The sequence below is a fragment of the Pagrus pagrus genome (genome assembly GCF_965226575.1).
Source record: "Pagrus pagrus genome assembly, chromosome: 11".
Classification (NCBI taxonomy): Eukaryota; Metazoa; Chordata; class Actinopteri; order Spariformes; family Sparidae; genus Pagrus; species Pagrus pagrus.
In genome coordinates, this window is record NC_140195.1 from 3,135,721 (window position 1) to 3,266,329 (window position 130,609).

Here is a 130,609-nt window from a genome sequence, read left to right on the forward strand (position 1 = left end):
ACAAATGAACCGTGTCCATTTGTTGGTTTGTCAGCAGGATTAAACAAAAACTACACAAAAGATTTTCGTGAAAAACCCAGAACAGACTGGATAGTGCAAGTGATGGATCTAGGACTAGTTTAACATTTTTGTTTTAGTCCTGGGTAATAATGCATTGATCATGATTAAAACAATCAGTTGTATTTAGGTGAGGGAGTACAGTTGGTAAGCTTGAATGATGGTTAAGCAGTTATGGGTGGTTTGAAATATAATGTTACAGGGCTATCGAGTTTGATATTGGATTAGGCTCGATTGAATTAAAGGGGACTATTGGGCCTTGGCGGGAGCTTCTATGTAAAATTATTCTGTCAGTGTTTACAGGATGAGAATGACTTGGCTTTCTGACTAATATCCGTCCGGTCACATAACATCATGTATTCCCACGTACAACCTCCGTCCATGCAGAGATAATACACTGTCATGTAATGGCAAAACACTGCCCTACACAATATGAAGAAATGACCTGATACAACATAACACACAGTAAGCATACGACATAATGAAGCAATATTGTGTGAGGTTATAAGGGCACAGTATCCTACAACATAAAAAAACATATTACAATAAAACACAAAATAACATGGCAGGGTATTATTGGGCTGCCACTGATTTAAATCCAGAGTGCGTCTGTGAAAGCCTCGAGGGGAATTTACACAAAATAGATTGAATATGAGATATGGAGTGAGTTTGGATTACTTTGGAGTGCATATTGTGACGGTGAATTACATATTTTAGTTCTCTTGACTGAAAAATGAGAAGTGATAGACTTTTCTGGTCAGGCAGGGAGTGGGCCAGAGATTTTATAAACTTTTTCATGTTACAACTTTCTTTAGGTTCAACTTTAAAGTTGTAATAACACTGTGCTTGTGTTCTGGTTAGGTTGAGGCACAAAAACCACTTGGTTAGGGTTAGGCAGAGATCATGTTTTGGCCTAAAATACCTCTTTAGGTCGCCACAAACATGGCCGGGGATGCCCTGCTTTCTCATTAAAAACACTTTGTTTTTCACCATAAGCATGCCTAATCTTTTGATAACAGTGTGCTTATGTTTTGGGTAAGTTAAGGCACAAAAAACTACTTGGTTGGGGTACGGAGAACATCATCTTTTGGCTTAAAATACCTTAAACACAGCCAGATATGTTTCCAGGTCTCATTAAAAGGCCCGGTTTTGTTGCCACAAACGGAGCTGGAGATGTCCCAACTTCCCATAAAAATACCCTTTCATTTGTTGCCACAGATGCACCGTCAGGCTTACAACTGTTGTAACGCTGTGGTCCCTCCTAGAAGATATACTGTAGTTCACACTTACAAATGTTGAAACGCAGTCTTAAACTGCGGTCACTTACTTGCCAGCCTTGTGGATTTCTGCATTCATATAAATTTGGACACAAAGACAAAGGATGTGTACTCTGTGTCGCAGGCCCAATCAAAGAAAAACATATTTCTTTCAACCATCCAAGGATTTTATCATTTGACAGTGTGCCTTCGTGTTATTTGTTGTACAGAGAGCAGCAAGGACACACAGTAATGGACAATTATAAAAAGGATCGAGGCCAGAGATGTTCATGGGGTCACAAAATGCCAGAGTCATGGCCAGAGTCTCTATTATATCTAATGCTTCACAAATTATAACTAATCAGGCTTTGGTAAATGGGTCTGGGAGCATTTAGTCAAACAGAAAATTAAAACAAAATGCTTGTGCTGCTGGTTACAGCAGGTGTGAATAGAAATGTACCCCTGTAACTACAATCTGCATTCCAGTTGGCACTTTAGTCAGTACAAATTACAGGAGTTGGTTCAGATAACATATTCCCAGAAAATACTGGATGTTCACTTTGAGCTCTGCGTTGCTTCATGGTCAACTCACCAGTAAAAAACCTCTTCACATTGTTCCATTTCACCGCACAGGAGCTGCAAAACGTTAAATTAAAAAAGCAGGAAACGGCCCGTCACACTAAAATATACTCAGATGCACTTGAAAATTGAAGCGGTCTATCTGGATGAGACCTCAATTATTGGAGCAGCAACAAGCACACAGTTCATGCAATTAATGAAATCACTTCACGTCCCTCGGAGGGGAGGATGAAGATCGGTGCTTTGGAAAGTCAATCTATTTTGGAGCTGTGCTGAAGTGATCACAGTGGGTCATTTGTTTAACTATGTGTTTTCATGCCATCAGTATTTTTTGCATTGTGTATCGACAAACTGAGGTGCTTAATAACAAGAAAAAATAATATATTCCAACGTCTATAACTTTTGTAACTCCTGACTATTATCCTTATCTACCCCTTCCTAATCCTCTTGCTTATTTTACCCTCATCTCCTTCTGTTTACATCCCTCTCATTATCTCTTGCGGTCTCACTCCCTCTCTTCCCCTCCGCATCGCGCTTCACTTTGAAAGCGGATCAACCTTTGAAGGCGCAGGAGAGGCTCAGCGATCTTATTTGTCTTCCTGCGTCTGCATATCCAGCTCATTAGTCCCGATGTGAAACAACTCATGTCGCCGCTAAGTAAGTTTGGCACGGTGGTGGGCTTCCTCTCACTGAGCAAGAGGAATGTAAGAAGAGCACTCTGTCTTGGAAACGCAGCAAGTTTAAAAGTTACACTGCGGTGTGCTGAGTGGTGTTAAGAAGTCTGTTAACACAAAGACTTTTGACTGAGTTTAGACAATAAAAGTTGCCTACTGTCCTGACTTTTCTGACACCTTCGTCACAAGATGCAGTAATCTCAGAACAGCATTTAAAAACTGCAAGATACAAATCTATTAGTTTAAGTGGTACCGCCTCAGTGAATGGATGTGTTCGTGGACCTTTTGTGTCAAGGTCTGTAATGACCAATGGCAAACCATCTGACAGTGTTAACGACTGAGGAGGCCGATGTAAATGCAACTATCTTTGTCACACAGTCAACAAAAATGTGTTTTTGCTACCATTTTTCAGGAGTTAAAGTAAAAGATTAGGCTGCATCACACATATGACAAGAAAAACACACGTAATTTATGTTATAATGACATTTTTTTTCTCATTATGTAGTCATGATGGCAGTCTCAACTGTCAAAATAAGTCAGTTTAAAAGAAAACTGGTGACTAATGACTGCTACTCCAATACCGATTTGAGATGAGGCGGATATTAAAAAGACTAAAATACATTAACAGCTTCGGCTGTACAGGACTATAACTTTATGTTTGTACTGAATGTGCTAAGATGCTTGTGTGAGGCAACATGATTGAGCAGCCAAATGCAGACACTGAGGCAGAACAGGTCGACGAAAAAGCACTAAATCGATGTGCAAATTAACAAGCTTTTCCGTCAGGCATGAGAAGGCAGTTCAAATGAGCAAACATACAGAGAGGCAAGGCAGACGGGCCAAACACAGGTAGCAAACATCGGGCAGGAAACCAGGGAGGGAAGAACAGGTGGCTGAAACACAAGCCCCCTTTTTTATTTCTCAGTTTGTACATCCTTGACTCGTCTTAGTCCCTCCCCAATGAGATGAGAGCGTAGGAGGCGAGGAAGAGTCACGGAGAGGTCTTCACATTTACACACCACAAGTTTTGTTTTAAAAGACTGTTGACCCATCGTTCCCCGGTGGCACTTAAAGTTGCTGTAAGCATTGTTTTCTCATTAAAATAGGTGTTAAATAGCTCTATATTCCAACAGTAATCTCTGTTATAGAGTGTTCGGTCAGTAACCCATGTCTCTCCTCCCCCTGCCCATGCAGTAAAAGAGAGAGTACATTTTCTGGTATCCCTGCCCACTTCATCCAATCACAAAAGAGAACTCCATAAGAGATGATCCTATCAGCTCTGGGTACGCACAGAGAGCAGGATCCTCTTCTTCTATACCTACACCAGCGATGGTGCAAGAGGTAAAGCTCCAGGTGACGGCTTATACTACTGAACTGGCCAAGCGATGAAAAACTCTTGAGGCTCAAATAAAAGAAAGGAGTCATTCAAGTGTGAGCTAATGCTAATTAATGTCCTGTGGTACAAATGCTCACGCACACAGTTCAGGTTCAGTAAAATTCTTTGGAGTAAAGCAGTCATCCTCTTGATGAATCCCGAGCTCCATCAGAGCCATCTAAAAAAATATTTATTCCACAAGCTAAATGTTGAATTCTGCTTCCTCCGGAGAATCAGTCAAGATCTGTCAAGTTTAGAACCAAATGTGCCACGATATTGGATACGTTAAAATTACTGAAAGCAGCCTCGGTAATCATAAAATCAGGTTGTGAACACACCTACGGTATATCGGCGCATCGTACTGTCTGAATAAATGGCAGGAAAAATACTGCGTCATTGACTTTAAACCAGCTTTATGGTCTATGTTTTGTCTGGCCCTGTTCTGCAGGGAAGGTGACCTTGCAGTGATTTTTGCCTGTAGTATCTGGATATTTCATAGGATTTGATCTGCTTGAGTGCATGAGTCACCCACAGGAAGTTAATGTCACTAAAGTGAGAGGCTTCCAGGTTGTAATCATGCGGTAAAAAGCTTGTTTCCCCTTGGTGGGATACAAAGCTAACAGCCTGTTAGTGCACTCCTAATTCCTCAGGAAGCACACTCAACCTTTGATAATTACAGTAAGACACACAGCTACTTTTAATTAGGATGCAAACACACACCCACACGAAATGCACTGAAACTGCACAAAGGGTCACCTTTTAATCACAGCTCACATGCTCAGAAAAGCTTGCATGCACACAAAAACAATCCTGCACTGGATTTCCTGAACAAATTAACCCGAGTGACCTCCCGCTGCATGGGAGGGATTCCTGGAAAACCTGTACTTTTCTTGAATTCGTCCACTCCTTCAGTCTTTTTCTCTTTTCTTCTCTTCTTCCTTAGCTTCTTTGTTCTCCTTCAGGCTTCACAACCTTCACCTGTCTATTGCTTCCTATTATGAAAATCTTTCATCTCATCTCATCGACGTTTTTACCTCGATCCTTTTTCTTCTTCTCATATTCCCTCTCACCTCTATTGTATTCCTGAACTCATCGTCTCATTTCTCCTCAGTCTTCCCTTTTCTTCTATCCTTCTTCTCTTTCGACCACCTCTTCCCCCCCTGCTGGCTGTCCTTCCTCTCCGCCCACTCACTCTAAAAAAAACAGTGATTAGCATCGACCTTATAGACAAAAGACGGAGACATGTTTGTGTATGTGGCTGTTTGTATGCAGAGGAAATGTGTGTCGGTGTGTGTTTCTGTGCTTGTTGCATTGACAGTGTTCTTAATTGCAGCCTTCTTTTCTAGGTGTTTTGTTCGAAGGGAGTCACGCTGCTTCTCCTGGAAGACAACAACAACAACAACAGAGGCAGCAGCTCCAGCCTGCGCTCTACAGTTTTAAAACTCATTTAAGCAATATTACGTGACAGGGTGTGCTTTAGAGGAGAGCACCACAGTCCTGACCGCATCAGCTGTGTCACTAATGAAAGTCAAGCTCACAATCAGGTTTAATGTTGCCATTAAACAATTGTTACCAACAAAATTAAAGATACAATCAAAGCGACTTTAAGCTGTGGGGCAAGAAGCTCTCAAAAAAATGCTAGTGTTATCTCCGTTTCCATGGAAATACACGGGATCTGACTAATAACTGGAAAACATTACTATGTAATGAAACTTACTCTACTACTCCAGCAAGTTTGCAGACCCTAATAGAGACCTTAATCAATTCTAGAGAGGGGAAAGAGGGTTTGGGATTTCCCAAATAAGTCACATATAAACATAAAACATGCTTTGCTAGCTCAGTCTAGTTACAGCTACATGTAAGATATCTGCTGAATAAAATACTTTTCCACAGATAGATTTGGCGACTACATCTGCACTCTCTGGATGTATTATTAAGCTAGTAGCGCCATGCACCATTGTCACTGTGACAGCTGATGGAGGACGCAGGAGTTTCTAGTAACATCAAGTCAAACTAAATTAAATTTTCAGCTTCAATCCATGTTTGTTGGCGTTTTTAAGGAGCCGCCTGCAATCGATCTGTTCAGCTGTTTCGGTGTGAGGATGTGTTGAACCAACAGTCCAAAACATAAAGCAAAGGTCTGGTACTTTTACTTTAAAAGTAACCTATTACATTATAAAAATACCTGTGTTGCAGCTCGGCTAGCGGCTCTGCTACAAGAGGCTCACCAGTCAGTGTGGGGGAGTGTCGGTGCAAAGCTGGAGCCATGCTGCTATCAGAGTGAAGGTGACTGTAAGTAAGCCCTGAATATCTTGTTAAGCTCTGAATATAGCACACTTATCAGCGCCTCCATGTGTTCACTGCCACAGAAGAATAAATCTCCTGTTCATGTACATTGACTCGCTTATTATCAGGCTCGCTAATGCTACCAGCGGCTACGTGTGAGAGGCACAGGGCAGGCCTGAGGTGGAGCAGTGTCAGGAGCTGACGTACGACACCGACCTGTGAATCTTGCTTTTTTTCTTCACAGTGAGCGAGGGGCCACAGGATTTGGTTGGAAATTACCGTTTGATTATGATGTAAGACACTTTGACAAAAATGGAACTGACGGAAAGCTTTTTTTTATCACAGGCGAGTCTCTTGAACGTGACGTTCGTGCTGGTGTGGAGAGCTTTGTAGTTGCGCATCAGACACCACAGTGTGGTTGACAGATGGCAAAATGCAGTGGGCATGTTCACACTGCCTCCAATTTTTTATCATCACAGCTTTGGAAATGGTGTTTGAACTGATATCACAAGCATTTTTATATTCTGATCCAGTGACATCTGCTGAAGAGACTCGATGTCATGTCACCTTTCATTACTGGTCTATGTTTGAACGTGGTCTTCACAGCTTTCAGCACTGGTGCGAGCCATCACATCCACATCAAAATATCTGCTCTGACTTAATCTCCAAGTTGTAGATGTGTAAATGGAAGCTACGGTTCCACTTTTATCCTCACACCAATATGCATTAAGCGACACATCCAGACACTCATATAAATTTGATGGTTCACACATTTCTGTCACTTCTTTCAAAACGTGATACGGAGGCCGTCAGACTCCTGCTGTGATTGAATACGATTACAGCTGCGAAAACACATACTTGCACTAAAAAGAGGTGTTAAGGGAAAACGGGAGAAACATTACGAAGAGATAGACTCAAATGAAAAGCAGCGAAATTAGTATTTTATTTCCGTAAAATGTCCCCTGGAGAACCTTGTGGAATGTAATTGTATTTAATTACTCACTGTATTGTTTTTTGGTTTGCTCTGGTGCTGAAAATGTGTTTGATTTGAAATGGGAAAATGTTACTAGTGTTAAACATCTAAAAAGGGAATTTGATGACATGCTGTCTGTGTCACAAGACTAATTTGAATACAGCTGAGCTACATCCGCTCTCACAGTGTCTCATCTTATAAGTTCTCCTTTAGGACACTGAAAGTTCAAGGCTAACAAAGGCTAGCTGTCTTCTTGAGGTCCAAGGTCAGGGATTTAGGGGGAACTAGTGGTGGAAATTGAATATAATGTTCTTTATATTGGAAACATTGTGTTTGTAGAATGAACCTTTTTCAGGGAGGGTGAGACGAGGTGTTGCAATCTTAGGTTGCAGATTACACCCGCCCCTCGCCTCACGCGAGATATCACTAAAATCGAACCACTGGACCTTTTTAAGATCTCTTCAGAAATCATCTGGAAGCAACTTTACTAAGTTTCAAATTAAGAGAAGGGACGGCGATGACCCCATTGCTATGGATGGCATGTTTCATTTATGTTTAGTTACTGTGGATGGATGGATTATCCAGGAAACTTTTTGGAGTTTAAGTCAAAGAAATCCAACAACTAAAGAGACAGAGACGATGAAGAGAAACTTTCCTGATGATGCTGTAAGTGGCTGTGTCTGTAATTACCCGTCTGTAGTCCCCCAAGCTTTGCAATATATTAAACTTGATCTGGGACTTCTCCGCTGAGACCAGGTGTTCATTTGCTGGAGAGATTTCTATATCCGGAAATAGATATAGAAAACAGCCTGGAGCAGCATGGTCGTAAGTGCCTTTTTGACTAACTTTCAAAGCGAGCGAAACAATATCACCACATTTCATTGGTTCATTGTCAGACTTAATAAATCAGATCCTGCTCTGCCTGGAAATTTTTTGTCAATCCGCTGATTCAACTGATCGGATTAGATAGTGATTTCAATTAAGTTCCTCTCTATTGTAAAACCTCTCGTCTGGACTTTTTGTTTCATTTGTCAAACTGTACAGTGCACTGCCCCAAAGGTTGACAATGCAATATCGGAGGGGAGAGGGCAGCTCTGGTGAGACTTCAATGCAATCTTCACACCGTCCTCAGTGTTTCAAAATGGAAGGAGGAATCTAATAGAGAAAGAGAGGAGGATGAAGTCACACGGGTGCACTAGAGGGATTATTGCAATATTTTTCAAAAGGTGGGTTTCCGGGACTCAACGCCGCTTATTGGAAGATTAAAATTGTTTATTTAATTAATAAAAGTATAGCCCCCGCCACCACCCACTGGGCCCAACACGTGCCCAGGCTGGCAACGGGTCAAATCCCGCTTGAATCTCCTTCCTGTATGGCAAATCATATTCAGCTGCTGTCAGTCTCAATAAAAATTGTGGTGATATAAAGGATAAAAGGAGATGCAGTAATACTTTTGACCTTTCTAAAAGACTGTCTGTTTAGTTGAGTGTTTATAGCCCTTTCTGGGTCTTTGTTAGATCAGACAAACCAGATTAAAATGGGATGGTTGCAGTCTGGAGGTTAAAGAAACAAGCTTTCTTGCCTGGGAGGCTGTCGCTTCAAATCAGTGGCTGCAGCTGACAGACACTCTCATGAATGCTGATTCAGTGCTATGGAAAAGTTTTCTTACACACCACAAGGCTCTGCACAACATTATTTCAAAGTGTACGTGCTGCCATGCTTCTTCTTTGAACTCCATACTTGATCTCTTTGACAAAGTTGAACTTGCTTTAATTGCTTGTATTAAAACAGCTTGGATGGGACCGTCAGAGCTCAGGGAAGGCAGCCGTAATTTGACTATTCTTAATGTTAGAGGCGAGGAGGCTCCCAAGCCAGTGACTGCAGCTCGAGACTTAGTTTTAACATTTCAATGAGTAAATTATTGAATATTTGTGACGAAGGACCGTGACGTTTAAACCTTCGTATGCATGACACCACGGGATATTATAAAAGAAGACCTCAGGACAATCTCTAGCTGTGAAGTGACAAAAATCAAGTGTTTTTAAAGGAGACCTGTTGACATCTCCAGCTGTGTCTGTGGCGACCAAAACAATCCGTATTTTTAAGCCAAAAACTTGATTTTTTTCCAAACCCTAACAGTGTTTTCTGTGCTTAAACCTAAGACCACAGACCATAAGCGCACGACAGGGAGTGATGGTGCCGAGTAGTTTTCTAAATGTGAAAGAACCTTTTAAAAGTTTTAGTTGTTCAGTCGTTAACAAGATATATCCATTAATTGAATGGATAAGTGGATGATTATGAATACCAAAGTCTGCTTTTGCAAACATTTGAAGCTCTTTCATGGCCATGTTGCTCTAGGAACTGAAGCACAACCAAGATATCAGGCTGGGTAATACATCCATGAATAATTGCTCGGCCCATAAATAACCTTGAGCTCAGGGATTTACTCTTTCAAAACCTTGTGGCTGTGTTAAGCTACATAACTCTGCTGTGAGCTATAGTGACCCTGACTTGAGTCAAAGTGGTATTTGTTGCACCAAATTACCCTGTAAATGTTTGAGTTTATCTCTACTTTCAATGTGTGAAGCTCATTGAAATGTCAACCACTTCAGAGTGGATGTTAATGAGGGGCTGCTGTACACAGAGAGAGAGCGAGTGAGAGCTCAGCGACAGTTTCCAGTGAAGTGCCAGAGTGAAAAATTAAAAGAGCAAAAGGAACATTGATTAAAATGTGTATCAAATGAGGGAACAGCTGTATTTGAAAGTAAAATGTAATTAATAAGCGTGCCGTTGTTCACGGTGCTAGCTTCTGTGAGGCTGACTATTCATGAGTGTGTACGGAGCAAAAAAATGAAAGATGAGGCTGCTCGGCACAATGAAATCAACACCAGTTTGATTCTTTAAAAAGAGCTTTTTATGTGTCAGACAGTTATTTTAACTTTGGTTCTAATTTCCTGAAGTAAATGCACAAAACATCTGCTGTATGAAGAGGCCTCTGACAGTACGGAGAGCCATTATATCCAGAGACGTCACAGAAAAGACTTCTATTGTAAAAAAAGGCTCATTTTATTTCCTCATCACCAGAGTGGATGGATTCATTAATGGTTCACGTGCCAGCATTACACTAGCATTTGTGTGTATGTTGCATCTGGATACATTTAATTCCTCGCAAGAATTGGCTCAAAATATATGAAGGCTTCCTTGCATCAACAATACGCTTAGGATTACTTAACATGCGGGGGCTGATTACGCAATTACTTGTCACAGCTGAAAGACAAAAGGAAATCAATAGAAAGACTCAGATGTAAAAAAGTAAACTGTTATGAGGATGTTCAAGGATACAGGCAGTCAGACAAAGCAGAAAAAGAGGTCAGGCAGAGGCAGAATCTGACAAAGAGTGAGGGAATGAGGAACAGGTGAGGAGGGAGGATGAGCAGGTGAGGTGACTCTGAAAAAGCGATATACCTGACTTATATCAAGGTCAAACATTATTATTATTATGACGTTATTTTCCAAACTCTTTGACAATTGCTTCATCAAGACATAAGTTAAGGCATCAATCCAACAACATGTACAATAGCAGGACCCGTGAGGTGAACATAGATGGAATGATATCATTAATTATTAACCGATTTTTGCCATTAGTTTGAGAAACTCATCAGAACTTTTTTGTTAACCAGGTGAGATATATGTGATTTCTGAGCCACATCAGCTGTCACACAGAACAGTTAGATCTAAAGTCCAAGTGGGAACATCAGCTGTATCACAACCTTGATAAGGATCACGATAATTAACAAAAAATTTGACTCCTACATCTCACTTTATATTTTCTGTTGAGCAAAAAAAAAGGAGACAAACTACTTACTGTGTTTCTTGACATTTGTATGACACACATCTCACCCCTTTCCTCATATCAGCCAATCAAGTTGTTGCACTAATGTGAGCACACAGTTGAGAGAGTTTAGGGTTTATTCACCTGGCTGGCTGGATGGATAACTTTATTAATCCCCAAAGGGAAATTGGGTAAACAAGCTAAAAACACAATAAAAATATGAAAGTATCCGGAGCTGCTAAGATAGGCTGCCACTAGCACGGCGCCATCTTGATGCCTAGACTTGCCTCAAAGGGACTTTGTGTTTTCACTGATCAGCTTTCATTGGATCAATAGGCAGCAGTGTTTGGATACCTCATCATCTGTTTTAAAGGTGTTATGTCATCAATAATGACTCTGTTACATTTGGATGCTCCACAAAACACGGCTTGGGTTCACATATATCAGATTATCCAAATTCCAATGAAGAAAATGTAAAAAAGCACTGCTATGGCTGAGTTTCTGTCTGACCCTCCAGATTCTCTACCAGTAAGCCACAGAAAAGACTTTTTGCAGTGTATGATGTTTTTTCATCCCTTTCACCAACTCTTCTCTTTCTTCCCCAGCTAGCAACAGTGTTCACTTATTGTTTGAGTGCCCTTGTGTATGTAATTTCTTTACAAGTCCACCTTTTGTGTTCATTCCCATTCAGCATGCTTACTCTCAACCCAATTTGTTACTTTAGGAATAAAAACACATCAACTCTGGCATTGCAGTCGAGGATCTAATTCCCTTCTTGCTATTACTTTCCTCTTTCTGCATCTTTATCTTCTCCATTGTCTCACTTCCCCTCCTATAATGTCGCCTAAATCCTGGCAATTTAGCAGTCGCAGTCGCTATTCTTTAGAGGGTTGTTGTGAAATTGCTATACAACAGGGAGATTGGACAAGAACATTACAGTTTAATTGGAAAATGTACTTTTTTTTGTCGTCTTTTATCCTCTACTCGCTTCTCTCTCCTCTCTGTTCTCTCCTCCTCCGCATCCTCTGCAACGTAACACCACCTCCAGCCCTCACAGATGAACAGTCCATTGTGTCTATTTTCAGGAGTGTTATGGACATTTGGGAATATGACGGTGTTGTGTTTTAATAACCCTGCTTGTCAGAATCCATCCAAATCTCATCAGACCGAATGAAAAGTGACAGGGAGACAGAAGGAACCAGGAGCTTGTTTACAGCTGTCTGCGAGCTGTCCAAAGCGATTCGCTAAACCGTCCCGGGTCAGCTTTCACCTCGTTACGTCTCCTCACTCAGATGTTTCTCTCTCCCTGTGTCCCTGTATGAATGCTTATTGTCATATTTTTGCCAAATTGTGTCTGGCCTCATTTCACCTTTTCTTCTTTGATGTGTCGGAGCCAACGTCTAGCTGAGCTGGACAGGATGTTTTTTATTGTTGTGCTAAAAAGAAAGGAAAGAAAAGAGAACAGCCTAAAATCAGAACATATTTCATTGTGGACTACCGTGTACTGTAAGGAGACTCAATTTAATACCTGACTTGAATGCAACATATCCATCATTCTAATAATTCGTAGCGGCTAGTTAGCTAGCAGCTAAGGCTACTCCATAGCTCTAGAAGCTAGCCCACTAGCACTTCAGCTAAATTCAGAAGATGAAACAGACCGTGAAAGAGGTCATTTTGGTGTTTTTGCCTTTCCTTTATTGTGTTATGAAGCATTTTTGTGCATGTAAAAGGTCTGCAAAGTGAAAAAGCCAAAAGTCCACACCAAAGAGAGTTACTCTCTCCCACATAAGACACTGATCCTGCACTGACTGTAATGCCTGGTTTGGAGTTGAGCCTTTACTTCCGTATCTTATGTGCGTCATTGTGAAACAGTTGCATTTTCTATATTTATTATACAATATATCATTCCAGTCAGTCAGCAGACATACAATTGTACTGCTGTAGCCGCGTTATTTTAGATCACACTACCTTGCTAGGTGTGACCCGCCCTCCTCTGCCTCTGATTGGCGACATCCTGCCCGTTAAGTAATGTGCATGTGCAGCTCATCAAAGATTGAACAGAGGCAAGATGTCTCACTACGTAGCGAAAACGGAGCATTCAAGGCACAGCGTGGGAACGGATGCTGCAGCGATGCACCATATGAGAAAATAAACGTGTTTTTTGAAAATTAAAGTATGTAAAGCTATTCTACTAGGACCCCCAAATAAAAGTATGAACCTGAAAATTAGCATGATATGACCTCTTTAAAGCCACAACCTAACTGGCTTGGCTGCCACATTTCAACACATTCCAAGGAGGTGCAGATACAGATCAATGCCGTCTCAATCACACAGATCATTCAGCTCGGTGTGTCTTCTCATATGTGTTGAAATTGCTGCTTTAAGAAGGAGCGATGGCTAATTTCAGCTAAACATCATTATAAATTCAGCTGCCATAGTTTAATAGCTGCCAGTATCAATCTCTCTCTTTGCTATTTTCCCAGTAAGTGCAGAGCAGCATGAAATCATTCTCTGATACCATTTTTTTTGTCCTTCCATACATTGCATTTGATTTCATTAAAACTTTGGCTCTGGGGACACTTGGAAACAACACTCTCCCTCTCTTTCTCCTTTCAAAATCGATCCCATCTGAGCTGCAATAACAATAAAAACGTTCTCCTATTGTCCTCTTTGTCCCGTCCTCCGTCAGTAAAACACTCCTGCTCTCTTGATTCCCTCATCATTCCCGTCTCCTGAATTGTAGCAGCAATAAAACGGTCTCCTAGTTTACCCTCTCCCTCCGTCTCTGACAAACGGTCTCTCAACCCGTCCTTCACTGTAGAGTTGCTTTCTTCCTGAAGTGCAGGAGCCACAAAAACAGCTTCTCTAGTTTCCTGTTTTGTTAACTCCAACAGAGGAAAGTCCTTTATTTCCCTTTAAAAGTCTATTTTCCTCTCAACAGCACTATTGAAAAGCTACAATCGCTATTTTTTTTCGTCAACACGTTACAGAAAGCACAAAATAAGCACACAGCCCTCCTCCTTTCTTGTTCTCTGCTGACCTTTATTGTTCTCATCAACTGTCTTGTTAGTGGAGTCATATCAGCTATTATGTTGGTCTTTTTCTTCTCCACGTCCTCTGAAATCTGAGTGTAATTGCCAGAAAATACTCTTTTTCTCCTTTCCCACTGAGCTGTGAGAACAATAACATATCCTTCCAATATTTCTCTCCCTCTCTGTCATCCCCCCCTTCATTGCTGCATCACCCTCCCAGCCGGGTAGAGCACAACGAGTTCTCACCCCGCGGATGAAATGTACCCAGGGACTGCATTGTGTATCCGGAACAAAACAAGGCTCTCACTCATAGGGCTAGGCATAAGAAAGTGCCATTGCTAGTTTCGGACTGACGCAGTTGTCATTTTCATACCCAGCGCCCACGTTGTGTAAATAGCAAATGTACTTGTGCCGACCTGTGCGCCCCTGGGCATGTTGGTCTTAAAATGGTGTGTGGTCAGGCGCACTTGATGAAGGATTGCTATCTTGAGGCGGCAGGAAGCGACAGCGTCAAACCGCAGCCTGCTATTTAAAGGACGCATTAGATGAGTCTACACAGGCTAGTTCACACGTTTATACACTCTGATTTTATGATTTGAGAGGCAGTCATGTCACTGTAACAAATATCGTGGCACATTTAATCAGCAAAACTAAAAGCTGTAGTTATAAACTCTCCAGAGGACACGAGTCAGGATTTAAATAATCAATGAAGGTTATCAGCTGTTAATGTAGATACACATGGTTTCTGCTGCAGGTAATGTCGTCAATATTTTCCTCATTAAGGACATATTTCTCACACACACACACAGACAGGGACACACAGCAGCGCTCCTCTTCCTCCTCAGTTAAAAATCTGTTTATTTTTTCATATGCAGTCAAACAGAGCTGTTGATGACAGCTGTGGAGTGGCGGGGCAGAGGGTCCAGCAGCCGAGGATCACATCCCCGTCCCTCAGCGAAGACGCGTGCCACTGGATAATATGTGCCAGGTCCTGGTGCCCCTGGCTCCTAAAGGGAATGGGAGACCACATACATGCCTACATACACATTTCACCAACACATGCACCCACTGGTGTTCCAGTGATACCGAGTAATAACCCAGGATATTGCACATGGATTGGCTGTTGAACGGAGCACAGAGCTGTTATTAGGTAGGTATTGCAGTCTGAATGCTGTCTGCGGGGGGTGATATTTCTCAGTGACAGTTCAGTGTGATGATGGCCTCAGGGTAGAAACTGTTCATTAATCTCGTTGTGCGCGCTTTAATGGACATGTAACACTTTCCTGAGGGCAGAAGGACAAAGAAGTGATGGTTGGGGTGAGAGAGGTCTTCTAAGATGCAGGATGTCTTCCGCAGGTGACGTGAGCTGTAGATGTCTTGCAGGTCAGGCAGCTGTGTGTTGGTGTTCTCACTCCCAGCTCGTCAAATACAGCAGGACGGTCGCTGGCCTTTAAGTGTTATTTTCTTATTTGTTTGTTTGTTTGTTTATGCTGGTTCACCGTGTGTGAAACGTGGGTGCACAGTAACCTGAAACCGGAGACTCGTTTTGCCTCCACAACGGCTTGAACAGTGGAGATTCATTAGGATGTGCTGACATCAGCTTAGTCCCAGTTCAGGATAACGTCTGGATAGAGGATTGGAACTTGAAGGCAACACATTTCAGCAGTGTTGCATTGATAGCATTGTGTAGCGTAGCATTGAGCCATTAAACACACGTGACAGAAGATGTAGTCAGCATGCAGTGGCCAGGATGTACCAATGTCGGGTTGCAAATGTGGTAAGATTGCTTTTGCAGAGTGTTATTGGGAAATAGGACACCGCTCCATCCTGGCATGTTGAGGCATGTGAACCAGGGATGGCTTGACTACATGGATGTTTGCATATAAAGCAACAGGCAGAGTTGTTTGGACACACAGCCAAAGCTGCCAATGTGTCAACCTCGAGTGTCACTGACAAATACGACAGTCCAGTGCATTCAGGTACTCTTTGTGTTAAATAAAGTTTAATTTCAAGATGTTGCACAAAAGCACAGGAAAAGTATGTATGCATATGTAAATATGCCATCGAATGAACCACATGTATCAATGTATATATTAAAAAAAGCAGGTTTCAGCTTTTTGACCGTGTGACTTTCATTTAATGGTCAAACTGATGTGCAATGGATTATCGGATGCAGAGGATTTACTGGTTGTGTCCTCAAAAGTTGTAGAAATTGGAACTGCATTTGGACAAGCTTTAGAAATGGTACAAGTCTCGCTGTGCCATCGGGACCCAGTCAGTCCAGATATGTGGATTTAGAGGATCAACCCCTAAATGGGGACACAGCTACTGATTCCTCCAGGCCCGTCCGCGCTGCACTGCAGCCACAACATCTCCTCATTACGAAAAGCCTAAAACAGAGCGCACCTTTAAGGTTTAATCACTTCACAAAAAGGTATCTACACAGCCAGCTGATGCCATTTCGCAGTTTGCATATGTGTTTGTGTGCCCTAATGTGGTAATCAGTTTGAATGTCGAGGCATCCCAGACAAATTTAGCACCGACGCAGAAGAAACAAGCTGCGTCTCCAGGCTGCAGGCCTTCTGACAATTACTGTCTCCACTCTGCGCTCTCTGTTCTTCTCTCTCGGTGCTTCCTGTCTCCACCTCCCTGCTCTTTCACTCCAATTTAATCTATTTCAGTGCCTTTTCCCGGGGTGTATTTACAACCCACAGACATTATAATCTTTAGTCTCTTTCTCCATCTCTCCGTCTTAATGTCTGGTTTTATGACAGTCACAGTAAGCAAACAAGAACATTGTTCAAAATGACTGCAGGACACTTCGGTCCGTCTGCATTTCACACTATTAAATGTGCTGAATTGCTTTATATCACACACCAATTTTCACAACCAGCAGTTGCTTGACATGACAGATGGTGGAAGAAGTATCAGACAGGGGCTTAAACTCCAACATGTTTAACGTCCTCAAAACAAAGTGATGACGGCTGTGCATAATGTCAGTTTAATTAAAGCAAACATATCTTTATGTGATTCTATTCACATCATTCTCTGTCAACAACAGCAATCCCTCTGCAAACATACTAAATATGTATTTGATCCAATGTACTGTTGTGTCAGTACCTAAAAACCAGCCCCAAACCCCATGAAAATATAAGCTAATGTATATATTTTATTATTATTATTATTATATATGTATAAAGGCCAGCAAAGAAATCACAATAGGACCTAAACGGAGCAGAGTTTCTGACTGACAGAGTTGGATGAGGTCTGCAGTGAGTCAAAGACACTATCAGAATAAGAATCAGTCCGACCTGGGTCTTTTGTGAAGGCTTGAAAGCGAGGCGGGGAATAGCACCCAGGTGTCACTCCCTGATTGGCTCGGAGGGGAATGCCCCGAGCTGCTCTCACTCATTAATTCGGAGCCAGTCTGCACACCTGCAACAGGTGATCTGAATCCACTGCAGTCAATCCAGAGGGATTCTGAAATTAAGCCAAATTGTAAAAGACTGCCGCGTTGTATTAAGAGTTTACTCACGTTTCATCGTTACAGCTGCTAAACATTTTTGTACACTTTTACCAAAAGTGTTAACTATTGCTATATGGAGTCAGAGGAGTGCCATACATAAAGAGTATATCTGTAAAACAATGACAAAATAAATGAGGACATGTAAAGAGAAATAAATAAAAGAATAATGTCATAACTATTTTGTGGCAAACAACCTTTACGCCACCTAAAACAGCCTTAGCCTCCACAGCCTGACTCACCAGTTATAGACTGACAGTTCATTGGGCACCTATTGCAGAGTGGCATTTGCCTTTTCTTCAGTTGTCTGCATGTTACGGTTTCTCGAAATCCCCTTCAGAACTTAAAAACAACAACAACTTCCTAGCTAGCAGCTACATGCCAAAAATGGTAACCCTAACACTATCTTGGTCGCTGGCAACTGACTGGGATTTATCCATTTACATGCGAGTACTCATCCACCATGTGCAAAACAACATGCACATGCAGGCGTGGGCCTTCGCTCCATCCTCGGTTGAGCACCACCCCAGACAATTACGATTTCAAGAAATGCAAACAAGCCAATAAGATGAGCAGGTTTATAACCACCATAAGATTTTTCTGCTTACCAGTCATCAAACCATTCACAGAAGTGTCTCTCCCCCTCTCTCTCCTTGGTCAATTTAGTTTCTCTCTCTCGTGAATAATTTACTCCTTGAATCAAACGTAATTCAAAGCATTGCAATCTATTTAAAATCAAGGCTGTAGAGTCAAGGCTGGATTCTTAGCGGCAGTGGAACAGGCAGCTGAGGGGGTCAATTAATTGTTCCCCTGGTATCGAACCAAACTGTCGTTCTGCTGATCGGTGGATGCGAGTAAAATCAATCCAGTGCATCAAACTGCCTGCAGAACGGCTTCGTTTTTAATGTTTCTATCACTTTTTATATATTACGTCTTTAGTTTTAATATTGTTATTATATAAGCTGACATACAGTCTATCGTGCCGGTTTCAGCATTTTACATTTTCCCAGTGGAACAACCACGAGTACAACACTCTCACTGCGTGACGGTTATGAAATGTGACATTCATGAAGTAAATTCTCTTGACATTTTGCATCTTGTCAACCTGTGGCAGAAAATGTATTCTCTCCTGCCTTCATCCCTTCGGTCTGGTTCCCCTCTCGACACTTGTCACTCATGCTGATGAGCTGTCAGCCAGCCCCACACTGAGGTAGCCACCGCTCGTAATGCCTCTGTGGACTTCAGGAAGCATCCTATCTGCCGTAAAGAACGATGTCGTTGATGTTTGCCATGAATATTTTACCTCGCTCTTCTTCCTTTCCTTCTGTTCTTGTTGACTTTAGCCACTATTCGACTTGTCCCAACATCCCTATGTGCAATGAAAATATGATTTCTGGAAATGGGAGTTTTAGACTGACACAAATTTATTGTATAACAATTCTTAAGTGCTTCTCTTTAAAGACTAATGGTGTAGGTTGTTCATGGTTGCTGTAAGACACTGCACTATAAAACATGTGTCTCAAATGCATGTAAGAAATACATATTTATAAATGCCTTAACCACTGAAGTGATGTAAAATTTACAATAAAAAGCATTAACATGGCCTTGAGGGGTTGGTATGATGTCGCTCCAAAATAGCAACATAATGATTTTTCACTGTTTTTTTTATAGGCTTGCAGCCGTATGACTTGAAATGTTGTGCTTTTCCCTGAAAGGAGTGAGCTAGAGGAAAGCTAACATGAACAGGGTTCATCCTCTGGGGACCAGAAATGTGAAATAATTACAACATCTTTATAATTATAACTCAACAACATCAACTCAACAAATACAGTAGCTTGACCAGTGGTCAACGATGTAGTAAAAAATAGAAATCTGGTGTTCATACTACAAAATAATCCACCAGGAATGAGTGCTTGCATGTGCGTGATCTTTTGTGTCGTAGCAAAAGTCAAGCCTAGTTCAACTTTTTTGCAGATGACCCTGTGTTGTTTTGTTGGAGCCTCTGCGGCATTATCAGACTGGCTGAATTCAGATGAAGGAGGGGTTTGCAGTTTTCCACCCAGGGCTGAGCCTTCAGTCTATTCAATAGTTTGAGCTACATTCACCACACAAAACGCTGAGAAATCTTCAATTAGTGACCAGTAGGAGTAAAAAAAAACTCTCCTTGTTCCTGATGCACAGTCAGTAGAGCCTGTTGAGTCCAGAGCCTGGCAGACTGACTGATGAGTTCTCCCTCCTCTGGGCAGCCTGTGACTGATGCAGCCAAACACTTCCTCATCCAGAGTAATGGAGTGGAAAAAGATCTGACAGACTGTGGTGCTCTGCCATTCATGTGCCATTTTAACAAACAACAGCCTGAAGATGTTATTTTTTTGTTCATAAAATATCTTCTTAGTGGTTGAGACAAAGCTTATTTCATGGCTATTCTTGAAAATATGTCTAAAATGTAAATGGCACATCGGTGTGCAGATTCTCTTCCTCGTGTTTTCCATCGTGACACTATATCACTCTATATTTAATACTTTTATGATCCGTTTGATGGTTTCTTCATCCACTGTGAGGCCGCAATTAGTCTGCTAAATGTTCCCTACATGTTTGTACCCAATTAAGTCTGTAGTCCACTGAGAAAGATGTTACAGTCCAGCCGTTTGTATCAGCCTAAATTATCAAGAGATGCAGCAGCAGAAGTCCGTACACTACCATCCCCCAAAGTACAGGCCAACATTAGAGAGGCACCAATCGACCGGCAGCAGTCTGGCAATAAAGGAAATGTTTACCCAAATTAGGATCTGAAAACTAATTCCTATGTATAACTTTGTAAAGTAAAAGTATACAGCAGCATGAAATCGAATGACAGCTCACGTCTGCTAGTTGTCCCCCTGTACCTGTTACTAGCATGGAGCCTGTCCAGCCCAGTGGAGTGACAACTGAAGTGATGAGGTGTTTCTCCCCTGAGAGGTCCTGTGGCTGACTCAGACAAACAGCTCTTGAACAAGTGTAATGAGGCGGCAGCAGGTGCGACAAATACTCTTTCCTGTTGTTTAACGCTCCAGAGCCGGCTATGTTACACCGATATGTTTTTAATCTCGGAGAGGAATTGATTCGTATCAAGCCGAAAGGGGCTGGCTGTTGGTGTGACATGGGAAGAAATTGCAGGCCAGAAATAGACGCTGCACCTACTGTAATGTAGAGAAGCAGTTAAGATGTAACAGAGGTCTCACTCTCTACCACAATTTGTGCAATTGCTGGAAAAGACAAGAGATAGAGTAGAATAAAGAGATTTTCAGACTATTCACACTGTTTTTTTCCATTTTCTCCTGGTGTTAACTTGACCGGTCCGCCCTGCTCTGCAGTCTTTGCTCACTGTTAACTCTCCTGTTGCTTCACACAGAAACACGTTACCTTAGTAACCTTACATATGCAGTCTCCAGCTGCTTCTTCTCACCTAAAGAGGGAGCTTCATTCTACCGCAGGTCATTAGTGGCTCCCATCAAATGAAGCCAAGTACTGATGTGATCGCTCCCTGTTAGAAATGAATCCTCTCCGTCCACGGTTGCTGTAATGTTCAATTTCTGTTGGAACTGATGTAGAGAGGTGTTGATTCAACTTCATGAATGGAGGATGTCATGTGTGGTCTACCCTCACTGATATAAACAGGGTGCACAAAATAATAGCAACATGTGTCAGCAGAGCCAATGACTTGTATTAGACGCTGTTAGTTTAGCTAGATGCTGTGAATAAACTGGCGACCGAGCGTGGTTTTTGCAAAGGTTTAGAAGTTTCTACAGCTTTTAAATGTAGAGATTTTAACATATGATCATGTCATTGTCAATAGAAATCCTGCACTCTGTACATGTAAACAAGGTTATAATGTACATAATCCTCCTGACACATGTATGTATATTTATTCCACATGTATTCTTTATTTCTTTGCACTACTTGTACTGTTTACAACGTACAGAACGGACTGATTTGTACATAGACTCTTCGGTGTGTCCTGATAATAGTGTTGGCCTCTCTGTGCACATGCTTCTTTACAGTACTGCACTGTACCGCTCACCGTTCTTTATTCTTTACCTCAGCTCATTTGTCCAGTTCTTCTTGTCCTTGTTCCGAGCTGTATGACTACGTCTGTGTCGTACACTGAGAAAAAATATAAACCGCAGTCAAATTCCTTCGCGCGGTGGATTTTTGCAAACCTTATACTGTTTGTTATTATATAAGGATTGTATGTCAACAGTTCAACAGTTGGCGTCAGCCTTTATATTCATATAAATGACATAACAAATATTTTACCATAGAATATGAACTCTTCTCCTGAAAACAAAAACATATGCAGCAGGTCAAGATACAAAGCAATGTGAATCCAAAGCGTGTAAACCTCCCCTGTTGGTTGTTGAAGTCTTATGTTGTTTATGATAAACTGCTTCAGGAGGTTTCATCTGGATAGCGTACTGTATTCCCAATTCCATCAATTATTTGTGAATGCATGTGTGTTTGTGAGTGTAGCGGTGCTTATAGGATTTTGCTCTCAGTGTAGCCTCTGCAGTAAATTAGACTACACCGCTGCACTGCACCAGGGTTACCGAATCCATTCAAAAGTGCTGCACAATCCAAGTGAACAGATGCTAGTTTCTATAAAATGCAATCTTGTATGATTTCTTCCAGAAATGCTTGTTGGGAGTTGGAGTTAAAGCTCTTTGTTTTATGTCTTTGTCATTTTGAAGTCACTATTTATGAAGAAAATGAAACAGACTTTTACCCCAAATAAGTCTCTTTTTTATATTATAACATTCAATTGAAATCTCCCAGACCAATCAATAGTAACTATTCACTGGACAGATGATTGTCTGTCCTACAGCGACTTCAGCCTCGAGAACAGACGCACAGAACGACAACAAAGCTCCACAAAAAGGGACACTAGTGTCTGATGTTTGACGGAGAATCCAAGGCTGCAGTAATCTTTAAGTTTTCACACTTAATAACATCAGCCTGTTTTACAGACGCTGCATAAAAGAGAGCACAATACTGCAGATCCGATATCATGAATGCAGAAATATTCAAAGCAGCAGGTCTGGGTCTGTGAGGCTCTGTCTCTCTTCCTCTCACTTTGTTATTCACTTCAATTTAAATTCCACATCTCCAGTCGGTCCCTGCGGGCGTCACTTCACACTGTCTCAACTCCAGAGAATTAAGAAGCAGGAATTCATTCATCCCCGCTGCAATTAGTTTACTTAATTTGGCCATGAAATGAAGCAGCGTCCGTCGTCTACAAAAGCACTTTGTGTTTAGCACTGAAGGGTGACCTTTAATTGCACCATGAATGTGAATCAGAGCCTAATTATGCTTTTGTATATGGCTAAACATAAACATCGTGCAGACAAAGAGACATGTATTGTGCCTTGCCGTGTTAGGAGAAAAAGGATAATAATTGACAAGCTCAGGATTTAATTATCATCTCCAGGCGACAAACTGTGTTTTGGGGTCAAACACAGCTTGGTTTGGACTTAATTGACAGTGTTGGCATCACCAGCAAACAACTCCTCAACTGTCAAAATATTATGATGATGATTGACAAGTACAGCACTCTTCAATCCAAACACACACATTTTTAAAATAAACAAAACTCTTCTCACTTTGGCAGGAAATAATGTGTTATTAGAAGATGCCATCAGGCAACAGATTGGCTGTGGGGAGCACCGGGAGAACTCCTGGTGGCCCAGCAAGCTGATTGGCCTGGAGTGCCAAGACGGTGTTTTAAAATGCTAAATTACAAAATGGGTTCATCAAAGAAAACAACACAGGGAAGCTCACTGGCCCTCAGAACTGTAAACTGCCAGCCCTCGTCTGCTTTGACCTGACAGTATGATCTCTTGCTGTCATCACACGCGATGAGGCGGATGCACGTTCACATCATCTCAAACTTCCGAAAGAGAAAATCGACTGCATGGCGACAAAAAAGTGCTGAGAAGGAGCGCATCAGAAGAAGAAAGGCCTGGAAGGAAAGTGCTGCTAAAACAAATCTTCACGAGCATCTTGTTGTTTAAAAAGAAAAAAAAAACATATCAAAATTCAAATTTCATATTTGCTGAGTTGATCGTTATACAAACTTAATCATGTGGTGGAAGTGCGAAAAGGTCTTACTCTTGAAACTGAAGACACAAGGCTGTTTTTAGGTATTTTGGACATTGTTCTTAAACTAAAAGTAAAATATGTTACTGGCATAAACAGTAATCTTAAAAATAATGTAACAAAAACAATTCCCGGCCTGAATTATTATCCGAGTCGGCTCCTGGATGCCGTCACTTCTAGTAAGTAGTTCATTAAGAAAGTTATTCTCTATGTGGACGATGACGACTGAAGACGAACTCTTCTTTTTATCTGAACTCCAGTTTTATGTCTTTTGTAATGAGGCTCTGTGGGTAAAATGCTTTTTGCCACAGCTGATTGATTTATTGGCAAACAGCTGATTGGGTTGCCACATCTAGCCCTTCTGATACAGCATGACGGAGAGGCCGTCCCCCTTGTTAACCTGTCACCCCCCTCTGTCCATCCTGTAGTGTCAGTGAGAGTGCAGGGGAAAGGCTCTGTTTCCTGACTCGTTCATCCTTTATTTGACCAACGTTTTTACAAGGTAGAATCAACCTCCTGACCACGGATCTAAAAATTAAAGGGTCACTGCAGTCAGTTTGCTCGTCACATGTAAATGCAGTGAACCTGGTCCACTCCCTCTGTTGAAAATGAACAAATCCCCTCCTGAGGATATCAAACACAGAGAATACATCGCCCGAGGTGAGGTTGGACAGAGGCTAGTTCAAATTTGTCTGTCTGAAATGAAAAATGTTGTGCTTTTATGTTATTTCAGCATTACAATGTGACATTTGTGCTTTAAAGAAAAACAGTGAATAGGCTGCACAGCGACTTATAGCACATGAACTTGCATTTGCCGTCCTTACTTACAGTGTGTGTATTTATCTCCAGAGAGATTCTGTAATTATTCCACATGACTGACAAACACATAAAAACACAAGCAGCAGGTCGCAGCTCCGTCTCGCTGCCTCTCTGACTTTTACAGTCTGTATTTCATGTCATGCTGTTAAACCATCTGTCTGCGCGCTGCCTGCAACAGTCGACTCGGGTTAAACACAAACTACCTCACCCCCGCCCCCTCTCTGTCTCCCCCCTCTCTTCGACCCTTTTTCCTCTACATCTTCCTCCTCTATCCGTCTCTGCACTCCAGGTTACACTTGACAATTCATCAAAGACACTAACAACACATACAAACACATAAACAACCCTACCTCTACCTCTCACTCAGGCTGAACATTAGTGCCCCCTATGGCCGGTACAGGAAAAACACCAGCAGGCTCTGTGCACATCCTTCCTCTTCCTCTTCCTCTTCCTCCCTCCCTGCCCACCTCCTACTCAGAAGACTGCTACAGCCAGTAGAGTGTTGTTGCATGAATCCCACATCATCAAGTGTGCACTTAATCCCTTCCTCCTGTTGCAAAGGTCCTGTCAAGCACTCAGTGTGCCGCTGCTTTGAAAAGTGCTCTACAAATAAAGACTATCATTATATTCTTTTACGGCTCAAAAGTTGAGGATTTTTTCAGTGTTAACACGAGCGTACAAGATACACTCAGCCATTTCCGTGAATAAGTAAATGTCAAATAAAGTGTGTCTCTCTCTCAGATAAACTTGCAGGGAAACAAACTCCTGAAATGGAAATGAAGTAACTAAAGCCTCACAGACATGGCTGGAAATTGTCTCAAGGTCTCATTTAAAACACGTTTTTTTACCACAAATACAGCTGGAGATTTCCCAACTTTCCATCAAAATATCCTTTTTTTGTCGCTTCAAATGCTGTCTTGAGCTGCCGTCACTGACTTGGCTGATGACCGGTCCTTCAAGTCCACATCAGAACTCAATCAGCTTTTTCATCATCTCAGACAAACTCAGCAGGGCTGTGTTTGCCACCAAACAGATTAACATGACCATCATCTACAGCCACTGTTTAATACTTAGAGTCCAGGTCCTGTGAAGCGCTCAGTGTGCACTATCATTATATTCTTGCGGCTCAAACATTTGAAGATTTCGCAGTGTTAACACGAGCGTACAAAATCCACTCAGCCATTTACGCGAATAAGTAAATGTCATCGCTACAAAGCCTGTCTCTCTCTCAGAAAACTTGCCGAAAAACAAACTCCTGAAATGGAAATGTGGACGACTGTAACTGATGCCTCGCAGACTGGAGCTGAAGTTCATCTGGATCCGTCAGAAACCAACAGACTGTCGAGATAGACGCAGAGCAAAGGCTGGAGCTGAACATAACGCCTGCTCGTGGTGTGAGGGACTCCGGTGCTTAAATGTCTAATGTAAGAAATGTTTTATTCTGGCTTTATCAAATGAGAGCTGATACATGAGACTCCTCGAGGGCACAAAAACAAATATCATCGGCAAACACAGGGTTATTGAACCATTTCTTTTATTTGAACTTTTGAGTAATGCATAAATCTTTAAAACGCAATCTAAATACATCAAAATGAACAAAGCAGCATAATATCAGCAGCGTGGTATTATTGTAAATTGCAATTTCAGCTAAACATGTGATTTGTTTTATTCAGAGGATGAAGCAGAAGTCCTGAGGGGGAACACAGGGCGAACAACAGCACAAAGAAGAGTTTGTATAGATATCACTTATTCTGGTATGCCAAATAAAAAAAAGTGTGTTTTCAGGATAAAAAGCAGTGATTCTTACCTTTTACTTGGATCCCCATTAGGCCCTTGTTGGTCTCTCACTTTGCTGTCAAACTGGTGGGGTGTTTTGTCCATTTGCACGTTTCCTGAAGTTACAGCGCACTGTGTTACCGAGAATTACATCCATTCAACGTAAACACTGAGAATCACTTGCTTTTTTTGTGTATTTATAAAATGTACGGAGCAGGCCTGAATGATTCATCGTGTCAAGTCGAACTCACAATCTGAAAGTGTTATTAAAGTTACATAACCTAACTTACATAAAGTGACCGTTTAAGCCGGTCATCGTTGACTTCACCAGCTATAATCACAGCTGTGGACGGCAGGTTTACTCAGCTGTTGTTGAGTCAAAAAAATAAATCTCGGCCGTTGCCCGGTCCGTACGTGTTTTCCCTCCAGGCCTGCACCTGTGCAAAGATGGTTTTTGTGAAGCTTTTATGTTCGGACCACAAACACTGGACTGCACTTTAGTTCACAGAAAAATGTAATTCAAATCACAAAACTATCAGATTCACTGATGATCAATGTTCTGCCTTTGCCACTTAATGGTGGGGCGGTTGACCAGGACCACTTCCACAAATCCTGACGTAACGTATACCCGCTCCAGCCAATCGACTGTAATGAATACATTATTCATATTGACGACGACACGGAGGAGACTCTCCGGGGAGAAGCCGGGATAAGGTTTGAGCTCAGGTCAGCAGAGGTCCATCTGCTGCAGAGCGAGTGTGTTTAATGAGTCCTCTGTGGTCTCCAGGTTCCTTCAGCCGCTGGAGCCTTTAGACAGCATCAATAAATAAACGACACCGTGGAGCGCGAAAACAATTCCCACCGGCGTTACTGCTACTTCTGTATCTTCTTTATCCGGGGATGGTTCACTGAGTCTATACGCTCTTTTTCCTTTTCCAGACTCTTATTTCCTAATCACAGAGAAACGGCTGCTCTTTCCTCCTCTGCAGCAGTTGGGAGTTGAGAGATTTGCTCGATTTGCCGGCTGTTTTTTGCCACATAAGCAGAGTGTTGCTCGTTCAATTCACTGCCTCTCATGTCGGCCACAGATCAGAACAGTTCAGTGATGTATGTAAGTGCAGTACACTGTGATTATGTACAGTAATTTCCGGCAGTTTTCCGACTAAACTGTAACATCCAGGTTTTATTATACTCGACAAAAACATAGTCGAAACGGCTTCTTTGGAGTGTTTTGGTTTGTACCTTCAACGTCGGCTTTAATTTGCTGCTTTGGATTTTGCAACCCCATGCCGACTTTCCCTCAGCATGGGGTTGAGTGGATAATGACTGAATTATCATTTGTGGGTGAACTTATTCTTTAATTCTTACCTGTTAAAGAATCTATTCAACCTCCGTCTTGCTGCCACCATCTCATCCAAATGTGACTGTGTTCTGGTGACAGATTATTTATTTTTTTGGATGTCATTGGGCGGGTACCTGCAGAGGAAAACTTTGTGTCCACTGTTGAGTGGTTAATAATCTGCATCTACGTTTTCATGACTACCTGTGATTAAACATCGCATCCCACCTGTTCTCACGTGACCCGCAGAGCTGCTCCTGCAGAGCTTCGATGTTCATTAGACATTAGAAATGTTTGACTGGCAGATTCTTGGCAGCTTGCAACTAAAAACACCAGAATGAATGTTGGCGATGTGCATTTCTGCAACCACTGATATGTTGGGAAATTGGGTTTCTTTAGGTTCAACTTTCAGTTTTATCTCGTGTTATGCTGAGACCAAAAACCACTTGTTTAGTTTTGGGAGGAGATCATTATCTTGCTTAAAATAAGTGCTTTGGTCACCACAAACATGGCTGGAAACTGTCTGAAGCTATCATTTAAGACACAAACAAAGACAGCTGGAGATTTCCCAACTTCCCATCAAAAATATCCTTTTTGTGTCGCTTCAAATGTTGCTTTGACCTGCAGTCACCGTCCGCATCAGAACTCAATCAGCTTTTTCATCATCTCAGACAAACTCAGCAGGACTGCGTTTTGCCACCAAACAGATTAACATGACCATCGTCTACAGCCACCGCTCAATACTCAGAGTTCAGGAACCTACAGCCGTAATTTGTCTCAACACGGTTGTTTTCGTGAGTGGAAGTACTCAAAGAAATGAATCTGATGCCAGCAAGTGAGTGAACCCAGCGGAGACACCTGAGGAGGCCAGACGTTACTGCTTGACCAGGCATCAGACTGACAGTTACAGCCAGAACATCACTAATCACTTAGACTCAGCCGGCACACACGATAGGTCGTTACCAGCAATTTGGCTGATGTCACAAAAACAATGTGTCATGGGTTCACTCTCTTGTTTGGTCATTTTTCTTTTTCCTTTGAATAATTGGTGATTTACAAAAGACAAAGTAACGTGATGTTGACTGACTTCCAGCACCTACAGTGGAGATTTATACCTTTGTCCTTTCCCTTTGGTACAGTCAGTGATAGATTTGTGTTCGTGCCGTGACAACTGAAAAAGATCTCAGGCTTTCTCATGCTGTCAAATTCATGCTGTCAAATTCTGATTCACTTCATGCAGGTCCTGTCCTTGTCCTGTTTGTTATATCAGTATAAACCCTTGAGGTGAATCATCTTGTTTTCAAGAGTGCAGAAGGTCGAGCTCAGTCGTCCTGCTATGCTATTTCCATCATGTCGAGACAGATTCTCTGTATTTTGGGAAATGTAGGACGCAACAATCTGGAATATGAAGAGGTTAGAGAGGCCAACATGCGTAACTGTAAAGTGAACCTGACTCCATTTTGCAGCCGGTAACAGTGCAGTGCAGGAGCCGTGTTTTCTGTGGGAGAGAGGAGCTTTCGTTGGTGTCGACTTTGGGCTTCTTAACTTTCAAGATCTTTTACATGCGTGAGAACCTTTATAAAGAGAAAGAAGCATAGCAGGTCTCCTTTGACTCACACAAAAAAACATTTATTACAGCATCTTGCCTTCATTTGCCACTTAGCGCTTTATTTATGGGCCGTTTAGACGAGGCAAAGCAATTTTGTTTGAAAGATTTTAAAAACTGATTTTAATTAAATGCTGCAAATTTTTTTTTCTGCCCTCCGAGGCATGTCTGTAAAAACACCGGCAGGCACTGAGAATATTTCAACCTGTGTCCAATCGTGCAAATACAGCACCGAGTATTCACACACTTGTAGGCAGACGGCTGTGCATGAGATTAAAGGTGCACTATGTTGTTTTGGGGAAGAAGATGTGATTTCTGCATAAACAAACCAAATAAACAAACTCTTTGTTTCCATGACTGAATAAACAAACTGACCTTAAAGGACGACACAATTTACACTGTTTTACTTTGTTTATATGTGGCGGACCCTGCCACCTCTCTAGCTTCAAACAGTGTTCTGGGACCTTATTCTCCTCTGAGAACAGCTGGTTTATTCACTTTAGAAAATATAAATATTTCTGAGTTTGTATTATTACCTCATTAATACTCTCTCCAAAACTCATAACAAACAACGCAGCGCCCTTTTCAGTGATGAGCCGATGTAACAAAAGTTTAGCTCCTGCACACTTTTGACACGGTTTGTTCAATAGCTTCAGTTTTGTTCCAGTGACGGGGATCACGTAGCAGGACGCAGGTTTGCAGGCGTGTTAATATAAAGTCACTTTTTGTTATTTCCTTCTGCCTGACAAGTTCAAGTATTAGTGTCCTGTTTCTATGTGAACTAGGGGCAGACAAATTATCAGCCCTGGCCGATTATCAGGGCTGATATTTAGCATTTTCTGTCAAAATGTGCTACTTTGGCTCTGATGCAGCATCCTCTCACCCCTAAAATCCACCAGATCCATGTTCGGACCATCTCCGATCCGCCACAGCATTGCATCAGAGTAATAACAAGAAATAAAGAAGTCGTTACTCCACTCACACAAGGTGACATGATCCGACTGCAGCGCCGCTGTTTACAAGCTGCCTTTTTATTTATCACCCGCATCTGAACAGTGACATCACCTTTTCTGTGGCCTAAGTGTTCCACCGGACAGAAATCTAATCTGGACCGAGCCTCACTGAGGGGGGAAAGGTAAGGTGATTACAGTAACGTGAGGCAGGTGCTCCACTTTAGATATTTAGCTGCAGGTTTTGTTGCTCTATCATCCCTCAGGAGCGACCAGGCAACACGCAGATGACACACAGTTCAAACACACACACACACACACACACACACACACACACACACACACACACACACACACACACATATACAGTATATAGATGTGCTGCATACACACACACACACACACACACACACACACACACACACACACACAGAGAGAGAGAGAGAGAGAGAGAGAGCAGGTCGCCTTCCCGATCCAAATGCGCATACAAGATGGGTTACTAGCCCAGAGATGGAGAGGGGGGGAGGGAGGGGAGGAGGGGGGAGTGTTGAGCAAGCCCTCACTGATCTGTCCGAGAGAGAGAGAGAGAGAGAGAGAGAGAGAGAGAGGGAGAGAGAGAGAATCGTAGAAAGCTGAGCGCCTCGCTGCATCTTTATCCCAGCAGACCCCTCCTCTCTCTCTCTCTCTCTCTCCCTCTCTCTCTCTGTCTCCCCCCCCCTCCCTCCCTCGCTCTGTCTGCCTGCCAGCTGATGCTGACTGGAGGTGAAGCGGTTTTTTCCTCTCCCCCTCGCCATCCCGGTGAAACCTGGACGGACGGACGGACGGACGGGACGAGCTTTTGTTTTTGGGGATTTTGACACAGCTCCTTGGCGATGACAGCGGGAGGAAACTGCTGATCAGGAAGAACAAAACACAACAACACCGAGACAGAAAGCGGACAGAGAGGGAGCGAAGGCGCACAGCAGCGCGGCAGAAGAGGCGGGATAGACAACAACTTCCAGCGGCTGTGTGCTCGGGGCGGTCTGCGGGGAGCGGTGGAGCTGTCGCCGCCACAGAGGTAGGATGTTGCCCCCAGCCCGCAGCAACAGTGCGGGACTGTCACCGCGTGTGTTTACATGAACGTACATGTTGGATGTAATGTGGAGACGCGCGCATCTGCGTCCCGGACCACCACCGTGCGCACTGGCCGTGTCCGTGTGCAGTGTGTCGCTGTGTTTGTGTTGAGCTGCTCCAGCTGATCTGTTGCCATAACACACTGTATAGACACTGATGGCGCGTGGCGCTGCGCGTGCGTGACGTAGCTACTTCTTAAAAAAAAAACAAGTGTTGTACCTGCTGATTGATGGTGCATTTGCGTGCGCGTGGTGCGTTTAGGTGCGTTTTCTTTACTCGTTGCTTCATGTTGTGGTGCGTTTGAGTGACAGGCTTCGCGGTGAAGAGATGTGGAAGTTTTGGTGCATTGAGGTGTGTTGACTTCAAAACACACGTGTGTGTGTATGTGTGTGTGTGTGTGTGTGTGTCAGCAGATGCAGGTTTTGTTTATGTGCTTCCATGCAACACTTTCTCATGCTGTCTTTGTTGTAACAGTGTGTGTGTGTGTGTGTGTGTGTGTGTGTGTGACTGGTTGTTACTACTGTGATACTTTCTTGTGTCAGTAACTCACTCACACACAGATCTGCTGCAGACCAGATTCAGCTCACATGAATCAGGAAAGTCTCACTTTTTTTGACAGACTTTCAGAGTCTTAGTCGGCGTTTGGTCACAGATTTAGATTTTCAGATGTTGACGTGCTTTTATCTCAGTCATCAGTTTGTTCAACAGTAGATATGAATGATGTGAACAAATTCCCCCGACTGAGAACACAGAGTCCAACATGATGATGATTCACGTTCAGGATAAACACAGTGGACTTGCTGTCAGGTGAACTGTGAGCATGTGATAAATGAAGAGCAGCAGATTTGGAGGTTGGGAGGAAGAAGCTGCTCACAAATATTTATGAAACAATCCCTCTTCTGTCCTCAAAACATCGGCTGTATTCAGGATCGTGTCCAAATCAGAAATGTTCTTGAGTTGGTTTTGAGCTTTTTCCAGTTTTTTAGTCAACTTTCACTTTCATCACCTTCAAAGATCCTCTAAAATCTTTTATTTTACTCAGAAGTAAATTCTAATGAGTATTACAGTATGATACCAAACTCTTCATGAAAGAAATTGAACATGTCTGCCTCATTATAGCCAACTTAAAGTCAGTTTTTCGTCACTTAGTTTCTTCAACTTATGTCAGTAATGTAGACGAATTTCTGAACTCTACGTCCACTTGCTTGTTTTGAATTTTACCATCATCAGGAGATGAAGTCTGCACGACCCTAGATATTTAAACTTTCCATTATTATGAGCACCTCGACGACTTATTGTCCGTTTTGGTCTAAAAGTCGAGCCTTAGCAGTAACGATGGAACAAAATATCTATAATGCACTATACATGAACTATGATTGATTCGTTTGTGCAAAATATTAAAGATATTTTTATTAAGTTATTAATTTATTAAACTTCTGTAAACGTAATCCACGCAGATTGAAAATAATTTACGGAGCCATAGTTGTTGCCATCTTATGGCTATTTTACTTTGGAATAATGGCACACGATGACAAGTTGCATTGTGGTGTGGGATAAAGAAGCACGAAGCTAAGAGTCTATTCACTTTCTAAACATTGTTTCATCCCAGTTCACTTCAGACTTTGGGAAACTGACACCACAATGCAGTCAATAAATACTCCTGCACTTTGCCTTTCTGCGGGTATTTTGCATCATGAGATGATTGTATCGCAACGTATCGATGATCACATCACCGCTGTATCGTGATACTGTCGTTATCGCGGGCAACGTATCAGGAATCATATTGTATCGTGAGCTACTCTGTGATTCACAGAGAATAAATATTCAACTATTCAAAGTCTCCTGTAATGTCCCACTGCATAAGATTGAAGTAATGCAGAAATAACTCTTAGTGCTCATCACAGACATTTTTCAGTATCACTAATGACTCGTAACTAAAAACCTGGACACTTACAAAAGGTATTTGTTGGCGAGGATCTGAACCTTTTTAGCTCAGAGAAAGCAGCAAAGACATAAAGCAGGACATCCAGTTATACGTGTTTCATAAACTGTTTTTTCCATCGAGGTTCATTTTTAAATCAATGAACATGCAGTGACCTCATCGTAGTCCCGAGGAGGAAAACTTGGCTCAGATTTGGAGGTTTGTTGTCGTGACTCATGGATCAGACCTGCTGACCTGCTGACACGTGCAGCTACAAAAAACTTACTGTAAAAGAGATCTGTGAAATCCGAGAAGCCAGTGAATCCATTATGTCCTCGTTAAACTGTACTCGAACGAGAGTCCATAAAAAGCACTTCTGTGTATCTGCCTCGTACAGTCGGTGTGCGTTTGTCTTCAGTGGGAGCTCGTGTCAGCCTGCAGTCGTACAGCTGCGAAGGGAAGTAACCTGCTGATGTCTTTTACCGTCCACTTCATGTGTCTACTTTACGAGTTGGGCGGCATGTTTCTGTGTTTTTTCCTTTTCTTTCACTACTTTTTTCCAGACTTGGATCAAAGTTAGTGCGTGTCTCAGGCAGGTATATTGTCGTGTTGAGGAAGCTAACCAGTGTGGCAATATGCTAATCTGTATATCGTGCTGAAGTGGCATCAGTGGTACAGAGGCCAGTCCTGTGTGGTGCAACAACAGACGTTGCACAAGCCAGGATCGAACTGTAACCATTTGGACAACTGTGTGCAAAGCTGAAGGGTTGAAAATAAGCAGAGGCTACATCTCCTCCCACAGTTTACCTGAACTGCATGGACTTATTAACAACTGTTTGTGTTATGTGTTTCCTCTGCGGAGGTCATTTTTCGAGCTCGCATGTGTCCAGAACAAAGGAATGTTCTGCAACATCCAGATCTCGCTGTGTGTGTATATTTAGAAATATTTTTTTTTTAATATTTGAAAGAGGCCTGTCGGGTGGAGCAGCAAAGAAAAATGTGACAGCGTCTGACAAGTCGGATAGATAAGTTTTATTCAAACATGGGAAATCATTCAATTTTCCAACTGTTTGAATACAAAGTTTAGAGTCTATAGGAGCAGACTGAGCAGCTGTTGGAAGAAGTTTACCAGCAGCAGGCGCTCTTTAAATTCACCACCAGCTTGAGCCTTTCAGTAAACTAAGCTAATAAATAAAAACGGAGCACTAGCGAGCAAAGCTTTGCTGTGAAGAGGTGTTTTATGATATATGGGTTGTGTTTAAACTCATTCTAACATGTTATGTGTTAGTTTGACTTTGTTCAAAGTGCAGTTTCTGGATCATTGACAATCCTTACAAGCAAGCGAAGGTAATGAAAGATACAATTTCGGCTGCCTCACAATATTATAATCGTCTGTGCTGTTTCTCACATCTGGTCCGACTTCAAAATGATGAACAGGTTTCTCAAACTGGACGTCATGGATCCATTTTTCATCGTGGCGCCCGTGCCTAAAAATAATGTTTCCACCAACTTTCATTGTTTGAACACAGGGACGTTTTCACTCTGAATGCCTTAAGTGTTTGTATTGTATAGTGAAGTTTAACAGCTTAATTTGATTTAAAAGTTGTATCGACGTCTTAAACCTTCTTTTAGCAGCATAAATGACTAAATCTCAATATAGTAAAACACTTCCAAGCACAATACTGAAATAAAATCATTTGAATTCTGTTAAAACTACAGATATACTGGAGGTAAAACTGTCGCTTATTCACATTCGCTACCTCTCCTGAGGACAAAGCTCTCCTGCTGTGTGACGTGACTCAGCAGAAAGACCCCAAAAATGACAGATTATGATACTATTGCAAGTCGCCGACAGGTGACATCACCATAGCAGTTGAGGGAAACACCACATGATGTGTATGAATCAGACAAGACTAATTAATTCACCAAAATAACTCAAATGCCATCTGAGAGTGGGAACAGTAATGAAATACCACAATTAATGAGTTACTGCCGCTCGATTAATTGTCATCTTTCAGCGTGCTCTGATGTGAACTCACATTACTGTGATGATCAAACACTTCAATCTTTTAAAGACTTTTCAGGAAATCAACATTTTACAGCATTTGGATGGAAACAAACTGAAATCACTTCAGGGATCATAACCAACATCACTGGAGAATAAACTGTTGGCATTTTATACGTATATGTTCAAATATAACATATTGATATTTGTACAAAACATGTCATATCATCTTCCCATTATAGGTGTATGGGATGGCGTTTATGTCAGCAGGTGGAGGGGATGGTGGTAGTGTTATACCTATAGGTGCTCAGCCAGCTGCCGCTGTTAGAAGTCTGCATTTCAATTACTGTCTGCATCAAACCACTGGATATTTATAACAAATGTCAGGACATATTCCAGCTGTGGCTGTGCTTACAAATAAACAGGTTTTTGTCGTGACGCCAAGACATTTCCAGCCATGTTTGTGGCAACAAAAGAGGGTATTGTAAGCCAAAATATGGTCTTTTCCCAACCCTAACCAAGTGGTTTTTGTGCCTAAACCTAACCAGACCCAACACAGAGTGTTGTCACAATACATGTGAGGATATATTCTAGTTTTTGGGATGTCACAACCTGGACACACTCAGTAAACAGCATTCAGTGTGTAAAAAGCAGCTGCTGTAGCTTTACTTACTTGCATGCATCCAACTCTGTTGCATGCAGCAATAGCAATAAAAATATCTGTTTCATTAGTGCTTCCTCGTCCTCTCACACATAGTAGAAGTGGCACAGCGGCCCACCCAGAGTGGCACTGCAGCCTTACATGGACACACACTTCAGGCTCTAAGTTTAACTGCTTATTCATCAGAGCTTAGGCAGCCAAAGTACACACAGCAACACACACACACACACACAGACACGCACACACGCACTGCTGCAGCAGCCGAGATCGAACCTGGAAAAAACAAAACAGTGTGTTTAGATGAGGACGGCGGATGTGAGAAGAAAAAAGGAGAAATGGAAAAAGAGATGTCAACAGAGAGGGAGGGAGGGATAGAGGGAAGAAAGAGGCAGATATCAGAGCATGTACAGCCCATGTGTACTGAGCCTGGCAGTAACCCCGGGGAAATTCAGCAGCACAGCGGAGTTACTTTGCTGTTTTGATTTGATGAATATTCATGACCAGGCAGAGAGGGAGGGAGGGAGCTGGTTCATGGCAGCATTTTTGACGTGTTGCTGCCGCAGCTCACATGAGGGAGTGTTGCAGAGAAAACAGAGTATTGTCTGCGTAGCCGACGCCTAATATAGATGTGTATATATATATATGTATATATATATATATATATATATATATATATATATATATCAGTGCCATGGACCACCACTGTTGTTATAAACTGGTAAAGACACATTAATATGCATGTGCTTTAATTATGAAGAACAATGGCGCTGTAGTTTCCAGATGCATATCCATTTCTGGTCCAGTGGAAGCAGACTGAGCGAGGTCTCCCAGGACTTTGCCTACGTCTTCCAGCTCTCTGCTGGGGGATCCTGAGGTGTACCCAGACCAGATATGACATAACCCCTACATCTTTATTGAGGTCTCCTCCCAGTTGGATGGTCCTGAAATACCTCTAAAGGAAGGTGCTTGTAGGATGAGCCCATGATCGCAGATAAGGGATGGGAAGTAGATTGAATCAGTCCATCGAGAGCTTAACTCTCAGGCTAAGCTTAGAAGATCCCAATATGCTTCAGCACCTCCCTTTGAGGCCCATTCCCAACCTTGATTGAGCAACCCTCCATTTTCCTTCAGCTTGACCATTGATCAGTTGCATTGTGAAATCTCCTGGATCTCTGGAGTCTCAGTAAGGACCAGGAATAATTTGATGAAGTGGAAAAACAACACAATACCATGGTCTTGACGTGGTGAGGTGCCAAGTCCAGTGCCTGCCTCTTCACACTTGGATGGAAACTGCCTAAGTGCTTATGATGGATGTTTCCCCAGTCGACCAATCACAGCTCGATAGGGCTGCGCGTGCAATGTTGCAATGTGCTCATGTCATATTGCAGGAAGTGCGATGGCGGCAAAAATGATTTCTAACATGTCTTGCAACAGCTCTTTTTGCTGCTTGATACAAAAGGAAAAATGAGCTGTTCTCATTTCCCGTGACTAATCTACCAGACCTGACTAATATAATAATTGTATATTATTATACTGAATAACAGCATGACACAAAATGTAGAATAAAAAGCCAAGTATATGACCAATATTTTCTCTTGGATTCTCACTGTAACATCCATCAGTATTCATAATAGTAATCTCTCTCTCTCTTCCAGTCTCTCTCACACAAATCTTGCCATTGATATATTTCTCACGTGACCGAGCATCAACAGTAATTTGATTCTGTCTCTTCCTCTCCTCATTTCATTTGCCTCAGTTTCTTCCTTTCAGTGCTCCAGATCCCTAAATTTTTCTTCTTCCCCCCATCGTCTCAGCTTTCTCACCTTTTCTCTCCTATTTCCCTTCTCAAGCTTCTTCCCTCCTTTCCTGCTCTCTGTCTTCCTTTTGATCCTCCTCTTTTTGTACTGTCCTTCATCATCTATTCCTTACCCTCCCCCTGTTTATTCCTTTGTGTCACCCTCCCTCCTTTACCCCACCTTTTTCCCATCTGTCCTTTCTGCTTTATTTATCAACCCTACCACTGCTTAAAGCAACCTTTGTTTACGTTCAGCATAGCAGGAAGCAATATGACAGCAGTGTGTATATTACCACCATGAAAAGGTATTGGTGCACGGTCCTTAAGGTTGGATTGAATGTATAAAGAGTGACTTTTGCACTGAAAATCAGAGAATGCATCATGATAGTATTGGTTTCTGTAACTCGTGCCACTAGGATTCAAATACAGCCGTCACAGCCTGACGTTAAACTGTTTTGCAGAACTGAGATCTTTCTGCTCAATTATTTTGGTGCCTCCTCTCCCCCGCTGGCGTGACAGACTAACAGCTCCTCAGATGTTTTTTGTGGTTACTTCAAAGGCTGCTGCATTTTGGTATGCATAGCTTTACCTGTATCAAAACCTTTGCTGTACAGCTGTGATTCAGGAAGAAGTAGAGGTGTGGTTGGAATCCTTTTTTAAAAACCTATACTTAATGTAAAAGGGAAAAAACAGCAATACATTACAAACAAGTTGGGACATGGGCAACAAGAGACTGGGAAAGTTGTTGAAAGCTGAAACACACCTGTTGGGACATACAACAGGTGAACAGGTTATAATTGGTAACAGCTGATGGTATCATGACTGGGTATGAAGCGGCATCTTCAAAAGGCCCAGTCATTCACACAAGCAAAGATGCAGAATCTACAATGAAAAGTGGCCGCTATAGTTATTTTCGATCATGGTACGCACTAGTTTTATTATGATTATACACTCGACAGTGTTTTGAACTAAAATAGGTTGAATCCTTTGTCTGACAAGACTTCAATCTTCTTTCAGGTGGGCGTAAACCCCCAACCCCCCCACCTCACCCCCGCTCCCGGTCAAAGATGGAGTACTCGGACGACTTCCTGCTGGCCGAGCTCGACCACCTGCAGCTCTACGATAGGAGCAACTTCAGCAGCGACTACAACGAGACCGACGCCTTGCTGCCAACGGGAGTGAAGGTCACCATCGTGGTCGTCTACATGATCGTCTGTGTCATCGGCCTGGTGGGAAACTTCCTGGTCATGTATGTCATCATAAGGTAAGACGAACAAGAGATTCTGCAGGTACATCGTGCACACAAATACATTTCTAGGACAAAGGCAACCTGCCACACTAGAATAAAAAACTAGCTTTTAGAAAACAATGTCACTCAAGGGGTTGAGGCAGGCAGCAGTACAGCTCATGTGAGTGTCTTTCGCTGTCTTTTCTGTCTGTTTGTGTTGGTGTTTGCATACTTCTTATGAGATATACGTCCTTCACGTATTTCATGCAGATTCCCGTATGGTACAACGGACTGAGCACTGTGAAATTTCACCTGTTATTCGTAACTCGCCTCCCTGCTCAGCCTGCTGCCTCAGTAAAGATGGCCGCCCGCGACAACTTGCCCTCATCAGTAGTGTCGGAGGGCAGCAGCCTCCATCCTTGACCTGCGTCGGGCTGGATGAAAGGGCGGCTGATTAGACAGGACGGCCAACCACAATGCCTGCCATCACCAAATGAGGCAGAGCGGAGCACCGGTGTTTGCTCTCATTAGCCTCTAATCCACTGCAAAGATCCAGCGGTGAATTTCTGTGATTGTATCAGAGGCTTTTACTCACACGGCTCCAGCTCCATGGCTACTAGTCCGACACTGATATATTCTACCCAACACTTGATCCTGACTCCACGTACCATGTACATAAAAGCTGTGCTACACTGCATACATGTGTATTTTCTATGGCCAATCGGAGATGTTTTATATATGTAAGTAAACAAAATAAGATTTTTTTTCATTCGTTGTCTTATGAACTCATATGAGCTTCGAAACAGAGACCCCATTAATTGCAGTCTGTGAGCTGTGTGCAGTGTTTGAACCTTCTTAATTACCAGCAAGTTAAAAGAGGTTTTGACCGCGGTGACACGACTCTCTGAATCCACAATTCGATTTGACTTTTGATCACGGTTCAACTTGATTTTCCATTCTTTCTCAACAGTCATAATTGGATTTGTAAAGATCAGCCGATCATTGGTTTAACACCCTGTCATTTACATGTGTGAAGTTGTAGATATAACCTAGAAAACTCCTCATTATCTTCAGTTCTCCTCATGTCCTAGTGGAATAGTGAATTTTCTATCTTAGCTAGTAACCTGTGTTGTTTCATATGTTGAATATTGTTGAATATGGTGCAATGTGGCAAAATCTAGTAAGCGCATAGTACGGGGAACACGACAGATACAAGGACCTTAGCCCTATAATAAACCATGCAGCACGATATTGAAATGAAACATCAAAAACTGCTTTCAAATCACAGATATCTGAGATAGATATGTATAATATCCCTACATCACTCCACGACTAAATTATACCGCTTGTCAGAGGCACCTTAAGAGTTTGAAAGCATGAAAGAATAATCTCAGACTCGATGCAGGTCAGAGTATCTACAGATCGCTTTGAATGTAAAAATGTCCAATTACCTAAAGAATGTGAGTCTGTCAGGCTCGGCACTAAGATGATGGATTGTGGGTATTTACCTGGGATGGACTAGTACCTCATCCAGGAGCGAGTTCAGGAGCGCTAGTCCCATAACAGTGGAGCTGGCTGACCAGCTGATGTATACAAAAAAATATAAAATCAGAAACAATGTAAATGCAGTTTGTTTTCTCTGCGCACACCAGATGTGACATTTTCATGCAGTTATTTAAGAAATACTCACAGCTGATAAAAAGTGAGTCACTCTTTTGAAGCAGATGGGAAGAGGTGACATTTAACCTACACAAACACAAACCCACACACAGAGGCACACACATTTTACTACTGTGTGTTTTCTGAATTGAACAATAATTGTAACCCTCTTTTTTGGGGGGTCTTATAACTCTGTGGCGCTGTGAAAGAGAAACCCAGCCGGTTCTACACATCAAAGCCCGCTGTAGACAGTCTTTTCTTGTTGGGGAGTACTACTACATATAAAGGAAAGAAAATGTCCAAAGCCTTTTGTGACTCAGGAGGGAGCTGCACAAAGTCTGATAAATTGCCCCAGGTCATTACATTTGAGGCGTTCTTGGTTGGGACTTTGGATATTGTATGAAAATATGAAAAATATGGGGCTCTGGGATTAGACAGGGGTGAGCGAACCAGACGTCTGTAGCCAGATACTCATTTCATCGTAAGGCTGGAGAGGGACTAAGTCTTTGTTACTGTGTTTGAGTCCGGACCAGTTGCCAGAATAAAATGTTGGTAGTTAATCTTTCTGCAAACGACGGATACGTTCAAACTCGTCTGTGTCATACATAACATATTGACATTTGTACACTTTTGTACATGTATATACGCTGAATTGATGGTGGTGGAGTTACATCTTGGCAAGAAGGCTGCCAGGTCAGAGACCTCTGTTTCAACAAAGAAAATGAAATTTGACCCTAAAAAAATGTCAAGTAGAAGCATAAAGAAATGTGCTTCAACACATCCATGGTCTGCTGAAATGTGCATTAAAATCAGTCTGATGAACTGTTTGATCCAGCTGATGTTATGTTGTGTGTGAGAGCTGATTCAGCTCTGAAAGCTCAGTAAAGAAGCAGCTTTGGAAATGTGGCCAATCTATGCGCTTTTCTACAGTATCAGAACGTTTAATTGTAATTATATAATTTACAGACTTCACTCTGCCCTTTACACTGTGCTGCTTTTGCATTTCTCTTCACAGTTACAGCCAAGAAGATTTAGTCACTTTCTAAGCCAGATGGAAAGATGTGACATTCAACCAACAAACACATACCTCAATTACTAATTAATCAAACGTGTTCCCCACATGGTGTAGCGACATGTGATGGAGGACTCAGGCTTGTGTTGCTCACGTGTTAGATATGATGGACGGAGGCGGGAACAGTGGGAGGCTGGCAACAGAGAGACAAGATTGAAAGAAGAAAGATTGACAGAGACACAGAGGAATTGTTGGATTATTTCAGTGGGTGGTTGACTCGGCTGTAAAGCCCCAAAATGGAGATGAGATCGAAATGACCGCAACGATTATGTCAAATGGACTCGTCCCTGTTGGAGACAAAGGGAATCAAAAATTCAAAGGGGGAAACAAGAGCAGGAGGGATACATCCATGCAACATACACAAAGTGTTGGTGGCAGCAGACCGCAGATACAGACACAGAACAGTTAGAATCCAGAACTGACAGTGGACCTTCATACGACTGCCAGGACAGAGATATCCACTTGACTTGTCAGAACGGCTGCTAGAGCCTCAGTTCAGCTGAGCTTTTGAATGCATTCTGTGTGTTTTGTCTTGTTTCTCGCACTGCGGTCATGTCAAGATGGCATCACTTCAAGGCCGGCATGGACCGAAGGAGTCAAAGCAGCAGCCCAAAACTCTCAAAGTGTATTTGTCTTGTGCGGACTGTGTTATGACAGACTTGAAAAAACCTCAAACCTATCCATTAAACATTTATTGCTGATGCGTCAAGGGACTCTAGCTCATCAATACAGTACAGCATCGTCAGCATCTGTTTGACATCTCAGTTTCTCTCCCCACCTTCTATCAGTGAAAATGATGTGTTGTCCTCTGCGACTCCAGAAGCTTGTGTTTACTGTAGAGTGAGCTGAACGTCGTCCTCCGGCAGCAGCAGCAGCTTTTTGATGCTAGTGGAGAAGAAAATCTGGTTGAAAGCGTACGAAACAGGTCACCAAGTCAACATTTTGTTACGATGAAAATCAGTAAAGAAAACAAAAACACTCACATTCAAGATTTGATTTCTTCTTACACATGCTGTGGTTAACCCACAAAGAGCAGTACCTTCATGCAGCGATGGAATATAGCTAGGTACATTTACTAAAGTACTGTACTTAAGTACAGTTGTAGCCTACTTTACTCGAGTATTTTCCAATTTCAGCCAGGTATTGTTTTATCAGATACTTACTAATTACTATCCGTATCAGACTTTCACTTTTACCAAAGTAATATATTAACACAATATCATTACTTGTTGATGAAGGTTCTCAGTCGTCCTGGTCAGGGTAAATCTAAGTGCTGTATGGGAGTTGCAGGCTTTCAAACTTTGTGTGGGAGTGTCCTTACGGAGTCGTTAAGGAGTGTGAGCTCTGAGTTTCACCGTCGTTAGGGCCTCATGTGAGTCGTTGACCCAACCGGCATTCATCTAGGTTGCTAGGGCTCGGTGAGCCCAGGTGTGAATGGTTGTTAAGCTGCCTGGGGAGAAAACTCAGTACTGCATTGTAGGTGGGTGATAAGTGATGTCGCAGGCCGCCTCCTCTTTATAACCATCTGTGTTCTCTGGCCAAGATGTTTACATTGTTGTCATTACTTCTACTCAATTATGACTTTACATGACTTTTTACAACACTGCATTCATGCATACTTTAGGCTGACTTGCACATTTTAAATACAGTAATCTATGAATGAGTACAGTAGACACACACTGTGATATGCAGATATTTGTATACACCTAGTTTTTGTCCACAACAAAACTTTTGAGGGAAGCTGAAGTAAGAAAAAGTAAAGTTTTGTTCTTGACGGAGCGCCATAAATCATCTTTTTAAATGCAAAAACGGCAGACAGCAGCTGTCCAACACTTCCTCCTCTTTCTTGCAAACAAAAATTATAAAAAAGTCAGAGGAAAAAAGCCATCAAGCAGCGTAAATTGAGGTTTGCATGTCTGCCGGGAAAATCTTTGTGCTTTTTGTTTTGCCAGACATGCTTCAGCACTTTGTCCTGACGGCGCTGCAAGCTTAGCATGTTTTCACTCTCAGTGCTGTCAGAGAACAGTAGAGAAAAAAAACAGTTTTAGTTGAGGTAGCAGAGCACGGCGGAGCAGACATGTTGCTGGCTCATAGCAACGACAAGAGCCACGAGCAGAGATTCCTACGAGCATCTGTTTAGTGCTACAGGCCTAAAAAAGAAAAAAAAAGAAGAAGAAGGTGGACCACAGGGAGAAACATCATACCGAATTCAGCACAGAACAGCCCGGAGACAGGGAGTCAGAGGATGGCACGCTGAAGCTGTTCACAGGGAGCAGGTTTTATTTTTTGTGAGGGAGAAAGTGCTGCCTGGAGAGATTTTTGTAAAGAAACAGGGATCTGTTTCCATAACAACAGACCAATCCACATTGTACATTTTAGGACTTAATCAGCCCTTAGCATTTGTTCGAAGTCATCAAGATGCCATCGTGCCTTGGAGCGAAAAACATCGGGGCACTGGAAGAAAAGAAAAAAAACCCCACACATTGTCAAATCAAGGTGTCGAATCATACAACAGCAGGAGGCCCAGGAGGGTTCAGGTGAGTCTCACATCACATCATCCCAGTGGAGCTGCAGTGCGTCCAGGTGCAGGAAATAAAAAGTCTCATTAATTTTTCTGCATTTCCGTTTGTTCCTGGGTGAGGATGACACACTCACTCAGCGTTTGTATTTATAAGCATTCGACTACAGCGTGGCGTGAAAGTACTCTGTTTACTGCTCCGAGCTTCAGGCCTGCTTCTCCTCCACAGCAATGGCTCCTTCAAACCTGTTGCCACAACATTAATACATAGTGCTGCTAAATTATGTAGCAGGTTCAGGTGTTCCTATCCTAGTCTAGTGTAATTGGATAAATATTTGGCAATTCTGCATCTAATGATTTTAATCCTACGGCAACGTCCAGTGCCAGTGTGGATGGCATGTCCTTCATGTAGCAAGGCACAAAATAAGGATGTAGATGTTGTATTATTATAAGTGCAGTCTTTCTCTAACGTTATCCCTACTAGTTATGACACTTGTGAAATATATATACTACTGAATCTATGTCTGTATAGATATAGATATAGATATAGATATAGATATACAGCAGATATGTATGTATAACTATATGAATACTTCTTGCTTGGGCCATTGACTTTGTTAATTTCATTATTTAAAACACATTTTCACTTTGACTGATGTTTCGTGCCTGTGGTCTTTTCACACACGTCCCTGTTTAATATTGTTTAATCTGCTTGTGTTTAAATGTGAGCGTGCCTCTTACGTACAGCTCTGGAGGAGTGTTTTGACATGTATCTTGTGCTTTTATGAATAAGACTGACACGTACAGTGTCTTAACTATGACAGCGCACTGACTGGTTTATTTTTGTGTGCGACTGACATTTTTTAATTAGTGGGGTTTGTGAAGACAGAATAAAATTGAGGGACACGCGAGGCAGATATTTAACATCTTGTTCAAGTCTGTCACCATGTGAATGAATAGAAAGCCTGTAAAAAGTAAAGACACACATTATAGTGTAACAAGAACACCGAGCTTTAAGACAAAATAATACAATTCACAGCCGAGGGTTGAGAGTTGATGTAGCTCAGCTGTGCAATAACAGTTTCATGCTGCCTCTCGACCGATCCGACCGAGCGAGGTTTTTTTAGTTTGGTGAAGGAGGATTGGAAAAAAAAAAAAGTCCTCAGAGAGACAGAAGGGCAACAAGCACAAAAGAGGATGTCAAGTAAATCTTCCCCGTCCCTGAAGAGCAGTGTAGAACACACCTGAGCAATTAGGGGCTGTGTACTGTTTGGCTCAGTAGTCAAAACAAGACTGGATGTAGCTGTTTCTCATGTGAATCCCCAGATGAGAAAAATGTAGAACAAAGTGGAGTCTGCTGTGGAGGACGGGTTTGTTGTCTGTTACTCCTGTACTGGGGGAATAGTGGAGGCAAAGGAGAGCGAAAAAAAGAGGAAGTGATCTTCTTTTAGTGTCCTGATGTTCCTTCCATTGTCTTCCTGCTTTCCATCGTTTTCAGAAACTACTCTGATGCCTATTAATCTACGTTGTGTGTGAGTGAGGCGTTTTAGTGTGCGCTCTGCTGTTCCGTGGTGCGTTTGAAGACCCAGCCGTTAAACATTTTATCTCAACATGAGATCCCTGCAACACGAAAATGACCTAAATTTCATTAACAAAGCAGCGGGTCAGTTTGTGTCCATCTGCTGTGGAGCAAATCTGGCATTTGAACTGAGTTTTTTGGTACCAGAGAGTCTAATTAGGTTGCGTCTTGTGCTCTCAGCTGCACTGCGCTCACTTATCTGAAGCTCTGATGGTAAACAAGGCTGCTGGCGAGTGAGCTGGTGAACAGTTTTTCTGGTTCATTTTTAATATGAAGAGAAAAATACACTCTGGAAGCATTGCAACAATCCTGACCTCTGTTCCTTAGATGTGTTATTGATTTGTAAGTAGACGATAGAAGATAGAAACAAACAGTGATGTATAAAATAATCACTTTACCTTGGAGAAAATGGGAGTTGCTGTGGGCTGATGTTGCCTCGATCAGTTGTGTGTGTTATTTTGTGACTTCAGTGAATCTGAGCTGACCCTTTAAAGCACACAATAACCACACAATGTGAACATCTTGGCCAGAGAAGACAGATGGTTTGAAAGAGGAGTAAAATAATCCATCTATGTCAAACTGGAGTGATCGTCTTCGAACAGAGGAGGCTGCCAGTCTCTCCCCAGACAGCTTAACAGCCATTCACACCTGGACTCACCTAGCAGCACACATGAAGGACACTCCCACACAGAGTTTAAAAGCCTGCAGCTCCTCCAGACTGAAGAAGCCTGTTGGATGAGAGGTGAAACGTCTTCAAGAAACTCAAACAAGTCCAGTTGACTATGATACAGCGCTTAGAGTTGTGTTGTCTGCTCTGAAATGTGTTTAATTTCATGAAATGTCATGGTGTTTTCTGAGATGTTGTGTTTTGACGCTCGGGGGCCACCGTACAAGGACACAGTGTTCAACAGTGTGTGATTTATTGGCACACTATGAAAAACCTTTAGAACATTTTTAGAAAATTAGAAAAATCCATTTATCGTCTGTTCATAAGCTGTGAATGGTTAGACTGATTGCACAGCAAAAGTGTTTAAAATTTCAATTTGATTCCAGATTTTCTTGTTGATTGTTTGTTTTGAAATTGAAATTTTCTGCCAATTTATTAACATATTGACAAGAAAAACAGTCCCTGAACATCATCGCTAAGCATGCTGGCTCACAGTTGAAATCATAGCCGTGGACGCAGCGTCTTGCTCAGCGGACATGGCAGCTGCTGTCCATTACTTTGTGCTAATCAAACCTGCCATGTCATGGTTTACATGATAACAGTCTGTCAGTCCGTTCTGCTGTTTCTGTGGTGACGTCACCCGACGTAGCGAGCCAAGACTGTCCTCCTGAATAGACAGAAACATTAAACATTCATGCTTTGGCTCCGTGACATGAAGCTGGCTCAATAGATAATCATGCACAGATGGTCTGTGAGAGTGGAGTCACAAAAAACCAAAAGCACACACACACACACAGTTTTGATTTCGGCCTCTCATTAGTCAGCTCTTCAGAGGACTTCAAACTAATTACATATATTGTGTGCATGTCCCCGTCATTCACAGTCGTTACAGAGGTCAACACCGACTTTGTTTTGTGTGTTTTCATTCACAACTGTGTCCTCGGGAAAAATGTCCAATAAGGTGGGGGTGTGTGTGTGTGGAGGTGTGTGTTGAGCTCGGAGGTGTTACTGAGTTTTTTGGTGAAAATAGATTGAATCAGATGGGTACAAAGGCAAAAATAGAAAGAGGTCAGCAAACGGGGAGAGAGATACAGCGTGAGACAAATAGAGGGCAAAGTGAAAGAGATATGAATTGAAAGAAAATGAGGGCAAAAGAGAAGGAGCGTCCAGTGTCACGTTATCTGATCCCCTCCCGTTTATTATCTCCATGTTATCGTACCCTGTATTATCGTCTGTTTTACTCAAAATGGGACTGTAATGTACAAAATGAACATCATGCTGTGTTGAAGAAGACTTGAAACCTAAACTCATGAGGAAAGTGTTTACTGAGGTAACAAATCAAGAGATAAGTAGGATCACTTTTTTACATAAGCTTCCCTGCGAACTGACTTCTCTCTGAAACCAGTGGACCTGCCCTCCTGCTGGCCACCAGAAAGATTTATAGGACGCTTTGGCTCCAACCGACTGACTCAATTGACGTGACTTGAGGCGGTTCATCAGATTTCACACAGCTCCCTCTGGAGCCAAAAAAGGCTTTTTACTCTTTACATCTTCAAAAGTTCTTCCCAAGAAAATCCCCTGTAATGGTGAGTGTCTGATACTTTTCTCCGATAGCAGCAGCAGCAAGAGGATCAGTGAAATATTAAAGGCGCTGAGACTCTCCAGATATCGGGGACAGCACGCAGAATATTTGTCACACACCAACATCAGAAGGATCACAGCCAGCCCACCAGTGCAGACACGAGAACGCATACCGCCAAGGCTTTTAGATGCCTATCCAACAAAACAAGTCTCTTATTAACTGAGCCTCGAGCCAAATAGCAGACAGACAACATCTAGCAGCTACGACGCAGGGCTTCACTTCCCCTCACTACTTCCAGTGTAGCTGCTGATGAGTGGCTGAAAGTGTTGGTAGAGGACTGTGTGTTAAAGAGACGTGTGAAAACGAGACCAAGAGACGCTGTCGTGTCATCTGTATGCAGGAGAGAGACAGAGATGGCTGTCATGTCATATCTACCAGTCCTTGACCCTGTGACCTGAATACTCTGCAGAAGGATTGATGGGTGTGTGTGTGTGTGTGTGTGTGTGTGTGTGTGTGTGTTCCCATCTGTTCCTCCTCTTTGCATGTATACTTGGTGGAACTGGACTAAAAGTATTTGTGCTGTAAAAACACCGACCGCATTTTCATTACTCCTGATAAAGATCCTATCAAAACCAAGCCAGTGAAAGGACTCTCTCCTCTGTCTGCAAGTGCTTCGCTCTGTACCTGTTGTTGTGTGTTTGCCAGCCTTAGCGTGTGTGTGTGTGTGTGTGTGTGTGTGTGTGCGCATGTGTGTGTGTGTGTGCCGCAGACTAATGACTGTGCCTTCCTCCTTCCTAATGACCACGGTGAATTATGAGGCCATTGACTCTGTGCTGCAAATGAATCCCACGTACTGAGAGCAGTGTGTGTGTGTGTGTGTGTGTGTGTGTGTGTGTGTGTGCGACAGACACCAAATATAGCTGGCTGTCACATGACTTCTCTCTCTATGACACACACACACACACACTCTGATTTGCATATTTTCAGGATACGAACTCTCCATGTCTTTGCTCTAGCTCCTCTTTTCTGTCTTTCTCCCTTTCTGCTATTCTGCAATCCCTTTTCAAATTTTTACCCCGACCCCTTATTTTCGAGTTGCCCCGTGCCCGTCAGAACAGAGTTACAGGGGGTGGTGGTTGTAAAACTCCCCCTGTGAAATGGGACAAACCTTCAAGACCCTCGTACGTCATCACTGATCGTCAACAGCGTTTATGTCGACAGACGTGACCGGACATTTGCATGATTTGGCAGCCCTTGTATTATCACAGTGCCATTTGCCATTTATCTGATTTATCATCAGTTGTTCACAACTTCACACTATCAATCAAGTCATCAAATAAAAACGAGCACTGCATCATTACCTGGCCACCTGCGCTGCTTTATGGGCTAACATCAGCAACCCGTGCTCCTACCCTGCAGGTCTGCGCCGATATCAGAGGAGCGGTACCAAGTGCAGCAACTCTGCTGCTAAACTTCAGGCTAGTGGTCGACCCATAATGTTATTTCAGGGCCGATAAACAATAATAACAATAACCGATATCCATTTGCAGGAAAAATAAAAATCTTAGTCTCAAAGTCGAGGATGACCAGTGATGGAGTGTGACCAACTGCAATTTGCTCAAGTACTGTGCTTATGTACAATTTGGAGGTACTTTACTTCAAGTCTTTCCATTTTCTGTAACTTAATACTTTCACTCCACTTCATTTATTTGATGACTTTAACGAGCAAATTCAGATTATTCAGTGCTGAAAGGCTATTACTCGAAACAGGATGCTGCATCAGAGCCAAAGTACTGCATTTTGTTTTATTTTTTATTTTATCGGAAATCAGACACAAAAAACACAGATACCAATAATCATAAAAATGCTGAATATCGTCCTGATAATCGATCAGACTGATAATCGCTCCTCCCCTACTTTAGGCGTCATACACCACCAAAGGAGGCAATGCTACACTGAAATACATCAATATGCCAGACAGAGACACATACTAACGCTGACTGACAGCTGTGCACTTACTGAATGTGGCATGAAAACCTTTTTGAATCACACAGTGAAGTTACAGCATTGTGTCTGGTCCAAGTACTCCAGAAACCCTCTCACTGTCAAAAGACATGGTTTTGAGAGGGACAATGTCTCCGTCTGTTTTCTCAAGCCTTGTTCTGACTGCCGGCCCAAATCGTTCTTTTGGCAGTCCAGATTTTGTTCAGAGTGATTTGAGAGAGTTCGGACGTGGTTTTGAAATGCAGTTCCATTCAGATCTCTACAGATGCGTCTCCGCTCCACTCATATCGTATTTCAACATGACACGACACAGCATAAAGATTAGATCCAGAGTGAGGACAGTCCAACATGGCAGTACCAGACGCATCGTCTCCACCTTCAATCAGTCCCATTGTCAAGTCACAGTGCAGAACTCCTCCGCTGCACCAGGCAAACTGCCTCTGACTCGACACTGCTATTGTTTGTAGGGTGACATGATGGATCTCCATTTCGCATGCCTCTGCCACAGAAAGCCGCTTCACCGGCGTACGTAGTTACCGATGCCTACATCGTTACCACAGCAACCCATAAAGGTAGGTTGGTGATGTCTGGAACAAAATGATTTGACCGCAGTCTGAACAAAGCCCTGCTGACTGTTCCCGGATTCACAGGTGCGTTGGATACCGCTGCAGGATGACTAAGCACCCTGGAGAGACGGTTAACTGTGTAGCTGTCCCGTTATGTAGCACAGTACTTGCTATCATTTTTTTTTTATTTTCGCTGAATTTCAAAATCCCTCTGGACTGACTGCAGGGGATTCAGATCACCTGTTGCAGGTGTGGAGACTGGCTCCTAATTAATGAGTGAGAGCAGCTTGGGGCATTCAGCTCCCAGCCAATCAGGGTGTGATGACACCCTTCAGCGAAGGCTTAAGATATTTTATATTTTATCAGCCAGAAACTCTGTTGAGATGTCTTTCCTCTTGCTGTTGCTTTTTTCTAGCAGTGGGCGTTCTGTAACATGGTTGAGTGACCATCAAAACTCACCATTCAAGTGTTGCTTGCCTTTCGATAGCCGGGTCCCTGCAGGTTTCTTTTGTTGTTTGTCTTAACTGAACCCCTTAATATCCAAGCCCCTCTATACACCTTCTGTTTTTTCCTATTCATTTCACTGGGGACTTAAGAGGCGGTAAAAGAAGTATATTTCAGTTTCATTATCCCCTGAAGAGGCATTTTTTTATGAGCAAGGTAGTGACTGTCGGCGTTCGCCTTGAATTTATGTTTTGTTTGTATTAATGTGGTTTGAGGCTGTTTTTAAAGGCATTTTCTTGCCACAACTGCACTCTCAAGTTGTCCAGATATCCTTGCACACAAGTACGAAGATATTAAATCTCTTCCACGTTGACTTTATAATTAAATGCCTTGTTCCTACGTCTCTGGCATTGTTGGTGGGTTTTTAACTTAAATTCATGCTGATGTGGTAGCTTCATTATCACATTGTGCATATTTTATGTTGAAGGTTGTGTTCATTTTGTGTTGCACATGGCTGATGGTCAACATTTGTCGTTTGGACAATGAGGTTTAAAGGAGGGTGGAAGGCGACTTGAAATTCATGAAGGATTTCCATTTCTCGCTCTTTTCAGTCTTTTGCGTCCTCGGTCTAATGACTCAAAATCTTCGTCCTTCAAATACAGATTTGATTTACAGCGCAGCACTTACACATCCAGCCACAATAGTGATTGATAGTTGATACACCCATGCATCTGTGCTGGCTTTTGATATCTTACTAATATTATTTTGCATATTTTAGTAATAGTATGTAAAGAATGGACACATCCAATGGTGTGGATGTGTCATGTTTAGTTTCCTTGATACAGACCTGATACTTAACTTGAGTTACTCTTTGATAGATACTGTTGTTACCCAAAACCCATGCAAAGAAGGGCAAGTTCAACCTCACTTGCGTTTTAGCTTGATAGAAAACCAATAGATGGCCCGTCTCATTTGTACATTCAGGTTTCTCTTCTAAGGAGTCAACCTGAAGCGACTTCCTGAATGTTGCAGTACCCGAGCATGAAATCTGCCGTTCTCCAGGGCCAGTCGAGAGATATTTCCTCAGAACTTTTTCCGTCGGCCGGTGATGTGATTAAACTGGCCACGTAGACACATGACTGAATTTCGAGTCAGCTTCTAGCTCAGCCTTCATCCTCGTCTGTCATTCATGTTTCACTTGCTCCGCCTGATGCATTTACAGAGAACCTCATGCATATTTGCCCAAAGCAAGACAGTTCTGCATCAAAGGATAGAGTTCTGCATCTCAGTCGGGTCCGGTTCTGTGTCCTGTGGCTCATTTTTGTCACACTGTATCTGTGCTCTCCTGAAAGCACCAGGCAGATAACGCTTTCCTGGTTTATCCTCACCTGCCACCTGATGATTAACGACTCCAAAATGAGATTGACTTTGACACCCAATCGCTGGGAAAAAAATACCACCTAATGATGAGCAATGAAAATGACAATCTGTCAACGTCTGCGCTCGCCCCGCATCAAAACCAGCAGAATCCATGACACCTGTGTCATTGAGAAAACTTTCCTCCGGGACACCTGCCAAAAGCACCATTTTTAAAGTGATGCTCCACCAAAATTGGCTCCCGCTGTAATCCAATGACACGAGGAGAGAGCTGCAGTTCAAGCTTTTCCTCGTAACCTTACGATAAGATATAAGATAAGACGCTTTATTTGTCATTGTAGCCATACAACGAAATGACGTTTGGTAGACCCTCAGAGACCAGCAGCAATAGACGACAAGATAAAAACAAGATAAAACAACAAGATAAAAATGATAAGGCAGCGTCTATGTGTGTGATAAATAAAAGGCACTTGGATGAGGCAGGTAAACAGTGACAGTGCAAACACTGCAGTGTATATAAAAAAAAAAAAAAAGGTATTGCACAATAAATTTACTGTCATTCAGACGTGACGGTGAACGAAATGTGGCGTCAGTGACGAGTTTTTTAAAGGTCATTTCACTCACTTTGCTCCTGTATTGAGACGTGATAAATGCCTCCATTAAGTTTTGCTCATGCTCGCAGTGGGTGCAGCTAACGAGAATCAAACTACAACTCTAATACTAATGAGGAGCCATATGTGACGAGAAGCTCAGTCAGGGTCTTTATCTTATTGAGCTTTTCTCTTCAGTTAAAGTTTGAGTTTTATCGCGGACGTGTGGACTGAAATCAAGTCATTTAACTGACTTCAAAGTGAAACCATTTGCTCGGGCCAACACTTTACTTTCTGTCATTTATTCTTTATAATCTCTTCCGTCGCCTGTTGCTTTTACCTCTCTCTCTCTCTCTCTCTCTCTCTCTCTCTCTCTCTCTCTCTCTCCTGCATGTCTTTATCAGGGAGCAGTTAGGAGCAGTAATTTGCCAAAATTGGCTCAATCTCATTCGCCTTTTTTCTTTTGCTTCATTCTTTGATTCTATTCCCGATCGTCTCTCTCTGCTACTCTCTCACCATATGTTTATCTCTGGCAGGTTTTAACTGTGTAGTAAAATGAGACGAGGTTCATTATCTTTAAACTGAGTTGAAGTGGGTTTTGACTGACTGAAGTGGTTTAGTGGTTGTGAGAGGTGTAGTTTTATTCCAGGATTTTCTCCACTACAGACTTTTATTTGTCATTTATTCGAAGTGTGTGCTGAATCTAGGCCTGTTCAAGCTGCACGATGTCATTTTTAACATATTAAAATGACAAATACAAAATAACTTTTAGGTTCCTCCTTGACTGCTTTTAATCACTCCATTGAAGAATTTTCTCAACTTGACCGTTTTATCAATAAGAAATGAAATGGCAGGACGATGGCATGTAGATGTTTTTGTGTCTCTGGAGGTTTTTCCTTCAGAAGCGACTGTCAGTGTCTTTCCACGAAGGTTTGAGAGCGAAAAAGAAGAAATAACAGGTTCACAGTTGCCTTGCTTTGATGACTGAAACATTTCACTGATGAATTCAGCCGTCCAGCTGTGTGAACAGTTAAAACATCATCAGAAATTCTTAATAATATATAATTAAAGAGAGTTTGCACTGGTCCGGTTAAATCTAAAAGCATTTATTAAAGACCAGCTGGCCCAGAGTTCAATTCACGAGTAGAGATCTCCCTTTGTGAAGCCATATTTCAGAGTAAAAGGCGAATTTTTCTATCTTCAAAAAATCGAATCAGACTTGACATGAAGTATTTATTTTTTAGGGAACTTTGCATCTCTAACTTGTTGTTCTATTGAGCTGGATGGTTTTTAAACATTCAGAAGCCTTTTTAATTCAGTCTAAATCAAACAGAATGAGGCTACAGAACAAAATAACAAACAAAAGTTGCCTCGAACAGCACAAACTGTTGCTTTTTACAACAAAAAGTTGAGGTTGTTTCTGTGCTCTTGCATACAGTTCATACTGCAGTACACATTTCCTTCCCTCTTTAACATTTTTCAAGCGTAGACTTGATGTCTGGAGTATGTGCTCTGCATCCTCTTGTGTTTCCTTCTTGCCTTCTCGCTCTGTCAAATCAACGTGCAGCTGATTGCCTGTTTAAACTTGACCGGAGGAGCTGTGACACGTTGGATTGGTGAGGAGAAGAAGAAAGAGGGGGCGAGATGGAGGGAGAAGGAAGATGAGTGGAGGCAGGAGAAGCTAGTTTTGTTCTTCGATCCCTCATTATCCATTTTTACACGTTGATCTTCATAGTCATCTTCATTTTCCATCCCTGAGTCCTCTCGTTGGTTTCTATTCTCCTTCTCTGTTTTTTCCTCCACTGCAGGTGTACGTTAATGAGAACTGTGGACTTTATGAGCCCACAGAGGACAAAACAAGCTCTCTTCTTATTTATGTTCACGTTTGTCCTTCATCACACAGTTTGTGTATATGTGTAACACATAACAGCGTGAATATGAGTCCCGAACAGTCAGTCTGTGTCATTGTGAGGACGCGTCTCTGGCGTAAGTGAGACATTAGTCACTAGACACACATTTTTAAACTTACTATTCCTATAAGACTTCTCCTGTTATTCAGTTGTCTGACATCAGAACTGTTGGACTCCTGGACGACTGAACGTCTTCATGACGTGACGGTGGGATCCAGACTCGACATAAGAAACCAAGTCTTTGGCGAGTGGAGTAATTTATGTTGTTTATACATTAAGCTGTTATGTCTGACATGTATTTTATATGTATGGTCATGATGTCTGAATACAGTTTGAGGCCAGTGTTTTGGTTTCAGATGTCTGGAGATGTCCCAAGATATCTCACATACAGATGTTGAAACACCGAACAGTCACCGGTTTGACAGCCTCCTCACCTAAATCTGTAACTCCACCACTGTCCCCTGATATGAAAGAACATGACACGTTTTGTAGAAATGTCAGTATGGTGTGTATGACACGTACAAATGTGAACATGTATGCGGTTTGCAGGAAACATTAACTGCAAACAGTTTGGCTGGAAGCTTTCTAATATTCAACATGAAACACGAAATTTAGACCTCACAGGGCACAAAGATAATAATGAATAATAATGAAGCTGTTCAGTGGTTGAGTCTCTGGGTAAAATGGCTCGGCTGGCTTTCATGGAGCCACTGCATTTACACTCATGGATCTACGTAAGTCTGTGGCAGGTAGATTAGCTGTCTTGTAATAAAAGCTAAGTGTAAATGTATCCAAACAGTCTTACAGAAGCATTCTGAGCAGGTGTTGAAGATCATCATCATCAATAAACTATCAATGAAGTGGAGCATCTAACATCTTCACAGCCGTTATAACCGGAGTCACCTTGAAATTAATGTTGCTTAACTGTTAAATGTCGGCCTCAAACTGTAATATATAAAATTATAGTTCCTTTCATGATCTGCTCCGATGCTCGACGTTAGAAGACGTCAGCAGTCGGGCCAATAACAAGTGCTTCACCTGCTGAATGTGACGGAGCAACATGTGGTTTGGCAGAGATGCATCATTTCTTCTCACCAGCAACAGATTGGATTTGCCTGGGAGGCAGATTCGTCACACTCTCTCTCACACACACTCACACAAACACGCACACACACACACACACACACACACACACACACACACACACACACACCATCTTGGTGGGGTTAACGGCGTGTGCAATCATCCCTGCCCAGGGCCTCCGCGAGCCATTTCCCTTAATGAGAGCCTCAGATGGTGAAACAGAGCCAGACCATTTACCATCAGCACAGCTAATTTCTACTCCGCACGGCTTGAACATGGCGTCGTTTCTACCCCCTGATCGCGCCTTTTACCAGCAGGCTTCTGGACCTTTTCTTGATTTTTTTATTTTTTATTTTTTTCCACAATGGAAAGCTGGCTGATTTGTGACAAGGGAGTGCTTGATTTGCATTACAGTAAAGGGCCGATGTGGGTTTCATGGTGATTGGATGGAATGTATTGAATGTAGGAATATGGTGGTGATTGATGCAGTTTTTTTATGAGCAGGGCTGATGTCAGTGTATAAATGTGTGATGTCAGCAAAGTCAAATCAGCGTGACATGCTGATGTGTTCGTTAGGGGGCGATATGGCCGAATAACATGAATGAAAAAAATGCATATCAACATTTTTTTCTCATATTCAGGGTGAAAAACAGTTGAGCAAGAATAATTAAAGACTTGTGTATCTAACTCATCCATCTGCCCCCTGCTGTGTAGTGTCTCTTGACAAACCACCAACCAGCCTGACGTCTGCAGACAGCTGGCCGACCTGCATTAGTCACCCAGCAGGTAGAGACAAACTGAACGGAGCAGGATCCACACGCTGCTCTGCCGACTCCCGTGGCTTCACCTCTCAGAACCAGAGATGAAACCATGTCAACAAGCACAAACCGAGCCAACCTCAGTTTACAGATTTGATACAGATACATCGCCCAAACTTTTAAAGGTCAGACAAGTCGGCCACCTCGGCCCAATGGGAGCACCCACCGTCCCCTACACCGCCAACCAACACGCTGAATACGATGTCTGAATACCACAGGCAGCAGCGTGTCGGTTATTCCCTCACTCTGTCTCGGCTACATGGTGCTACTTGTCATTTTATCATGAAGGTGACACTACTCCAGAGTACTGCAGAGTATATAGATAGATAGATTCAAGTATATGATGAAGAGAATATTACAGATTCAACTAAACAACTCATCTGCGATCTCTCTTTGTTACCAGGGGTTGTAGGGGGGGATGGTGGATTAACAAGAGGGATGCATGTTAGTCATTTTGCAGGCATCCCCCAGTTATTTCAAAGGGACTGACGACATGTCTGCCAATAAGAAAATGCTTTTCATGAATACACGTTGCTTTGTTTATCTTTCCGCCTTTTGAAAACACGGTGTCGCAGTTTACATAAAGGATGTTGTTGTGTCACACTAAGCCTCTCTGCGGCTCTCGGTGACGTCGCCTAACACCCACCGAAGAGTCTAATTTTGAAAAATATTGGAATTCATTAAAATCCAATCAGCGGTGTTTGTGTGGCTGCACGTCATTAGCAGGCGGACAAACAAACACATGGATCAAACTGCAAAATGGCCTGCAGTTTCCCCCTGCAGGACACAAAGAGGGGACAGAGAATGAAAGGCGAGCGAGGAACAGAAAGACAATGAAGTTAATAAGAGAAAAGGATCTCGACTTGTAGAAACGGAGCTGAGCTGAGAGGAGGGAGGGGAGCGACGGACGAGTGGATCCGTGGCCATCGGCCTAATTGGGTACTTGTCGGTGTAAGCAGGTGAGCTCGAGAGGGAGGAGAGTCTGCACGGTGGCCTGACATGCAACAGCGCCTCCTTTACTGTTGACTATAAGAAAGAAGAGGACCGAGAGAAAAGAGGTCTCCTGTAGAGACGAGAGGCAGAATTAAACAGAAGATAATTAAAAAGACAGCGAGGGTGTGAGCGTGAGTGGAACGAGGAGGTTAATGAAGAGAGGTGCTTGAACAAGAGAGGAATGTAGGAAAGAAGAAGGTATCGAGAAGAAAAGACATGCAGACAAAGTAAATGGTGGGAGAGGGGAACGTTTAAAGATCGTGACCTGTAAAAATGTATTTGTGCTGGTGAATATATTCCCTATTAGCGACTGTGGCTGGATTCATTTGCATCCTGTGCCTGGAGTTGCCCACTCGGCTGTAAATAGCACTGCTGAAAAGACATGATGTAAAGAGTGAGCGCGTGAAACAGAGAGGCTGTTATCAATGAGAGAAAATGTGTCTTATTACATAAACACGTTGCTTTTCCTGTGAATCCCTCCACGCGTAGGCGAGGTAATGACTCCAGTGTGGGGATGGCGGACTCTGCCGCTGCCCGTACAAAGAACCACAGAGAGGGATAATTACTGTGTATGTACATTGAATTGCTGTTACGGAAACATGTTGAACATACCTATGATTTAAAATGTGAAATCTTAAGAATTATAACTTTAACAAACAGTGGTTTTATAATACTGTGAGACGCTGGATGGATAACAACCTGCTGCCTGAGCACATAATGTGGCAGGTACACGGGGAAAAAAAATAATCTCAGCAGGATTATCTGGACATTCAAGAATCAACACTTATCACTAGATGAATGTAACCGTGCTGCATGTTGGGTAATTGAATTGCTGATATTGTAAGGCTGGAGGAGGAGGAGGGTGGAGATGTTGGAGGAAGGGGAAACAAAAGGGCGAGATGGAGTGAGAGCAGGAGAGAGGGGCTGATGGGTAAAGGGTCGAGGCCTTTAACTGGGTAATTGTTGGTGTGCAGTGGTGGTGGTCATCAGAGAGAGGAGAGGGGAGGAGGAAGTACGGCAGGAGAAAGGAAACATTGAGATAAAAGACAAATGAGGAGAAAGGAGAGAGCATCAGAGGAGCAGAGGTGAAGGAGAAAAACAAAAACATTAAAGGTTAAGTTGATGTTTTCCAATCCTGTAGTCTGTGGATGGACACAGAGACGGAGGGAGGGAAAAAACATTAACCAGCGAGGAAGAGAAGAAGAACCGAAGCAGGAAGTTGAAAGTGGAGATGCAGAGAGATGAAATGTGAGGAGACAGGAGGCAGAGGAGGGGAAACATCCAGGGAAGGACAAAACAAGGAAGGAAGAAGCTGTGAGAGGACGGAGAGGTGATAAATGGAGACGAGCGGAGCTTCTCCACCCGTGTGATCCCTCAGGACGCTGAAGAGATGATTCACAGCCTCACAGGGAAACAGGACTGCAGCAGGACTTAGTGGAGGAGGATGAAAGATGAGGAGGCAACAGGCAGACTTTTGTTAAAGGAGACAAATGTCCACACTGTTTGTCCAGATACCTGCATTAAACGTCTCGAGCTGCGTTGACGTTATCACAACTGTATCATGATCGTGGTGTATTTTCCTGGTGATGCTCTGACACTGATGAACACAGTGTGACAATTACGTTGAACTCTTAACCTGAGTTATTCTGATGTCTGTGGCCACAACGAACGGCCTGAGGCTGCTGTTTATAATGTGATTAAAGAAAGACACCAGTTACGATTATCTAAACTTGTTTTATCACTTTGTGTGCTTACTGCTGCAAGAACAGGAGGTCAAAGATACACCAGACAGTTTGGGTATTAATTTCATTGTCCACCTTTTATCTCCTCTTACAAATAATTCTGGCTGACTTGTTGCTTTGTACTCAACCTGTCTGATCGTCTGTGTGCTTGTATTTTTCCCTTGTTTTCTTACAAATTTTGCTACATGGCCACGTTCCCAAATCTTCCCAGTTATAGATTAGGACAGTATTAATCATAAGACCTACAAAAATAAGATTTAAGTCATAATTAACTGGAGTTTTGCTGGATGGAGAAGCTACGAAAGGCTTGTGTCTATGCATTAAATAATACTAATCATCATTATTATAAGATAAAATACCTGCTTTGGTTGTGAAAAAATAAATCTAAATAAATAGGGGGACGCAGGCGTCGAAGGTTTTATATACAAAGTACGTGACTTTCTTTTAACAATGAAGAACATCTTTAAATCGAACCATGTTGTTATAGTTGACTCAAGTCGACTAAACTTTTTCCAGAAAACCAGATTTAAATTGATTTAGCTGGATAATTACGTGGCATGAAACAGTAAGAGGAGGCTCTTCTTCTGCAGTTTGAGCGTCAACTTCCTCTTGCTTGCGATGAAAAAGAAACTTCAAGCGTGAGTTAAACTGAATGAATCTTTTCTTTGTGCCATTGTCTCCCAGTGGTCTCAGCTGTTCTGTCTCATCAGTTCATCAAAAAAGTATAAAAGGCAGCAGGTTGAACTGACATCATATTGTGTTTATGTTTGCATGCAAAGCCTCGATCATTATAGAAATCACCACAGAGATGACGCTGAGTGTAAAAAGCTCGACAGTTTTGACAATGCTCTCCTCTCAGATGATCCTGATTAGCTGCAGATAAACAGGCCACAGGTCATTGGTCTCCCCTTTCTTCTGCTCCAGTATGTAATTAGACCGGCTTTGAATTTATCCATTGAGACACGGAGCACCATCAAACCATATCCAAACCAATTTCACACATGATTACGCCCGTGCCCTCGGAACAATAGTGGGATGATAGGTATGATGACGTCTTGAGAGGGGATGTGGACTCAGACAGGAGACGGTCATGAACAGTAGAGTCTGGAGTGAACGCACGGCTGACTTCTTTAGTGTATCTGTTGTGAGGAAAACACAAACGATCCCAGAAGAATCAGATGCTTTCATTCACTCCGTGCATCGTGCAGCTCTTCGTCCATGCTTTAATGTCTGCAGCACAGCCATGTTTTCTCTCAAAGCGCAGAGGATTATGAGTTAATAATCAGGGGAAATATGTCAGAAAAGAAGAAGATGCATATGGTGAAGCTCAGTGCGCAGCAGGTTTATTAACCTACTTCAAAAAGACTATCATGGCTAATTATTGCACAGCATCGTTCTAGTACTTACGAAGACTTTTGATGTAAATGGGAACAGCTGCAGCTGAGTTAATTTGAATGCACTGCTGCTAATTGACCTGATGCAGAGATAAAGACATGTCGAGGAAGACTAGAACAGGACGAAAAGAGAGGTTAAAGAAAACAATTCACATATTTTAGGTCTTCAGTCACAAGCTCTTCTGCAAGAGCGAGCATGGGAAGAAAAGTTCAATCTCAAATCAGCCCAGGTTGGTTTGGAAACACCTGTTGCCACTGCTTGTGGTTTCATAGCACAGGTCACAGAAAAGAAATCAGTGCTTTAATGAAGAAGTCAGGAAGTAACTGGCCTTTTTTCCCCCTCCATCTTTCTGTGAGCGACCTGATTTTATGCTGCACATGGCATGAAGTCTGCGAACAGCAGGGCACAGTGAAGAGAGTCGACTGCCACGCTGAGAAGTTGGAGCCTGTCGCCTGCAGCTCCTCATCTAACAGCTAACTGTGGCTGCTCCTTCCTGTTTTCGCTGCTCGCTGCATTCAATTTCAAACTGACCTTCTGTCCAAAAAAACGCTGAAAATGACAGTAGTTTTGTTTTATAAGTGTTGTGAGCAAATGCAAATTTTTGATGCTAAACTTTCTGCTGTTCTCAGGAGGCGATGACTCTCACTTTTGGGTCTCATTTGTATAAATCTACATTCCCTTATTCCATATTTTGCTTTCTTATATATAACAACTCCCTCAAATACATTATAACGCAACGTGTCATTTCAACAGCCGTAAACGTCGGTGAAGTCCAGGAGTAAATAATCACAAATGCTTTCTGGCTTGTTTGACTCCTCTGACCTGGTAAATCAACACCCGCGGTGTCAAATCAGGAGCATCAAGCCAAGCTTGGCAGTTATCACAGCCAATGCACTCAACTGTACCTGCTGCCATGAATAAATGTATAAATAAATAAAATGGCTGCCACCAAAGTCTCCTGAAAGGTCCTGGAGAAAACTTTTAAATCTCTGCTGGCCTTTTTCCAGACTTCACTTCAGACATCACTGAAGACACTTTTCAAAACCTGGAACAACCTTACTTCACCTTCTCAACACACACACACACACACACACACACACACACACACACACACACACACACACACACACACACACACACACAGAAATGAAAGGGGCTCTGATCTTGTTTCCAGATCTACTCATGCATTCCTGACAAAAAACAATCAGCATTTCTGATATTTAAGACCCTTTTACTTTATTATGATGAAAAACTATGAACAATATATTTTTAAAAAACACGACATTATTCTTGACTACAAAAAGGGATGACTTGTGATTTAAGAGGGACTTTGAAGGCTTTGAGGTTGCCTTGTTCCACAGAGATCATCGTATCATCTTTTTGACAACTTTTTCTGTCTTCTGCGGATTTCTCTCAAGTGTCTATAAAGATGTGTTGTGATAAATCATCATGTATCATTGCTTGAAACAGTAGCGTGCCAGTGTAGATGGTCTGTGCTAATGCGAGAAAAATCCAATTTGGAAACCCTGAATTGTGAATATGTTCATTTGTGCTCTTTAAATATTATTCCAGCTGACGGAGCAGCACGTCTGAATCACCAGCTACAAAATTGAAAATGTGGGTGGCAATTCAGAGGTAGTGAAGAACGTTGGGTTTTGTTTTTATTTAAAAGCTGAACAGATGCTTACATCAGGTCCTTTACAGAGAAACTTAATGACAGGTGTTGTCATAGAAGTGGCTGCACATGGAGCTGAACAAATCCAGGGTAGATGATGAAGATTGGTGATTAGCTTAGCAAGCTAACCAGCTACAAGCTATTTAAAAAGTCTGTAATGAAGCAGTTTGAAGACTTTTCCTTGTTTGGTGCAGATTCTAGTTTCCCCATCTCAGTTTTCCAGCCCACTGAATGCACAAAGATGAAACTGATCAACCAAGCAATATCCTGAGATATCCAAAAATATCAAAGTGTCAGGAAGACGAGGAAAGTTCAAATATGTCGGATTTTCTTTTTATTATTTGTGACACTTCTGTGTTGGCACGCCGCAGCGTGACGACTGACAGTGTTTGACATGCCTGAAAGCATCAGGATACACTGTCCCTATTTTCTGGTGTTGATGCACGTCAAACCTCAAAGTTTACAACATCCAGACACAAACAGTGTGTTTGTGTGTTCATGTGCACCAACTGACAAATGATACAATGCTCCATGATATCATAATTTGCACGAGCCAAATGGAAAAAAATATGCAAGTGGCTGCTAGATTTGCACCAAACTGCCCATTAAAAAAAAGAGAGAGAGACAAAACATTTGGCTGATGGACAAAGGTTGTCCTTCAATTCCAGTTAGTTCCAGTTGTTATGGCTGTCTCTTCCAAAATGTAAGATTCATAAAGAATAAAACAGATGGTTAAGACATTCACTCACTTCCACTTGCAGATTAAAAAACAAAAATCTTAGAAAATAAGCCTTTAGCACTCAGTAAGGAACTCATTGACTAAACTGCTTTAACGGGTTTTTAGTGTAATTGAGTTTTTAAAAATGCGTTTAATAGCAGAAAAGGAATGAGCAGACTCACTCTGCAAACTACAGAAAGACCTGAGAGGACACAGACAGGGAGAGGGGAGGGAGGTGGAGAGAAAAATGTGTGAGAGGAGAGGAGAGGTGAGGCGAGAGGGTGCTCTAATAGCTGCAGATACTATCCTGTAATCCAAAGGGTACAGGCTTGTCCCCATGCAGGTCTTCATCAACAACCTTTATGAGGACACCCGGCACTTTACCTGCCCGCGGCTGTCAAAAGCCTCGCCTGTTATGTCCACAGGAGTTGAAAGGTTTCGTGATAATGCACAGTATTTGCCAGGAGACAGCAGTCAGCAATCACGAGGCAGGCACCGTAATGCTTTTGGCAGAGCTTTGAGCAAGGCTGGCCCGGCTAGCAGCAGCAGCAGCAATGAAAAAGGCTGTCAAATGAAGAGATGCCGGCCGGCCAAGCACGCTCAGCGCTTCCACAGCACGCACCTGGATTTATAGAAAAATCATTCATTATTTACAATCTGCTGAGGGCCGCTGCTGTATGCAGACTGCACCGCTGTGTTGGAGCGAGGTGTTGCATGACTCTTAAGCGTGTGTGTGTGTGTGCACATTCACACATGCAGTTGCTGACAGTGGCATAATGTGTGGCAGAATGGCAGGTGAGGCTCTAATGAACATCTCATCCCAGGGTACAGTCTGCTCCTTTCTAATATCCTCAGATCTCAGCTCTTGACTCTCTTTTCAAGATAATGAGGCCGGCATCACACCTTCTGAATGCATGACGGGGTGTGCGCATGTGTCAACCAGTGGGCGAGAAGGTCTTCACGATCCATGTGGAGACTTTTACAGGCCTCTCAGTTTCTAGTAACTAAAGGTCCAAGTTATAATCAGGTTTGCTACAGATCTTTATATGTGTGTTTATATTGGAAACATATTAACATTGTAGTGTGACAGACCTGTTCACACACTCACGTTATGGGGACCCATTTTCATTCTGGGGACACAAGTCCAGTGCCAAAGTTCAACCCTTTATTTGAGTGTTAAGGTTTTTTGTTTTTTTTTCAGGATAGGATCAAACTTAGCTACAGGGATGCGGTTCATGGGCACAAGTGAAAAGATATCAAACTGAAAATCATAAATAAAAGATTAACAGGCTACCTGTAAGGCCTTTGGGCAATAAAACAATGATACCTCTGTGTTTATATATTTTTTCGTGCAGTCTCCCCTCCAGTCTTGTTTCTTTGCTTGTGAGCTATTGGTAACATGGGATGGAAAATATCAGGGGTAGCGGTGTGGTTTGAGCATGTAGTTCCCAGACAGTTTTTTTTTTTAACTCGCTCCATGGGTTTCTAGCCTTCAGTTAGTTTCGGGTTAGTATTGAGATGTCTCCATTTCAAACAGTGGAGGCAAATGGAATTTTATTTTCTCAATGAATTAATAACAGATATTTTTAAAACTCAAAAACAGAATTGACACATCGAAAACACACCCTCAACCTTTCAGTTTGCTTAGGTTGATGCAAGAAAACTACTTGTGTTTAGGAAAACATCATGGTTTGGGTTAATATAACTAAGTTACTCATGTAACTTCATTTTCAAACAGACCCACGTAGATAAATGTGAGAAAGAATTGCTGTGGCAACGAATGTCATCCAGTATTTTAGGCACAATTACAGCAGTGTTTAGTCTAAATCAAGACCTGGAGCCGTCCAATATCACCGATGTTCACCACACTGCTGACAAAATGTTTACTTTTCACAGTTTTTCATCACCGTAATAACACTAAACGTACTATTCATAGTCTCATTATTAAACTACGAAACCTATCAGGTCTCTGTAGCTAATACACAGATGATCATGAATGGCAGCCTGATTATATACAGTTCAGTAATTCAGAAGCTCTGGTGCATTACAGTTGACCCATCAACACACAAGCCGTCTTATGAGTTTTAAACCTGTTAATTAAAACTGACTTATTATACGCAGCTTAAAGGTTTCTTTACTATGAAGAGGACCTTGAGAGGAGTTGCTCACACTTGGAGGCGGCGAACTCCCAACGATCCATTTGTAGAGGACACATTTATTGATTGCCTTTTTCCTATTTTATATTGTGAGCATCTAAATGCATCCTTAATCAAAACAGCGTCATTAAACATAGTTATAGTTGTAAATTAGCCGCAGGCCTCATTAGAAAACAGTGAGATACGGTCTGTGCTTGGAATAAATCAAGCTGCAGGCGTAACGCTGATATCATCGCTGTAAATTCAGCTTTAAATTATGTTTTCCAATTTTCCAGGACGGTTTGTTCCTTTCCACTTTCTCACAAACTGTGGAGAATGAAATGGGAATAGAAGTGGAAGATCTGATTTATATTATCAGTGAAATGCCAGATTAATTAATACACGGCTGACCTTTCTGTTCTGCAGCCTGTTCCACAGCTTCTTCAGATGCTTTCTGATAAACTATTTTCCATCCAGACAAACTTGTGCTCCCGGTCTTTGAGCTAACGGCTCCTCGTTTGCAGAAACTCTACCTCAGTTTGAAGGTGAAATGAAGTTGATTTGACGGCGGAGGCTTTTGTTGTGCATCAGTCATCTAAAAGCAGTCTGTGCTTTTCAAAGAGGCACATTTGAAGCCTCAAGTATCTCTATTTGGCTTTATTTTACTTTCCAGACCACTTGTGCTCTAAAGCAAATATTTCACAAGAAACAAGTAAATGGAGCCGTGTTGTCTCTTTGAAGAGAAACTCTCTTTCTGTATTGATTTTGTTTTCATGTCTCTTGGAGACTTTTCTTTTTTAACATCTTAAAATACTGAAAAACACTTTGATCTTTTATGCTGAAAGTGAACTTCAGTGTTACTTTTTCATTTTCCGATAGGTCTGTCTCGTCCTCTCGTCCTGCAGTTTTACCACATAGACAAAGATTTACTGGCAAGCAAAGACAGGAACAGACGAGACAGTGTTTGTGTGATTTTGTGACAGAAAGGACGGTCAAAGAAAGTCAGAGATACAAATGCGTCAAACAAACATACTGAGATGGAAAAGATGAAAACAGCGACAAAGTCACAGCTGTGATCGTTTTGAAGGTTAACAAGCGTGAGACTGAATCTAATTGTCACCTCCATGTTTTAACAGATGGTCAGATAATTTCACACCGGTGAAGATATCTCCCTGAAGGACTCATTTAAAACTACGGCTGAACGATTCAACCGTTTTTATATCAAATTGCAATTTTTAAAAGTGCAACTAAAATTTTTCACAATGTGTCTCAACACAGTGATGCTTCAAAATGAAGGACCGTATACTTGCGACTTATTGTTGCATGTTGTGGTGTGAGTGAGGACATGAGTTGTAAGAGTGAATTAGGGTTAGTGCAAATTAAATTGGTACATTTTGTATTACAAATATTGCAATTAAAATGACGATGCTCTCTCTACCCACCAGGTGTCAGTTCTGAAATTGAAGGGCTCCACGGTCTAGTTACTTTTATTAACACTGTCAAACAGTCGTGCCTTCGTTAGCTTTAGGCACAAAAATAATACTTGGTTAAGTTTAAGAACCAAAACAACTCGCTTATGATCAGGAACAGAGCAGACTTTGAATTGAGTCTCACAACTTATGTAAGTTACGCAACTCACATCATGTAAAGTGACGTAAGTTATGCTATTTATGTGTATTTAATTACTTGCATGCCATTACTTAAAAACAAATCACTCTTGACTCTTGTTCACAAACCCCAGTCTCTGTGGGGAAAGTCCAGGGAATGAGCCATCCAACCACCCTGACTCGGACTTTTCTAGCTCTTTATACTGCTGCGCTACAGGGATGCTTCGAGATGTGGTACCTACACTGTCAAAATTAAAAGTGTATCTGATGCATTGGCAGCGCGAACAGGCTGGCAATGATGCCAAAAGGTAACGAGGGAAAACTTTGCGACTCTTCAAAATCTAGGACAACTATAAAGTAATGTCGGTGTGTTTTAGCCTGGTCAGTCTGTGATGTTTTACGCCGCAGAGACAAGAGAGGAAAAAGATATTAGACCGGTGAGTCCAGCCCTGTTATCTTTCCATTTCTCACCTCCTGCTTGGAGGGAAAATGTCCCATCTGTGTCCTTTGTCCACATCAGAATTTCAGTGCAGCCAGCAGGACCACTCTTTCACGTCTCAGTTAGTGAGGATGAGAGCAAGCTCCTCTCTTCACAGATGTCCTCGGTGAATTAAACTGATATGATCATAAAACCTTGCTTTGTGCAGCTGCGGCTCCCTCTTGAGCAATGTTCATTTCTAAACATGAGGCTAAAAGTGATCATCTCGAAATGAAAGACATGGTGAAACCACTTTGATTATGCACATAGTCGTGGATTTAAGCAGCTGGAGTTTGTGCTCTGAAAGCCAGTGATGGACTCCAAATGCCGGTGGAAGGGAATTACAGAAGCTCAGCCGCTGAGGATTTTTCAGAGACGATCAGAGTATCTGAGCATAAACTGCTTCTTATGACTGTTTGCTGAGCTCAGAGCCTCTGTGGAGCTGCAGCCGAATACATCTGTTTGAGAATTTCACCAAAAAGAATTAGTTTGTGTTGTTTTTCTGAGGCTGAAAACAAGGATTTAAAGATTTACAGTAATTCGAAACGTTAACAGCCAACATTTTATCCTGGCGACTGGACTGGACGTTAGTGGAAGCGCTATTTAGTCATATTAAGGTGAATTTAATGAATTTCCCTTCTTTAATAAACGGCATATTTATTACTTATTTGCCATATTTAAGTGTATGTCCAGTGTGCATGTGCATGACTGAGTGTTCAATACCCAGTGAACTTGTTTTCCACATAGCCTGACTCACACTGATGTGAGTTTTCGATCAAAGACTGAGTGTTAACAGTTCCTAGGAATGAAAAGGAAGCGTTTACTCTACAGTCTTTGTATAAACGCCTGGGTTATTTCGCCCGAGTAGAAAGGACAACTAAAGAGTCTCTTCTCTCCCTCTTCTCCCATTTTCTTTCGCAGCGTTAGCTAACAGCATCTGGGGAAATTACCTTCAGCCATTGTTTTTCAAGAATGCACTCGTAGGAAGAGTCTCTCCTGCTGACAATTTATTATCTTTACCAGTTGGGATGTTGATATTTGATGTGCTCGTGTTAAAGACAGGAAATCAGTAGGTAGGAGGCGGATGTTCGAGCTGAAATTGCACCACAGACAATTACCTGAAGATTGATATCGGATTTTCTTGTACACAAAAGGCCTCTTTTCTTTTTCTTTGTGATGAAATGGGCCACTTTCATCAGGCAGGAAAAGCACATACAGTACAAAGAATGAAAACAACCAATAAACCCAAGTTTGAGGAATAATGTTGCTGGTGGTTTGGGTTCATTTTCTGGTACCGGTACTCCAGCCCAGCAAACAAATACAAACGTGGCACATACAGCTAACAACGTGTAACTATATGTAACTACTTCACATCAAAGGTATTGATTAAAAAAAAAAATGTTCTCATTGTTTTGTATTTAATGTGACTTTTTAGGTGCAGAAGTTGTGGAAGCCATTCAGTCAGTCAGCCAGTTAATCAGTGTAACGGCGAACTGCAGGAAAAAGCGGCATGAGGTCAAACTAGGTAGAAGCTCTGTGAGTACTGCTGAGAGTTTAACTCAATGCCAACATGAGTCTATAAAGTCTGTTCTTGCAGAGAAATGATGTGGCCGTGAAGCAAAAGAAGGACGAAGAATGAAATTGTTATCGAATCAAATAAAACACCTTTGTGGAGCCGGAGGTTGGGCTGAAAAGGTGCATGGGTCAACAGCAGGACACATCTGTTTGCATTCATTCTCCCACAAACAACCTGAACAATTGAAGAGGAAGATAGAAAATATGAATCTTTTAGGGTTAAGGTAATTTTTCATGGTTGAGTTACAAGATATGTTGCTCTGTTGATTTGGCGTTAAAGCTTCTCTCTCTGTGTCCAGATTGAATTTAGTTGGAGACAAACCGGGTTTGATTTTAAATCATCTGAACTTCGAGGACACCAGTTGGCGTTGAAGACGTATGTGCAATAATAAAAAGAAAACTCCCAACGACTCTAAATGTCACGTGTAGACTTACTGCAGAGCAAATTTACAGCAGGAAACTCTTAGTGATGAATTTTAGTGGCAAAGTGTAATTTGCTTCTCAGTGATAGTAGAACTGAATGTGTCATGGTACAGGTCTTTGGTTTGTCATTTCCTGTTTTATTTTGTAGAATATATCCTCATGTGTCTTCTTGTGACTCTCCACTTCGTGTCTTTGTCTTTTTTCTGTGTACACCTGTGTTTCATTTTTTTGTTTTTTGTCATCGTTAAGCCTGTTTTCTGTGCTTCCACGTTGCTTCCCTGATCCTGGTTTGGACTTTGTTTATTTTTCTCTTGCTTTTTGTTCCCAGCCCTTTGTGTTGCCTGGCTTTTGTTATTTGGACTTCACCTGTGGTTCGTTAAAGCTCACATTTTGTTAGGTTTTCCTGCCTGCCTCCGTGTCTGCATTTGGGTCCTCGCCCTTTCGCAAAAACCTAAAACGAATGTTGTTTTTTTAACGAAACTAGGGTGAGAAATGCATGACTGTGACACTGAAAACAGACCTGTTCGATATGACTGAAGGAGGGGTAAATAAGTAGTCTTCTGAGATATTATGTAGAGTAGCTGATTCCAGACATCACAGCCACAGCCTGCGCTTTCTGTTCGAAACAAGAGGACAAACAACAGTGAGGTGAAGAGTTGGTCCTGGTGGACAAATGACTGGAGCTTTTCTCTGAAGGAAGATTCTTGTTGTTACAGCTGCAACAGTCATTTTACATAGAGTAGGAGAACACAAGGGAGGAACACTGCAGAGAAGATGATAGGTGGAGAGAACAGGGTGTGTGATTTGATTTTCTGTTCATACGCTGGGATGATGAGCAAAAAACAGAGAAATCCTGTAACATGCGACGGTGCTGAGAGAAGGAACCCAACCGTCAATAAGTCCTGAGAGTGAACCCTCCTGGTATTAGTCGTTAACGGCGTCTGATGTTTGTGTCCGTGTGTGTCCATCAGATGGGTTGTGTCGAAGTTAATTTAATTGCGCTCTCTCTAAGGTGTGTGTGTGTGTGTGTGTGTGTGTGTGTGTGTGTGTGTGTGTGTGTGTGTGTGTGTTTGCAGTGTCCACTCAATGTGCTCAACTGCGCTGCTCAAGTCTTTTACTGTGGATTGAATTCTGATTGGCTTAATAAAGTGGGCTTTTGATTCTGGGTGTGAGTAAAAAGCATGTGTTTGAAGTGTGTGTGTGTGTGTGTGTGTGTGTGTGTGTGTGTGTGTGTGTGTGTACACCAGTCTTACTCTCCATCATCAGTGTGACCTGTGGGACTGCAGTGAATGGGTTGGATGGGAGGGAACTGATGGAGCTCTGCACTGATTGGACATCTTTTACCTGATTGGCCATTAAAAGGGTGTCTCAATGGTTTATAGCCAGTTAGACCATTAAGAAATGAGGCTCACTGGGATTAAACTAGACGTTAAATGGACACCTGAATCTTTAGCTGCATTTTCAAGTGTAATTGGGCAAATGGTGCATTATCATGGGATTTGATGAAATCTTATTATCCTGATTGTTTGGTCCTAAAGTTTAAGCCAAGCGTGATGGATTTATGAAATTTTAAAAAATGCAGATGAATTATCATAGAGCCATGATTTAACTAAAGGTCTTCCACTAATCAATTAATTTCATAAAAGCCAAAAATGATACATTTTCAAAGGGGGAATTGACAATCTGGCCATAATTCAATGCCATGACTCAGGAAGAGAAGAGGAGATTATGGCCATAAATATGTATTTCCAGCGTTACTGGATTGGTGACAATAATCTTGGGTGGCCATCTTGAAACTGTGGCGATTATGGAGATCTTCTGTGTAGAGTTTGTAGCTTCTTTGCAGCAACATCCATATTTGAAGCATTGTAGTCCACCACAGGTAGCACGCAGGTGGCATCGAGTAATGTAATACATGTTAAAATAATTTAATAAAGTAATAAAGACACCCAAAAATGTGAAACTCTGCCCTCTGTGGAAGACGGACAAAAAAATGACATGTTATCGGGGATGAAAAATATGTAAGCAACAGTAAAATGTATCTAAATTGTTTCATGTTGACATAAAATGGAAAAAAAATGCAAGAAGATCCTTTTGAATCCACTTGTTGACTGTATGTCCAAGTTTCAAGTTCATATATGTTCATAATGTTCCTTTAAATAAAGACGGTCAACATGCATGAAGAACACAGAAGAAGATAGTGTTGAATTCAGTTCAGATGTTTAATGCTTTAGGTGCTTAAACACTGAAAACTCTGTCACTAGATTGTGATTGCAGTCAGGGTATTTGGAGGAAATGGCCGCCCTGTGACCTGAGATCTGGAAGGATGGCAGATATATAAGCTGGAGCCAGACCTGTCTATGCTTTGTAGTGCAGGAGCTCATGGAGCCCTCAGTGCCCCACCCAGGTAAACAATCCACAGCCGCCACTGGTACCAAGTGATAACAGTGCCATATTAAGTATGTAAGACGGCCTGAAGGCCTGTTTGGAAACAGAAAATGTTCAGGAATCCTAATCTTTTTGGATAGAGCAGTAACATTTTTATCAAACCTTACCTTACACTCGGGTGGCTGGAAAGACCTGATTGGTGCTTTAAAGGCTTTGCTTCATGTGATCAAGCATTGGAGTTGGATGGGGATACGCATGGACCCACACTGGGTCACAGCTTGGAGAGCTGTAGTAAACACAAGTTAATTAATGCTTATAATCTGCTTTTTATTAAACAGAAGAAGAAAAAAGGCCAACTGTTTGAGCTATTTTGACACACCAGAACTTCTCAGTCTTTGTTTGGATTCCCAGAGTGCCTCCACGACCCGTCTGGATCAGCACTTGTGAGTGTTGTGTCAGGAGTGAATAGCTCAGATAGTCTGAAGCCTCGTCTCTCTCCTCCACTTGCTCTTTTGCACTCAAGTCTCAAGATGAAAAAGCATTTTTCTCATTCCTTTCTCTTATTTCACTGTAGCTTCTTCGGGCATTTTCTCAGTCATGAAACTACAGAGGCATTTATTTTCAGTGTCTCCACAAGTACATGCTTGTGACACAGATACAAAGGGAATAGAAGGTGAGAAACTGTTGCACAGCTGTTGTTATGGATTTTGAGCAGAAGTGTGTAAAGGAGGTGGAGGTTCTGGCAGCTGTTGACAAGGGTGCAAAATGAATGGCGAAGATCAAGGTTACAGCAGTGGTGGGACCTCCCCAGTGAATGGTGGATACATACAGCAAATCTCACACCAACCCAGTCGTCAAAACAAGGAACAGCTGATGAACTTCACTGATTGTTTAAAACTCCTGACTCGTCTCCTCTGGAGAGTTTATAACTACAGCTTTCAGTTTTGCTGATTAAATGTGCCACGATATTTGTAAAAGTGACATGAGTGCATTCATGGAAATGTTTAAAATAACTGAAAACATAAAATCAGAGTAAATGAACATGTGAACCTGCCCTCTAATGTGTCCTTTAAATAGCAGGAAACGGACTGCGCTTTTGACTTTAGACCAGCTTTTTGTTGGTCTATGGCGCCGTCGCTTTCTGCTGCCTCAAGATAGCAATCCGCCATCAGTGCACCTGAACACACCTCGTTTTAAGATCAATGGGCGCACAGGTGAGTGCAGGTACATGTGCGTTGGGCTTTGTGCTGAGCGTAAGAGAGAGCCCTCAATGTTTATTCACCAGAAAGAGGCGACCTGAAAGCACAGAAGTTAGCTGTGAATAAATGTACTGGCACACAATATAAAGATATTCATTTTATGTTGTGATTTTGGCTGCTGAGAGGCAAAGGGCACTGAATTCCTGAAGTGTTGGTATTAAAAGGAACATTGTAATCCTCACAATGCAAGCCAACACTCTCAATCTGCTGTCTGACATCAGCATGTGTTTTCACTATCTCTCTCTTTTTGCTAAAGCAGAAGTAATTCAAATGCTGGACTGCTTTCAGAGACGCTTTAAGACCTTGAAGAATAGGGCTGATGATGTCACCAGAGGAGAGCTGTGATAATGACAGGGAGCCGGCACCTCCTCGGCAGCTGGTGGCCGTGAATTGGATTGCGTGATTGTCATCGAGAAAAGGCTTTCCTTCAAGAGCGCTTACCTCTGAAGACACACGGGGATATAAAGGGCTTATGCTGTAGCAGTATACAGATAAATAGGTCTGTATGAATCTGTGTCATTAAAGCACAGAGGGAGGGAGAGGATGAGATACAAAGAGACCCAGAAGAAAGGAAAGGGATTTTTTTAACGAGGGTTTATAGGATTTTTATCCGGCAGATTTAGAAGAACCGAAGTGTCTCTGTAATGATGCTGTGCTGTTTCGGGAGACTGTTGGTAGCCACCGACATCTCAAGTGGTTGAAGCTTGTGGTTTATTTCAAGGCAAACCAACATAATGTGTCTGTATTGCTGTGGTTGCTCCAGTAGACTCAATCCACAAGAAAGACAACATTTGTTAATTCATATGGCATTGAGAGGTTTGGGGGTAACCCCTTTAACTGTTCCAGCATGTAAACACAACCCAATCGGCAAAATAAATGTAAGCTACGTATGTTTCTGCAGAACTACAGATTGAAACCTCTGCAACTTTACGTCTGTTCAGGTTGAATTTCTCTATTTCGCTCTTGTAACAACGCTGTGCTTCTGCTCTGCTTAGGTTTAGGCACAAAAACCACATGTGGTTAGAAAAACATGATGGTTTGTTCTGAGAATACCTGCTCTCGGTCGAGCGATCGTGACAAATGGACAGTTTTGAAGCTTTGCTTTGAGAAAAGGCTGCAGGCAGCAGAACACTCCTACTGTATATCAGAGCACAGATACTGTAGTACTGGTATGTCTTTTAAAGTATTTTAAGTCCACCTTTTAATAGCAAATCAGTGTGCTTAGTACCTCAACAGAGGAGCAGCTGACGAACAGGACAGCAAAGAATCGCTCTTGAAAATTCCTCATTTCTATGACTTTGTCTGATTTTGCTTTAACATGAGTCTTGACAGTTCATTCTCAACCTTGGAACCAATAGTTTACAGCTGGTGAAAGCTGAAAGATGAGTGTGGGCAAACTCCCTTTTCACTCTGATCACTCTGATCTTTGTATTAATCAGAGTGTAGGGTCAGATTTGCATGCTCTGCTTTTATACTACAAGTTCCAGCGGTATTCAAGAGGGTTGAATCATTTCACAGCAGAAGCAGAGGTGTTATCTGATGAATGCTTACTTCACAGGATGAGTCAGTGACGGGATGAAGCTCTGAAGGGCACGCTCCATGTTCTTGTGTGTCTTTATGTGACAGATTTTCATTCAGAGTGACGCACAGTGAACTTTTTGTTTTTTGGATCAACAAGCTTACCATCAACAAAGGGTCACAGACCTGCAGATCTCTGAGAGCAGACGACTTAAAACATTTCTTTGACCCTGGAAACATTTTGTGAAGAGAGAGAAGGAAGAGAAGCCCCGAGGAGAGATTTTGTCTCAGTCAAAGACACACAGTCTGATGGATGAAACAATACTGTCCTTCCTCTGAGGCATGAAGATGTCATGCGGGGAACGGCGGTGTGTTTTAGTGTGTGTGTTTGTTTGTTTTTGTGCTGATGTGCCTTGATGGGAAACATTCACCTCCATTTTGAAGCAATTTGAAATGATCAGACTTCATCTCAAATTTAGCTGGTTGTCCCTGGGAGACTTTCAGATTCAAGATTATATGTTTATGCACACAGGAATTAACTTGTGATTTTCCTTTTTTCAGTTTTCTGTCACAGTTTGGTTTCAGTTTAAATCTACCCTGTCACAATGTTGACCACATGCTAGCGAGGATAACTGAGTTACAGAGCGACTACACAACAAAAACATGAGGTGTCGGTTGCAACAGTGGTCCAACACAGTGATACCGGATCGTGCTACTTTTAGATCAAGAAAAAGAAGATCAAGAAAAAATGTCTGAGGAGGATGTGAGGTCGAGTAGTACACTTAAGCCCCGTGGCACTCACCCCCATCCTGATGAAGTGCTTCAAGGAACTGGTTCTGCAGCACATCAAAGACAACATCGCTTCCAGCCTGGACCCTCACCATGCTTTCAGAACCAACAGAGGATGCCATATCCACTGCCCTCCACTTAGTCTTCACACACCTAGAGAATGAGAACAGCTTCATCAGAATGCCGTTTGTTGGGCTGCGAGACTCCTCAGTTCATCCCCCACACTACATTGCAAAAAAAAGGTTTATTTGTCTATTTTAACAGGACAATACATGAACCTTTACCTTTAATACAGGCCTGTTCTTAGAATAAAATGACGGACAGTGTCTTTTTTTCCCCCTCTTAGTTATTATGCCGTCACTCTGACCATGAAGCAAACGTAATAAGCACAGTTCACTTCTCCAAGTAGAGCTGTGGCTTCTGGGTATAACACAGGTAGAGATATCGGATTAATGTGTTTGAGTCAAACAGAAAATATAAAGTAGGTCTCAGGAAGCAAGAGAATAATTCATAATCAGTGTTTTGACTGGAAAAAAGGAAGAATTTATTTCCATCCAAATGGCAATTTCATTTCTATTACTAGTTTTACAGTCTCACCCAGGTGTGCTGTCCTATCAGCTGATCGCTCTTCAGTTTGGCCTGGTAGACACATAGTACACACACAGGCGCCTGGTCCACAGCATGAGCTCCTGAAGTCAATAATACGTGCACGCGCACACATACATTTGTGCCAGCGTGTGACAGCTCATTCAAGGCGACGCAGTGCAGACCGGCGGTTTGTGAATAATTCAAAGTGATTATTAATATTTGAAACTGAACAGCACGGCGGATGAAAGAGTCATCAGATAGACTCCTTTCATCCCTCTTCCTCCTTCCTCCTCCCTCCATTAATGGAAAGAAGAAGCAGAGTGCAAAATGAAGAGAAAGAAAAGTCTGTCAGAAACACACATGGGAAGAGATGATGAAAGGAAGGGGGAGAGTGTTGTCGAGGAAAGTGAGGACAGAAAATGAGCCTGTGATGGCGGCGGTTTCATGAAGTGAAGAAGGACGACATCATCTGCAAAGATTTTGTCGTACACGGCTCAGTGTTGCGTCACATTCTGAGCGTGAAACATTAAAGTCAACTCTACTTGTGTGCAACTACACTGCACTACAAGTCATAAAAGTATTGTAGCGCTAATGTCGACCATAATTTGCTTTAGACACTCAGCCTGTGATCCTTCTCCTTGTCGATGTGCAATTTTAATCTCCCTCCTGTGATGGAAAATGGAACCGTTGCTATTAATTGCAAAATCTTGACCTCACAGCCCTCAATTATTCACCATCCACTATTGAATTCAGCTCATTTCATTACTGAATACAAATGCGTTTCCTGAAAGGTTCATGGGGGTAATCTCTTAATTGCATTTATTAATTACAAGATCAAAGTTACATGCAAATAGAGGCGAACAGGTGAAAGAATAGAAAATAAAGATGGATGAGAGAGAGAGAGCGATGCAGTCAGGGCTGAAAAGAGAGAAAATAAACAAAGATTAAATGATGTGAGGCAAAAGGAGCAGTTATAACAATACAAACAGAAGGAATTTAATTATTTGCTATTACGGTACTCACTGAACATGACAATTTTAACACAGCAGTCTGAGCCAGCTGCTCAGTGCGGTTGTTTGAAAGACAGAAAGAAAAAGGAAGAACCTGATTTGAAAGAAGTGATCAGTCGTGTTGAAAAGAGAATTGGCTAACTGAGTGTTTCCATGTGTCCGCTGGTTTGTTCACCTGATTGATGTTGTCTGTCTCAGGTGGCACCAGAGAAGAACACAATTTGCCTGACAATGACTTTCCTGGTCTCCTTTGTTAAAGGCTAAAGAATGAAATTTCATAAAAACGCAGGAAATGAGGCAAAACAGAATGGATACGAGTGTGAAGAGCGACCGGAAGCAACTGAAGCATCGGCCAACAATAGTCAGCTCAATCAGATACGAGGACGGCAGCAAACTGGGGCATACTGATTGATTTGCAGCATTTCTGTTTGCACTAAAGGCTGCAAATTAATCAGTGAGCTCCAGTCTTTTCTTTCCACATGCAGTAGTTTTTCCTTTGAAGGACGGCAAAAAGGATTCTGGAGTGATGCTCATATCGAGGTTTTTCCTTGTGTTCTTGAAGGAGAAACATCTAAAAGGAGGAATCATGGCCAAGAGAAATTTATATTGACTAGCTGCACTACCACGTAATGATGTAGCATAAGCTTGAATCAAATGCAATTCAATAGAAGACCATTACCAGGTGTTAACACTCTTTGAAGCAAACAAATCCCCAGAATAGATGTTGGAATTGTACATATACATGATTTTGTTGTGACAACGTTGTGCTTATAATTGGGTTCGGTTCGGCCCAAAAGCCACTTGGTTAGGGTCAGGACAATGTTCATGTTTTGGCTTAAAATACCTCCTTTGGTCACCACAAACATGGCTAGAAATTGTCTCGAGATCTGCTTAAAAATATCTTGCAGTGTCACATTTACAAATGTTGAAACACTGTGGACCACGTCAAAAATATCCAGTGGTTTCACACTTAGCAGCCAAAACCATTGTAATGTTAATCACACTTTAGTGAGGAAAGCGAAGGAAATGTGTTGACTGTGAAGAGTTTGCAGATAACATTCAATAAGAAAATGTTTCCTCATTACATCGACAAAAGAAGTGCTGGATGGGGCAGGTATCGGAGTCTGGATGGGAGACTGAGGCTTATGGCTCTTTGAAATCCAACAGTTAAAGTTTGCTTTGAGAATTATTTTTGTTGTCTAACCTTTAAAGTTTATTTCTTTATAAGTATCTTACAACTGGAACTTTGTGCCTGTCGATGGGGTTGGGAGCTGCTGTGTGTCGGTATCGGCTTGCAAATTGGATTTTGTTCAGAGGACAATCCCAGCTTTAGTGTTTATATGAGGACGCCGAAGAAGCCAAAAGTAGTCAAAAGAGAATTAGAGAGAGAGCTGAGGAATGAGCCGGCAGCCGCGAGAGAGCAGAGTGAGAGAGGCATGAAGCAGTTAAGCGTCTTTAATGGATGGTTAAATAGTTCATGCTTATTTTGGAGATTGTGGAATTCCTTAAGTGCAGACAGAGAGTGACTGCAAACAGAACCGAGACTAAGAGATCAGTGCGTCTCAGCTGCATTTCAGGAATGTAATATGCACCGAGGGAGAAACATTAGACTGATGCTCAGCTCACACAGCTGTGATCAAACTGTGAGCAGTTTGATTCCTGAGAGGAGCTTTGATCCAGTGTCAGATGCACTGGCTAATCCCTGATGTGGGTGAATGGTAGAGTGTCAATTAGTTGATTGATTGACCAGCGAAAGTTTTGATTGTGTTAACTAATTCAAAGATAGATTGACATTTTTCAGTAGTTCCATCAGTTATTTATCAGTTATTTTAGTATCCCCTCTTTCAATGTTTACATAGGCATGTGAGGTTTACTCAGTTAGTTTAACTATTTTGTGACACCTTATAATATAAAATAAAACATTAATTTCCTATTATTCCCACATACCAATCGGAAAAATCAGAACTAGCTTATTTTAAGTGCAGTCTATAAAAAAGTATCAGTATCAGTTTGCTTAAAGGTGCACTACGTGACAATTGGCCCACCAGTTCAATGTATTCTCCCAACAAATAGGGGCATATCAGAGTAACTGCTAACTGCTGCTTACAGTATTCTCTTCACACATCCATGACTGTAGCTACTGTTAGCGCAGTTAGCAATGCAGCTATAGCTGGACTACCAAGGGAGTGTTGGTGTTTACACCAGTAGCACTGGAGCATTGGACGGCAGGGTGCTTCTCAGGCCTGGGCCAGCTGGTTAGCATGCTAACTTCATTAGATCTTTTCAACAGAATACACAGACATCGTCGACATAACGTCAAAACTGTTTTTTCTTCAACATTCTGTTAATAATAATAATGAATTGGGCAGGGGTACACACTCAAAGAACCGATTGTGATGGGTTTTTTGGGTTTCAGTGGGTACTAATGGGTCAGAACATCAACATGTTGACGGGCATCGTGGCTGCTGTGATCCCATCGCAAGATGGTTTCTAGTTCTGTTTTTTTCTGCCTTCTGCGAGAACATCTGATTTTTGAACAAAAAAAAGCAAGATGATTTAAGAGACGATGTTTGTCCTCATCAGACACTTCCTTAATACAGAACTTATTGAGCCACATCATCAAAAAAGTAATTTTCTGTTTCATGGTTCAAAGATATTGACGGATGATATTGATTTTTTTCTCTTTTGTGTTACTGTTGAGTTTGTCAAGGTGACTTGCCTTTTGAAGCACATTAATCATCTTGTGCAACAGTGCGTAATTTGTTTTCCTTCATATGAGGACTTCTTTGTCTGGGCCTTATCAGTGTGCATGTGAAGAAAACAACATGTTCCTGTATTGTCAAAGCAACATTGTTGATGCTATGTCGCGCATCGGGGCACAACTGTAGAGCTGCCTGAAAGTTGTCCTCTTTAAAACTTAATTGAAAAGACATACAGTCACACAGAACACACTTCCTATACGTCTCTGTAACATACAGTGTCAAGATGAATCCTGACAGATATTCTCGTTACAGACTGTAACTTCTCTTTGCTCAGGGCTCGTCTCTCTGTCCTTTCTTCTCTCGCCCTCTTTATTTTGCTTTCTTTTCTCTGTCGCTGCCACCGCTGCGAGGAGCCTTGAACTCATAATTATAATGCAATTATAGTTTCACTGAATGACACAGAGGGAGGACGGGAGGAAGGGAGGAAAAGAAAATGTGGTAGTGTAGGGAACGGGCTGGATATCGGGAGACTGCTGCTATTGAGATAGAGAGCAAAAAGAGATTGTTTTTGAGCCAGAAACACAGAAGGCCAGAAGACGAGAGAGACCAAAAGAGACCCGTGGAGAGAGAAGACAAGATGTTCTGGAGAAGAGAAAGAGGCAGAGATACAGAGTTTGGCTGGGAAGAATCGGTCCCTGATGTAAAGAGGGGAGGAAAGCTGAACAGATATAAAATATTCCCTCTGAAGACTCTCCTGCCTACAAGTCTTCAATATGCAGAGAGAAGGAGGGGGGTGTAAAAGAGAGTAAGAGGTGGAAGAGGACAAGAAGGCAGAAAGAGGAGGAGGATCAGAGGAGCAAGATATAGAAGAGATAAGGGAGGGGAAGGAGAGGAAAGAAGCAAAGAAGGGTTCGAAAGGATGAGGAGGTTGGAGACAGGATGGGGAGATGCAGAGAAGGAGGAAGGTAGAAGAGAAATAGTCTTTACAGTGTCACTCTCCATCACATACAGTAGCTATTATCCTGAGGTGCATTGAGTTAGAGGAGGAAACAAGCTGAATTCAGAAAAGAGGTGAGAAACAAACATTTGGCGACCCTTAAAACGTCTCAAAAAGCCTTCGAAAAGGTTGTAAAGCGCTCCAGATACAGACGCTAGGACTTAAAGTCTATCCTTATTCTTCCCATATACAGTTACAGTCGAACAACATATGTACATTAAAAGAGAAATGATCACTGTAATCATTCCTCCTGTCCACACTGACATGAAGTTATCCCTTAGTAGAAGTGCATCATGAACACTACAGTCCTCGTTCTGTGCACAAGCGTCTTACAAAGTTCATCTGAGATTAATGAGGCCAATTGAAATTAAGATGCATGTTTTCTTTTTGGCGTTTGTTTTTTTAATGCTACAGCATCTGCTCTCTAAATGAAATGCCATGTGTTCTCCTTCGAGATGAAGTCAGAAACCCAGAGGGAGGATGGTGCCTTCTATCTCAGCTTTGATCGGTTACTCTTGGTTCTGCTAAAACATTTGTGCATACCAGTGTTTTAGGCAGATGGTTAGAATCAGGGGTTAAATTGATATTTATAATGCGGCGGGGCTCATCGGCATCTACTCCTTGAACATACTGTAGTGAGAGTACGACGGATTAGGCTGCGCTCCGAGAAGAAAAAATACAGACAACGGAAAACACAATAAAATATAGTTATTGACGTGCACTTGAAAGCACCATGAAGTGGCTGTTGACACACAAGTGCTTTGCTGTATAAAGGGATGGAAATTATAAGGTGCATCTGGATGAACAATGGGGTCCCTGTGTTTATGTGGCCCAATTTAACTCCCGATCCGCTGACAACTAGCTGTCAGATAGCAACCTGCTACAAAAGAGCTACAGACTTTAAACAGCTTTCCTGCAAAAGTTTCCAACATAAACACGTTTTGTTATGCACCTAACCAAATGAGCTGGTCAGCTGCAGCAAATTAAACAGCATGTAAACCTACCGACACATGTCGTTTCGGTCATTTTAGATGCTGGTATGGTTCTTACTCTTCAGTACCACTTGCAACACATTTATTTTCTTTGTCTCTCGCTCCCCTGCCGGAGCTCAGCCTGCCAGCGGCTGTCAGACACAGACACGCCCGTATGGTGGCCTACACATTCAGTGTTGTTAATGTTTCCCAAACACCTTTTCCTCCCTCCTTTTAATAGCTAAAAACTATTATCAATTAATTTAAGACAAAACAAGTCAGTATCTTCCAGATTTACAGTCTTTTTAGTATATAAGAAAGTTAGTACAGAATACTTTGCCACAACAACAAAACACCAACCTGCACGCCGCTACCAGGATGTAGCAATCTGATTTGGCCACTTGATTTGGGTTACTCTGTCTGCTGCAACCTCAGATGTGCTTTTAGCTGGGTTAGGGGTTTACTTTTTGTCATGGAATGAGTATCCTCTGTCTCTTACAGTGTTGTCTATACGATAACTGCATCCAGATAAAGATTAGACATTGTACAATATCTACCCTCGTGTTTCAGGTCAAAACTGGTGCATTCACACACGCCAACATCTAAAACACTGATTGGTATAAAGCTTATTTACTGCTTTCAGGCCTCAATTAGGAAAGTTTCCACAAATGGGGACACTTCTCTGCTCATAGTGGCATAATGTAAGCTGAACAGCTCATTTTTTAAAAATAACCTACATAGTAAAGGCCCTCGTCTCTGCATGTTGATTTTCAGAGTGAAAGTACACAAACTTTAACTTCAAAACAGAATGATTAACCTACATGTACGTCTGCTCGAAACAAATGAAGAGTTAGATTTATTTGGATTATTATGAAAATCATTATTTGGTTTGACAGCAACTCTTCTCCTTTTTTCTTCTTTTTCAGAACTTTTCATTTCTTGTGTTCAGTTTGCAGCTGTTGAGTCTTAAATTTAAATTTAGGCACAAAATGTTATAAAAGTATTGAGAACATCTTCAATTCAGCTTCCTGAGACCTGCAGATGTGATGCAGATGGATGGAAATAAATGAGAAAGAGCTGAGGGCATGGAGACAGATAACAAAGTGAAGAGGAAAGGAAAGATACAAAGAACTAAAAAAAAAAGTCAGAGGAAGGTAATGAGGAGGATGAAAGGATAAAAGACTGAAAGACACAGATGTTGAGATGCAAGGGAATAGATGAGTGAGAGACCTCAGAAAGAGAGAGAGAGAGAGGGGTGTTGAGTACGATGAACGTCATCTGAAATTGGAGAAAAAAGAGGACATGAGGAGCAAAAAAAAAGAGGCAGAGAAAGGAAGGAGGAAAGAAAGAAGAGGATGTGTTGAGGAAAAAAAAAAAGGGAGAGTGCTAAAGAGCCCGAGGCCAAACTGAATGAAGGGGGGAGGCGAGGGGGAGAGGGGGGGAGGCGGAAATATCTGACTGCAATGCGTTTTTTTTGTAAAGTTTTATCCAGGGCAGCTGAAGCAGAGAAGCCCTCAGAGTGCTTTCGAGTCAAAATATCTGCAGTTGCGTAATGGACGCGCCCGACGCACAATCAATAAATTAGTCACTAATTCATGACTGTTAACATGTTTTAAAGAGTCCCATAACGTCTCCTGTGGATATTCATTGGCTGCAGAGACTGAGTCCTGGTGTTTCACTGTTTTTACCTCAGATCGTCTTCTGTTTACAAAGAGGTCCGTCTGTTTTAATGTCTTGTCATAAATCATTTTTTCTTCAATTGTGCACTCAATGGAACATAAATTAAACTGCCGTTGGTTTGGTCCTTAAGAATAATGTTTATCTGTTCTTGCAAATGAACTCTTCACATGTCAAAAAAAATCAGCGAATGAAGTGTCAACAACATAAAAAAAAAAGAGGCAGCCCAGTGAGATGAAATAAAAAATATATAAGCAGGACAAACCCGACACCAAACGATCAGGAAAGCCAATACGCTCTTCAGTCTATCCAGCGATAACTGAGGTCTAAACCTGATGGGAACAGAACCACAGAAACAGGAATACCAAGCAAAGAAGCCACAGAAACCACAGGGCCACCACAGGCTGCTGCTCAGTCCAAGTCCGCCTCAGGGGAAACGACAGATCAAGACATAAGCAACAAAGACCCGGCAGAAGAGGCAACTAACATAACTGACCTCTCCCACAGTATCAGAAATTATTCCAAACCATCAGCCTAGCACACACTTCTCATAATCTGTTTGGTTATGACATTTGCTCACAGCACTTCCTCCTAGCCACAAAAAACTGGTATTAGCATGGGTTTAAAACATCAAAGGTTCCACTTAGGTCAAAAAAAGCTGTTTAACTGCCAGGTTTAAGGGTTGTAATTGCCCCTGTTGACTCCGATGTTGAGGATGTCCTCACTGCTGCTAACTCAAGGTGCTTTGAACAAAAGCTCCACACAGTGCGTCTCTGCTTGTTGTGCAGACTAGATTAAACCCTGAGTAGGCTGCAGACCCTTGATTAAGGTGTTTAAAGTGTGTGTGACCGACAATAAAATGAGCCGTCTGTCTCAGGTTTTGCCATCTCACTGAACTCTCTGTGTTTCCTGTGTGTTTCGTCTCTCCTCAGATACACGAAGATGAAAACGGCCACCAACATCTACATCTTTAACCTGGCTCTGGCTGACTCTTTGTTCCTGGCTACTTTACCTTTCCAGGTATGACGTTTTCGACCACCTACCTATGTGCAACAGATTTCTAAAGTATTTGAAAGTATCTCCCTGACCCTCTTACACTGTTTCCTGAACTAGACTTTTTGCTCAATAATTTACATTAAAGTAAAAGAAAAATGACATGAATGTTTATGTTTGTTGTTACAGTTTCAGCCTCTTACTTCATTTTTGTCAGGATACATTTTGTGAGAACGTAACAACTTTCCCACTGGACTGAATTAACAAAGCGAACATCGTAACCTGGTCTGTAGTGGCTGACTTGTTTTGAGAAACGGGAGACATCACGATTTTGTTGTTGAAGTTAATGTTACCTTTTGCAAAGTTGGAAAAACAGCCTTACCTTTATGGTTTTCAGACGCATACTCCATTTTGCAAGGCTTTCTAGTTCACCCCTTTTTAACATGAAAGGATAAGTTGAGCCAAAAAAGAATAATCAGTCGATATCTCCTGAACCCTGGATGGAAAGTCGGCTGGAGGTTTGTTCCACCCTTGAGGCCACTTTAATGATAAAAGGTATTTTTGTGTTGTGAATGATGAAAGTAAGACGAGGACACTGATAAAACACGCCACCACCTGAGGTCTTTGAATGAATCAAATCACTGTATAACTTAACACTCCATTTTTTATTTCACATAAATATTTGCCTCTCTATTTTTAATTCACGTCTTTTCATCTGCTCAGTTTTTTAAATCAATTTTTGTTACTTACACCAACCACAGTGCTGTGAACTGTGTGGTTCAAGTGATCTCTGCTAGCATCTGGATGTTGTAAGGACTTTCATCAGTCACTGGCTGGTTGTCAGGTGTTATGGTTTCATGCTTCGCTGCACTGATTTGTTTCCACCTCATTGAATAACTAACTGTCCACAGTCATATTTCAGAGGAGATGGCGTTCTCTGCTCTGCCCCCGGCTGTGTTTCCATGTTCATTCTTTGATTTCTGGATGTTTCTCAGGGCACAGACGTGTTTCTCGGCTTCTGGCCATTCGGAAACGCTCTGTGCAAGGCAGTGGTGTCTATCGACTACTACAACATGTTCACCAGCACCTTCACCCTGACGGTGATGAGTATGGACAGATACGTGGCCGTCTGCCACCCTGTCAAAGCGCTGGACATGAGGACTCCTCACAAGGCCAAGGTAAAAAAAAAAAAAAACCCTTTCATTTCAAAGTGAGATATTCACCTTTTCAAAACCTTCACACCTCCTTTATTCTCCCTGAAATGACCGCTGGCATCAGATAAGATGTCAACGATCTCTTCAGCTCACTTCAGGCATGAATGTGGCTGTTGTCAAGCTGGGAAACATTAAACATAAAAATAAGCTGATATCTGCATTGTCATATTCTAACAGTGACATAAACATACAAAGGTTGATGTGGGCACAGGCATCAGGTCTGAAAAGTCTATGTACTGTAGGCTACTTTGTGTCGACACCTCTGATTATGATGGTATGTGAAAGCAAAGCTATTTGAGCGATATCTTGAACAGACTTTGACGAGTTAACATTCTGTCCTGTGATGACATCTTAAGAAAACACCTTGTAAGGTGCTGATGAAACGCTGAAACCCAACAGCTGATCTGAATGGTTCGGACAGGTTTTTCTGTCCAGTCCTCCTTTATCACAATGATCCTTTCAGATTGCTGTTGTGTAAAAATTTGAAGGAATTTTACTTCAAAAGGAGAACTCATGAAGGTCCTTGAAGTGTCTTGGTGAGTAACAAATAGTCTCAAGTGACTGTCACTTGAATCAGAGTCAGAAGGGACTCAAGACTTGCAATGAAAATAAATCTGCAGGTGTGCTGCGTTCCAGACACAGTTTGAAAGTCAGGATTTGCATGGCGCCAAAAGTGACAAAAAACATGGCTGGTGTATACAACATTGGATATGTAAACAAAACAGGGGTGAAAAAACTGTAATATTAATACAAATGTGGTCTATAATACATCCTACCCCGCCCCCGATGGGTGCTGCCATTGTTGTTTGACATCAGACGACTGCTGGATTGGCCTTGAGTCTACAAGAAGGAACTGAGTGGTGTTTTTTATTATTTTATTTAGTAGTTTAATAGTTTTTTTTTATTATTTTTTATGTGTAGATCAGTGGTCATGAGGTTACTATGTAACCAGTCTATCTGTCCAAGTTGTTCACCTTCATGTAATCATGTCCTCAGGTGGTGAATATCTGTGTATGGGTGTTGGCTTCAGCATTTGGCGTCCCGGCCATGGTCCTGGGAAATGTAGAGGAGGAACAAGAACATAACAGTGAGTATATGTACACACACACATGCACAAATAGCCTTACAGCATACATACTGTACCTTAACATGCATTTCACTTGTGACTGTGGTTTTGTGAATTTGTATGCTAATAAGTGAAATCCAGCAGCCTGGCCGGTGGCCCAAAGCCCTGAAGTTTGATGCTGTAGATGCCTCTCTAGTGCTTCAAATCAAACCTAACCAAACCGCAACCATCTGACAACTTTAAAGGCCCAATTTTTAAGAAAATTGATTCAGGATTGTAGGTCGGGTCGACTGCCAGTCCAAAGCGTCAGTGGTTGATTTAACCGCAGAGCCCTTCACCTCCATATCTGATGCTTCAGTGGTAGGTAAAGCGTCACAGTTTGGAGCTTAAGGCCACTGACTGAGCTGCCGAATTCAACGAGTCGGAAGTGAGACACAGTCTTTACAGAGATATTTCACTGTCTGCTGGGGAAAAAATAGCTTCAAAATGTGTTTGAAGAGAGTGCTGAGGGAGGTGTGACGTGAATGAACCTATTTACAAATGTTGTCCCAGTTTTTATAGCCTTTATTGCACAGCATCAGACTAATAGGCTCTGCACATGTTGTCGTTCGATGCACCTTTTCCCTCTTTGTTTCTATTGCCAGTCATACTCCGTATAATGCTGGATGAACTCTCACGCAGCAGGTGCACATTTATACCTCCCAAAATAGAAACAATCCAAGCTCTTGATCTCTTATGGTTTAATGTGAACCAGTTAACAAAGGCTGCGTTGATGGAACGAAGAGATAACAGCGTGCGTCATGTTTGACTCAATCAGGCTGTTATTTTTAATTATTAACAGCTCAATGACGTTGAGCGAGGTCCTATTCAAGATTCAATGCAACACAGTCCTTGTAGTCTTATTGAATAATGGCAGCTCAGATAACTGAATGTTTTAAAATGAAACCACTAGAAAAACAACATCATTTACATCGTATAAATATGCATGACTGAGATTAACTAAATGAGGAGAAAACAAGTGAATCCAGTGACGCTGGATTCAATCAGCAGAGAGACGTAATGACTCAGTTTTGCAGGAATTACAAATAAAGCAGAACTGTAATCCATTAAACAAGACTTTATAACATTTACTGAGCATGAAAAATCAGGAACAAAAAGAAATAAACATTTCCGTGCACACATCAGACTCACCAAACACAACCTCATCGTACCAGTGTTGATCATTGAGGATGCACAGCAACAGCTACTGCAGCACAGTTTTGCTGCCGTCCACTCATTTTTACAGTCCTCCTCACATGCAAAGAGAAACGGTCACATTTCTCCATCAGGTGCTTCCAAACTCAAACCAATCCACTTCCCGACCCAGCCGCGAGCAGCAATCTGGCTATTTCTATGCACGCCTTTCCCCAGTATTATACATGAGCTGGGTCATTTTCTCAGCAGACTCTCCCGCACTGATGAAACCATGAAAGTTTAAATTTCTTTCACTTTGAGCTCAGCTGCAGGATCCAGGAATCCGAGATGAGACATAATAGCCTGTGGTTCTGGTCCTTAATTGATTCTTCTTGTCACGAGAGCTTTACGATTAGTCGATTCATTGATTGGTCAATCAAAAATAAAATTAATCAGCTTCTTAAATGGAAGACTTGGCTGCTTTTCGTCTTTGGGTTTTGGACTGTTGGTTGGACAAAAGGTGCAGCCTGAAGATATAATATTTTTTCTGACATTTTTTACATTATAGACTAAATGATTCATCAATAAATAGTGAAAATATATATAATAGTTATTAAAATGACCGTCAGTTGCAGCTATCAGTTTTTAATTATCCTACACCTTAATTTTCTTGCTTTCGCTGCCCTCCAGCTTTACAAGTTTGAATCATGCATGTCTTTGTTTCCACCCCCTGTGAGAAGAAGGAAGTGTGTGATAAGTTTATTAATAACTCCCAAAGACGTCACAGACAGTTGTCACTTTACTGCTCCGGTCTGAATGCAGCCCTTTACTTTTAAATCCAAAGTTTGAGTCGGTTTTATGTGATGTTTGAACAGAATAATAAAAACCAGCCTTTCCTGCCACCTTAAAATCAAACCTTCACGATGAGGCTATAACTTTTCATGCCTGACAACTTTATATACTTTGCCATTACTGCTTCTGCTCAGCTGGCAGCAGGAGAGAGATCCCACCGTACCACGAGCGCAAAGCGTCGTCTCAAGTCAATATTAAATAGAGCATCACCTGGAGTTCGATAATTACATGTAGTCTGGCTTCAGGAGCCACAGCTTTAACCCCATTTCCTTTAATGAGATGTCAATCAGCCGCTCATGAAGGTTTAACCTCTTCTGTGCTGCTCTCAGTGCAACACGAGCGATCTGATTGGACGGGTCCATCCGTCCCATCCTTGGAAACGCAATAGACCATTTTCACGGCAGACATGTTGACTTGTCAAAGAAGGAAAAGCACAGGTTGGAATTTATAACATTAATGATGGCTGCATTCCATTTAGGTGGTCGCTCACTGGCATGGCTTACAGCGACACGCTCGCTGGTCACACCTGTGCTTTTCCTGCTTCGACAAAAGGGTCCATATCTCCAGAGTGCCTTGTGGGAAATTCGTCAAATTTGGTACAAATGTTCACCTGGACCCAAGGATGAACCTATTGTATTTTGTTAGCCAAAGGTCAAAGGTCAAGGTCAGTGTTATGTCATGGCGCCCCATTCTCATGAATGCGATATATCAGAAACACATCGAGAACACTTGGTTCAACTTTAGTACGAATAGCCACAATATGATGATTACAATAAGATTATTATTTAACGCCACAGCTCAGGAACAGCGACTTGACTGGTGCATGGAGGCGTACAACCACAAGGCAGTGACTTCAGTTTAACCTAATTATTCCTTCCTGACCCTAGTCAAGTCGTTTTGTTACCTAAATCTAACCAAACTATCAAGCTATCATTTCACAAGGTTTACCTGTCGACTATGACGACGAAGGTCCTCTGACGTCATCCTTTCCTGCATGTCCATAACGCATAAAATGTGGAGGGCATCAAATGACCCATCGAAAGCTTTAAATGCATAGACATGATAAAGGAAATGTCCTTAAGAGAAGCGTACCATTTATATGCCATCACACCAGATCACGTTGGTCAACGACGAAGAGCCATGACTATAAGTGAGAGAATAAGAGTAAATATGAAAAAGGCTAAATATATGTTTGAACTGCTGGATTCTTACACGGCGCAGAGGATTATAAAGTAACTGTTGGAAGGTTTGACTCCTCACCACAGTCTCTCAGTGTCTCTCTCTGTGATCGCTGATAACACCTGATGAATGACAGCTGCTTCACTCTCAGTGTGAAATACACTTGTTTAATTTCTCTTCTTATAGCTGCTTATCAGTGTCTGCCGAGTGGATCCAGCTGGGTCCTTCTTCTTCTTCTTCTTCCTCTTCCTCTTCACGCACACGTATATTTATAGTCTAAAATGAATGGAAAGTTGTGCAGTGGAAAGATTATTCTCTCCTTGTTTCTAAGATTTGTATTCGGTCTCAAAGCAGTGCATTTGCCATGTAGGGTTGCGTGAGATGCTGATGAGCTGTCGGTGATATGATCGTGCTGGCAGCCTCGGATATCATGACGAACTTGCTGTTGGAGTTTAGAGCTCACAGATGGCAGCTCTGCTCCTAAAAAGGCAAAAAGTGTCGAAAAATCCTGCCCAGTTTTTACTGTAACAAGTGCACAAAGACCTTTAAGGGGCAGTACGTGAAGTTTATACAAACCCAAAGCAGAAAATCACCAAAATATGTCATCAGTAGGTAAACAGGGTCGGTCGTTAACACTGGTGGCTCGACATTCCTGAAGCAGCTGCTGGGATTTCTGGCTCATAAAACACAATTTCTGGCCTTTTATTGTTTTAGAGAGAAAAAAAACACCACAGCGCTCACACACTGTCTGTTTAGCTAGCTTTCTCATTTGTGTCATGACAGTTTCTTTACTGTTTATGACATGTTCAGCTGCAGTGAGGAAGAAGAGGACGAGTTTAATGTTGTAATTTATATTACTGTTGTAAGCAGTTGTAATGTAATCATCTTATACGAAGATCACAAGAAGTGTGGTTTTAATCATCTCAGGTTTAAAACATTTAAGAAATATATATTTTCGGTTTTATATAAATGCAAACGCCATCAAACAAAATAAATATGTTTTTTATCTCTAACCAGAAATATAAGGGTCATATGTGCTGAAAGGAATCAGCTTTCACTGTCAAATTACATTCATATTATAACTGATCTGCTGTAGAACCTATTTAATTAACTGTAATCATACAGGATTAAAACATGTTGGTGCATGAGGGTGAGTTTATTAGAGTGAGTGAAGCTTTCAGTCTGCAGTGTAGATCCACTTTATCTTCACAGCTTCCTGATAATAGAAATCACAGATGTTAAATCATCTGCATGAGAACAGATAGTTACAAATGTGCTTTGATCTCATACGCTGGGCTTTTATATTTAAAGTGGCAATCTCGAAGATTTCCAGCAGCGGTAATTGCAGGTGTATTTTTGGACCTCAATGCTTCCTGGAGATTCAGTGTCGCCTGTGTGACGTCAAAAACTTGCCTTCAGTCTGAATCTCAGACAGTCAAACATTGGTAAAGCTGGAAACAGCGTCTGTGTTGACGTCCTCAGGTGCAGCTCTGCAGACCTGCGTTAAGCTGCTGTGAGTCAGTTCACCTGAACCTCTCCAGGTGTGCCAGCTGGCATGCTGGGTGACATCAGGTCGTCTGTCAGCCTGCAGCTACGCTCGCTGCTCCCCCGAATGCACTCGTCTTGTCCGTCGTTTCTCACCGCTGATTTACTTTCACGACAATTCTGAGCGCTCATAAAGGGATTGGTTAGATTTATAGGGAGAGGGACATCTATTTAATGTGTGTGAGCAGAAATAAACCTGCTGACTGTGACATTTTACTTTCATTCTGAATATATAACACATACAGGATTTTGTGGCTATGATTGTATTTCATCTGACATTTTTCCGCCCCCAATCATCGTGAAACTAGCAGAACAAGTGTGGTTAACAAGTTCACAACAGGCAAAAGGATGGAGGAAAAGGTCGTGATCACATCATGTAAAGTGGGTTCAGACATCTGCAGAGGAAGAAGAAAAGGAGTGAAAGTGTTGACCGGCCCGTGACTGCGTGATCATCTATAATGTCGCTTCAATAGAAACAACACCTGGCCCGGTGTTACCAGTTGTTACCCAGCCTCCATTACGTTACGAACGCTAGATTTATTTTCATGTTCACGTCAAATATAGTTGTTGTCACAGTATAAACCCTCATCTTCTGTTCAGGGTCAGGGTTCGATGAAAGATGAACTGATAATTGTATTTCTGTCAAGAACATTTTGAAGGAGCTGCTGTACCTGCATGTGTTCATCTAAAATCTGAAGTTAGAGACCTGCATGTTTTTAACTCACATCCATCATTTGATTTGTAATTTGTCAGATAGTGCACACACCTGGTCACCAGTGCGTTTTATTTCCCTCAGACTTCATTACTGCGCGTGGTTTCCCGTCTCATCCTGGCAGGCTAAAAGCCTTCTTCCTGCGGCCTGCCAACACGCTCCAGGAGAGGACATCTTGTTATTCCAATCCTTTCTGCCCTGCACTTGCCGCCTGTCAATTTCAGAATTGATTTTTCTACTGGGTTTTTTTTTTTTAAAGGTTTTGCATGGTCAGGGTCTTGCTTGCCTGTGAATTGATTTTCCTCTCTGAGCCTGATTGAGCCCAGAGAACCTCTGGCAGCTCTTTTCTGCTGCTCACAAATCTGCCAGTGACCTCTTCAAATCCATCCTTAGAAACCCATTTGATAATTTCCCCCCAAAATCCTTATTTAAACTCCCTGTTGTTGTGTTTCCGTCATCAGTTTGTAACCTTGTTAGGGGGAATTACTGCACATAAATAAGTCAGCACTAAAAGAACTGGAAGAGGAACCAGTGGGGCATAAAAGAGGGAAAACAACAATTATGCTTTCCATATTGATGCTGATGCTAAACAGAGAGAAAATCACTGAGTGAAACATGGTCCAGACGCCCACACGTACAGTAGCACACTGTTCTGCAGTTAAAGCGAGTGATGTGTGGGAGCTAGCAGGGGAACGGGAGGTCTTGTGGTACGGTATCGATCCAGTCTCAGCCTGTAGCTACGGACTAATCCTCTAATTATTTTTATTAGTCTACTCTACAGCCGAGCTACATCTGCAGTCGGACTCCTCTCTGCTCTCCATTTATCTCCTGTTGCACGACCTCTTTCTTTCTGTTTTTCTGTCTTTTGTTTTTACTCCTTCTGCCCGTGTTGCTTCCTCCCTCCTCTCTCATTCATCTCTCATTTTTCTTTTCAATCCACCCCCCTCCCTCTGTTACTTTCCATCTTACAGTAATCTCATCCATTTCCTTTTTCTCATTTCATCGCCACCTCATGTCATTCTCATCTAATTAGTCTTCTGCTGATTTCATCCTCACCACATTCATTTACTCTCGTCTGTATCATTTCATTCTCATCCCCTTAATTTCACTTTTATGTCCTTTACATCATTTCATTCACAATTTCTTCATTTAACTCTCATTTCATCTCCATCTTTGTCTCATTCTCATCCTCTTATTTTCATTCGTTCTCATTCATTTTTCATTTCATTCCCATCCTCATGATTGCTTTTCCGTCTTAATTTCACTATCTCCGCCACTTTCTTCTCATTCCCTCATTTCTCATTTCATTCATTCTCTTCTGATTGTCGCCCTCTTACTTTCTCATTTGCGTCAATTCCGATCAAATATTCTCACATTCTCGTCTCTCTTCTAATCTTTCACCTCTACTTTTCTCTTCGTTCATGTTTTACTCCCGCACTCCTGTATATTACATACATATCTATATATAATGTGTCGGCCCTGTCCTGTATCTGGTTGTTTATCATCTGTGTTTTTTATGTGCGAGCTGTTCAACAAATCAAACAAAGCTTTTCCTCGACTCCACTTCTGTTCCTCTCCTCTCGTTTTCCCATCCCCTCCAAACAAACAGAGAGGAGGACAGAGTGGCTTCATAACCCTGACAGCTGCAGGGAAAGTCACGGCACGCCGCTCTCAGTAATTGGGGTCAAAAGCCTTGCCCAAGGGCACAGTGGCAGGAAGGGAGGCTATAATCAGCAGCCGCCCTGCTGTCACTGATAGGTGCAGTGACTAATCCATCCAAGAAGACTCGTGGCAAATGTGTCGAGGTGTGTTTTCTGGCTGCTGCGAAGACGTCCATCAGTGTTTCGGTTTGCAGACATGTTACAGAAACTTCGACACACATCGGCTCTGTCTTTATTAACAGCTTTTTGAAGCCCTCTACTTTTCCTGCTCATGCTTCGTTTTCTCCAGCCGATAGTCAGCTTCTATTTTACAATAGCTGCGGTCTTTAAGCAGGAAGTCTTTGACCCTTAACTCAGGAAAACCTTAACCAAAGAAAACGTATCAAACAGTCAGAAGTGTTTGACGAGCACACTCTTATCCTTTTGACTGAAACGTAGCTTGGATGTTAGATGAGGAAAGCTCAAATATGGTGTGTCGTAGGGGTTCTGTCACAATATTATTAAATCAGAGGATCAGGAGGATCCACTGTGATTAAAAAGAGGAGCATCAGACTTAAAGGCTGGAAATTGGTTGATATTTCTGGGATACTGTGAAGCTTGATATCAAAGGAAAACGTGGATTAAAAGTCAAACAAACCAAAATAATAATATAAAAACTTGTGATTACTAGAAAAGCAGATAAATACTCACTACAATAAGGTGTACTCGAGTTTAACTAATCAAAACCCAATCGCCAGAAAAAAATGTTGGCAATGTACATTTCTGCAAACCACAGATATGTTGAAACTTTACATTTACAAACATTTCTACAGGTTCAATTTTCAAATTTGTGTTGTGAGAATGCTGTGCTATGGTTAGGTTTATGGTTACGCACAGAAACCCCTCGGTTAGGGTTAGGAAAAGATCAAGCTTTGGCCCAAAACACCTTGTTTTGTCACAGCAGAGCAGGCTGGACATGTCACAACGTTTCCTTTGTAACTCCACCACCTCCCTCCTTCTCCAGACATGGAAGTAACATGAACATGAAATCTCAGTATAATATATCCATGGTTTTGCAGTACAAACATTGTATCCTGCTGACTGATAAATCAGTGCTTCTGGATGGATTTAGAGCAAAACCTCCGTATTGCAAATGCACAAACAAAGGTGGTGGTTGACTGGGCGAGCTGGTGTCGGGGGCTGGAATGAGATCGAGCCAAGAGTTATTGGACGAGAGGAAATGAGCAGAGGGAATAAACAAAGAAAGAGGCAGCGTGGTGAACAATCTCAACCAAAACAGGAGGAGGATCACTGCTCGGTCGTGTAAACACTCGTATTTATCCATGCAAAGTCTGGATTAGGATGAAACTTTGCTCTCTCGACGATAAAATGGAATAACGTTGTTCGAGATTACATGTCAAAGTTAATTCCCCTGTGTGCAGTCGTTGCTGTTATTTTTACACCCTCGATGTGTACTTTAATGAACTAGTAATTACAAACGCAAATAGATATGCTAATATAATGCTATTACAGTAACAATGCATAATTAATGCTGCCATGCCTCGTCGTCTGTGATGGGCTGGTTATTCTAAGAACGCGTTATACATCCAATATAATGAGGTTGTGTGTCACACGTTATTACTTCGGCTTAATGAGACGTGATTGTTGGCACACTGGTTTCAGATTTAATCAGACAAAGATCACGCTAAGAAAGCGCGATCCTATTTTTAGTCGTCATCATGATTCATATACACTCACACACAACAACATCTACTGCTGGACTCTCGGGGAGGCTGTAGATGTTTATCTAAAAAAAAAAAAGCCAAGGTCAGTCCTTTTCAGTATTTGGATTGTCTCAATAGAGCACGTACAGTACTTTCACCCGTGCTATGTGATAAATCACCCACGTTTCTATATTTAACTCCTATTTTTATTCTCCCCAGCACAATATTATCATTCTGTGGAGGCAATATTATGACTTTATATCAGGTCTGCCACTGCTGTTTTTATTACACTGCCTCCTGGGTCACATACTTGTTCAGAATTTAGTGTTTCTGTATTTCATCTTCGGTACAAATGTGAATTTCTTTGCTATTATGTGAAGAAATTGTCTGTGTTGATTTGAGTTTATGCCGAACCACCACATAATGTAGATAAAGTCGGGGGGAAATAATGATGTACATCGTTTAGTCTTTCTGCTTGTATCGTCCATTTTCTCACGCATTTCAATTAAACTAAGCTTTCCTGTTACCTGAACCACTAAACCCACAGGTTCATGGAGCTGAAAGAAAACTTTGGTGGAAAGTTTAACACTCTCCAGACAGAAAATGTATAAACCGGCAACAAAACAACCTTTTAAAGTGGATTGTGGCTGTAAATCTGTCTGCGTTGATCTACATTCACAGAACACATATGTTGATGCGTCTGATTAAACATGTGCCACACCAGTGCATTTACGTCCCGGCCTCCCGCTGCGTTCACGTCGATTTAATCACGTGCAAATGACACTCGGCTGCTACAGAATGACCACACACCTCTGCACGGATCAGGCGGGTCGGGTTATATCTCAGCCTCCGTTCCCACTTTAAATTAAAGTCAATAGTTCATGTTTTATTCTTGAAATGCATCGATGCTGCTGTGTCAAATTTAAGATCTGATGTAGGCCTCTGCAACATGAAATACAGTGTAGCAGTGACTGGATGAAATAGAGGCAGATTGATGACATCATATAAGCATCAAGGTAACAAAAGAGCCGTTCATACTGAGAAATAAAGAGTTTCCTGCCCTCTCCCCTTCTGATAAAACTTTTATGACGAGTGCTGTATCGCCTGAGGATAGACACACAAACACACACTCAGAATACACACATAGAAAAGGCAGACCTGCGCACGTTAACAGGTTATATAAATCCAGAGCCTGAGCTGGTGACTTTCACCCTTTTGAACCCTCCAAAGTCAAACAGTTCCCACCGCGAGCTCTGTGACAGGAGGATGAACTGTGGCTGCTGATGGAGACTTTTATTTTCCTTTGCGGGACGTTTTTTACTCAATTAGTGGAAAACAGCCCGAAGGCACAACATATTCCTAAATCCACAAGAGACGGGCATCGACCGCAAAGAACGAAATCATCACGACTTTGTGACCTGCACAAAACGATCGCAAGTCGAAAAGGCCAGATTACATCACATCAGCTTTTATTTTGAAATTCATTCTTGTTGTCTGCTCGTTGCACTCTGGGATCTGATCACTGATTGTCAATCCCAGAGCGGTCAGGACATGAAATCACTCGTGAATCTTGTAATTTTAGTCTTAATCTGTCGTCTAGAGAATCAGTTAATACAGTAAACGGAGCAAAGAGCTATTATTGGTCATAGTAAGTTTGTTTAATGGGGCAGATTTAGGCACAGGATGCATGAAAAAGCGTTAAATGTGTCTCTGTGAAACCTCTAGTCGACTATAAAGAAGTGGTTTTTACTGATGATCTCCGAGTCGGACCAACGTGCAGGGCGGTGCCTGTAAAGATCCACCGACAGCTGCAGGTTTTTCATGCTAGAGCAGGTGAACAAGGACAAACGCGGCTCATGTATAAGCCCAGCTCAGCTACTGTCAGAGCCATTTATCAGCCGGGGGCTAAAGAAGCTAACGCAGCTAGAAGCCTCAAAGACACACTTTATATGTTGGTAAGTTCACGTATAACAACTGGCTTCAAGGTTATTGTGGACGTGTCTAACGTCCATGAACAGCAACAAAAAAGTCTCTCTGTAGTTGCTATTTATATCTGTGTTCTTTATTTGGCACAGAAAACTTTAATTCTGCCTGAATAACAACTTTAGCCAACCAGACATGACACCATAATATGCCCCTTTTCTCTCTCAGGAAATAAGGGAGAGATAAGAGGAAAAAATGAAAAAAAAGACAGAGAGCAGACAGTTTGAATACCTGTTTGAGAGAAGAGCTATCGTGCCATAACCCAGAATGTGCTGCACCAAAGGCAGTTTAGTGGCGGAGTAGCTGACGGCGGTTGTACTGAGCAGCTCCCAGTTAATCTGGAGTTGATCTTCCCACTTTGGTCTTTTTGACGATTGACACAGACTCCTTCAGGATGTGTTATAAAAGAGACCTAGAGAGAAGACGAGCCACTTCTTTAGTGAAGGATTCAAATGTTTCAAAGCTGCCCTGTACTTTACAGATCGATACGTGTTGTCACCACCAAAGCAATGCAACGAAAACTGTATTTTATCAGTAGCCCATTCAATTAAAGATATCAGCAACATGCTGATACTGATGCACCATGATACGTGACGGAAAATCACTGAAGCTGTTTAGCAGTGAGAGCATATCTTTTATTTTCTTTATCATTTCTCATAGAAAGTCTGTTTACTGGTGGAGAGCTCAGGTATTTAATCCCCGAAGTGTCCTGCTGGTAAAATATCGAAAGTGGCACGGGGATATTGGGACTCAGCAGCGACTGAGGCAGCTGTTTGACTGAGGTAACAAGCTTTTCATGTGCTCAGGTGGGAGGGCAGCAGGATCCAATCACTGCAAGACCACAGCTTTTGTCCTCATAGAAAATGGAAGATATGGGGGGGGGAAGAAAAGGAAGAAATGATGGCAGAGAAAATGAGAAAAAGGGAGGCAAGGTGAAAGGGAGGATAGACATAAGAGAGGAGAGTGCTGTTTTGGTCTGATTGAAAAAGAAAGAGGGAAAGGGCAGAGGAGATTAGCACCAGAAGAGAGACAAAAACAAGACATAAACAGTCCAGACAGGCCAGTTGCAGAAAATCATTTTCCAAGGAGGATAATGGTAATGGAAGAAAGAGAAGATCATAAAGAGGAGGAGTGGCCACGAGAGAAAGTGAGTAAAAAGTAGTCGAAAGACGAGAATGAACGAGGCATTTCTAGAGGTAAGGAAAGGGAGGCAGAGCAAAGTCGAGCAAATGAAAATAAATAGATGAGGAGAGCAGCAAGAGTGTGGCATAAATACAGATGATGCAAGCGGGAGGAAAAGAAAAAATAACGGGGTAGGCAAAACGCAATAGAGGGGAAAGAAGTGATAAATGAGAAGCACGAAGGAAGAGGTGGAGAATCATCAAGTGTGAAATAGAAAGCAGGGTGAGACAGATTCATGGTTACATGAGAAAGAAAGAAAGAAAGAAAGAAAGAAAGAAAGAAAGAAAGAAAGAAAGAAAGAGAAAAAAGGAAGGGAGGTCAGAAAGAAAGAGAGGGAAAAGAAGTAGTTTTGGGGCCTAAACCGAACCAAACATTTCATAACGTTGATTATGTGTTTACTGCAGACTGATACTGTGTCACCATCTTAAAAAAGTAGTTACTGGATGTAACTCCAGTTCTATGAGTGTATGCACCTGTTGCTGGTACTATCAAACCTTCATAACACTATCACTACCGAGTGTTAACTCTGTTTGAAGACGTCTTTAAATGGAGTTTAGCCATCGGGGATGTAACAGCAGTTGGTCAAAACAGCAACCAGACAGTAGTTTCGGAGGATGTCGCCACAAACCAAATTCAATCTAAATGTTCCACTTACACTATATTGCAGCGAGACTAGAGAGATAGGTGTGCTTGGTGGGGATGTATGTGGACTTCCATGCAGGAGACAACAGTTTGTATCTTGTCAAAGACCTGCAGTTGGCATTTGCTTTGGTTAAACTTAGCATTCAGTCGTTCCCAAACCTAACGCGAGTGTTTTAGTTGCCTAAACTTCACCAAACCCAAATTACCATTTGTGTTTCCCTTACCTTAACCACACTGCGCCATGAACAACAGCTGTGCCTGATCACACTACACAATCTACGGTACGATTCATCTTCACGTTATTTTTTTTTCTTTCTGTCACTACTCCGTCACATATCTGACAGCGTAGTCATTGGTAGCACTTTTTATAATCTGACTGTTTTACGAACAGCGCTTGTCTGTGGTGTTTTGACTCTGAGTGGGAAGCCAGTGAGGGATGATGTCGCTTAATTGTGTGTGTGCTTCCTACTGGTTGGCTGGTGCACAGTTGACAAATTGATAAAAATATATATAAATAAAAGATAAATCGACTGGAGAACGTGGTGGAGAACCCTTCGAGTCCCTAATGTTAGGGGAGCTATAAGTTAAATAATTATTTTCAAAGCAATGAAGCATTATCACTATTTGCTTCTTCTAACATGATGATTTGAACTTTTTTTGACATTTAACGTTGAATTAATGAAGGTTAATCCGGGAAGATTACGGATACTGTTTCATTGCACGGTTTTAAAAAATACGACAACACCGGTTTATGGAGAAACAGAGGGAAGTAAAAGTCATCCATTGACATTTCAGAAATGTGAGATAGCCATTGAGTGATTGCTGCTAACAGCTATCTCGTGATGGCGGCTTGACCTTTCTGCATGTGGCGTCCGTCGCTTGCAGAGGAGCTTTAATGGAGCAGCAATAACTCTCGTCTCTGAGATTTCCATCAGCTCCTCGGAGAGATGAGAGCGGAGGGTTTTAATGCCCTTTATCAAAATACTGAGAAGTGCATGGAATCAGTGTGCACACGTCAACATATCTCAATGAATGTTTGTGTGTCTTTATATGGGAATGTGTGTGCATTAAGGAAGCAAGCGATGTCGGTAAACCATGAAAAAATTGCCATTTATGAGAAGACAGCATCCAGAGAATTGGATCAAGTGCTTAATTTTTCCATTTCCTGTGAAAATGATCCTCTCGGGGAACATGTGCAGGTATGTGCATCCGTGGAAATGCGTTGGCAAATATTTAACAAGTGGAAGATGATTAAATTTAAATGTGTTTGTAAATGTTAATGTGTCTGCAGAGGTACATCCAGATAACATAACGAAGCAACAGTGAGGACTAAATATTGATTGCTTCTGTGTCGTCACGTTGTTTATCATCATATTCAACATTTTATAGAAATGTGTCGTTCTGCGACACAGTCTTACAAAAGTTAGCAGGTGAATTACGTATGTGAGGGTGAAATGGTTTGCCTGACAACAGTGTATCGATGTCATGCAGCCTCCGGCGTTTCTTCCATTTCCATTTTTTTCTCACACCTTCTGATTGCCGTTGCCAGTTGTACCGTGTGCTTTATTACGTTTTTGTGGTTTCCATTGTTCTTGTGCTCCTCACCAGCCTGATTTTCCCTCCTCGCCTTCATTAGCTCTCCCCTCTTCAGTGTCTTCCCAGCCTATCAGCACCTTTTCCCTGTTCCTAGTGTTTTTTCCAATCATTACCCTCACCTGTGTTTCTCCGCCTCTCTCCACCTGCACCTCTTCCCCTCGTTAATTCAGTTTGTATTTAGGTTCAGTCTTTTGTTCAGTCATCGTTGGGTTTTTCAGCCTTTCTTTGTGTTTCCCCTGATGTTTCTGTGTTTGCATGTTCCTTGTGTTGCCCTGACCAAGAATAAAACTTCCATTGCACTTGGTTCCACCTTTTCTGCTTCGAAAGGACAGCTATGTAAAATAAGAATAAAAAGTTCCTGTCCTAATTGGTTCACACATTTTTTATTATCTAAAAAGTTAAACGCCCCTTCTAGTAGACAACGTGTTGTCCTGAGAGACATAAGCCAGGATTGTTGGAGGTAAATCTTCACCTCGACCTGAGCGCCCAACCTCCACAGACATGTAAATGATCCTTGTAAAGTCCTGCTGGAGCTCTCACTTCTTCAGACACTTTGACCAGAAAGCCCCTTCTCTGCAACTGACCCCCACGCTCATGAATGACATGTACTCTTCCTTTTTGTCATGTTATTAATTTTCAAAAGGGAGACTGGAGCCAGAGAAGTTATGAAATGATTTTTGCAGAGGCAGAAGATGTCAAAGTGGACAGCAGAGTGTATATTACAAACACTAAACTTCAATGAAATGTGACATTTTCTTACTGTTCTATGTTGTACGATGGCACAAAGACACACTAACCTACACGTATATGTTGACATGTGTCCACAGACGCTCCCGTATGGAGCTGTTTAGAAGCTGCAGTCTTTGAGGTCTTAATGTTGCGCCGTATATCAGCGAACAGACGAGCTGTCGGCCTGTCTCCGAGCAGAATAAAATGAAATTCTAGATAATAAATCAAAGCGTCTCGCTGCGAGAAATGTCAGGACTGTCTGAAAAACAGAGGGGAAGAAATGAAGAGGGAGCGGTTTCCTCCATATGAAGACAGGTTAGAAGAGCAATCTTATGAGGCTTTTTCATACACGTGCTAACTCAGTTTGGCTCGGCACATCAGCCCAGTGCGGCAAGGACTTACATTACAACAGGGCTACCTACTTGAAGGTCTTAAACTAAGGACACGCTTGTCTTGAGTCGTGGCTGTAAATAGTCTTTTTGTTGAATTTTGTTATGTACTTATTGAAAAGCTTTTATTATGAAGCAGCACGATCAGGGAATGTTGTCAACAGCAGTAACTTGTGTCCCGAAACAGCTGACAGCCGAGGCGCCTGGATAAAATGTTTCTACAAACCACAGATACATCCGAGGTTGACATTTGTACCCAATGTGGCATATCACGTTCACATTATATGCTTATTAGCCAACTTTCACTTCAGGAGGAGGAGTGGATGCTGGTGGCGTCATTACAACCAACAAGGCTGCAATTTGACTCACACCACTGGACATTTTTAAGGACACCCGCGGACATTTGCAGTCGTTTTTGTGGTGATAACATAAAGAAACGATTGGGTTGCGAACATGTCGAGTCTGGTGACCGTCCATTTTGGGCGGGGGTGTAGCACAACTTGCCGCACTCACAGTGGTGATGGGAATGTGAATCAGCGCAGCATGGTTTGAGTGCCATTGGAAAAGCCCCATTAGGCGCTGCTGGTCCCGTTGCCCTCTGACCCTCCATGAGGAGGGTTCGACACCATTGTTAGATCTGATGCTGTTGTTTTCCATTAGGCTCTGTATCTGCCTGGTGCTTCATTTCTACCACTATCTCCCTCCAGAAACGGAGAGCCATTTACAGGTTTTTTTTATAAAGCATGTAAACTTCACAGCCCCATCAGGCAGGTTATTACTATTCCTGTCCTTTCACAAAGACTTTTACTGTGTTTTTGATCAATGGTTGGAGCACGGCAGTAATGGAGCCGCTGCTACAGCTCCCATTTTTACAGGGGAAGCCCACGCACTATAAATCATGTGCACTCCTGGCCCCTGCGAGATTCAGCAGATAAAAGCACCCACCAAATGGAATAATAGATCAACTTTTTCTTTCAACAGTTCCTATTCCTATTTGTTTGATCTGGCTTTATCGCCACTATTTATGCAGTGTACTCTGCAGTGTGTGTGTGTGTGTGTGTGTCGGGGCGCCCTATCTCATCTCCCCGGTGCAAAGACAGTTTAAGGATTTAATTCAAAACAAAAACACAGCATTTACGTTTCTTTTATAGCGAGAACTGCAACATCATAAGCATGCAAAGTTACTTGTAACTTTGGTTGAAATTATATAATGTAGAAGATAGAGGTTCATAGTAAAAAGCAACATCTGTAAAGCTTTTAACCTCAAGTGGTGTCCTATTTCTTAAAACTGGCAAAATCAGGCAATTATTAATTTGAAGTGGTGCTCTCAAGGGAGTAAATTTCCCTAATTCATTAAAAATACACTTGTTCGCGCAGGATAATTACTATAATCAGAGTGCAGACCTCCTCCACCATCCTGCTTCACTTTAAAGCCTCACTGCTATCACTTAAAATTTAAGTCAGACTGATTTCTTGGCCTTACAAACAGCCTCGGGATTTAAAATAAAATGTAGTCTTTAATCTCCACTCACTTTAGAGTCATGATTAAAACATATACTCATCTAATGGCAGAAAGCCCAGAGCCAGCTCACCTCAAAACTATAATCAATCGTTGTTTGGAGCATTTGTAGCATCTCTGACAAATGGATCGTCAAAAAATAAGTATGCAATGGAGAGTTTCCTTCTTCTCTTTCCTAGTTGTGCTGTGCCAGGCTCACAGCGTGCTGTCGCTTCACCAGGCTGACTAAGCAAGAAAGTATTAAACTGCTGCTGTAGGCAGTACAACACCTCTTAAGTTTAAAATGGCAGGTTTTCGAGGAAGTGCCAAAATAGCTGTGTGTTTGATTCAGTGTTTTTACCACGGTTTCAAAGCCTTAAATTAGGCAAATCACTCTATTGCAAATGGGAATGGAACTTTTGATCTTGTTGTTGTTGTTGTTGTTTGTAGCCGTGTTAATGTACGCCGTTAAAAATGGAAATGTCTGTTTGTTGGTCGGTCGATCCATCTGTCCACTACTTTGGTCCAGATGAGACTATCTCAACTATTAGAGAATGAAACCTACAGACTGTGATTTCTGATTTAACCACTAGTGTAACCAACAGGTGTACATTTTTGGCCTGTAGTCAGTGAGTTGAAAACAGTGCACAGACAATATATTTAATATTTAATGTTAATCCCTAAGTGTCCATAGTGGCCAGAGGATGAAGCCTCATGACTTTAGTGATCGCCTGACGTTTCCTTTAGCGCAACCAGCAAGACAAATCTTTCATTTTTCCAGTCAAATATGTCAACATGTACTGAATGTATTGGCACAAAATTTGGTACAACCATTCATGGTTCCAGGAGGATGAATCTTAATGACTTTGATGGTCCTCTGACTTTTCCTCTAGCCACACCACGAGGTTTACATATGTGGTTTTCAGTGTAATGTCTGGACAAAATTTGGATGGATTGCCATCCAATGAGCCCCCCTCCAGCATTCACTTGGTGATTCCTTAACCTTTCCTCTTGCCCCATGGTTTGTATAATACTGCAGTGTACAGGGTACATGTATTTTTAGGGCTAATCATTTCCCAGAAATCTCCTGAGCTAATCAGTAAGTGCACCCCTTGGATCTGCAGCAAATCTCCTTTTATTGGCTGGGGAAGAAAGGCGGCTCACTGCTGTTTAGGAGTCAGTTTTCATATTCTATCTTCAATTTGTGATTAATTGCTTTCTGCCTGTGAAGAGGATTTTTTTTTCCTCCAGTGTCCAAACCCCAGTGCCTGAGTTTAATTTCAACAAACAATGGGAATTTATTCAGTCTGATCAGGAGGACTGGGATTCTGTTGTCTGTTGTGATTGGGGCTGAAAACGCAGGTGTGTTTTTGTATAAATATTATAAAATCTATTCTGCTGTCATCATTCATTGCAACTGTTCCTCCTGTTCATAACTCAGTGTGACATTCAGTAGGTAGAGACTCATTTTAGTTTTTCAGCTCATTTCTCTCTCTTCTCTCTTCGATCATTTTGAAGGTTTTAATCTGAATGTATCTCCCATGCACATCTTTTGCTGTTACATGTTCTCATTCATTATTAAAGAACATTATTTTACCTTTTTTAATGCAAAATCTGACAAGCCCGCCTGCTTCTTCTGAAAATCTGCAGTCATCCTTCATTTTTTCTTCCTGCCTCTTCTTATCTCCCTATAGGTTCAGACACATTTATCTTCCTGTCTTCTTCCTCCCACCCCGTCCTCATCCTCCTTTAGCTGCAGACTGTATTATGATTAAACTGATTAAACCAACCCTCCTGTGAAAACTGACTCCTCTGTCTTTTTCATTTATCCTTTAAGACTACGTCTCCTTTGTACCTTTAGCACCATGTCCTACGATAAATGCAGATTTCTGTCTTCTATTATAATTATTATTAACACTGCCTAATCTATGTTAGTAATTAGCATTTTTAATAAACATTTCATATTCAGATCATTCACTTTGTCCCCTGTAATATACAAAGAAGGTTTTATCCCGACAATTCCACAATATGTAAATAAAGGTTTATTTTTGGATATAATCTTCAGTTACATCGGGAAACTGACATCAGTTTCCTCTTTCCTCTTTATGCATCCAGACTTGTTAACTAACTAAGCACAAAGACTGTGGATGAAGGAGAAACTGAGAAACGGACCGACCGGCAGTTTCTTCCTGCTTCCAGTCTCCATGCTAAACACACCCTGACCCAACTTATTCAGTCTGTTTTTTTTATGTTCAGTACTAAACTTTTTCTTTCCTCTATCTTCCTCTCTTCCTCATCTTCAATGCATCTAGGCTTTGAGTGCATCGTGGTCTTACCTGAACCAAGGAGCCACTGGGACCCAGTCTTTGGCACCTGCATCTTCCTCTTCTCCTTCCTCATCCCTGTGGCTATCATCAGCATCTGCTACAGCTTGATGGTCAAGCGCCTGCGCAGCGTTCGCATCCTGTCCGGTTCCAAGGAAAAGGACCGCAATCTGCGGCGCATCACCAGGATGGTCCTGGTGGTAGTGGCAGCGTTTGTCGTGTGTTGGACCCCCATCCAGATCATGGTCCTGGCTCAGTCGCTGGGCTTCAACCTGAGCAGCTTGTTCACGCTGGTCCTGATGCACTTCTGCATCGCGCTGGGCTACGTGAACAGCAGCTTGAATCCTGTGCTCTACGCCTTCCTGGATGAGAACTTCAAGCGTTGCTTCCGCGAGTTCTGCCACCCATCGCCATTCCGCCTTGACACACAGCAGTCTGGTAGGATGAGGAGCATCGCCAGGGAGGTGGCTGCGGCCTACAGCTGCAAAGGCGGTGATGGTGGGGGTCCAGGGGGAGGGACTCCTAATCCAGCATGACTAGGCGTGGAACTACCTTTGGTGGGGGTAGACCCCCAACAGAGGAGAGAGCAACAGGGAACAGGGAACTCCAATACAGAATTGACTCAGATTACAGCTCTCTAGCGGCACGAGCCCCCCCGCCCCCCAACGAGAAGACTGGCCTGGGGTGGGGGGGAGGGAGATGAGGAGGATGGGGTCGAAAGGAAAAGAATTTAGGAAGAAGGATGGCGATGACAAACATAGGACCCAAGATGGATGGAGGGAAATGGGATGCACTGAAAGCCAGGGTGGGAAGGGTGGTGGACACCTGGGTAGGAGATGGTGCCAGACATGGGAAAAGCTCAAACCATTGTAATTCCTGGGTTTTGTAATGATTATGGCCCCAACTCCACTGAGGCAGTTAGACGTAGAGCTACAGATGTTGGGAAACCTCAGTAAGACTTGCTGACAGATCCATCAATCTTGAGGTGGATGTACAACAGACGCCAGAGTCTTTACTTGAGTGCGAGGGACAGGGGTTGGGGCCAGACATTTGGAGAGGGCATATAAACAGCACAGGATTGATAGACGGAGCTGTAGATACCAAAATCTCCTAAACCACCATTTGGTGATTGTAGGAAGAACAACAATGGAAGCATGGATTGTCTGAACCTCAGACTGAAGACTTGCCAAGGAGTAAAGCTTTCTGGAAGTGTGTAATGGAGAACACTTCCACTACAAAATATTGTATCTTTATCTGTTGATGTTTCAGACTGAGAAACTAATTGGGACGTGGTGGACCAAACACCCTGTGTCCCGCACTGATCTCAGTAGGAGGTCTTCATTGTGATGGTTTCTCTGAAAATGGGCCTACAGAATGATGATATGCTGCTGAGCCCTTATCAGGACTTAAATGGGCACACACAAAGTGTAATGTGATATTTGGGACAATAGATGTTGGATGTACAGTAATATCTACAAACCATAGCTGGTATAAGGAAAAGAACAACAATCTACTCTCGATCAATATTTCTTAAACTTTGTCTATGGACCCAGAATGGGCCACATGAATGTTATTTCTCAACATGTCCAGAAACAACATAAGTCTGAGAAATCCTGTCCTAAAACAAGTTTCTTAGAGTTTTTGTGATTTTTGAAGACTTTCTATGATCACCTGTGGGGTGTTGGACAATTAGAGTTTGGGGTGGGGGAGGAGGGGTGGGTGCATTAGCCTGAATCAAAGGGTGGGTGGATCCAAAAAAAAAGTTGCAGCAAAGACTTTAAAATATTGCCATAAATATAATCTTTTAACAGACCTGGGCAAAAACAATGCTTTCATAAAAGCTGTTTCACATATTTGTTTCATGCACTGAGGAAATTACGACGCCTGACAAGACATGTGAAGAAAGTGATGAGCGGTGTTGAATTTCATCTTCTTAATTGGAAGAAATTATGAAAAACAATTTTCATATTTTGAGAAAAAATGCCAGATGGTATTTACAACATCTGTGATTGTAACATTGGACTAGATATCTCTTGAGGCACTTTATAAAAATGATATAAGAAAACACTCATTAGCCAAAATATGATAGCAGATTCACCCAGCCTGCCTTGTCGCTTGCCAACAGCTATTCGAAAACAGAAAATATAAAAAGACGAATGCTTGCTAGTAATGATATGAATGAGGCTGCCAATCATTTGGATGTCATGAATACCTATTCTGCTCACTGATTTGAGCTCCAATGAATCTGAGTTTTGATTCTTTGCATATTGTTTGAGTACAAACAGAAACTAAAGTGTATTTAAATAGGAGACTTAAGACTACTTTTTCCTATTTTGTGATCAAGTTCAACATCAGCTGATTCTGGGGCATTACAATCAAGATTGGGGCCATCAGAAACAGCTAGAGAAACATACTTTCATCCTCTTGTGAAATTACTTCCCTGCAGTGATTCTATTTTTTATCACCACTGCAAACTGCAGAGCTTCGTCACACTTTTTAAGCACCACCTCTACACTTCATAAACAATATACACGAGCAGTGGTGCATTCATAAGTGTGATCTAGATTGAAGTGTGCCAACATGAATACGTTTCAGGGAAGTAAAACAGTAGGGCTCATTTTTGGTTGTGCTGAGTTGAATTTATGATTAGTGTGTGGACTTGCAGGCAAAGAAGAAGCTCAATATTCATATCACTACATCCACATATTTTGACTGACTGTGTAAAAAACAGTTTTATTATAATGATAGGAATACATTAGGAGGAAGGATAACATCATCGGCATACATACAGCTCTTAGTTGAATGTCCTGAAACACTTGCCAGATTATTTAGGCCTTTTGGATACAAGCAAAGTCAACATAACAAGACGTAATATCACAGATGTTTCTGGATGCGTTGTTTTTTTCCCAGGTCTGTGCTGCTGTCAGGTTTGGGGAATCAGAGGTTAAACTGACCAGGTTCGGGGTCAGTGATGGTTTTGAGACTGTTGGTGGTGACCTCTGGGTTTGAGATATTTACACTGGGTGGGGTCGGGTTAGGGTGTTACCAGTGAGTCATTTGGACTCCCAGCACCACAGTGGCAAAGCAGGAGGACGGGGTCACAGTGTTCTGACCCCACTCCAAGGGACAAAGGGGCTCTCTCTCTTCTTAGTGTCTTTAAAGTGGAAATTAACCCTGAAACAGAAACCACATCAGGTGTTCTTATTTTAAAAGATGGTTTTGGAAATGAATGCCCACTGCATGAGACAAGATACAGCATTTAACTTTTTTGACATCTTTGCGGCACTTTTTTGGCACTTTAACTGACAAAAGAGACAAATATCAAAAATTTGAACCAAAATGGTGAAATGATTTATTTCTATTTTTAATTCCAAATTTGTTGAAAGTTACACCAGGTCTTTCATAAGTGTTCTGGGGAAAAAGCGTCATGTCAGGAAAAACAATAGACAGAATATTTTCTAAAAACCTACTTACACATTTTTGTCTGGCACTTTTGTATAGAAATAAAAGATATTGAACAACAGGTAGTTTTACAAGCAGACAAGTATCATTTTCTTTGTGGTTACAACGAAGCCCTTGAAGCAGGATTAGTCATTAAATATCGTAAGGAATTTTTTGATTCATAGCTTCACATTTACAATTCAGTTTTTGTCATCAGTGCAAAAAGAAAATCAGCTTTCTAACTTTAAGTAAATGGCTGACTGTAATGTTTTATGTGTTTGCTGTGAGAAATGTGAAAACATTTGTGAAGCTACTAACTTTGACATTGTAGATTTTCCCCACAAGCCAGTTAACAGTTAAACTGCCGAGGCTTTAGGAATCAACATGTGGATTCTGTTTTAGGGTTGGTGTCCCCTTTAATTTTATATTTGTGTCTCTTCATAGAATTTGTATTCTTTTGATTGGGTAAGATGTCTTGAATTGAAATTAAACCATATGTAATTTTCTTTTTTTCACATTTTTTTTATTAATGAGTTTCAGAATAGAAAGTTGACAGCATCTGCTGTCACAAAGGGTTGTGGTTGATGTATGTGTTTTCGTTTTCCGGTGAAGTTACGTCTTTACAAACCAGTTTGTTTGCTGCAGCGACTCTTGGCAGCGCGTATAAATGTGTCCATATTCTTTTGTTTGAGAGGAACAATTCTATGAACTTACATTGCCTTAAATATCAAGTGAAGTCTGTTACTGAAGCTCGCTCTCTGGCTGGATTAAAATGTGTTCTAGTTTTACTGGTGCTTCGCTGTTAGTTTATACTCGTCCAGATCTGTATTCATAAAGCCTCTGAGGACAGGAGTCATCAGCACACCAGAGAAACGATTCAAGTTTTAGTTTGCATCCCTTAAAAAAAGCCGTCTTGAGCCTTACATTAGGGGTTTATCTATGGCAAGCACTAAATCCATTTTATGTGTGGCATTTTATGAAAGTGGAAATGTCATTTCCTCCCTTAAACATTGGACGATATAAATATGACATTAATCACCATGATTCTTACTTTTGTGGTGTAAACCTGCTTGGTGTGGATTATACCATGGCCACAGAAAACCCTCCTTTCTGATTGGTTGGCAGGTGTCAGCTGAAACTACACATGTGGACACATAGAGGAATATTGTGGTGACCACTTGTAACACAAGGACCATCTTCTGACTGCTGACAACAAATACCTTTAGGACGCTAATATAGGTCAGGTGTCTGGGGAAACACTGGCTCCAGCTTTGAATGTCACAGATGCTACAGATGTTGTGTCCTACCATCGATTACCTGTGACTGGTTCTTAAGTACATCATGTATCAAGTATTCACTTTACCTGTCATGGTCCTGGAGATCACAACACACAACAGTTTGCTTGAATATCAGAGCAGGTAGCTGCACAGTAGTCGATTGACAATATTCTTACTCATATCACCAAACACGTTGTGAGATTTAATCTAAAATGTCCATCTGAATCAGTTTTTGCAAAAATAAAAAAAGGCCATAGAGTGGGATACAACCATTCAAACCATTCAAAATTAGGTTTTCTCATACTGTCCAGTGCTACTGCACCCCTCTGTCTGAAATGCTCTGTTTGAGCTACTGTCTCTTTAAGGTCCCGCCTAACCAGTCTGCTCTGATTGGTCAGCTCACACATGCCTGACCCAGCACTGCTGATAACACCAGAGCTGGTGTGCTGAATCTTATGTGCCAAACTAGCCGCAAGGCAGTAATTAAACAAGTGTGTGACATGGTTACGTAGTGTGATGTCACAAAGTCGCGGAATTAAAGGCGGACTACTCGCGATGCATTTCAGAAGCAGTGTTTTCTGTGGGAGAAAGGAGCTTCAGTTGGTGTGGACTTCACATGCACAAGAAACTACAGATACAGGAAACGGAAAAAACGAATAGCTCTCCTTTATACACAGCTCCTGTTTACCATTACTTACGTATATTGATATACAGCAGAGCATCATCAGTAAAGTGTAGTAGTTTCAGCAAATCCACAAATTTTACTTCAGGTCACCGTTGACTGCAACTGCAAAGCAGGAGTGAATTCAGTTGCTGAGAATGTAACAGTTGGTTTTGGAGGGTGAGTGCGTATAAAGTATCAAGAAGTAAAACTTTATGTTATCAAGGTTTTTCAATAGTAAGTCTGGCTTTGTGAGGCTTGTCTAGCAGGTATAATGCCATCAGTTCTTGAGAAGTTTAAATATTTGAGTTCAAAATGACCTCTACATTTTTTGCCATAACTCTGGTATCCTTGATGATCAATTCTGCTTTTCTGTTCTGGGGTCGCTTTATGAATACCGGTCGTCTTTTGTACAACCTAGCAGACTTTGTGTAGGAAAAATGGCCAGAGCGTCAAGGACACTGGCTTCGTCATGACTCGCCTTTTATGAAGATGTGCTAAAAACGCAGCTGTGAGGCTCTTTGTGCTTAACTGTCACTGTTAAATTGAAGAGGCAACGACATTTTGTATTACTGTTTGGTGTTTTTGTAGCACAGAACTACATAAAAAGGACTCCCAAGAGGGCGAACAACGCAGATCGAGCATAATTATACTGTCTGTTAGCTCTGTATAAGCATTCTGTTTGAATATTACACTTATGTAAAAGTATAAAAACATGGTTCTGATCATCACTTCACGTCTGACCTCTTCCTCTCGTCATTCTCGGTGTACAAACAAAAACTATTTCTCGCCAACCGTAACGGTACGTATTGTTGCCTCCGTGCATCCGAACGCAGGGAGATTCCTTTCATTCGTTTACATTTTACAGACCACATGAATGTCAAATAAGAAAAAAACCTGTTGAAAATCCAAATCGAGGAAGAAAAAAACAAAACAATGTTGATGTTGTTGTTATTACTATTATTGCTATCAAAAGAGAAAAACAGTGTCGCATTAGTGTTTTATTTGCCGTGCGGGAGACTGTCTGGTATGTATCTATGTATTACTCGTGGACTGCATTTTGCTCACTGCCTGAGTCATCGACAAACAGTTCTCATAAACTGGCTCATAAATTAAAGAAATCTCTCTCAACAAGAGTTTTTGCTGTCACGTCCCCATTTTATTATCCCTCATATCACCTTTTCTCATCCACAAACCGACCCACACAGTACGGCTGTGATCACAAAATATCCTTTAAACCATTTTTTAAAAAAGTTCTCACTTCCCATTTCATTTTCACAAACTGAATTGATTTGATTATGGGCTGTGATTGGCTGCTGTCGGCTGACGGAGCTGTTTGTGTCACATGACTCTGGCTGTAGCTACATAAACGTACTTGTTGCTGTTCTGCAGACGGCAGACTGAACCATGCTAGCTGGCTTGTTGTCAATGCATAGAGACTTTTTTGCTGAAGCTTGAATTTTAAAATTGTATATTTTTCTCTGCATATGAAATGAATAAATAAACGATGGCCATGTACGACTCGTTGTTGTGTTGTTTCGGCTGTTTATCAGGTGGATCCTACGTGGGTTGAATTAGATCAGTCAGGGTTCACAATGAACACATTAAATTTACAGATTATGACATTAAATAAATCCTGAAATATTCCTCCTTTGTCTTTAACAAAAACATTGACCGTTATTAGTTACATATAGTTTTTCTCATAGAACTGAAGGAATGAAAACACCTTTTCAGGCTACGACACTTGAGGTGAGAGATGTTAAAACTAAGTCCAATAGTGAGTGGCAGAATGTAAGGAAGTCACTTTACTCAAGATCTGTTCTTAAGTACAAATTTGAAGTACTTCTTTCCATTTTGTACATCTTTATACCCCCTATTTTACATCTCAGAAGCGGATATTGTACTTTTTTACCTCACTACATTATCGAACAGCTTTAGTTCCTCTCCAGTTATATTCATGTATCTCCAAATGATGAGTGATTGTGTGTTTGTGGTAAACTGAAGGATGAAGCTAAATAAAGTCTTTAAAAACCCTCTTGGGTTAGCTGGAAAATGCCTCATCGCGAAGCTGAAAACAGCCGTTTTTTTCTGACTCCATGAAAAGTTGACTTTTTAGAGGTACGTGGTGGAGTGCAGGACTTCACATTGTGGTCTTAACTCAATGATTCATTACACCACGAGTCTCGAGATTAAACAAATCAAAGTCTGCACTCGGTCTTTGTAAGAAACTTTCACCATTTTATTGTTGAGTTATTCTATCTATTATACTGTAAGTTTCTTCACTCAACATAACCTTGTAGAAAAGTGTGTCAGAGTGTTCTCCTTGTGTTCTTCGTCTATTGTGTTTTATTAATTGTTGAGACAGTCAGCTTTCAACATGTATCAAAGCGGACTGACAACTACAAAGGCTGGCAGCTAACAGGAGGAGGAGGAGGAGGCGGATCCAGATCAATCAAACCTGCTCACAGTTACAGACAGTTACAGACTGCCATCACGGAAACTCATCAGATGTCAATCTCAGTCACAAAAAGATGTCCCTTTATTTTAAAATGAGTCATCGTCTTTCTACAATACTGTCAGGATGTTTTTGAATAGTTTGCAGCTGGAAACTTTTCTTTACCGGCGCACACACACACACACACAGATCCATGGCAGCATTGTGTTTAACAACTATTGTGTCCTCTGAAATAATGTTGATGCATTATTAAAACATGGATTTACAGTCAACAACTAAACTTTATCTCTATTCAGAATATGTGTCAGTACAAACAAGAGAGTTTATGTCAACATTTAAATTATCTGACGATATCATGTTGCAAACGTGCAGCGGAGTATTTAAACTTGCTCATAGCGACAGATGTTTTCACTACAATGGTTGTTTCATCCTGAAATATTCTTAAAAGTGCACTCGAGGCAGAAACCTGCTGATAAAGCATAGTATAAAAAACTATTGTAAATCAAAGCTGTAACGGTGCTTGTACCACGTATTCCCAACTCTGGGCAGGCAGATTTACTGCACACACACCTAAATATAGCTGCGTATCAGTGCACATCTTGCAGAGCAATACTGCAGGCAATCATCTTCCAGTCGTCCATGTCATCTGTGGAGTTTTACTACGCAGTGGAGTCCTTTCATCCCTGACTTTAGTCTTTAAGGAGCTGCCTCCTTCCAGGCAACAAAAGTAACCCCATTAAATGGCACCAAGCCTGAAGAAAATTGCTTTGTAAAGGACAAACTCATGAAGTGTCCCTGCACTTACTGTCATCCAATGATCCACGAGCTTCATCGGGGAGGTGATGGAGGGAGAAGCATCGTGATGAGACGGACACAATGTAAGATAATGTTTCAGTGGAACAGGGAATGTGTTTTGATTGTTCACTTAAGTTAAACTAAATCCTCCGTAACAAGTTGGAGGCCACAGTACCCACCTCCAGACGGCTCTACAGCACTGCTGTGAGTTATTCTGCGTAGAACAATGAACATGTTTCCCTGGTGGACAATGTGGAGAAAAATAATCAACTGAGAGTTTTTTCATAAGGAACGGTTTGACCTTTTCAAATAGTTTTTCAGTTCCTGCTAATGGGTTTCGAAGTAATTGTGAAAGGAAAAAAAGGTTAAAGCAATTTCCCCCAATGTTGCCCTTTCAGCCCTGAAGGTCAGCTGTTTCCAACCTTTAGTAGTTGAGCAATGTGCTACTGTAAACAGCTGCTTCCTCTGTGATTAGTGTCTCCTGTAGACCGGCTGTTTTAAAAATGGCATCGACAGTCAATCTCTTTGTCGATCAATGAAACAAGACATTTCAACAACCACTCACCAGATACAATGTTTTATTGTGGGTATTCATAATGATGATCCTTGTCCTTTAAAATATCCTGATGACACTCGGTCAGATTTCCATGATGTTTGTGGATGCTTGTTTCCACAAATTTCCCAACTGTACCTTAAAAACATCAAACCGAGTGCTCCCGTGCTCTCAGACGATGAAACCCTTTTGATTTGAATATTTAATGAGCTTTCCTCTGACACCAGCACGACTATAAAATATTATCTCTACACACAAATCATCTCATAAACTAGTAAGCGTGCAGGCTTGAAATTGAATTGGTACGTTAATGCCTCCCGGCGGTTACCTTGTGAGCCATCTGAATCTGCAAAATGACCCTGAAGACTTTTTTTGTTATTCTCTCAGCTGGTTTCTGCAAGAATTTGTTTCACCAGCTGGCTCTGCTACTGTTGATCTGACTGGCTGAAGTGATAGACAGGTGGGTCGTCCAATCACCTCCCATTGTTTTGTTTTTGTGCCTGCCCTTTTCCAAACAGTTCGTACTGGCTCCTTTCCAGACGGATTTCTGAAACAAGCTGTCGTAACAAAAAGTATCATTACCTTTATACGTCATTAATTACCTTAATATATCATTACTTTGTATGATCTTGAAGTAAGCTGGTGTCCTTCATGTTTCATTTGTGTAAGACAGGTGTTAATCATCTATGATATTCATCCCTGGCTCTCTTTTTCTATGTTTTATCCCTGTGACTGTATCTGTACTTCTTTGTCAGCTGAAATCTATTGACTCTGTTATACTCATGTTGTATCTATACCTTCTGCTGATCCACCTTTTATTGACCTGACTCCTCCTCGATACATTTATCAAGAGCAACCTTTTACTTGCAAGGCTTCGAAATGCACCACGCATACAGTGTACTAGTTCAATATCCCGCTGCTTTAAAGGGCAGTCAGTGTAGTTGTAAGTTTTTATAGCAAACTTTACTCAAACACCAAGTCGTGCTGCTGTCAGGCCCTTTTTTCAGCAGTGGATTTGATGCTCCAGTGAGTATTTACAGTGGAGCAGCAGGGCAGTGTATTTGGGATTTACTTATAATAAACTACAGTGGCCTAAATAAATGTCACCCAGCGAAGCGATGCAGCCCATCGGCGTGTTTTTTAATAGTTTGGGACCACAATGGAGCTCTAAGGCAGAGTGAACACACTTCAGCTGCCTTTGGATACACAGATGATATTAAAAATGAGCCCGAGGTCGCCAAAGTCGCACATAACCTCGGACACCACTGAACCACTGTCCCTACATCACATGGTTGTTCAGGACATCCATCCCTGTTCACTTTACCCACAGCGGATGAAGTCCGTGTGACAGATGTCCCTCGTCCCCAACTCGCCAGAAAAAGCCCACTGTATTTAGAGAAGGGTTGGGGGAGGACAGGCCGAGTCTCTGGCTAGCAAAGCTCGTGTGTTAACCACAAATGCTGGAAAACAGACTCTGAGAACTTTCTGTGAACTCATGTGAAACATAAGTAAGAAGTATGTTCCTGGCGGACGTGCAGACAAGTGATATTTCAAAGCGAGACGAGGAAGGGGGTTTTGGGGAACGTGCTTGCAGAAAAGAAGTGTCCAAATTTGGTAATGTGTAGGTCTGTGAGGGGCTCTTTGCTTTTGTCTTTGCTCTACTTGAAGCTTAGATAGATTATAGATTCTTAGTATCTCACCCGAAGACATTTCACCAGGCGGCCGGGGGATCCTGGGATCAAACCACCCGACCCGATCTCCCTCCTGAGAGCAGCGGATCCACGAACGGCCATCGCTTGCTTGCTGTGTTTGATGGTTTGGACAGTGTGCTTTTATCTATTGTGCTATTGTGACTGTTTCTTTATATTGTACATTTATTTGGAATGCATTTACTCCTTTTGTTGTATTTTAAGCAGTTTTAGTGTCTTTACGAATGATTTTTGCTTCTGATACTGTAAGCTTGCTTTTCATCTCTCTCTCGTCATAGGTTTGTTTCTTGTGTCTTTTTCATGGGATTTGTCTTGGTCTGGATTTTGTTTTACTTTCCACTTCCTGTCTTTGTCTGTTTTCCCAAACTGTCTCTGTGTTTCATTCGTTCACTCGTGTATTTAAGTCTGTTTGTCCTTTATCCTACACTCTTGTGTTCCTGTGTCCTCCACGTCACCCGCTTTGTTCTCTGGAGCTTCGGGTTCGTTCCTAAGTTTTGTATTTCTCTTTCCTTGTACTTTCTTTTATCTGCCTTTTCATTTCTTGCAGGTTGGATTTTGAGCTTTGGACATCGGCTTATCGTCGAAGCTCACTTTTAGTTATTCGACCTGCCTGTCTGCGTTTGTGACAAGATTTATTGCCAGTAAGAAAAATATGTCACCAAACCTCGTCTTTATTATTCCTTTGCTGACCTGAACTGCAGAAAGAACCAAGTCTTTGCTTGAATTTGGCAAAGAGACAAAGACACTGTCCTCACGAGACAAAGACAGCATCATTTGTTTCAGAAAATGGCCCCAAAACAACAAATGTTTTATGTTTAAGCGACGAAGCCCTAAAGCAGCGACAGTGATCTATAACAGGCACAGACGAATGATGTTCCCCTGCTCAAGCATCAGATCAACAAATTGGCTTTTAAATGTCGTTCTGGAGGTTAAAAACGTCCCTTGTATTTGAAATGTCATCGGTAGTAACACCTTTAAAAGCATTTATAGCAGCTATTTATACAAACACGTCTCTTTTGTCCTTCTGCCCTCTGTCTCCGTCCTTTTCAAGTGAACTTGGATGACAAATGAACACAAAGTGTGGACGAGGGCTCGTTCTCATCCACACTTTATGAGGAAAAAGTCCTTGCATCTGTTCATCTGCCTCCCTCCTTTCAGCATCCTCTACCATCTATCTCCTCTACCGTCTCCTCCCCTCTCGTTACATAACGGCTCAGCTCTGTCCTTTTATAACTTCTCTCCAACTTTCTCTCCATAACTTTTCACACAAATCTACCTCCACGCCGCTGACAGACTGTCTTCTTCTTTCATTCCCTTTGATTGTTTTTACCCGCGTCTTCTTCCTCCTCCTGTAAGAGCCTTTGTCTCCTTCCATTTATCACACTGATATCCCCTCTCTCTGCACTCTTGGCTCACTCTAGGCCTCTTTTACCTCCCACTCTCCCTTTTCATTCACCTGCACCTGTCCATTTAGTTGACGCTTTTATCCAAAGTGCCTGCTTTGAGCTTACACTTTATGAATATTGTAACTCTTCTGAAAATAGACCGTATATGTACTATTTCTTTTTTCTGTTGCAGATTTTTTTTCACCCAGACATCACCAATCTGCTCAGCACATTCGGTGGATGGATTTATTTCTTCTTCTCAATACACTCGTCACTATTTTAAATAGTGCCGATCCGTCAATGCACAGTCGAAAAGCTGCATTATTGAATTTTAATGGCCTCTGTTAGCAGAAAAACACAAAACCCAGATATATTCACACAAACTTAAACCGCTCAAACGTTAACAAACAATTGAATGAATGAATGAAAGAAAGCACATTTGTTTTGGACATGTGAAAACAAAACACAACAAAAAGTTAAATTAGTTCGACAATTAAGCATAATAAAATAAAAAGCATATACATACCTACATGCACCACATCTATCTAAATACTGTATACAATAAAATGCTTCAGTAGCTTTAAAATAAAATAAGAAAAACAAGCTAAAAACACAATAAAAAGTCAATAAAACTAAAAAGTAGGAGGAGCTGCTACGATAGGCTGCCACTCGCACGGCGCCATCTTGAAAAGGACCTATTTACATATCAGCGACACAGAGCGTTACTGTATATCATCATCCCACTGAAGTGTTGCTAACCCTGATAATCAGTCCAATAATCACCTTTTTAGCGTTTCCACCTAAAGAGGATAATATCCGACTCTCCAGCTGCTGAATGCTCGGCTGTGTTCACCAGGTAGCTGCTAATTGTCCGTCTATTACCGTTACAGTACTGGGCAGGTAGCACAGGAGGTTTATCAGAGCTTATCTGCAGAGTCTCAACAGTCTGTCTGCCAGCAGCAGCAGCAGCAGCAGCAGCTGAGACCGAACCGTCCAGTAAATGTGCCATAAAACCAAAACAATAAGCTCAGAGACAGAAGCAGTTTGATCCAATATAAATCTAAAAGTAATTGATATGTAGCACTTAAATTCTCAGCTCTTGTCTGACATTAAACAAGGTGAGGCACACTCACGGCATATGTAATAGTATGTAGCTCCCATTATAATTCCTCTCACATACACACACGTCTCTCCAGAGGGTCGATGTGACGGCTAAAGTCATAAATATCTCGTATCAATCTGCTGATTTGATGGAACGAAAGACATTTCCATATAGTAACATCTTGCCCTTTGACCTCCGGGGGGGGGGGGGGGGGGGGGGGTCGCCAAACTCCCAAATGATTTTCTTTTCAACACCCTGGTTGATGAGTGTGGAGGAACGCTGCCGAAGTGATCCGTGGTGATTTGTATTCAAGCTGTGTGAGTCACTGCTGCGGTGCTTCGACTGACTTTTCACCTGTTGGGTTGCAAATGAACTGCTGCTGAAAACAATATCACATGTGGAGGCGGTGTTACGTGTGCAGGACATGAATGAAGAACTGGCCAGAAAAGTGAAAACGTACTGCATATCACAGAAACTGATCACAGCTAATTCAGTTGCCTTTAAATCTTAAAGTCGTGTGGAAACTGTGAAGCTGAAATACTTTAAACACACAGTATGTAATTTGAATTGAACAGCCCAACTAGTTTGTATAGGCACAGAAAGGAACTGGGTACTGGTGCATTGTGGGAATTGTCGGTGTGTGTACCAGCCCACTTCAAGCACTGGTTTCACACTGACAGTACAAATGTTGAAGCAGCCTCGAACTGCAGGGACTTGACTTGACAGCCTCCATCACCATCCCCTCCGCCTCCCGAAAGCAAAATCAGCTCGTGTAACGACCAAATGCCAAACAATGTAGAAATGTCAATAAAGTAAATATGACTGAGGCGGATCATCACCATGGTAACACTTACGACACGGGCTGTAAAGTCAGCTTCGACAAACAGACGTCCTTCGAAACTTAAAGCCTTTTTTCTGCCGCACTGTGAGAATGCAGCGACATTTCATCCATGTGAGTCACACGAGTTCACTCCCTCCTCCATCAAAGCATTTAGTATCAGCAGAGAGCGAGCAGGGCGGCGGCAGCACCTCTCTGCTGCGAGTTATTATATCAGAGGCCTCTTCACGATACTCTCATTCTATCAATGCAGCAGGAGGACGACTCTGTGGGCAGGAGAGCTCTTCACAGCCACAGTGTGACAGCGCTACACAGCATCAAGGAAAAAAGTCATCCCACTGAGTCTTTATGACGGGTCAGAGATAAAAACCTTTCTTACCCCCACCGTGTTCTCGCTACAGTCACCGTTGTTCTGCCGCAGCGGGAGAGGTTATTATATTTGCTTTCTAGCCGTCCTCGGACACGTCGGCTCCCACAGAGCAAACACAAAAAAGGGTTGTGCATGTAATTCAGCCGGCGACGTCACACGACCTCTGCTCTGTTTGAGGACGATAATGGGAAAGCCAAGTTGACGCCATGAGCCAATTATGGCAATAGAATTAGACTGAAATCATTTCCAGGCAGAGGAGGAGGAGGAGGTGGAGGAGGTGGAGGGGGGGTGGTCACTCATTCATCCAACCCTGCACACACACACACACACACACACACACAGAACCATCACCATTGTCATCACACACACATTTACATGAATTACAAATTTTAAATAGGAATTCATTGCATAGCTGCAACTGATCCGAACCTGCGTCTGTGTCCACGCAAACCACTTAGTTCGACTGCCCTTCGGTCACACGCGTGAACGTCTCCTCATATGTATCAGTAACTAATCAGTGACCACCCAATTAGCAGGTCTAGAAATAGAAGCAGCTATGACTAATTAATAATAATTAGTGTCAGAGGGGAGGAGAGATGATTAATGAAGAAAGACAAAACGGAGGAGGCAGAGAGACGGAGAGACGGAGAGGAAGACAGTTTGGACAGAAGTATTCAGTTGAGGGTTTGATCGCCTCGCCGCAGCGGTGTCACATTAACTGATCTTCTGTTGAAGATGTCACTCAAGGTGTGAAATGGAGGGTAGCTGCAGACCTGTATGGGGCAGCGTGACTCATACAACTGCTCACTCTTAGACGCTGTAGATATCTGTGGCTGTGGCGACTAGCAGCCGTTGGCTTGTGGCTCAGTTAGCCGTGGAGCTAAGTGGCCCTATTAGCCGCCGGGGAGTCTGCCTGGACCTTGGATGACTGATCGCTGTAGTCAACCGGGCTCAGCCGCCTCCCACGGAAGACGACTGGACATCACGCTGGGACTGTCGCAGCCTCTGACAGATGCCAGTTTGAAGACGGGGGACACAGTATGGAGGTGACTGACAGCAACAGTGATCAGGACTGTGACTCCAGGGCAATGCAGGGCAGCGACAGAGAGTCAGGCTTCAGCAGAGGGTGAGAGCGACATGTAATACGTCTGCATTGACTCAAAATCAATGCAGAAGTGTCTTCATGTACTGGCTGAATGAGACACACCTCTTCCTATTGGATTTTAGTGCTTTAGTGCTGATTTTTCATGAAATTTCGTCGTATTTTTTACTAATATTTATAATGAAAATCCCTGTTTTTTCAATAGCAAACACCTTTTTTTATTCACTGATGATAATGAATGATTATCACCTCCCTCCCCTTAAACATGATAAAGACACAGGAGGGACTGGACCCACTCAAGCTGGCTTATAGTAAAGGAGTTGAAGATACCGTTGTCTAAATTTGCTTACGTGGTTTACTTGTATTCCTGTATTCCAGAGTTTTGCTCAGATAGTGAGCTAACTCCCGACATGCTCGTTCTAGCAACAAAGACACGACTGTGGCTGCACTTGACTTTAGTCTCTGAGCATCACCAAGTCCAGAGGAGGTCGGGTTCGGAGCCGTGTGGGTTAAGATTTCTCAACAAAGAAAGAGAGACACTGAGTGACAGTTAGACAGGTGAAGCAGAGAGAGAGCCGGAGGTCAGCTGCACAGGTCCGACTAAAAGCCTTAGGAGACAGTTGTTGATGCCCTGAAGCGGTGACACTCGACCAACAATGACCTTGTCATTTTTCCTCTCACGGTGAGAGCTGCAGAGGGGAAAGATGTCTGCTGACCTTTTTCAATGACATTTTATGCTACCTGGTGATTATATATCTGTGGTGTGTGTGTGTCTGTGGGTAAGATAAAGACAGTGAATCAATCCCCCAAAATAAACACTGAATGTAGATAAACTGTCCCTTTGCAGTTAACACACGAGTTCAACATTACGAATGCGTTCGAGGAGTGACTGCCATTATTCACCTATTGAAATGATCATTGTGCACTGGCCCTCTTCATGACTGCTGGCTTCATAGCAACAAGCACAAACCAGTCATTTTCTCACATAATTCAGCCCTTTAAGACACCTTGAGAAGTGAGAAGAGAGGAGGCTCCTCAGTGAGCTTATAAGTCAGAGCCAGAGGTGCGTCCTCCTGCGCAAACCACAGTGAGAGTCCTTGAAACAAACGCCCAGGTGAGCCCTCTTTAGCTACATTTCAGGACAGGTCCCTGCTCTTCGTGCTCCTTCATTAGGTCGGTTTGCTCACTGACCTTTGCCGCAGTCTTGGTTCTGCTTATTTTGGTTTGAGAAGAATCCAGTTGGACAAATTCACACAGCTTCATGCCTCAAGTGAGATGCAGGTCGGATGTCTGAACGTCTCCTGATCCACTGTTTGGATGAAATAAGGTAAAAGTGTCTCTGATTCTGTTGCATGTGAACTCTTCGGTTGAAACTTTTAAGACAAAAAAAAAACACTTCATAAGTATGATTAATATTCAAGCTGCTTGAATGAACAGAGTAATTTGCAAACATTAACAAAACCATGAATAACAGCTCCGTCTTTCCAGAGGAAGAACGTCTAATAATCATTTGGCTTTTGGGAGCACTTCATTAACCACAAACAAGAAATAAATGTTTGTTTCCCATGAAATTTTAATCAAGTCTTAGTATTTGTTTTCATTGTTTTCTCAGGATCAGGTGGTGGGTGAATCTTTTATCTTATCGTGCAACAAATCGAGGCCGTGGTCATTCATGATACTTCATCAGGTTTGTGAAAGAAATGCTTCAGTTAAGACCGACGTCCACTGAAGACTGAACACAGCTTCTAGAGTTGAGTTGAGATAACAGCTAACCCTGATACATGACCTTATTTCTAGTCGGTTATTTCAATTCTACTCAAATCTCCACCTTTTTTTTAAGAGGTCATATTATGCTAATTATCAATTTCATATTTTAATTTGAGGATCCTTGTAGAACAGGTTTACATACTCTAATTTTCAAAAAACACATTTTTCTGATATGGTGCATTGCTTCAGAACCCGTTTACACACTGTGTCTCAAACGCTCCGTTTTTAGCTACGGAGGGAGACATCTCGCCTCTGTTCAATCTTTGATGAGAGTTGCACTTGCAACATGGTTACTAGCTGCAGCTGCGTTATTTTTGATCACACTACCATGAGCCGAGCAAGGTAGCGTGATCAAAAATAATGCAGCTACAGCTAGTAACCATGGCTGCGGTACTGCTGCATATATTTTATAATGTACTGTATGTATATAAGTATTTATATAATGCCAGACTACAGCTTCTACGTCAGGCTGTGAGACTCCTCAGTTCATCCTCCGCTCTATAACACAGTTCAACCACCACCTGCTACACGTGCAGTGCTCTCCGTGATGAGTTAAGTAAACTTAGCGTGTGAAATAATTGGATTCCTCTTCTTACTTTTCCAGTATGCGTCACATAAATCATAAAACTGCCTTTTTCATTTTCTTTCATCTTCAGTCATTTCTTGCATTTTTTTGCTCTCAGCTCTTATGCGCTGAAATGTTTCATTAACAGCTGATCAATATCTTATCGAGTGGGATTTGACAAATACATGTTATGAGCCGGCGAGAAGGGGAAAAAAAGGCATTATTAAATTTTTCCAAGGCTGTGTGTGTTTATGAAACATTATAATAAATCCAAAGTTAATGAAAGCTCGTCTGTGTGTTGGAGAACGTGTGCTCGTCTTCGCTCCACCGACACATCACTGATTTCTATTAAGCCGTAACACTCAGCCCTAATGGCCGCAGAGTCTTTGTAATGACCACATATCGAGGCTTCATCCTCGGCAAAGCTTCACAGCCAGCTGATAATATTCCCCCACAATGCACCTGTCCTGCATTAGCGGCGCAGCACCGCAGTGGTACTGAACAGGACTTTTCTGATTAAACCATAAAGCTCTGTGTGCTCTGCAGCCTGAATACAAACACAGACAGGGATGATTTGCTGGGAACTGTTCTTGCTCCCTGCTGCCCTCTCGGTCAGGAGCTTCGCAGCAGAACCACAGTGTTGTTCTGTCGCTGTCGCTGGTGCACAGGTCCGTTAGTGCTCTGGCATGAATGATTTCCCAGGCGTGCAACGCAGTTTATACTGTTTTACTTTGCTTATATGTGGCGGACCCTGCCACCTCTCTAGCTTCAAACAGTGTTCTGGGACCTTATTCTCCCAGCTGTTTTTTTTCACTTATGCAAAATATAAATATTTCTGAGTTTGTATTATTACCTCATTAAAATTGTAAATATTCAAATTATGAGTTTGAATTTCTTCTCCAAAACTACATAGTGCCCCTTTAATATGTTCTCAGTCTAGTCACCATGTTAATATGTTCATATGACGAGGTGTTACAGGCTGTGTACCACATTGAAATTTCAACAAAACTGTTGAGAGATGGTGGTGGGATTACAGGCAACAAAGGCTGTTGCCTACAGCACGAGCCGTGAATGTTACCGACCAGATGGATTATTCCCCCGTCCTCCGAATGGCCTCTTGTGATCTGTCTGTTTTATCACCTGGCTCCCAAAATGTCCCATGTGTTCGGCTGGAAGGCCACAGCGAAGGATTCACATCGTTTTCAATCTCATCAAACCTGCGACCTCCAGCGCCCTGCAGGGAAAATCTGCTTTAGTTCAATTTTTCCATTTGTTTATTAAGCTATAGCTATTTTTCTTCTTTAATTTCTCACCAATCTGGACATCACCTGTAGTGTACAGTCCCAAATCAAGTCTAACATTAAGAAAACACAGGTGGTCATTCATAACAATCTAAATGTTTGTCGTCAGCGGTGCATGGATGTAATCATCAAATCAAATGTTATGGTAATCTGCCCATCAAATGAAAGCTTATCCAACATGAAAAGAAATTTACCATCTGGCAATTATGAAGTCCTCAAAGTTCTCAATTTCATGACAATCTGCTCATTCAGTGTTGGGCCTGATGGTGGTTTCATCACTGGGAACCATAAATATCCACATTTCACAGCAGTCCATGCCAAAGAGTCACGATCAGGCTCTGAGTCAGCGTCTCGCCCAGACAGATGAACTGAACTACAAACCTCACTGTCCTCTGGCCCGACTGCAGTGAAACTAAATCCCCATGAGGAGCAGGGCTTCACGGGACCAGCTGGGAAATGTTGGAGTGTGGAGAATGAATGTGTAACACCTCCTCCTCCCCTCAACAGCTCCTCTTCACTGGCCTTTGATCGAAGCAGCTCAACTGCCAACTGCTCGAGTGGAGCGGCTCACTGGCCAACAGCGGAGGGCTGTTTGGACCTGAACTAGTGTGAATGTGAAGGAGGATGTTGCTGAAAGGAGTGTGTGTCATCTGTGGGCATTCAGTCGACTGAGGGGGGCTGAAAACTGCTAAAATATATATATGTTTACATGCAGACAGGAGATTGTAAGTGGAGGTGCAAAACTAAGGGATCATGCATCACCTACTATAAGGCTGATGGACTGATGTCGTATCTAACGTTATAAATAAAGTGCTAACTGATCCATTGATCCACCATAGGTCAGTGTGCAGATTCAGTACCAGCAGGGGGCGATAGTGATGGGAACAACGGACGAACGCAATTCAAAGACCCAGAAAGTCCACATTTGAAGGCGGTTGAGGATGATGAGAGTTGATTAATAGTCGCACTCTATTTATATAAATATATATTATTCTTTCGGTATTGTTTGTTGTTCTGCACCTACAGACCACAGCAAATTCCTCATATGTCTAAACTTATTTGGCAATAACAGCGATTCTGATTCTTTGTGAAGTCCTGTGTGAGGCCATGATGTTCTCCTAAACCTAACCTTAGTGATTTCATTGCAACCAGACATTGAGACGTGCCCCCACCCTGAGTCTCAACCACCCAGGTTTCTAGACGGTCCAGCAGCTGCTGCACAACCCTGTTCGACCACTAGTTCATCCCCTCGACATTCAACCCCCATTTTTCATCCGCTGGCCTCGACCCGATCACCCAGCTAACACGAGCCCCTTTCTATCCTTCTCAAACCAACTCAAATAAAACTACTACTACTACTACTGCTTTACCATGGTGTGGTCTTTGTTAGTGACCACGGGAGTAATTGTATTTTTACTTGAGTATAGATTACCACCGCTGCTAATCTGTGTTGCCAAAGATATTTCTGAGAACATGTAACTGCTTTCTAGTTAATGTTCAGTTGCAAAGGGTTTCCTGTCGAGTTCTTCTGCAGCTGGTTTGGTTTAAACTGTCTGACAGGTCAACCTGGTTGTACAGAAGCAAATGTTCAGAGACGTGGTACAATTTCATGGCCTAGAAGTCAGGAGCTGCAGATGTCTTGTGAGGGTTCAAATCCCAAAGGCACGACTGTTGTTAACATCAGCCCAGAGATACCTGGACTGATGATGCTAGAAGACAGTTCGTAATGACCTTTTAAAATTCATGCTATCTGTTTTTGCATGCAGATCAGACGTCACGCATCCAAACCTAACACCGGCATTTACATTCAGCCAACAGTGTTCAGCATCAGTGAGGCTGAGAGCAGCAAAGTTAATGTCTGAGAATAGCTGATTGCATTTAGCGCGTCCTGTTGGAGCACTCTGAGTTTGCCTCCAGACTCCGCTCACTGAATCTTAAAGAACAGCTGGAGGTAATAAATAAAAGGCAGAGGGAGGAACGATCGATGTATAAAGTCTGGTGGTCCGATCCGAAATCTTATCATGCCCTGCTCTAAGTGCACACACACACACACACACACACACACACACACACACACACACACACACACACACGTGAGTGTGTCTGAGCAAAACATTCATGAATAAAACATGCAGACAGATGAAAGTTTGAGGTGCGGAGAAACTGAGGAGAGCTTTGAAAGTTTTTTAATCGACAGGGAGGGAAAATGACGGATGGTTTGTTTCGTGATTTTTTAGAAAGAAAGTTTTCTTTTTCCTCCCGAGAAAACAGTGAAATAACTTTACTGATGCTGATATTCTTTAATAATAATCTTCTGCCTTCAGTGCAGCAGTGAGAGAGATGCTTTAGTTGTTATCACGTGACTGTAGATTAAACTTAAACACGTGTGCAGGATGTCGAAGGATTTGGCAATCAGGCTGAAATGTTGCTGTACGTCCGATGGGGGGAGGAGAAGAAGACGTTTAGAGGAAGATAAATATAGGAAGCAGAAGAGGAAGACGAAGGGTTGAAGGAGTGAAATGCATTTGATGCTTCAATGAATGCTGTGATTTCATGGATGAGGTGACGGGAGGAATAAGTGAAGAGGGGGAGGAGGGAGTGGAGGCACAGTTTGTTGTTTCAGAAATCCAAAAATGTTTCGATACCCGAGATGACCGTGAGATGTTCGGGTGACGCCGAGCATTTAATGGAAGCTTTTATGAGAGGAGGAGGAGGAGTGATAATAACAGGGGGTAAACTGTGTGGTGGTCAACATCCAGCCTCAGAGTGGATGCTATTAGATAAGTCAATAAGTGGAGGTGGAGGAGGAGGAGGAGGAGGAGGAGCTGGAGGCAGGGACAGATGATGAAAGCGATGAAGAAAAGGTTGTGTGTTTAAAATACCTGGAGCTTAATCGACGTGCTGTTTGGATAGAAAAGATGATTTATTTAATGTGATGTTGAGGAGGAAAAGGCAGCGATGAGATGTAAAGGTTGTCGTATGCGGCGCCTCAGTGTCGAAGGTACATGATGTTTGCATTGAGGCTACAGCTAATGGACAGGAAGGATGAAGACGTGTGACAGAAGAGGAAGAGGAGCAGCACTGGAAGTGACATTTCTTGAAAGTGAGAACATTTTGTCCCCATTTCTTCAAAGACCTGTTCCTGTTCATTTATGTAAATCTATACAATGTCCTCAGTGGAGACACGAGAGAAGTCTTAATAGCAGCTGAAAGACGTGCGCCCTGTTTCCTTCACAGCAGGTGAGTGCAGCAGTAATCATGCTGCACATTCATGCACAAAATACATCGACGAGAACGAGCCTTTTGTACGCCACAGCAGACAGGAAATATAAAGAAATCATCAAACTGTTTTAATAAAGGGGATAAAACAAATGTCAACTCTGAAATCTACAAAGATTTTTCTTCTCCAGAAAAACACTCGATGTAAGAATACTGTTAAATGTGTTTACGTTATGACATTATGATGATTTCAGAGTGGTTAAGGACAAAGCAGCTTTTGAAAATACCACGCCAATTTAGGTTTCTGCAAACCGTGGAGAAGATTACTATTTTTTGCTTAAAATACCTGTTTTGGTCGCCACAAACATGTCTGGAAATTGTCCCGAGGTCTTTTTAAAAAATATCCAGCGGTGTCAGGTTTACAGATGTTGAATCACAGTCTCACACTGAGGTCACCGGCATGGTCGCCTTCTCAGCTGTAAGTCCTCCGACATCCCCTCCACCTCCTGATATGAACGTCAGGTCATAAACATGTAATGTGAACATGATATGACTTGGTTTTGTAGAAATGTCCATGTGGTACGCAGCCTGTGACACATAAACAGGTGAATGTGTCGGTGGTTTTCAGAAACATTAACTACCAGCATTGCAACGTTGCGAACACTTTATGTGTTTTGATATTGTGACGCAAACACACGATTACGTGCATTGCCACAACTTACAGGCAGCGTCGGTTATTACAAGCCAACAAGGCTGGCAACTGGTCCACTGCAGTCCAAGTCACACCGCTGCACCTGGGGATATTATATTATGTCACTAAAACCGCCGATTTTTCACGGGAGGTCGGACCATCTCCATCTGTGATCATGTCGACAAAACCAAACCATGATGTTTTCCTCACCCTTACAGAGTGTTTGTTGTTGCTGTTGTTGTTTCCTAAGTCTAAGCAGAGTCTAAGCAAATTCAACCTAAACAAACACAAAGTCTCAACATAAAGAAATGTATGTCTTAACTCATCTGTGTTTTGTTTTTTGTAATTGTGCGACTATTGTGTTTAATAATAATACATTTATTTTATATGGCGCTTTTCAAGGTCGTCATACATAAACATTGTTTCAAGAGGAGATATCTGCCAATTAAAAGTAAATAAGACGAAAAAAAATAATGGTTTAAGAAGCATTTGCTCGTCAGAAACAGACAGGTCCAACTCAGTTCCCATGATGCAGCTGGCCATGCAGTTTGTGTTTTCTAAAATGAATATGTGGTGTTTTGAAAATGAGCTAAACTCCTCGTTGGTAATGGAAAACAGGGATGTGTCATCTGAAGTGTTTACCCCTCTGAACACACAGTTAGTCATCCTGTTGTCCTGACACCTTCTGTATTGTCCCGAAAATCAACCCTGAAACTACTCTACCCACACACACACACACACACACACACACAGTGAAGTCGTCTTCAGTGCGTGCCTTCAGCCAGGGCTGCCAGCTTACATCATCCCAGTCTTGTCTTTATGTCTCCGGGCGGTGAAGATGGTCAGCGTTGTGTTTGCGCTCAGTCATCCTGCCGGAGGCCTGATGACACACGGACCTGCAGCTCAGCAGGGAGTCGCATCATCGCACTCATTTATTTCTAATTTACAATATTACAGCAACAAGCGCCCGCAGCAGCATTGTGACGAAGTGCAGGATGAATTAAGTGTATGAAGCGTTTGCTCACCTCACACCAACAAACTCTGAGGCGTGGATAATGAAGCTGTGTGCAGCTCCTCATCGCTGCAATGGCGTTTTTTTTCCCTGAGGCAGATATTTTTCTCTAGCGATGCAGCGGGTGAAGTGTGCTGCAGTGGAAGGAGGTGCAAACGAGGGGTGTTGTTATGTCTTGTGCACATTCGGACAGTTTATCGAGTAATCAGACAAGAGCCATGCTGGCTGCTCTTGGCGCTGTCGTTAAGCATGCTTCAGACTCAACACTTGCGTCAGCATGCCTATATGACAGTGATGTATAGCAGGTGTGATTTTCATCTTCTCTGGGATGCTGGCACGCTAACACGCTGTCATTGGTCATGACACTTTCCCTCTAATTAGTGCCCATCTACAGGAAGACGCTGAGATAATAATAAGTGAAAAAATAGATTTTCACACTAAGGGATTTCTGTACTTATCCATACTGTGGAGATATTTCAATCCA

General features: G+C 42.1%; 1 protein-coding gene across 1 annotated transcript; it reads left to right on the forward strand.

Moving 5' to 3' along the window:
- Window positions 1-30,921: 30,921 nt before the first annotated feature.
- Window positions 30,922-112,779, forward strand: oprl1 (opiate receptor-like 1). The gene is made up of 6 exons (XM_084366852.1): window positions 30,922-31,266; window positions 38,722-38,968; window positions 84,374-84,461; window positions 85,430-85,612; window positions 86,645-86,735; window positions 105,871-112,779. The coding sequence occupies exons 2-6, from the start codon at window positions 38,772-38,774 to the stop codon at window positions 106,416-106,418; spliced, it is 1,107 nt and encodes a 368-aa protein (XP_084222978.1). The 5' UTR covers window positions 30,922-31,266; window positions 38,722-38,771; the 3' UTR covers window positions 106,419-112,779.
- Window positions 112,780-130,609: the final 17,830 nt, after the last annotated feature.

Coding starts and splice junctions, on each gene's coding strand:
- oprl1 (XM_084366852.1), top strand. CDS start 38,772: ATGGAGTACTCGGACGACTTCCTGCTGGCCGAGCTCGACCACCTGCAG. Junction 84,462..85,429: donor TGGCTACTTTACCTTTCCAG/GTATGACGTTTT, acceptor GATGTTTCTCAG/GGCACAGACGTGTTTCTCGG. Junction 86,736..105,870: donor GGAGGAACAAGAACATAACA/GTGAGTATATGT, acceptor CAATGCATCTAG/GCTTTGAGTGCATCGTGGTC.